Source organism: Hakea prostrata, chromosome 6 (genome assembly GCF_041222555.1).
Source record: "Hakea prostrata isolate BN-2017 chromosome 6, UWA_Hpros_2, whole genome shotgun sequence".
Classification (NCBI taxonomy): Eukaryota; Viridiplantae; Streptophyta; class Magnoliopsida; order Proteales; family Proteaceae; genus Hakea; species Hakea prostrata.
In genome coordinates, this window is record NC_142605.1 from 24,581,797 (window position 1) to 24,687,825 (window position 106,029).

At 36.9% G+C, this 106,029-nt stretch overlaps 9 protein-coding genes, 1 long non-coding RNA gene and 2 pseudogenes across 14 annotated transcripts; 2 read left to right on the forward strand and 10 right to left on the reverse strand.

Annotated features, from left to right (window-relative positions):
* Positions 1-1,385: 1,385 nt before the first annotated feature.
* On the reverse strand, positions 1,386-3,826 carry LOC149012801 (small ribosomal subunit protein mL103 (rPPR7)-like). Its single transcript, XM_089160189.1, has one exon. It carries the CDS (start codon positions 3,736-3,738, stop codon positions 2,563-2,565), a length of 1,176 nt encoding a protein of 391 aa, XP_089016315.1. The 5' UTR covers positions 3,739-3,826; the 3' UTR covers positions 1,386-2,562.
* Positions 3,827-7,595: 3,769 nt separating this feature from the next.
* LOC149012802 (small ribosomal subunit protein mL103 (rPPR7)-like) lies at positions 7,596-9,030 on the reverse strand. Its single transcript, XM_089158921.1, has one exon. The coding sequence runs from the start codon at positions 8,920-8,922 to the stop codon at positions 7,732-7,734; it is 1,191 nt and encodes a 396-aa protein (XP_089015047.1). The 5' UTR covers positions 8,923-9,030; the 3' UTR covers positions 7,596-7,731.
* A 1,917-nt stretch (positions 9,031-10,947) lies between these two features.
* Positions 10,948-12,726, reverse strand: LOC149012803 (tetraspanin-8 pseudogene; annotated as a pseudogene).
* A 3,400-nt stretch (positions 12,727-16,126) lies between these two features.
* On the reverse strand, positions 16,127-19,437 carry LOC149012804 (uncharacterized). Of its 4 annotated transcripts, none has more exons than XR_016174016.1 (5): positions 19,228-19,437; positions 18,271-18,584; positions 17,913-17,974; positions 17,737-17,827; positions 16,127-17,038 (listed from the first exon to the last, which is right to left on the reverse strand). It is a non-coding gene; the product is annotated as an uncharacterized LOC149012804 (long non-coding RNA). The 4 variants fall into 4 exon arrangements; XR_016174017.1 differs by having other exon boundaries at positions 16,127-16,750; positions 16,844-17,827; XR_016174015.1 differs by adding an exon at positions 18,724-18,798 and having other exon boundaries at positions 16,127-17,827.
* A 3,036-nt stretch (positions 19,438-22,473) lies between these two features.
* Positions 22,474-25,735, forward strand: LOC149012805 (uncharacterized). Its single transcript, XM_089159862.1, has 2 exons — positions 22,474-22,537; positions 24,256-25,735. Exon 2 carries the CDS (start codon positions 24,268-24,270, stop codon positions 25,612-25,614), a length of 1,347 nt encoding a protein of 448 aa, XP_089015988.1. The 5' UTR covers positions 22,474-22,537; positions 24,256-24,267; the 3' UTR covers positions 25,615-25,735.
* Positions 25,736-26,334: 599 nt separating this feature from the next.
* Positions 26,335-29,721, reverse strand: LOC149012806 (delta(24)-sterol reductase-like; annotated as a pseudogene).
* Positions 29,722-31,734: 2,013 nt separating this feature from the next.
* Positions 31,735-37,435, reverse strand: DWF1 (cell elongation protein / DWARF1 / DIMINUTO (DIM)). Its single transcript, XM_089158654.1, has 4 exons — positions 37,360-37,435; positions 37,035-37,159; positions 33,632-34,906; positions 31,735-32,945 (listed from the first exon to the last, which is right to left on the reverse strand). Exons 3-4 carry the CDS (start codon positions 34,877-34,879, stop codon positions 32,502-32,504), a joined length of 1,692 nt encoding a protein of 563 aa, XP_089014780.1. The 5' UTR covers positions 34,880-34,906; positions 37,035-37,159; positions 37,360-37,435; the 3' UTR covers positions 31,735-32,501.
* Positions 37,436-43,009: 5,574 nt separating this feature from the next.
* NTMC2T5.2 (Calcium-dependent lipid-binding (CaLB domain) family protein) lies at positions 43,010-66,416 on the reverse strand. Of its 2 annotated transcripts, none has more exons than XM_089160096.1 (9): positions 65,094-66,416; positions 59,469-59,710; positions 57,457-57,475; positions 52,410-52,615; positions 51,472-51,581; positions 51,289-51,387; positions 49,862-50,315; positions 49,629-49,764; positions 43,010-43,347 (listed from the first exon to the last, which is right to left on the reverse strand). In XM_089160096.1, the coding sequence occupies exons 1-8, from the start codon at positions 65,909-65,911 to the stop codon at positions 49,676-49,678; spliced, it is 2,037 nt and encodes a 678-aa protein (XP_089016222.1). In that variant the 5' UTR covers positions 65,912-66,416; the 3' UTR covers positions 43,010-43,347; positions 49,629-49,675. The 2 variants fall into 2 exon arrangements, 1 of the variants encoding a protein (XP_089016222.1); XR_016174118.1 differs by having other exon boundaries at positions 43,011-43,347; positions 49,625-49,764.
* A 752-nt stretch (positions 66,417-67,168) lies between these two features.
* Positions 67,169-76,265, reverse strand: LOC149012809 (uncharacterized). The gene is made up of 6 exons (XM_089158073.1): positions 75,879-76,265; positions 74,298-74,582; positions 73,077-73,211; positions 69,903-69,959; positions 68,733-68,867; positions 67,169-68,135 (listed from the first exon to the last, which is right to left on the reverse strand). The coding sequence occupies exons 2-6, from the start codon at positions 74,577-74,579 to the stop codon at positions 68,070-68,072; spliced, it is 675 nt and encodes a 224-aa protein (XP_089014199.1). The 5' UTR covers positions 74,580-74,582; positions 75,879-76,265; the 3' UTR covers positions 67,169-68,069.
* A 357-nt stretch (positions 76,266-76,622) lies between these two features.
* On the reverse strand, positions 76,623-82,843 carry LOC149012810 (Transducin/WD40 repeat-like superfamily protein). The gene is made up of 2 exons (XM_089158072.1): positions 82,574-82,843; positions 76,623-77,956 (listed from the first exon to the last, which is right to left on the reverse strand). Exon 2 carries the CDS (start codon positions 77,917-77,919, stop codon positions 76,891-76,893), a length of 1,029 nt encoding a protein of 342 aa, XP_089014198.1. The 5' UTR covers positions 77,920-77,956; positions 82,574-82,843; the 3' UTR covers positions 76,623-76,890.
* A 2,507-nt stretch (positions 82,844-85,350) lies between these two features.
* On the forward strand, positions 85,351-86,497 carry LOC149012811 (early nodulin-like protein 14). Its single transcript, XM_089157663.1, has 2 exons — positions 85,351-85,531; positions 85,953-86,497. Exons 1-2 carry the CDS (start codon positions 85,351-85,353, stop codon positions 86,495-86,497), a joined length of 726 nt encoding a protein of 241 aa, XP_089013789.1.
* A 9,377-nt stretch (positions 86,498-95,874) lies between these two features.
* LOC149012812 (F-box protein SKIP23-like) lies at positions 95,875-97,086 on the reverse strand. Its single transcript, XM_089157664.1, has one exon. The coding sequence runs from the start codon at positions 97,084-97,086 to the stop codon at positions 95,875-95,877; it is 1,212 nt and encodes a 403-aa protein (XP_089013790.1).
* Between the last annotated feature and the right edge of the window lie 8,943 nt (positions 97,087-106,029).

Here is a 106,029-nt window from a genome sequence, read left to right on the forward strand (position 1 = left end):
ATTTTTTGATAAATTGTGAGGTCTTTTCCTTTCAAAAATATATGCTAATACCAGTCACAAAGATTTGAATTATCGCAATAGCACCCTCTATGAAATATCTAACAATTTTGTATTTTCAATAACATATCTCTTGCAAGGTATGATTTGTTTTCCCCCTTTTAACATTACATACTGACCAATTATGAGACCCAAATTATTGTAACATCACCCTTACAAGATGTTTAATACACCTTTTTTTCACTAAGGACCCACTAATTGTCAAAATTTCAAAATAAACCCCACCTCCACGCATGTCATTGAAAGATATGAGGAAAGTATAGACATATATCATGACGGGTAGAGCATTCCAACTCTTTCGAAATGCCCTCCTATTTCAAATGGATTATTCAAGTTCAAATCCAAGTATACTCTTCTTATTCTAAGCACACTCTTTTCTGTGTTTACTTAGAACAAATTATATACACATTCCCTAAAATTTTAAACTATTATAATTTTTTTTGGTAGGAAAACTATTATAATTGCGCCCTTTAAAAATTTTCCAATACATCTACATGACTACACCCCACATATGTCAAAAGTGAAAATTACATGATTAATTACTCAATATTTTAGGTTTCCCTTTGTAAAAGTAGTCACTCAACGTTTTAATCAACCAAACAAGCCAAAATGAGTTAGGGTTTACAAAACTACAAAAAATAGTAAATTTCATCTCCTTCAGACAATTTTACCACTAAAACCAAACCTACCAATACATTAAGTAACCATGAAAGCAATAGGGAAAAAAAAGAAAAGAACGGAGAGGTTGGGGCTGCAGAAGAGGATGATGGTTGCTTAATATATTAGTATGATAAGTTTTATAAGTAAACAAGATAAAAAAAAAAAAAAAATCATTATTTTGGTTAGTTCTGTAAACCCAAAATTAGTTTTGGCAGTTTTGTTAACTGAAACAATGAATATCTACCCTACATCTTGTAAGAGAAACATAAAAAGTAGCTAATCATGTAATTTTCCCTATTTCAAATTATATATCATACGTACCTTAGTCTTGACCACATCAAAGTATCATGTGGTTGTTCTAAATTTCATTTTTCATTTAATTCTCCCTGGAGAAGAAACAAACCCTAGATTCTTTGACCATTGGAGAAGAGATCTTATCTTTAAACAGATTAATTATCATGTGGATTATGCTCTCATCTGATTCCACAGGATCAAGGCTAGTTACCTGGAGGCAGACAAAATCACATTAAGGTGTGCAGATAAGTTCCAAAATGCCATTCTACTAATCACATCAAATTTATTTCCATTCTTGTCGAGATCATCCCTACACACTTGAAGGAAATGGATGCTGTCTAAAAATCCTAATCCTCTAATGACTCTTCACAGAAGATCGAAAAATAGCTCTAATTACAATTAGAAAATAAAGATAAACTCAACTCAAAAATAACACCTCGATTAGAATGGCCTTTTGACTTGTGAAGATAGGAATGGCCAACCTAGTACCATTTCATGTTTTTCTTCTCCTGGATTTTGCTACTGTATCAAGACATCTCTTGGGAAATAGGCTATCAGATAGGTTGTTCCAAGAAGAATACACATAGAATTTTACTGCATCAAGACATCAAACCTGGACTTTCTAAATCACATAGCACACGCAGATAAATGAATTTTTTTTTAATATACAAATAAATATTCAAGTAGGTAATTTTTTTTCTGATAAACTCAGTAACAGAAATCTGTTCATGCATTAAAGTAAGCATTTAGTACATTTCTATTTCATTGCTCAGCTGTTGCATAAATGAGACCAAGAATTTTTTAGCTATTTGGGTTCCAACTCAGATACAATCAACACATTGTCAATCCAAAAGAGGACAGACATCTTCATTACTCAAAATGAGCACCCAACTTATAGGACTGCCTTCCAAGAATGGAGAAACCTTAGCAGTACTAAAGGTCCTAAGGTTTGAATTATTCGAGTATTCCTTGTGATTCAAATTAAAACAAATAATTTAAGGAGGCAATATAATTCTCTATCCACTACCCAAGAAATCAAATAGAGGAAGTAACGATCATGCTACACATACACTAACCAATCAAAGAGAAGAAATAATTTTACTTTCAAAACATTGAAAGTCTGGCTTCTAACATGAATTCAAGTAACATTAAAATTTTGATCTAATCAACCCAGTGAAACATAACTCTACAGATCCAATATCTCCAATGACCAAGATAAAGAAGCTAATAAGATTGAAAGCAGAAGAAGTTTACCACTGAATTTGGTGCTTCCATTTTTCAGGGGAGGGGGGAGAGGAGCTTCACTGACATTCAAAGTTCAGTAAGAGAGCTCCTGTATGGTTAATAACATTAAAAGCATCACATGCTTCTAACTGATTCTGACATAAATTAGGCAGGTATGGTCTCATTGATAAAACCTGCAAAAGAGAAAAAACTTCTAGAATCCAAGCTTCCGGACCTTGCTTCCATCAACTATTGTACAAAATCAACTGAATTGCTCAACAGATGAAATGCATCTTAAAAAGTCCCAAAAGAATCTCTTTCTAATGATTAACTAGTAGCCACCTCCTTTTCTCCAACCAAACCCAGAGATATCTCAAGTTTGTTCCATGCATTTAGAAAATTCGGTGGAAACTTCTTCCTCACTGTTCTGATCACTCCCTTTGCTTCCTTCACTTTTGAATTTTTCACTAGCCCTTCAACCAAATGCCTCATTGTTCCGAAGTCTGGAATCTTATCTTTAGTTACACTCTCCTTGTAAATCTCAAAGGCCTTGTTAATTTCCCCATTTCTACATAGATAATACATGAATGTCCTATAAGTTGTAGCATTAGGACTACAACAATTTTCCTCAAGGCCATTATATACCTTCTTAGCTTCCTCAATCAAACCATGCTTACAGTAACAGGTCAAAAGGTAATTGTAACTGATGGTGTCTGGTTTCAATCCAGCAGCACTCATCTCTTCAATCAGTGCCAATACATCCTCAGGTTTCCCATGATGGGCCTGCATTATCTTCACATTATAAGCACAAACATCTGGGGAACCCTTTTCAACCATTTCCTTCCAGATTTTCTCAGCTTCATCGACCTTACCATTCTTATACAGGGAATCCAAGATTGTAGTATAAGTAATTGCAGTAATCTCTACGTCTTTCTCTTCCATTTCTTTCAAAATTGGAAAAGCAGATTCCGGGGCACCCACCTCACACAAGGATTTAATTAAAATACCATAAGAAACCTTATCAGGAGAAATGCCATATTTCTGAGAAATTTCGTCAAACAGACTAGGTACCTGAACAAATTTCTTGCATTGATTAAATGCAGACAAAAGAGCATTAAAGGATATAGCAGATCTCCGAGTGCCAAGCTCATCCATCTGACTGAAAGTCTTCAGGGCATGATCAGTCATTCCTGCAAGACCATAAGATCGAATTAAGGTGGCAAGGAAAGGTTCTTCAGTGATCTTGGGATCCTTCTTGTGGGATTCAATCAGAGCTTCGATATCACTAAAACGACGAGATTTCGCTAGGCGCTTGACGGTGAGGTCTTGAGCGTAGCGAGATGACACAGGGGATTTGTAGTGGTCGGAAACGGAGGAGTAAATGGCTAGGGCTTTGTCTGGGTCATACTCGGATCGGAGTCTGGATTTTGCTGTAGAGATCGAAATTGCAGAAGACGAAGTGCAGAATCGACGGACATGGCGTATACAGGCAAGGGAAGACATTTTATCGACTGCAATTTCAGCTTCGCTTTCGTGCTCTCGTAAAGGGTTTATCGTGTGCAGAGAAACGTAGCTTGTTAGGGTTTTAAACTTTTAAAGCCTTGCTGCATGTCGCCGAACCAAAAATGTGGTTCGGTCCAACGAACCAACCGGCTCTTCGCTTGATTAGGGTTTTAAAATCAAAACCAATGATGGAACCGGGGAGAATGTCTCTGCTTGACCCAAGGTAAGTGTTCCATTCAGTTTGGTTTCAGTTTTGATGCTGACATGTTTGTCTTTGATTAGAGCCTGTTTAGTTACATGAATCCAGAGATTTGAGGATTTGTGAATCTAGAATTATACCTGTTTGATTGTAAAAATCTCTAGATTCATGAAATCTCTAGATTCACATTTTTACACTAAAACATGAATATATAAATTTATGGGTAAGGGGTAAAATCCAGAGATTCAAAAAAACTATACATTTGCACATTCACAAAAATCACGTCCATTAAATATTTTTTTAAGATGAATCCACAAATTTCATTCCACAACCAAACATTTAATTTTATAAATTATGACTCCATAGATTTGAAATCTCTAGATATTTGAAATCTCCAGATATTTGAAATCTCCAGACTAATGTAACCAAACAGGCCCCTAGCTAAGTCAGTTTGACCAATGCACTCATACATCCGAATTTTATATTTTAAAAATCATCATTGATGACTCTCTCTTTAAGGATTGTTTTCAATCATTTCTCATTTGAATTAATATAGAAACTTGCAACCCTACTCTCATAGTCTCATGTATGGCAACCAAAAGGACTATCCCAGAAAGAAAAAAAAGAGGTTAAAATATTGATATAATTCTTGTGTTTTAGATATACATTTCCAACGAATATTTAGATTTATGTTTTGGAATCAAAATTTGTTGATTACATTTTTTCCATTTTTTTTTTTTTTTTTAGCTGAAGAGTACACAGGAAAATGAATGGAACACTATTTGAGAGACATTCTAACCTTCCACCGCAAAATGAAATTTTAGAAAAAAATTTACCAAGAATGAGGGAGGACTCTTTATTGCATTAGTAAAAAAGTTGGAAACTTGTTTACTAAAAATACAAATTAAAAACTTGTTTAAAAAAAAAAGTTAAGAACTTTAAATAGAGATCATTGGGTTGGCTGTCATTTCATCAAAAAAAAAAAAAAAATCCCCTTGAAGAACTCCAATATAATAAATCCATCATATAAAAATTATCAGCAATGAGGGTGAGCACACAATATTAGTCACTCACAATAGTTGTAACCTGAAGTCAAGATACTGTAACAGCTTCCTTAAAGTCTACTTGTGCAAAAACCTTCCACCCGAATCCACCCTTTTTTCGAATTGAAGGGTCAACCAGCATTCTATGTTCATCTCTTCATTTGAGAAGATACTAATGCTCCCTGTACTTAAAGAGGAGAGAGAGAGAGAGAGAGAGAGACCAGAATGGAGAGAGAGAGTCATTAGTTTTCGGGGGGAGTTGAGACTAGCTGCTCAAGTGGTATTTAGTGCCATGCCTAGCCTCGTAATGGTGCAAAATTATTGATTACCCTACCATTCTGTTAATAAGTGCTCCAGCAAGGAATCTAATTAACCCCTGCACTGATATAGGCACTACACCCACCACTTAAAAGTTCTCTTGCCCTTTAAGTCAATACTGTTCCAATTCTAAAGTGGTTCATGAAATTGGGTGCCTAGCAACAAAAACCTTTAAAGAGAGAGAAAAAATTGTTCATGCATTTTAATATCACTCAACATTTACCCAAAAGAATATATCATTCAACATATCTGGGTTTCTCACTGCCCAGTTTGAGAATGGGCAACTCAACAAGACCTCTTTTCTAAAATAATTTGAGTACAATATGATCCAATATAAGTCTTTTACCCAAATAGAAGTAAACTGTAATACATATAAATGGACTTCATAGACCTCCTCTTGAGTTATAGCATCCGAATGTACAGAATACTGTTACTCTTTAGGAGGGGGAGCTTGAGTGAATGTCCCAAATCATATGGTCAACCACCAACTGGTCAAATATCAATGCTAGTGATACCAACTCAAACTACTTTGTTCGATGGAGTTGTTCCACAAGTGCTCCCATAGTTGATTTCTTAATGAAATCAACCAAATTTTTTATTGAAACAAAATCAAATCAATACATATTGTTGGTTTCATAAACCTGTGTCATAGTATCAGAATAAAAATAGAATCCTGTAGTTTTTTGGAGGAATAAAGTGTTGAAGTATATACACTTGGGCTATTTACTGTTCAAGACACTATTCACGTGAACAGTAAAAACTGCATAGTTTTTATTTCTAATGTAGGAGTCTTGCTACATAAATTTTGGGAGTTTTTATTTCGAAAGCAGGAGTTTTGCTACATAAGTTTGGTGGGAGTTTTTAGAAAGCTTCAGAACTTTCTATTTTAGGAGTTAGGAAGTTACTAAAGCTGTAATATTTTGTTTCCTTTTTCTAGAGGATTAGGAAGTTACTAAAGCTATAATATTTTGTTTCCTTTTTCTAGAGGACAATTACTTGTCTCTCAAGTTGTATTAGATTCATTAGAAGTTATAAATAAAAGTGCTCTATGATTCTAGACTTTTAAGTAAGAATCACAAGCCTCTTCTATTAGTTCTTCATCTCTCTTCTCTTCTTCTTCTTCTCTCTTTTCTTTGTTCAAGTTTAGCTGCTGTTTTGATTATTTAATGCTTGTTTTCTAACATAAAGTATGTGAAAGGGGGGGGGGGGACTTGATGTCACAAATTATACGGTAAATCAAAAGCAATCAAATATTACAGCTAGTGATATCAACTCTTTTGTCAACACTCAGTTGACCAGCCCCATAAACATTAAGATTAAACCACCTTACTGCATTATCCCCACATGATTCATACTTAAGGTAGAACACAGTAATCTAGTGTGACGTGGGTTTTGATGACTCCAGCAATTCTACATCAACTTGAGAAGCCATGACAGAATCGAGGTCCTGAAACAATGAGGAAAACAATAATCTTGCTGATGCTCAGACAATCCTAAAATTTGTTCAAAGGGGGATTTGAGTGACTACCCTTGGCAGTTGATGGCTGTTGTTTTACACTGTTTAATTTCAGTCTTTCTATTCTATATGCTAATGTCAAAGAGCAGACAGCTAAACAGCAAACCCTGACTTCTTATCTGGAGGTAGCAGGCTACTGTAACAAGTTTTTTCCAGTTTCATAGTGTGGATCCTTAGTAGCTATACATCCATGTTTGTCCTCTTCAATCTATGTTATGTACTTGTAACTCTCGCTTGGAAATAATAACTATAATTTTTTAAAATAGTAATGATAAATAGTAATGGTAACAATAATACTACATAGTGGCATTTGCATCTTGATGGTCTTCCCAATTTTGTTAGAAATTTCCACAGATCACTAAGAACTTATTTTTATGAGATCAAGATAATATCCTACCTGTTTGCACAGTCAAATTCACATTTTTAGATAAATTTGAGAGTCACCAATTCCTAAGATAAATATTACAATTTTTCAATAACCCTCCTCATATTTCAACTATGAGCCACTTTTAATATATTGAAGGATATTAAGTTCCAAACAAGGGTCACAATAAATTGTAATCTGCAAAACATAAAATGCAAACACGAAGCACTAATTCTGAACAGACCATAAAGCCACATACCTTGGAATCTAAAAATGATGATACAATGGATGCAACAGAAAATCTAGCAGTTCAAATCTATTGAGTTAATGAATTCCAGGTAGTCCCAATTTTGTGAGCTACCTTATACTGGAGGGTACCTTCAACATACATACATGGATGCATAGCAGTTCTGGAAGTTCACTTCACAATCACCTTTGTCTAATTCTACTTCAGAGCTGCTATTATCCAAAACCATAACAGGAACATCCATAGGTTGTCAATCCATTCCACCTTGATACACTCCATGAACTAATGCAATTGCTAACTATGCTGCTATAATGGCAGGGAAGCTTCAACTTTTGTCCATGAATCGATAGCTCCTCCTCTAAGCCTCTTTTTCATATCATCAACAATCAATTTGGCGTTATTTGCCATTGACAAACTAGCCAAACCATTGACCAAACCCACCATTGTCACAAAAGGAGGAATCCATTTCCTCCTTATACTCTCTTTACAAATCTTCAAAGCCTCTTCATACTGCCCTTCTCCAACCAAATGGTGAATGAAAGAATGGAAAGTATCAGAATTCGGCAAGACAGACTCAGTCTTAGACATACTCTGCATCACCTTCTTTGCCGACTCAAAATCCCCTACCATGCAAAACCCATCAATAACAGTATTATAGCTAGTCAAATTCGGAGCAATACCCTTTGAGATCATCTCATCCAGCAACTCATTAGCTCTAACACAATCTTTTGTTCTACAGAGTCTTGACATTCTATAATTATAAGTAGTTAAGTTAGGTTCCAATCCTTTCTCAAAGAGTTCTTCCAAAATTTTATCAAAATTAAATTCATCTCCATTCTTAAGATAACTGCTTAACAGGATATTATAAGAAGTAATATCAGGTTTTACCCCTTTTTCTTCTTCCATCGAATGGAGCAACGAACGAGCTGACTCAACCAATTTCTGCTTGCAGAAGGCTTTCAACACAGTATTGTAGGGTTTAACACCTGGAGAAAGCCCCATTATCTTTGGTATCTCGGCGAAGCTTTCATGGACACGATCGAACTGACGGTTATTCAAGAAGACACTGAGCAGAGCACAGAGGGATTTTTCGGTTCGATCAAGACCCACCTCACCCATATCATGGAACGTACGTACAGCGTGATCAACCATGCCGGACTCAGAATATAGCATCATAATTCGGATCCAGAAACCTTCGGATTTTTTCCACTCGGGCGACTTCTGCAACTCGAGAATATTTTCAATAAGATCAGAACGGTTAAAATCGGCGAGCCTCTCAACGGAGAGATCGAAGACGTGCCTGTCCCTGCGGAAACGAGAGAAACTAGAGGAGCTCTGAAAGATCTTGGCGATTTTCTCTGGATTTGATTGGTGCCGGATAGCAGATTTCGCAGCTCGAAAGGTCCACGTTGAGGGATTCTCCGCTGCGGACGAAGTGATGGTAGAGAAGAGCCTTCTGGCGATATGTTTTCCAGGATTTCCATAAAATGCCGCCATTGATGAACAACAAGACTAAGGGGAAGCAGTAGGGTTTCAAAATTTTAGCTTGTACCCAACCGAAGAATTGTTTTGAAAATGAAAACTCAGAAGAACGTCCCAAGGGTTCTCAAACTCGGAATCTCCCAGAGAAGATTCCGATCCGTCAAGAACCCATGAATCGGTCACCGATTCGCGATTCGGTAAGAAACAGGGACATTTGATCTTGCCTAATGCCAATGGAGTGAGTAAGTGGGTTTTTCACCAAAAAATAAAAAAGGGAAACGCGAAACAAAAAACCCGCACAACAAGCCGAAGGAAAGAAGTACGCCAAAAAAGAAACAAAAGCGAACACCCCAATAAACCGAAAAGAAACCCAACCAAGAAAAAAAAAGGACACAAACAAGAAAAGAAAGGCAAAAAGAGCACCCCCAGCACGAGGAAGGAACACAAAAAGGCGGGGACAGGCAAAGAAGAACGCACCCCCCAGGGGGAGACAACGCACAACCCCAGCGAAACACAAACGCGAGAGGACAGAGGGAACGGCAAAGAGAAACCCCCGGTCTATAGTTTAAAAATTTTATTGGGATTTTTGGAAACGAGAATCACAAAAAGGGGGAACGCAAAGGGTAAAAAAAAGAAGAAGGATTTGGGTAAAAAAGGAGCCCCAAAAACGGCCGGGGGGGCAAGTATAGACAAAGAAGGTTAGTAAGTAATTTGCAAAACGGGGAACATTAGTATAAATCAAGACGGGGGCAATAGTAATTATCCCAATAAAAAATAAAATAAGTGGGTTGGTGTTTCTACCAAAAAAAACCAAGTGGGTTGGTGTGAGTCTGTCGACGTGGTTTGAGCCAAGGTTCGAAATTTTGGTCAAGTTTACTGGTTCACCTGTTAATCAACTGGAGAACTTTGGCGCACGAGATTTTAAGCGGGGAGTTTGAGCATAAGCCTAACCGAGAGCAGAAAGCTGAGATGACCGAGAGGAAACCATCGATCACAATCAGAAAGATAGAGTTGAAGAAGTAGAATCGTAGAGATATATTTGTTGGATATGATAGATCTATGCTCATATGTATAAAAAATCTGGTTTATCAAAAGTTTTTTCATGGTCAACCCATTTAGAGGTCAGTTTCTGCTCTGCATTTGTTAAATCTTCTGATTTTTATGTTGGAAGGAGCTTTTAACTATTAGCTCTGTGTAAGCTTCTCTTACAGATTTATAGGAAAATATGTGTTTCTGCACATGGATTTTCGTTAAAATGTCTGAAAATCTATTTTTTAGGTCAGTTTTGTTAAATCGGCTTTGGGTATAAGAGAACCGGAGAAGAAGAGGGTGAGCCGGTATTAATTTTCGGCGACTGCGCCAGTCATCTCCTATTCTTTGCAACTCCTTCTGACGACTGGAGGTTTCTCTCTCATTCTTTGGCTGTCAAACCTGCAAGGTTGCTAGAAGTTTGAGTATTTCACCGAAGTTTTGGAGATTTTTGTTGGAACGGGAATATTTTGCAATATAGGCTTCGCTTACGTTTTTGGTTCGCCCTTTTTTGAACTCGGCAAAATTCACCGATATGTTTTACCTTGGTTCAAACCACCATTTCTATCACGCCTTCCCTACTCCACCTAGACGGAACCAGATTCGTTTAAAGCACCGACACCTCAATTAGTTTTTTATTTTCTAAATGCTTGTCTCACTTAAAATGGGCCAAAACTTACAGTACCTCCCAGAACATAAATGTTGCCAAATGCATTATTCAGTGATTTATGCTTCGTAAAATTCTAGTGATTTGAACCACTAGCTGCAAGCATTTGTCTTAATTAGTTAACAACAGCAAAGGAGAAGACCTTGTAGTTTACAATACAACTTTCAACATAGGCTTCTGTTCAACATTCATGAACAAATTGATCAGTGTGTTTTTTTTTATTCAAAGTAGAAAACTAAAAGAAAGTAAATCAGTTCTAGGTTTCTTTCTGCTAAGCACATAATGACAAAAGGATACCAAGATATCTTTCACTATTGGTACTTTATTGGTAGGTTCTGTATCTCTCAATATCTATATGATCTATGGTTCTCGAGAGCACAGCAGCCAAGATAGTACATAAGAAGAAGAAATATTATGACAAACAAGTTGACAATGGCTAATTTTCTCCAGCCAGATCGCAAATTGGCCAGAATTCCTGCTTTACATGACTTGCAGTCAAAACAGAGTGTTTTGTTGTTGTTGCTCCATGTTTTGCAATCAGTATCTGCTACAGCAGGACCTGATTTTGGGGCTACCCACAAGGTTGCATTCTTGTATTTGAAACCACAATTAGTAGGGGGCTTGCAACAACCAGACTGAACAATTAAAAGAAAAAAATATTTAGAATGAAATAAAAAATAAAAAAAATGTGTGTGGAAATAATCATCTTTATTTATTAAAGCACGACAGAAGGATAGAACAACCATACTGATACCACTCCACCAAGTATTCAAAAGGACCTTTTCCCTGAGTGTATGATGGCGTGGCTGAAATTAAGGTAGTATTATCGAGGTTAGAGAAACTGGGTTCAAAAGAGTAGGGCCACTAACCCGTGATTAGTAACTAGTAAAGTATGACAACCACAACTAGACACAAGATGAAAAGGAAAGATTTCATTGATCTACATGATTTAAAAATGATTTTACTTGATAAGGTTGTTTAAATTTTTTTTTTTTTACATTAATGGGTTTTAATTTTTGAAAATATTTTTGTGATTGACCATCTATTTTTATACTTTTTTATTTCCAACTTATAAAATTTTTGACCTTAACTATGCATAATATCTTAATTTTGATAGAGATAAATAATTAAACATTTAAAATTAATCTATTGTTCTTCCTTTTTTCAACTTTTAAAATATGTCAATATCTATTCTTAATTATTAATCATGAATTTTGACAATAAATTTTCTTTTATCAAATATATTTGTGTGTGACTTTCTTTTTATAGTGATTCTTGCAATATCAATATGCATTGTATCTTAATTTTGATAGAAATAAATAATTGAACATTTGAAATAAATTTTTATATTTTTATTTTCACCAGTAAATTATGTCAATATTTTCTGAAATTAATTTGAATTTTGACAATAATTTTTCTTTTATCAATTATATTTTATTGAGTTTTTTGTGTGTGAGTTTCTTTAATAGATCATAAACTAATGTTGGGTTTTCTTAGTACAATATATTACGTGTGGGTCTTAAATAGACTAACATCGTTAGCCATTGTTAAGTATATTCAAATTTTAAATATGGAATTGACAAAAATGAAATCTTAAATTATGGAGAGAGATGAAGTACCTGTAGAGGAGACAAATGTCGTTTGTAGAATTTGGAAGCTCTCGGATGAACATTCCTTCGAAGAGTCTTGCAAAGTTGAGCTTCAATCAAGCAACTCTTCGTACGAACCCAATTTCCATCATCAACTACGTGTTCGTGCAACCAATTTGAGTAATCTCCAATCCTGTAATCCTTGTAACCTGTCCCTGCTATAGCTTTGCCAACGCCCTCGTTTGTTACAACAACGGTGAAAATGGTGAAACAGAAGAGGCTCCAGGAAAGAAGAAAAGTGAGGAACAGATAAAACCAGAGCAAAAATGAAACTCCACAACAGGAACCAATCAACCCTAAAATGGACAAGAAAAACAGAGCTCCTCCCAGTATTAATAGTGGGATTTCGATAAATCTCTGGCATTCTGTATCTGCATTTTCATGGAAATGAAATGCCAACTGAAGGATTGGGATTGAACAGATTAAAGCAAACGAGTGCAAGAGGCTAATCAGGCAATTACTCGCTCTAACCATTTTGTATCTTCTGCTGCTGCTGCTGCTGAGATATCAAATCGATTCCAATAACAAGAAACATTCTAAAGCAAACAATGTTCAAAGAAAAGAGATCGAGCAGAGTAAACCGTGTTTGATCTACCAAAGAGTGTTTTTTAAAAGAAAAACCGTGTTTCGTTCATATAAAGAGAGAGACTGAAGCGAAAAAAAACAAAAACTCAACAATGGAGGAAAACACGGTTTCGTCTTGGTTGGGTTCCTTCATCCATGCACGGACCGTTTGTTTCTGGTATTTCTGGCCAAAAAGAAAGAAGAAAAAATAAACCATTACCGTTACTGTGATTTTTTTTTAAAATTTTTATATAAAGAAAAGCTATATTGTTAAGAAAGACAGTTATGTAGTTGAGCGAGGTTATTGAAGGCATTGATGTCTATATGATTTATACGATAAGCTAAACTTACCAAAAAAGGGACATGAGCAATCGGCCATTGAGTGTTCTTCAGATGTCAAAGTAGATCCATTATTTTTGTAAGTTGAACCATATGTTAGTTAGCTTGACCTAGGAGTTGTTGGCTTAATTTATTCTTGTATGACGCGCAACTGCAACTATAACAGCCTCAATGATATCTCCATTCCCTAAGCTTCCTATATTGAGATATTGAAGTTGTCCCCCCTCCCCCCAAAAAAATAGACGCACACTCCATCCTGTAGATATAGTTGTGAGTTATGTACCCTTGCACATAACAAAATGGGGGATTTAAACAGATTAGTAAAATGCATATTTTGACAGAAACAAATGGATGTAGCCATAATATCTACTGTGTCATTGTGAGGGGCTTGATAGTTTTTCTTATAGTGGGATGTAGGGTGCCACTTCAGAAGGAGATGCAGTATAATACTTTTAGAGGGTTGTGTGCATGTTTATTGAAAATCTTTTGATTTCTCTTTTGCCACACATAATAATGTATAATAATGAAGGCATAAATCAACCATTGTTTTGAAGTTTTATCAAGGGTAGAAAGTGATAGGAACGAGGCGCATAGATGTAGAATGGATTGATGTGCAAATCCATTCGTTCGCAAGCCCAACCCAAATTCTTTTGGTCCATTGACAAGAAATGAAAATGTGACAAAGCGATTCTACACCATTTCCACATAATTCACATTCAGTAGATGATATTCCGTTGTGCAAGCATTGTTTTGTTTGGAAATCCTTCATTTAAGAGCCTCAAGAAGAAAGTTTTGAATTTAAAGTGAAGAGGTAACTTCAGAAGTACTTCCACCATGGACTTAGGGTGGCATCTTGCATATTAATTCTTGATTTTAACAACTCTTGTCTTGCCTGTTTGACTATGAAACTTCCATTGCTAGAAATTAGAGATTGCTAGGAGTCAGAGTTCAAGGAAAGATGCAGAGATGTAAAAAGATTAAGGGGAGATAGATTGTAAGAAGATACTCCGTTAGTAAGTTATTGTTCGATGTTGCTACTTATGCCACCGTAACATTTCTTGTCCAGACTTCATAATTATGAGGTCCCTGGATTTGAGTAAAATTTTGCCGGTCACTACGTTGCTGTATACATGAATTGAGCCAGAATGATGTTTCCCTTCCATTGCCTACTTTCTTGTTACTGTGATTTAATTAATAAAATTGTCCCTCCAATCCATAATCATTGATGCCCTTGTATTATAGGTTAATTACTATCCTATCTACTATACTTTTTTAAATTAACTATCTCAACCATAGACTTTGCCTAAAATTAATGATGTCTTGCCATTAAGCTACGTTAGTTAATTAATGACCTTCTTTGTATTTTTTTAAAGGGAAATCTTTCAATGACACACCCTAAGTTTTCTCTTAAAATTAATGCCACCCCCTGGATTATCTAATTTATCAATCAGACCCCTTACAAGAGAAAAATATATCAATGACATTCCTTTTGTTAGGATATCAAAGTTACGTGATGATATAAGCAAGTTAAAGTTTTCTAAAAGACAAGAATACTATTAAATGGAAAACCCCACGTTCAACTTGTACTCCTTTTCTCTATAGTTTGCAATCATTGTTCTTATTCCATTCTTGCATCTTCAGATTTCTATTCTCACACGAATATTTTTTTGTTTTTCTTTCATTTTTCTTCTTCTTCCTTTAGAATGTGGGGGTAATATTGAAAATAGATAAATAAAAATTAACTGAGACTAATGGTGTTAGTAATAGGTGATTTAAATGATAAATTGAGTAACCCAAGGCGTGACATTAATTTTAGGGGGAAACTCCGAAGTCATTTTGTTTTTTAAAATGACTATAACATGATGACAAAATTGGTATTTGATATGTTTTTCTGAAATGTATGTAATATCATCTTTTGACTTTTTAATTCTCAAGAAAGGGAAAATGAGCATTGGACGTCCAATTTTAACACCATTAGAAGTAAGGGGGCAATAGTAAATTTATAAAAAGTAAAGTTCAATTAGTAATTGAACTATAGTATAAAAAAATATCAATAATTATACCAAAATTTTTATTATTAGTTCTAGTAAGGGTGTCAATCGACCTGGTTTAGGTTATTCGGTTTGATTAAAGCAGTGTCAATGAGTAGTACCAGTCTAATTTTAGCTTGATTTTCCCACTTGATGTGTCTAAGAAAACCAAAATCAATGCATTAGGAAATTATCGATTTTGGTTTGGTTTTGATTTATATTACTTTGTAATGGTTTAGATTCGGTTGAGGTTTCTATCCATTGATTCCATGTCAAATCATTATCAGAGAAATGCTTCCTAGAGACGTTCATTACAAGATTAGAGAATTTATAATATAGAAACATGACCACATAAGGTTGAGAACGTCCAAATACAATGGGAAAAAAAGAAAAAAAGAAAAAAATGATTTTTAATGGGTATTGGACAGGTATCGGTTTGACATGGTGGATCGCACTACAACAAAAAAGGGCTTTTGCCACGGAAAATTACCGTGGCAAAAGACTAGATACCGTAGCAAATGCATATACCCGACGGCAACTTTCCGTTGGGTTTTCGTCGGTTGGAAAGCCGTCGTAAGCATTTACGACAGAAATTGGTGGGGGTCGGTTCTGTTAGTATTTGCCACGGTAATTAGTTACTGTGGCAAATACTCAAGTATATGCGACGGTATTTACTTACCGTGGCAACTAGCTCACTATACGCTTCCGAATCTCAAATATCAAATAGTGGGTTGTCTTTTTTGCTACGGAAATTTACTACCGTCGCAAATACCTCTCTCTCTCTCCCTTTTTTTTATTTTTATTTTTATTTTATTTTTCTTTTTATTAATATAGTATTCTCATTTTCACATCCCCTCTCTCCCTACTCTATACCTAGTAAGATGAATAAATTATCATTTTGATTTGAACAAACTTATAGTAACCAAATATCAGGATGTAAAAGGAATGATGAGAATTAATGTTATTTTGTATAAAGAATATTACATCATTGAATCCTCTGGGCTGTGCAGAATATTCAAACCAGTGGCACCATAAAAAACTAAAAGGATCTGTGGCAATATAGTGAATCCAAGACTAACAGTAACTTCCGAGAGCAAGGTTTAAACTCTAAAAAGCACATTGTGATAACATGAAACAAGAAAAATTTGGAGCTACAAAACATAAAGCACCCTGAGAGAATCAGCGTTATACTTGAGCAGTTGAGCTACACAGCCTACCCAATTCTGTAATCTTCACGAACTTCAAGAACAGCAAGCAGATGTACATATGTGTTAACATCATCCTGTAACTGACCCTGTGCCTCGGCAGTTTAGCTTTGGTCTGTAGTAAATCTCCCTTATCCAACTCTCCAGTTTCATTCAAACCAGTATCTATGGCCGCTTCAGCATCCGTGTATCTCTTTTGAACAGAGAATAGTCGAGCCAATAAGATCCATCCTTTGATGTTAGAATTAGCTTCCAAATCCCGAAACTGCATTGCATAGAGAACAGCAGTATTGACCCTCCTCTGCTCAGCATTTACAAGGCTGAGGTGAAAAATAACTTTGGGATCTCTCTCTAGATCTGCTGTTGAGAAGAGATATATACAAAGGTAAGAAGAACCTGAATTGGTTACTTACAAGTATATTAGAGTGAAGAAGAACTTCCCTCGTTCATTACCTGTGTTGCTGTCTATATGTTAAACCTCTTTGTATTCTGACTATGGTCATTGTTGAGCTGACTATGCTGATGGAACCACAGTATCATGAATTGGCGGCCGAAGCCTTCTACTTGATGGTCATCGTCTTCGACAAACTTGGACAATTAGATGAAAGAGAAAATGCTGCTGCCTCCTTCAAAAATCACGTGGTTGCTCTTGAAATTCCGGATGTTGAAGATTCATCATTGAATGAGAAGTAAGGATGGATTCCATAACCCAGTGAACACATGAGTCAGCCCACTTGTGACCACAATAAAGAAAGGAAATGATAACTCTGCTTAATTCAAGACAGCTAATTGGCTTCGAAAATTCACAGGATCAAGGCCAAACATCTAATGCAGGTGATGACATGAAACCACATACTGAACCAAACCAAAACCAACCACTCCTACCAACAAAAGACTTTTTACTGAGGAATCCCCCCTCCTTCATACAAGATGATAGTCACTTCAGTACAAAAGAAAGATTTGCTTCCTGAATCCAAAGGGTTCCAGCTAATCTGGCTAAAATTTCTATAATGAAATTTGGAAATTTCTAACCTAACATTTTCATGTTGAATAACTTGTCACCTTAAACAAGTTGGTAGGAAGGCAGGCAGTTAAACAAAGTACAAGCCTCTGAATGGCAACAGAATGAGAAACATATTCGATTCCATAGATCTCTCAGGTGTACTGAACAGAGAGTACAAGAAAGAGGTCTCCAATTTGGATAGTTACTGGACCATGTCAATAGGGCAACACTACAACCAATAGTCAGAATCTCTAATTGATTGATGAAAATTGGAAATAAAAACAGAACATGCTATAACACTATTCAAACCCAGAATTGAAATCAATATAACAGAGAAGCATACCTTTGAATCTAACAAAGCCTTGCAATAATCAATATACGGAGTTCTTCAATCGCCTTCCCTCGAGCCGGCCCTCTTCCAAATTTCTTGCCACCTGAAAATATTCAATTCTAGTGAGATACACATATTAACTATTAGTTAAACAAACATAAATTTGCTAAAGATGTTTAATCTCTTACCTGTAGACCCTGAACTCGAAGATGGAGGAGAGAACTCATTGTCACTCATCTTTGGCAACAACCTGCATGAGGTGACTCTTGCTCTTATCAATCAGGGTAGGAAGTTCATCTCCTAGTCTATGACCAACATGGACTGACTGGAATGCCTTCACGAGGTCATTGACAGCAATTAATCTGTAAAGTTCATCTTTAGATATCCAGTACTTTTGTTGATCTTTCCTTGATGTAACCTATGATTCAAATCATCAAACTAATACAGTCCCAGCCTCTCATGCTTACTCATTTAAGCAATAAAAACAAACAAACAAACAAACGACAAGGGAAGGCTTTGAAGGCTGGATGATAGAGACAAACTGACCTCTTCGTTCTTCTTAGCGGTTGCTTTTGATGACTTCTTATATCTCAATTTCTTGTCTCCAACACCAAGACCTTCAAGGATAAGGAAATAGAATGCAGCAGGGGATTTTGACACTAATGGGGTTGAAACTTGAAACCACATCTTCCAAAAACCTCAGCTTGATAATTCAATTTATTAGTTGCATTCTCAGCTCTAAATGGCACCAAGCAGTAGGAGAAACAGTTTCATGCCTCACACAAGAGAAAACCTCCCAATTACAGATTCAAGAGCACTGAAGCAATATTAGAAAAAGACAGCAGCAGAGAAGCCACAAACTGCAAATTAGAAAAACAAAATCAAATTCTCTGGGAGGGAAAATGAGACTCCAAGTTCTTTAGATTAGTTTCTGTTGACAAAAGAATAAAGCAACAAGCTAGTCAGATATATTAAAGACAGAGGAGCATATTGACCGACATTAACAGAAGGGGTTTTCCTCTTGAAGTGCCTACAGCTAGCTTAGTCGATCTCTGTAACAGAGTAGATATACTCCTGCACGGCCAAAGAAATATATCACATTTGAGGTTCAAGTTAAGTTACTGGTGCAAGTATCACTGCAGTTTCTAATCAATAACCTAGTTCAACAAATAAAAGACAACAATCTAAATTAGCCTCCAAAAACGTCAACCAGAATCCCAACACCCATATGCCAGTGTGACTTCATGAATAGATCGAGCACTAAGTTCAGATTGAGTTGAGTTTCAGATCGATCATAAATAATTATAAATATTTCTGCACTTAGACGCATAATTTCAGTTGCAAGCAAACTGAAAACGAAAAGCATTTCTAGAAGATTTCTGCACTTGACGCATACCTTGATGATCTCAAAAAATAGTTACAGATGAGAACAACAGAAAATATGGAGCAGAAAATTGATCAGATAAGAGAAATGACGAATGAGAGAGAGAGAGGCTTTCTTACCTAGTGATTTCTTCTCTTTGGGGTTTTGCAAAATTGCAGCAGACGAACTGAAGGAGAGAAAAACGATGTGAATCCTCGGATTAAAAACGCAAACCTAGCTTGGTTTTCTTCTCAGATCACCGACGCAATCACCGATGGAAGACGACAAGCTTCTCAGATCTGCAATCAGTTATACTCAGCTTCGCGCACTTCTCAGAGATTGAAGGTCTTATCAGCTTTCGCGCAAGACTAAGTGGAAGGCGCGAAAAATACTTACAGTATATCTATTTGCCACGGTAAAAATATACCGTAGTGTATAATCTATGAGATTACCATTTACCCAATCTATTTGCTACGGTAATTACCGTAGCATTTACCGTATTTATTGCTATGGTCTTCTGTACCCGCAGTATATATCTTATTTTGCCACGCCACGGTTATTACTTACCGTGGCATATACTCTAATAAACAGAAGAGTTAGGTTAGTGCATACATGCTTCAAACTATTGCTATGGGAAGTACCTACCGTGGCTTCCATTAATATAAATGCTAAATGCTTATTTGTGAAATTTAAACTTATTTGCCACGGTAACTTACTACCGTGGCGAAAAAACTAAGCGCATTTAGTCCTGAATCTATTCTACTAAACGGATCGATTTAGTTAATCTATTTTGCCACGGTACTAAATTACCGAGGCAAATGGTCTGTGTATTATCAAAGCACTTTAGAAATGTCTTTACTTTTATGAAGGAAATGTCGATTTACTGAATCTATTTACCACGACATTAAATTACCGTGGCAAATGGTTTAGGTATTCTACCGGCCAGCAGGATTTTGAAATTGTCTATTTGCTACGGTTAATACCGTAGTATTTAATTGATCTATTATTACGGTAGGGTTTCACCGTCGTATATTTCACGTTGTTGAACCGTGGCAAATAGTATAATTGATATGAACAATTCTGATGTAGAATGAACGTTTGCCACGGAAATTTGTTTCCGTGGCATATAACCCTTAAATATTACGGGGATTTTAAATGGGTGGTATATAATGAGCTTTTGCCACGGAAATTTGTTTTCGTGGCCTATAATCCCTTAAATATTACGGTCGTTCTATTGCTGTGGCAATAGATGGCCTTTTGCCACGGTTAGTTTTTTCCGTGGCAATTGCCACTTTTTCTTGTAGTGGATCGGTTTGGTTCTAGTTTAGTTTGGATAGTGATTTGATTTTGATGCATCCAAAATCTACTTAGCCTTGAGATCTCAGAAGATTAACCTGTAAAACAACGTTAAGAGTGGCCCAACCGTGGGTCGGGAGGCCACCCCCGAAGGCTAAGTCAGTCAAGGAACTGATTACAAAGCTCTGGCTAGTTGTAGAGTAGAAATTGAACATAATAGTAAAGGAAACAATTTAGATACCTCATCTGTGCGTAGGCTACTAGTTTATATAGGTTTTACCTTTGATTCTCGATCGTTGGATGTGTTCGTGATCTTCATTGGTGGCCATCTAATTGTAGGGTTTTACCCTCTTTATTCGGAGTTGTGGGTAGTTATCAATCTTGGCACGATCCTCACTCTGCCTTGATGGAAGTTACCTATAGTGACTTGATAACGTATTCTGCAATATTCGGGATCACATTCATATCTTGCAACCGTTCTCCATGCGTAACTGTTGAGACCTGGTCAAACCGGTCCTGAACGTGGTTCATCCTGGGTTGGAGACCCGAACCCGATTGATCGGGTTTCGTATTATTTGAATCGTATCGGATTTCAATGTTGGTTTCGACTTCTTCTATTTTTAGTTCGGTTCAACTTGGAAACCAGAGTCAAAATCTTTTATGTTGGGAAGCTTAGAACCATCAAGAAGAAGAGTAAGGAAGTAAAATATGGAATTATGAAGTATCAGACAGGATTGTGATATGGTATGATACTAGCTAATACGTATTCATATTGGATAAAGTTTATATGTTACATATTGATACCCCTCATCTGATACGTATTCATATTGAATAAAGCTCCCATGATAATATGATATATGTTGATACCCCTTAGTTGATATGTACCTATATTGGATAAAGCTAATATGATACATATTGATACCTCTCTTTAAAGGGCACATATTGCATTGCATCAAAGTGTATTAGCCAAATCAATATAGTATTCGACATAAGTTATATGGTATGTTTATTGAAATCACATGATTGATACAATACTCAAGACCAATACTTTAAACCTTGCAAGTAAGGTTAGGTTATCGGCATTAACCCAGATTTACCTTGACCTAGACCTATTTTTAACCATTCCTTGCTGAAAATCAGACAAGTAGTGTTAGTTCCTGGCTTCTCTTGTGAGGTGTTGATCTTCGCTAACTGAGCTGATCCCTTGCGGTGGTTAATTACTTGGTTAATAAGTTATTCAAACTCAATTTCGACATATTTCTAATTTAATTAAATCAATATATAATCAAGTAGGGCAGGCCAACTTGGCCTAAGGATTAAACCTAAAATCGGAAGAGTAGTTATTTTGTAACTCAAATTCACCATTGATTTGATAAGTCAGGCCAGTCTCAATGCCGGTTTATGCTAGTCTCAGGTAACAAAAGCTTTACTTGCACCCCCAGTTTCGAATAAATAAAGAAAAAGCAGTGGCAATTGGCATCAAGGAGAAAAAGTAAAATTAATCAAACCAAAAGCTTTTCTTTAAACATGCAGTAAGAAAAAGTACAAAACACTCAAAGCACAACACCTTTTTTTTTTTTTAATACAAATTTAATGGGAAAAAAAAAAAAATACAGAGAGCACAAATATTTAGGAAGTTCTATATAAGTTAGTAATGTTTCCAGAGAAATTATCTTCCAAAAATGAGGACTTGACCAACATTACCGAGTTATTGTTTTGAAATATTTTGATGATGATGATGAGGTTTGGATTAATTACTTCAAGCAGAGCACTTGATGCTTCACTCTTCTTGCATTTACATAGCTTTTAATCCTAAAGATAAATCAAAGCACGTAGCTTTTAGTGTTTAAAGTTAAATCATATCTACTTCTATGAAACGAAAGTATAGAAAGTAAATCATGGAAGATGCAGATCGACATCTCTGTTAATTAAGTAAGACCTTTGCAACCCAAAAGTAGAATGAGAAAAGCAACAAATCATGTGAACTTGTAGAACAGTATGGATTTTAAAAATCATAGTTTTTGGAAAACTTTCCTCAATGGTTTAAATATACCTATCCTCCCACATTCCCGTTTGCTCATTTGGAAGAAAGAAGCCATACTCAAAGTGTGAGTCTACAGTGAATCTGAGAGTTGTGAAGTTTTCCCATCTTAGGTTTGCACAGTTTCAAACTGATATGATTTTTCTTCTGTGTTGCATGAGTTCATCTTCTTTACTTCATTGTTCATTTATCTTATAGTTACATGTTAATTATGCTGGCAATTTCCATAATATTGAGTTTTATTTTTTAGAATTACTAGGATGTTTCATATGATAAGCTAATGACTTTTTTTTTTTGTTGAAATTTGACGTGAAAGAAGTATTATACAGCCGAAGATAGTATATTTGATCATGATTGATAATAGTCTACATTTAATTTGATTTTTTTTGAGTGGTTAATGAGGTTCGTGTGAGTTGAGCAGCGTTTGCAGTTAGATAGAGTCACATTTAAATGATTATCGTGTCTTCATGAATTTCTGTCTTTCTACAAAGATGTAATTCTCATTTCACTGGATCCTGTGTTTCACCATAAGGACCACATACTTATGTTACAAATGACACTAACTTTTGATTCTTGGGAAGCTTGATCTACTAAAATATAATTGAAAAAATGATACAAATAATCTGTATACACATTTTATCACACCCTGAAGTCATATCTAAAATACCTAGACTATGAAAGGTTAAAGCCATTCAATTCTATGTTGCCATAATAACCTGTATTTTTTTTAAAGTAGAAACATAATAACCACCAACCCTACTTTTTTCCTAAACCACATGTGTAAGTATTTTCCTGTTTCTTTATCTCCTCCCTCCCCTCACTTCTAACCAGGAAAAAGAAAAGAAAAGTCCCCCATGTCACGATTCTTATGGATTGCTTTCTTGGTCATCTTCAAAATAGTGTGTTGACTGGGTGTCAGATGCAATAATCTCTTAGTATGCGTTTGGTAATTTTTCTGTTTTGACTTCTGAGAGAACCGTTCTTGTGCAAAATAAATTTTTAATGCTTCTGTGCCGAAAAACCATTTTTTGCTTGAAAATAGGCGTTTGATAAATCCGTTATGAAATATTTCTAGAACACTATTAGAATGAGTTGGTGTTTGATAAATTCGTTCTAAGATTTCAATCATGACCAATTTTATCACTTCCATTTCTGTTCTTTGGTAAAAACATATTTTTTATGTTCTGCAAAAGGCATTCTTCAAACCACTTTTCTGACTGGTCCGTTTTAAACGAACAGAAAAACGGGGTGCCTAGACTTAAGCTATCTTAAGTCTAGTGGGTTTCCCCACCAAATTTAATTGTAAATCTTGTTATAGTGGGAGAGTCAGATTCAAATGACGTAATTCAGCAGATAAATCAGAATTCCTATCCAAACTTCTACTCAAATCTGATGATATTAGACGTCATACAGCTGAAAAATTATCTGGAGTGTATTTTAATTTTGTTTCAAGGAACTTCAACTTTCTAGCAGATTCTTTATCAAAGTTGCCCTTTCGGCTGAGCTGTTGAAGGTTAGGAAGAATACAAATGCTTGGCTTCTGAATTTATGTAATGCAGTTATCAATGTTATTACCAACTCGAGTTTTCTCCCCAAAAATTAAAAATAAAATAAAATAAAAATTCAGGGAGAGATCTTTCTCTCGTAATGAAATTCTCCATTCCAACCAAAGAAACTTTATTAACATTGGTGAGGCTATTGTTGTAACATGTCATGACTCATGAATGGATCAAACGTTTGGATTTTGATTGTTTAGAAGTAAAATTCACTAAAATTCTTTTTTTTTTTTTTTTCTCTTCCACTAAGGGTATTCTCTCCCCATGCATTACAGATTGAATCTACCATGTCTTCAACAACAACAAAGAAAATGCCAGATTTTCAAATCATGACCGTACTAGCAGCAACACGTAAGTTACGCAAGAAGAATTGTCCCAATTTTCCCAAATGGTGTTATCAAATAATACCAATATTGAAGTCACAGGACTTGATGAAGTTCGTTGATGGAAGCCATCCTCCACCACCACCAACGCTGGAAAGCACAGGGGAAGAAGATGGCAAGTCCACCACCAAGAGTGAGCCCAATCCAGCCTATGCAGAATGGAAATGCATAGACCAGTTACTGCACTACTGGCTTATTACCACCATTACTAAACCTGTAGCTGCACAGGTATCTGGTCTGAACACATCAAAAGAATTATGGGATTCTTTATATCGTTTGTTCAAGTCACAAGCAGAGGAGCAGATCCAAAAACTCAGGAGTCAACTTCAGAACATCAAACTGGATCACCATTCTGATATTGAAGAGTATGTTGAACAAGTGAAAAATCTTGCCAATAAGCTTGAGATGATGATGAGAGAACCTGTTCGAGATAGTGACCTCATCACTTGGACAACTCAGGGACTACCTCCTGGTCATTATGCAAAATCATTTTACAAACCAGGTATTTGGACTGGGTCCTTTCCAAATCCGCCTACATTTGATGACTTCGCTAAAATGCTTTGTGATGATGATTCAAAGAAAAAGAAACAGGAACATTATGAACAGGCTACGGAAAAGAATCAGGAACATTATGAACCTGAAATCAAAGAAAAGCCCAAGGATAATACATTCGAAAAGATGTTCCATGTAGAAGGAGGAGAAGAAGCTCAACAGAACCAGCCTGATAAACAAAAATCCGTGGAAAGACCATCAAAAGCTTCTGCGCTCGTGAATTTCCTCCCTGCAAGAACCTTGCTGATCTTTGATATGCTCATCACATTGGTAGCAGTAGACACTCGTAAATGCAATACAGTGGAGGAAACTATGATGATCATTCTAATGTGTCTCTGTGCTGCCTCCTGCATCTTTGCCCAACTGGTAGATACTTATTATGATGTTGAGGCCAAGAAAGTCTACCATGGAATTGTCACCCCTAAAGGGCTGAGAGTATTCAACTCCGACCTACGACTCAAACCCGATCTGAAGTACAAGTTTCGGAAAACGGATATATTCCACGCCGGCATGGCAGTTTCTGTGTTTGCAGTGTTTGCAATCTCTGACAAGCGAGTCACTGAATGTTTGGCACCCAAACGTGAAGAAGAAGTGTTTTCTCAAGTCAGGAGGAGCTTGCCTCTAATGGTGAGTATTATTTGTGCCGGCCTCAATCTACTTTTACCCAGCCCACGATTTGGTGTTGGGATGCGTGGCTGACTAGAGAACTTTTGTGTGTGTGTGTGTGTGTTTTGGTGTAAGTGAGTTGTGGCTGACTAGAGAACTTGTGTGTGTGTGTTTTGGTGTAGTGAGTTGTTTCTTGAATTTGTGCGTGTGGTGATAGAGCAGATGAAAAGTTACATGAATGTTTGAGAACTTATTTTTCGCATTTTGATGAATACTAACGAAATATTGCTAAGTACATGTAACGTGTGGTTCTCAATAACCAACTCACCAGTAAAGAAGTAGTGCCATGAAATAGACCAGGCTATGCTGCGCCAGGTCCGACCCAAGCAGGCACGAATCAGTACAGTAGCCTGGGCAGTTCTTTCCTAACCTACGCTAGCCAACAGCCAACTTGGCTGGGTTAAGCGAAGGCAACAACCATAACCGTTGCCAGTGCAGTGCTTAGGTTAACATTGCGATGCCATTCATGGACATATCTCAGATCAGAATTGCCCACAGTTTTAGCTGTGCCTACATACTCAAAATAGACGTCTTGAACAACAAGGTTAGACAAACAGTCAAGCAGATGCATGATTGTCAAAGAAAAGCTTGAATTAAATTAAACTACTTCACTCGAGAACATTTAGGTTGCAAAGTCAGGGGAGAGAAAAAGAAGGGAGGGGGGGGGGGGGGTTTGAACCAACATACAGCAAACTGGGGTAATGAAGAGAACTGGAAATTTGCAATAGGGATTCCAGAAATCAAACACAATAGCTAATCAGCCTCAGCATAAGCAGTTTCAAGGTGTGCTCGCTCAGCTTCCTGCACTTCCTTCTCAGTCGTTCTACCTTTCATACACTTGTAGTAAACACTCATGAATGTCCCAACAGCTCCATACTTCTTCCTGCATTCCTCATAGTGTGAAGCATCAACCATCCTCCAGAGATTCTTTTCATTCAGCTCAGAGACCGCATATTGTGGCTGGAACCCATGGTTCTCAATCAACCAGCTCTCCATCCTACGGACACCCTCAGCTCCATCAAATTCCTCACCTCTCAAGTCTCAAGACAGGCCCTGGAGCATAGTAGACTCCAACATCTGAGCATACTCTGTGTCTCTCTGTCTGTGCTGAAGCTCAAACCCAGGTTCAGGATAAATCATAGTTTTAATAGGGGTTTTAAACAGTATGTGTGGGCAGACCCAGATGGGGTAAACCTGGTCAAGGAAATAAACTTTTACTAACTGGAGGAAAGAGATAACAAACTACATGATCGGTGCCTTGAGCACTGTACATAACTTCAGTAGGTGCGCAAAATGAGTGTATTTGCAAGATCATAACTATAACCTTTAAAATCCAATCTCATAAAATACGGCCAAGTATATAAACATCAAAACATCATACCCAAAATTTATACACTGGATAGGGTAAGAATTACCAGAGATAGTAAGATTCCGAGTTCAACCAATTCTCAAACGGGAAAAACAAAATTTGTAAAATCAGGGGAGTGAAGTCATCTGTAACACAAGATTGAACGCCTGTACCATATATTAAGCCAAGCAATAACTTCATACTTCTTCAAAATCAAGTAGCATACCTACCATTCGGCCACATATTACAAAAAGGAAAAGAAGCATGAAAAAGCAATTTTCCAGAAATAATCGTGTTAAAGAGAGCAATGCATGTTTGGGATAAATCTCATGTACAGTTGTACTACTGTGTCAAGTCAAAAGCAATAATATCATACTTCCATCAAATTCAAGTATATAACAACCATTAAGTCACATTTCCCAAAAACGAGAAAAGTGTGAGAAGCAAATTTCCAAAGATAATCTGGTTATGAGCTATAACTTGGTGGGCGCGCGGGGGAGACACAGAAGAGAGAGAGAGAGGTACCTCCATCTGCCGGTGGACCCACCTTGAGTAGCCTTTAACAATGAAACCTTCGGAGGCATTCAACCCAGGGTCCACCTAAACCACCATTGATCAGCAAATGGTAGGATCAGCTTGCCCTCCAAATACAGACATCTTGTGTGCCGGTGATAGTATTCCCTGATACGAATGTACTCAACAAATTCTCCTTTCTTGAGTGGTGTCTGGGCATGTTGATAGAACCTGCAGGGCTTGAACTACCATTCCACTTTGTTGATCACATTCCCCTTCTTCTTTGCCTCCTCCTTTGAAGCATATCTCCCTGTCATGAAGACACCCTCTGTGGGGGAATAGATCATGCCTTCAACGAAGTTTGAAAATTTTTCAGGGTTATCCTGATCTCCATCTCAAGGTGCAAAGAGTCCAGATAAGCTTGGGCAAGTTCCTTGAGATTACCTATCATAGGTTTGTAGGTCAGCTTCATGTACTGTTTCACAGGAATGAGCTTTATTTCAGCAGCAACAAGAAGCCCAAGGATTAAACCCAAAATCTACTGTTGCTCCTGAATCTGCACTAGTCTTGAGTTGGTTCAAAGATGGATTGCAATGATCTTAAACCAGATGACTGCGCAAGAAATGAACTGTGAGAGTGGGTCGCCTTTGTGGATAGGAAGCCACCTAAGATGATTGTGTTAGATTTAGGATAACAGTATAACACAAAACCTCGTAGTGAGGGTTTAGAACTCAAAGAGCATTCAATGCTAAGAGTTATTGTAGGAAAATAAACGCTGTTGTTTTTCTAAGTTGATCCTCCCTTCTATCTTTCATTTGTTGCCTTTATACCGAGAATCCAAGATGTCCTTGTGGGGAAGATTCCCTTGCTCCGCATATGCTTGTTGAAGAGTCTAGATTGAAAGTAATGCTTGGCTTAAGCTTGCTGGAGAAGCCAAGGCCTGAATCTTCTTCAAGAAGCTACAAGTATAATATTTCTAGCTTTAGATATTATCCAAAATATTCATTCACATGTTATCCATTGATTTGACATGCAATTAATGCTAGCTAATTGGTGTCTTGGCAACTGACGTTAAGTTCTTGAGACCTGAGGGTTGCGCATTAAATGATGCATTTAATGCTCTGACGTTTCCAATTCTTCCTCGAAAAGTAACATCTCAGGCATCGTCACATGAGCTTCTCTTCCGTAAAGTGGCAATGCCTATGTGGTGCTTACATAAAGTTGGTATCTTCAATGTAGCTTTCCAAAATGAATCCAGCGGTTCATTCTTACCATCTTGATTGGACCAATATTAAAATCATTCGTACTAAACGGTTCACTCAGATTCTTGGACTCATCCGAATTAGATGTAACACTACCCGACCCTGCCAAGGGTAGTTATTTTGTAACCCAAACTCACCCTTGGTTTGATAAGTCAAGCCAGTATCAATGCCGGTTTATGCTAGTTCGAGCCAACAAAAGCTTTATTTACACCCCCAGTTTCGACTAAGTAAAGAAAACATGCATAATGGCAATTGGCATCAAGAAGAAAAAGTAAAATTAATCAAACCAAAAGCATTTCTTAAAACATGCAGTTGGCAAAACACTCAAAGCACAACACTTTTTTTTTTTATACAAATTTAATGGGAAAAAAAAAAAAAAAAAAGAGTATAATATTTATGAAGTTCTATATAGGATTGTACTGTTTCCAGAGAAATTATCTTCCAAAAATGAGGACTGGAACAACATTACCGAGTTATTGTTTTGAAATATTTTGATAATGATGATCAGGTTTGGATTAATTACTTTAAGCAAAGCACTTGATGCTTCACTCTTCTTGCAATTACATAGCTTTTAATGCTAAAGATAACCAAAGGACATAGCTTTTAGTGTTTAAACTTAAGTTAAATAACATCTACTTCTATGAAACAAAAGTATAGAAAGTGTAAACTATGGAAGAAGCAAACATCTCTGTTAATTAAGATCGATCTTTGCAACCCAAAAGTAGAATGAGACTAGCAACAAGCTAGGACAGAAAAGTAAGAATAAAACGAAAATCATGTGAACTTGTAGAACAGTATGGATTTTAAAAATCATGGTTTTTGGAAAATTTTCCTCAATGGTTTAAATATGCCTATCCTCCCACATTCCCGTTTGCTCATTTGGAAGAAAGAAGCCATACTCAAAAGTGTAAGCCTACAGTGAATCTGAGAGTTCTGAAGTTTTCCCACCTTAGGTTTGCACAGTTTCAAACTGATATGATTTTTCATCTGCATTGCAGTTTTCTTTGATGAATTCATCTTCGTTTCATTGTTCATTTAGCTGGAAATTTCCATAATATGGAGTTTTAGTTTCTAGAATTGCTATGATGTTTCATATGGTAAGAGTATGGGATTTTTTTTTTTTTGTGTGAAAGAACTATCTATACAGCTGAAGCTAGTATATTTGATAATGGTTGATAATAGTCGTACATTTAATTTGATTTTTTTATGAGTTGTTTTTCAAGCTTTTTAATGGGGTTCGTGTGAGTTGAGCAGAGTTTGCAACTAGATAGAGTCATCACATTTAAATAATTATTGTGTCTTCATGAATTTCTGTCTTTCTATAAAAGATGTAATTCTCACTTCACATGATCCTGTGTTACCAAATGACGCGAACTTTTGATTCTTGGGAATATGAATGCTTGGCTTAATTGCCCTTTCAGTTGAGCTGCTGAATGTTTCACCGAATATGAATGCTTGGCTTTTGAATTTATGTAATGCTGATATTAGTGTCTGAACCAACTCGAATTCTCAATGAATTTATCTTTTCTTACCCCAAAAATGAAAAAAAATAAATAAATAAATAAAAATTTCAGGGAGAGATCTTTCTCTTAATGAAATTCTCCATTCCAACCAAAGAAACTTTATTAATATTGGTGAGGCTACTGTTGTAGCCTGTCATGTGACTCATGAATGGATCAAACGTTTGGATTTTGATTGTTTAGAAGTAAAATTCACTAAAATTCCTTTTTTCACTTGAGGGTATTCTCTTCCCCCATTACAGATTGAATCTACCATGTCCTCAACAACAACAAAGAAAATGCCAGATTTTCAAATGATGACCCTACTAGCAGCAACACGTAAGTTACGCAAGAAGAATTTTCCTAAATGGTGTTACCAAATAATACCAATATTGAAGTCACAGGACTTGATGAAGTTCGTTGATGGAAGCTATCCTCCACCACCACCAACCCTGGGAAGCACAGTGGAAGAAGATGGCAAGTCCACCACCAAGAGTGAGCCCAATCCAGCCTATGCAGAATGGAAATGCATAGACCAGTTACTGCACTGCTGGCTTATTACCACCATTACTGAACGTGTAGCTGTACAGGTATCTGGTCTGAACTCATCAAAAGAATTATGGGATTCTTTATATCGTTTGTTCAAGTCAGGAGCAGAGGAACAGAGCCAGGAACTCAGGAGTCAACTTCAGAACATCAAACTGGATTACCATTCTGATGTTGAAGAATATGTTGAACGAGTGAAAATTCTTGCCAATAAGCTTGAGATGATGAGAGAAACTATTGGAGATAATTATCTCATCACTTGCACTCTTCAGGGACTACCTCCTGATCATTATGCAAAATCATTTTACAAATCAGGTACGCGTACTGGGTCCTTTACAAATCCTACATTTGATGACTTAGCTAAAATGCTTTGTGATGGTGATCCAAAGAAAAAGAAACAGGAACATTATGAACAGGCTATGGTTGAAATCAAAGAAGAGCACAAGGGTACTACATTCGAAAAGATGCTCCTTGGAGATGGAGGAGAAGAAGCTCAACAGAACCAGCATGATAAACAAAAATCCGTTGAAAGACCATCAAAAGCTTCTGCGCTCGTGAACTTCCTCCCTGCAAGAACCTTGCTGATCTTTGATATGCTCATCACATTGGTAGCAGTAGACACTCGTAAATGCAATAGGGTGGAGGAAACTATGATGATCATTCTGATGTGTCTCTGTGTTGCCACCTGCGTCTTTGCCCAACTGGTAGATACTTATTATGATGTTGAGGCCAAGAAAGTCTACCATGGAGTTGTCACCCGTAAAGGGCTGAGATTATTCAACCCCCAACAAAAAAACATATACGGTCCGAGGTACAAGTCTCGGAAAACAGATATGCTCCACGCCGGCATGGCAGTTTCTGTGTTTGTAGTGTTTGCAATCTCTGACAAGCGAGTCACTGAATGCTTGGCACCCAAACGTGAAGAAGAAGTGTTTTCCCAAGTCAGGAGGAGCTTGCCTCTAATGGTGAGTATTATTTGTGCCGGCCTCAATCTACTCTTACCCAGCCCACGATTTGGTGTAGGGATGCGCTAGAGAACTTGTGTGTGTGCGCGTGTGTTTTGGTGTAGTGAGTTATTTCATGAATGTGTGCGTGTGGTGATGGAGCAGATGAAAAGTTATATGAATGCGTGAGAACTCATTTTTTGCATTTTGATGAATACTAAACAGAACATTGCTAAGTACATGTAATGTGTGGTTCTCAATAACCAACTCACCAATAAAGAAGTTGTGCCATGAATGCCATGAAATAGACCCGGCTACGCTGCGCGAGGTCCGAGCCAAGGCACGAATCAGTACATTAACCTGGGCAGTTCTTTCCTAACCTACGCTAGCCAACTGGCTGGGTTAAGCCAAGGCAACAACCATAACCGTTGCCAGTCCAGTGCTTAGGTTAACATTGCTATGCCCTTCATGGACATATCTCAGATCAGAATTGCCCAAAGTTTTTGCTGTACCTACATACTCAAAATAGAGGACTTGAACAACAAGGTTAGACAACAGTCAAGCAGATGCATGATAGAAAAGACAAACAGTCACTCATATGCATGATTGTCCAAAAAAGCCTTGAATTAAATTAAACTACATCACTCAAGAACAATTTGGTTGCCAAGTCGGAGAGAAAAAGAAGGGGGGGGGGGGGTTTAACCAACATACAGCAAACTGGGGTAATGAAGAGAACTGGAAATTCGCAACAGGGCTGGCAATTTGAACCCCAGCCAGATTTTTCAATTCCAGAAATCAAACACAATAGCTAATCAGCCTCAGCATAAGCAGTCTCAAGGTGTGCTCGCTCAGCTTCCTGCACTTCCTTCTCAGTCTTTCTACCCTTCTTACACTTATAGTAAACACTCATGAATGTCCCAACAGCTCCATACTTCTTCCTGCATTCCTCATAAAGTGAAGCGTCAAACATCCTCCAGAAATTCTTTTCATTCAGCTCAGAGACCGCATATTGTGGCTGGAACCCATGGTTCTCAATCAACCAGCTCTCCATCCTACGGACAGCCTCAGATCCATCAAATTCCTCACCTCTCAAGACAGGCCCTGGAGCATAGTAGACTCCAACATCTGTGTACATCTGAGCATACTCTGTGTCTCCCTGTCTGTGCTGAAGCTCAAACCCAGGTTCAGGATAAATCATAGTTTTAATAGGGGTTTTAAACAGTCTGTGTGGGCAGACCCAAATGGGGTAAACCTGGTCAAGGAAATAAAGTTTTACTAACTGGAGGAAAGAGATAACAAACCACATAATCAGTGCCTTGAGCAATATACATAACTTCAGTAGGTGCACAAAATGAGTGTATTTGCAAGATCATAACTATAACCTTTAAAATCCAACCTCGTCAAATACGGCAAATATATAAACATCAAAACATCAATACCCAAAATTTATACACTGGATGGGGTAATTAAGAATTACCAGAGATAGTAAGATTCCAAGTTCAACCAATTCTCAAAAGGGAAAAACAAATTTTGTAAAATCAGGGAAGTGAAATCATCTGTAACACAAGATTGAACACCTGTACCACATATTAAGCCAAGCAATGACTTCATACTTTCATCAAAATCAAGCAGCATACCTACCATTCGGCCACATATTGCAAAAAGAAAAAGAAGCATGAAAAAGCAATTTTCCAGAAATAATCATGTTAAAGAGAGCAATGCAGGTTTGGGATAAATCTCACGTACAGTTGTACTACAGTATCAAGTCAAAAATAATTTCATACTTACATCAAATTCAAGTATATAACAACCATTAAGACACATTTCCCAAAACAAAAAAAGCGGGAGAAGCAAATTTCCAAGGAGAGGGGGTGGAGACACAGAAGAGAGAGAGAGAGAGAGAGAGAGAGAGAGAGAGAGAGAGAGAGAGAGAGGTACCTCCATCTCCCGGTGGACCCATTCTAGTGCATCCCCAACCTTGTACAGTGGAACAAGCATGTCCTGAATCACATGCATATCATGGTAATAGTTTCTGATTGCTTCACCTTGAGTAGCTTTTAACAAGGAAACCTTGGGAGGCATCAGCCAACCCAGGGTCCACCTAAACCACCATTGATCAGCAAATGGTAGGATCAGCTTGCCCTCCCAATACAGACATCTTGTGTGCCGGTGATAGTACTGCCTGGTAGGAATGTACTCAACAAATTCTCCTTTCTTGAGTGCTTTCTGGGCATGTTGATAAAACCAGGGCTTGAACCACCATCCCACTTCGTTGATCACATTTCCCTTCTTCTTTGCCTCCTCCTTCGAAGCATATCTCCCTGTCATGAAAACACCCTCTGTGGGGTTATAGATCATGCCTTCAACAAAGTCTGGAACTTTTTCAGGGTTATCCTGATCTCCATCTCGAGGTGCAAAGGAGTCCAGATAAGCTTGGGCAAGTTCCTTGAGATTACCTATCATAGGTTTGTAGGTCAGCTTCATGTACTCTTTCACAGGAATGAGCTTTATTTCAGCAGCAACAAGAAGCCCAAGGGTTCCCTGAGACCAGGGGATTGCATAGAACAGGTCAGAGTACTCATTGTCTTTGGTTGCCCTCACCAATCTCCCATCTGCAAGTACAATCTCATATGCAACCACAGTATCAGAGAACAAACCATAAATGTGGGAGCTCCCTTCAATCCCATAACCATTGATGAGACCACCAACAGTGAGATCATCAAGCTCAGCAACCACAGCAAGGGAAAGGTTCATTGGGACTGTGGCTCTACTTATTTGGCCCATGTTGACAAGGGGCTCAACCCTTGCAATCATTCTGTCTCTGTCAATATCCAGAATGTTACGGAAGGCCGAGAGATCAACCTCAAAATGTCGGGCTCGCTTGTAGTCGACATTCCGCATCCCAACAGCAATCCATGGTTTGCGTGCAGTGCAGACAAGACCATCCTTTGATGGGTTTCTCTGCTTGAGGCGTTTGATAACTTTGTTGACATTCTCATCATGTTCCTTTTGACGCTGCTTGTAAGACTTCCAGTTAGATCTGACGTCCCCAAGATAGGTGAGGAAGTAAATGGTGAAGGAGATAGGGAGTACAACAAAGACAACAATAATCCAGCGGAACTGGACAAAGTAATCAACCCAGATTTTCTTCCTCTTGGGACGCAGAGGAGCCTCAAGATCTGACATGATTGAAGAAGGCAAATATGATGTTTGCTGCATTGACCAAAACACAGATTGTCAACTAGTACCCTATCATGAATTCAGGGATTCGAACTTAAAATTTGCATGATGCTCACTATGTGAATTTTGAAAATAGGTATTTACAATACCAAACAGAAAATGCAAAAGGATAACAGGAAAGAGAGGGGTAAAATAAAGGACCCGCCTGCCTATGGTATCATACTGATGTACTATACAATACCATTAGGAATGCTTTAACTTATGGCATCACATACATGAAACACAGAAACAACAACAAGACCTTGTATCTCATTCTGACGCAACACATGGATAATATGTAATCACGATCTGGCTACATCAATTTTGGCATTGGAGATTCCTAATGAACATCCTGTACCTCCCAAAATGAAATCTCCAAGGGACAAACCTAATGACTCATAAAGTTGGAAACCTCCACTTTAGGAGCATATTTATGATGCAAAAAAAATGGAAGTTCCACTCTATGTTCAAGTATGACATGACAAAAGATAAGAAAGGAACCACCAGAAAGATCTTACTACATTAGTACATACCAAAGGACAAAAGCAATGAATATTTGGTATCTTGGTAACCTAGTGATGACCAATTAAATGTCTTAATGCTTTCAGCAGAAGAATACAGCCAGAAGACCACACATACACTTGACAAAAGTAAGGACTTAAAACCTTCTTGTTCTTACACGGTGTGACAGACATTGCAAGGATTGCTCAAAGACACAGAAAACAAAAAATAAAACAGAAAACAAAAAATAAAGACAGGCAAACTGCTTCAATATTCCATCAGTACCTATTCAATAGCAGATGAATCAGAACCAAACAATTAATGGACAAGAATCTCAGACTATAAAAACAGAGCACCTTAATGGAAAAATGTTGAAATAAACTTCAAACCATAATAGTCAGCAAGTAAAAGGATGCAGCCACCACAGGAGCTATTGCAATATGTTCTCGATTCAGAATCAGCATAATGTCTATTCAGCCTTTTCTTAAGCCCCTCATGCCAAATGGACTTTCTGAGACTGAGATAACAGTTTTGCAATAACATCACCCTAAAAAAATTTCAGAGTAACGCTTTTCTGCTTCCAATGAGCTGAACTAGTTAATCCATCTACCGTGAAAATTTGGGGGCCATAAGAAATCTGTTACACGTTCATTACTAAATACATCCTAAGCCCTAAACCACGCGGATGACAGAAAAGTTAAATCTTAGAAAACAAAGAAAAAGGATTGTCTGATAAACATTATTAAGGACTAAATGATAGTAGACAGCTGAAGACTATAATGAGAAAAAGTTTCACCATACGTGAGTATGCATAAAAAAGAATTCCATCATCAGAGAACAGAAAATCAGAAAGCAAACAAAAGCAAACAGCACTGTAATAGCTTTAATGAATCAGAAAAGACCACTCGCTCGCTTAATTATAAGACTTGATGGTACATTGTAAACAGGACCATCACGACAGTATAACAAAATCATGCTAGACTATGCGTCTGAGGAGAAGACCATATAAATCCTACCCATTTGTCAGCAAATAGTTCAACATGAACAACAAACCTCAAGATCAACGATCCAACTGCTGCAGGACCCACATTAGTCAGATCGTCAACAGGTACAGATCGAAAGACAATGTTTTGATATGATTATGGGAGTTCAAAATTTTTAACAGATGCCTACTTGTAATGACAAATCATCAGGAAATCAGATTGACTTCCGCATCTAGTACAGAATCCCATAATAAATCTAAGTGACAGTCAAACAGCAAACAGCAAAAAGGCAACAACTTTCAGATCCGAAACGATTAATACGAAAATCACACTTTCAAGTAACAAACCAGCTACCGTGCAAAGAACAACAAAGATTCAAAGCTCCAAACTTTAAAAAGAAAAAAAAAAAATACCCACATTGCAGACCAAAAATGATTAAGATCAACTTCAAGCAAAATCACACTTTCAAGTAACAAGCCAGATTCAGAGTTCCAAACTGGAAAAGGAGAGTGTAGAAAGTAAAAAAAACGACGTTGCACATCAAGATGACATTTTTCTCTGGTCAGACACAGGAAAATTAGTTGAAATGAGAATTTGACTGAGAAACTAAAGATCGAAATCCAAGAATGACGAGTTACCTCGAAGAAGATGCAGACCGAAGACGGCAAAGATCAAAATTGTAAAAGCTCCCACATCACTAAAAGCACACACAGAGACAGAGACAGAGAAGAGGGGGAGCAAAAGAGAGATCTACAGAGAGAACCTGAAAAAACCCAAGTGAGGTTTAGAGGTTTTTATAAAGAAGAAACTAAACAAACTAAGTGGAGAAACCAAGGAGGGATCCCTATGGAGATTCGCTGGCATCCAGTGCCATCTCAATGTGAGAACGTGAGGGAATCAACGTAAATATTAGTATATTACAGCCAAAAACAGCACAAAGCTGAACGGTTTTAGGGTTTTTACCTAAATTCAAATCAACTGCTGTTGTGTTTGTTGTCGGATATAGATCGTAAACAACAAAAGCATACAATGCTATAATTAAAGAAGATCTAGTACTTTCTAGTTTTCTACTCGGTTGAATCCCTTACCACCAAAAAAAAAAAACAAATTAAGCTACATTGGAGAAAAAAAATGTCAGCGGTTTTTTCAAAGACCCATTAATTTAGGATTAATATTCTGCCCATTTCTGACAATAAATTACAATTTTTTTTTCTTTACATGTGTCATATTATTACATAGAAAAGATTGAGATTCTTTATAAATCACATTATTTTTTTTAAAATTTTAATCACAATTCTTTGATGTAATTGGATTTTAATTATTTGATGTCATGTTAAGACAAATGTCAAACATCTACAAGAATGATAGAAATGAACTGAATAAAATTACTTTCATTTAATCGATGCAAGATTGGTAAAGTGGTAAGATTCATATTTTTCAGTGGAGATGTCATGGGTTCGACTCGTACAGACGATAAAGCTCCCTCTAAGGATGTAATCGAGGTGAGTACAAACTAGCTCGGATGAACCTCAAACACCAAAAAAAAAAAAAAAAATTGTTCATTTAGATATCATATCAAAGAGTTGTGATTAAATTTAAAAAAAATATAATGTAATTTGTAAATGGATCTCAACATTTTGATGTGATATTGGGACACATGTCACACATCTACAAGGAAATGGACTGGATATTGGTTCGGTGATCGATTGGCGTGGCATCAACGACTGTAATGAGAAGAGCAGTTATACTAGAATAGCTATTTTTGGCTACAATAAAGAGATTTGTGTTGGCAAAAGGTGTACAAAGTATTACGATAGGGCTTCACCCTTGAAGGGTATTATGGAAGCAAAGGGCTTGGATCGATAGCCTAATAGGACCTTGTTTCCTCTTATAGAGTTACTGTGAGATTTAGGATTGTGAGATTTAGGATTTTAAGCTTTAGGATTTTGGGTGAGAGTCTTGTAATATCATTCTAATTTGGTATGAAATCTCTTACAATTTGGTAAGAAATCTCTTTTGTAATCTTCTTCCATATATAGGAATTTCTTTTTCTTCACCTATGAACACACATTGAAGTTGGTGTATTAAACAAATTTCATTTTTGGATTGAATTGATTTGTTTTCGTTCTTGGTTGTGATCTTCAAGCTCCTTTTAACAAAAATATTAACAATTAACCACCCTAGATTACCTCAAAAGAGAGGATTTGGATTCCACTCAAACATTTCATGTTAAAGCCTACCTCTAAGATGTGGTGGAACCCATATCCATTAGCTGTTAAGGTTGGTCCCCCCACACTCCCTAAGTGGGTAGTATTTCTAAATTCCACAAAAAGTTATGAATCATCTATAATAACAATTTCTTGGATAGAACATCTATAATAACAACGATTTCTATTTATTAGTAAGAAACACAAACGGAAAGTGCCAACAACTTAGGCATTTTGGTTGGCATGATTAGTAAACTAATTAAAGATGCTTTAGGCATTTTGGTTGGCATGATTAGTAAACTAATTAAAGATGCTTTAGGCATTTTGATTGGCATGATTAGTAAACTAAAAATGCTCATCATGTCATGGGTGCACTCATTAGTAAAAAGAATGTCTTTTAGAGCTGCTTCTCCTGCTAGTTTATCAGCTGCACTATTTCCTTGTTTTAAAAAAAAAAAAGGAAGCTTTTCTTCTAATATCATCCAAGATAGGTTTGATTTTCCAAGGAATCTTTTGGCCATTGAAGGGGTTGATAAAAGATGAACACTAGCTTGATTTTCCCCTTCAATAATTATATCAGAGCATCCTTTTGAAGTTGCAAGAAACAGAGCAACCTTGATAGCAGTTGCTTCAGTTGTAGTGCATAAGTTGCATTGAGCTTTGTTGCAAAAACCCAAAAAGAATCAAAATCTATTGACATTGATTTTGATTTTTCCTTGTTATTGCTCCAAAATCTGTTAGCTCCTGGTTTGGTTTGACGATGATCCAAACCAGCTATCTGAGAACAAGAAAAGTAGTGAGAGTGGGTCGTCTCATAAGGACGGGAAGCTAGTGAGTTATGTTGGCTATTAATGGTTCATGCCTCATGTGAAGTCATCATAATTAATTAGTATTTTCTACTACTCAAACTCACTAGAGTCTTGACTAGTATACTTATAATTCTAAAAGATCTATGCTTTTTAGTTACTACTAGTCCACTGCAAGTGACATTAGCACCATATCCTTCGGTGATGATCCGTGCTTTTTAGTTACTACACCTGAGAGCTGCTCTTCTTTGAAAGAAGGGAGGAAGCAAGGATGATGAAATGGGGTACTTTGAGGTGGGTAGGAGAAAGGACCCAAAGGTGAACGGATAAGAAGCTGGAAATTGTGGTAAGTTTGGATTACTAGGGTTAGGAGAAGAAGGGTTTGTCGAGGGTTTGAAGACCTGTTGGATGTCAAAATTAGCAGGCTGTTGATTTTGGATTCAGGGGAAGCCATGGTTTCCTTCTTTTTAGCCTCTTTCTTCACAAGACGGAGTATGAATGGAGTGTTTTTTTTCTTCCGCAAAACGAATGAATTCAATGTGATTTTTATAAATGAGAGTAGTATCGTATTTTGATTTTTAATTTTAATGAAGGAAAAAATAAACATTACATATTCAAACTTAACAGCCACTTAACATCACAGGGGGACAATAGTAATTAGACCCCCCAAAAAAAAAAAAAAAAAAAGAAAAAAAAAGAAAAGAAAAGAAGAAGAAGAAGAAGGAAAACGTATACCTATCACGAAAAGTCAAATGCAAACTTCTTCATTAAGAGGGGTTGGTCATTACCATCAATCCATTAGTATTGCTACTCTGCTCATGATGACCTCCTACTCCATATATTTGTTAAATACGGTAGTGGTCAACCACCACCTGTTTTAATAAAAAACCACACCGATACCACAAATACTAAAATAATGAAAATTGCTTCATTACTTTTTGGGATCACTTACCAAATAACAACAATTTCTTAGTTGGATATTATCGCTTACCTCCCTGTACCTAGCAGATAATTTTTGAATTAAATTTACACTTTTGGTTGTAAAAATTTCTCTAAAACCTCAGAAATCCCTTGGCTTAAAATATATTTTTTACAATAAAAACTTGAATTTGTAGATTCATGCGTAAGGGGTGAAAGCCTAGATTACCCTCAAAAAAAATAATTATTAAAAACCATAAAACCATCAGGTAAGACCCAAATTATTTTTAAGGATGAAACCCAATATACCCCTTTTTTCTTCTTAATTTAATCAAACAATTAATTTTAAAAACCATACTACTATCAAGTAAAATTAAAAATCGCAGATATAAAAAAAGGGTATCGACTGATGAAACCAAACAGGCTCTTTATTAGCTTTTTATAATTGTTTCTTAAATTTAAAAATAAAAAAAAGGTATGTTGAGCTTTAAATAATTAAAGATATTTTTACGGGTCCAATGTTTTGCTTTTACAAATGTAATTAGTTTTGATTAGCATGGTTTAGGATTTAGATTTCAAAAGGCACCCGATCACACATAGATAGTTTAGAATAAAAAAATTATATTTTTAGTCAAGGGAGTTTAAGATTTAGAAAAAGAATTAACGGAAAAATTAAATTTAACCAAAAGTATTACAAAGGGGAGGGTGTCTCCATCTAGTTGACTAGGTCAAGACTCCTAGGAGGGAATTAGGTGTATTATCCAAAGGGTAAGATTCTCTTGCGAGTGAAGTATATATTTACCTATATTACTATTCTTATTAATTAAGACAATAGGATTACCCCTTCTAGCATAACCTATTTTTATTAGAGGACAAGGTGCTTTGAACAGATAGACATTAGGAGGGATCAAGACACATTTGGATTTACATTACAAAAGTGACAAGCAAAGTTTTTAGTTGAATACTCCAAAAGGCAACCGTTTATGGATGGAGAGGAATCACATCTCTTCACCTTAATGTCTTTCACAATTGATCTAATCAAATGACAAGTGGAGGAAAAAAAAAGAAATTCATAAAGGAAGACAAAATGAAATTTAGGATTCTAATTTGCTAATGGATAGTAAGAGACATTTTGGGAGGTTATTACCATTTTGAGTAGTTTGGGAATGTCTTTACTTTCAAGCAATTGTCTAAGTTGTCCAAAAATACTCCTCCTCTTTCAAGTCTCGTCTCCGATGATCGTCTCCTCTGACAGTTAGAGTGATGAGGTTTATTTTGTTAAAATATTTTATTATCTTTTACTTATGAGTTTTACATAATTTGTGGTTATTACGGACGAATACAAAATGCTCTATGGGGGAGATGATCCACACTCCCCATCTTCCCTCTACTAATAAAAAAAAAGTACTATTTTGTCTTCTTCCACAATGAAGGAGATATTCTTCGTTAACACTTCATTACCATAAGACAAAGGGAATACTAATGAAAATAGAATTTTAGGAGTAACCCTGTTTTTCAATAGGAAAATGAATTTTTTTTTTATTTATTTTTTAACTGTTTTTGACTTTAGATAAAGGAGCTGTATCTCTGTGCCACTTTAGATTTTTCTCTTTTTTTGAGGGTATCATCTTTTTATTTCTTGGTAGAAAAAGAATTCTGATTCCTCAACAACTGAAACTAAACAAGGATGTTTGAGTTACATAACCTTGAAATCCAATCCAAGTGTGAAAATAGATAAGTCATTTCTATTCCATTTAAAGGGAAGGGAAAAGGGATTTTTTTTTTTTTTTTTTTTTTTTTGGTAAGGGGAAAAGGGACTTTCATCCTAGCGAAAAACATGCTTTAGACAAGCAATGCGGACCCTCAAATTTGTCCTCTTACAGATCTAGTGGTCACTTGAATTCAAAATTCCATTAATTGTCACGTGATCTCTGCCCCCATTGCTTGCCTGCCTGTCTGCTCAGTAACCTTATCTAAAGAGACTAAGGATTATTTAATTAGTAATGATTTTATATTGTTTTCTTTAAAAAATAATAATAGACGCCAAAAATTGTAGAATAACAAGGGTTCTCGTGGAAAATTTGAAGTTGGTAGTACCTACTCCATCTTAGTGAAGAGGCCTGGTTCAATTCCTTGATGGTTTATTATGTAATATATTCATCCTTTTAAGGAAAAAAAAAAAAAAAAAAAAAAAAAAAGAAAAGGTTGGCAATGCCTATAGGATGAATATATTACATAATAAACCACATTGGACCCACAAGAGTGCTTTTCCCACATTTTTGACCCAGTCAGGGGCCCACCATTTGTGAGGTCCCACCTCCACTTAATTATTAATTTTTTTTCTTGTGGGCCCTACCTAATTTTGTGACTGAGAAGTCTAAAAGACCTTGGTGTGGGGTGATGATCCAAACCCACCCACATCTGAATACTAATAGAATAATTCAGATGTGAAATCCCCAAATGGGCTCCATACCAAACATGTGATGAAGAGACATCAAGATTGGAGTATGTGCTCCCCTACGGAGAGTTGATCCGAACTCACTCTTTTTAAGGGCCAGTGGCTCATTGAGTAATTTACAGAAAAGAAACATGCTGAACAGCGCATTTTTCTCTTCCCCCAAACTTTGAACCACAAGGGAACATACCATTAAGTGATCCCCTCGTGATTCGTGAAATAGCCAATTTTACACTAAATGCATCTTGCTGTTGAATGTAAATGGAGTTGCTCCAAGGTAGACCTCTCTGAAAAATTGCTTTATTAATTTGTTTTAACAGTTCATAGATCAATTATGGGTATCTACAATGATATGAAAAAAATTGCTTGGGGATTTCAGCTGCTGATTGCTTGAAAAACAAAAGACAACAAACAGAAAACAAAAATACACCAAAATTTCCTGCCGTCGAGACAAATTTCCTCTACCAGTAACCATGTGACTTTACATAAAAATGGATTAAGGATAAATCTAGTAGGTAGGTTGTTCTGTCCCTTTTAAGTCCTGCTACGAACGAGATTTTTCAATCTATAAAACAGGAAAGAAAGAGCCAAATGTTAGCCACTCAACCATTCATGTAGTCAATATCATCATCATTAAACAAATAGCTATAGACATTATAAAGAACAACCAACATGAAACCCAGATTTGATTCCAGGGAAATTTAAACACTTCCTAACTTCGCCTGGTTTTAATTCCTGAAGCAATTCTGATCTAAGTGATTGCTTCATTTTCGCATCAACTCAACGTGTTTGCTTAACACACTGTTTCTATATGGAAGACCAAGATTTGAGTAATCAAGTTTCTCCTGTTCTATTCATCCAAAAAACAGTTTCTCCTGTTCTTGACTTTTCAGTTTTAGATTTGACTATTTTTCAATTCGTTTAGTCTAACTCTCAGATCACTGAGTATTCAACTAGAATTTTGCCTTCATTTGAGAAGGTGATATAGTTCAAAATAGGAAGGGGAAAAAACCAAAACAATGAATGATACTGCTCATGTGAATAGCGTCACAGCATTAGGGAAAAGATTCTATCCAAATGTTTTGTCAAAGTAGACTTTCTATTTTCAGTTTTAGTCTTTTAGAAAGTATATTTTATTTCATTTAGGTAGATTCTAATTTAAGTTCCTCACTATCTTTGTTCTCGAAACTCGAAAGCTTATATTTTTTTTCTTCACTAAATACAGATTTGAAGGAAATTTCTCTTTTGATATTGTTTGGAATACAAAGAGAACAACCAAAACACACTGCATGCTACTCTTCATGTGCATAGTATCATAGCCCGCCCATATTTGGCCTGTATAAGAATGTTCTTCACAAGATCTTGTGGACATATCCAGAGAGAAAAGATCCAACCCTAATGCTGTCATAGTTTAGTTTTGATTTTCACTCTTAAAAAGCATATATTATTTCATTTAGGTAATACCTAATTTCAGTTTGCTATTGTTTATGTTTGGTCTGTAAATGCATTTTACACTTGCATGGGCCTTGCGAAACAGATATTCTCTAATGTAGATTGAAATATGAAGGAAAAGTAGACAAGCAATTTGTCTTACATGAGATGCTTTTTTGATGATCTAGTAGGCCCATTGGTGAAAGCTTTTATCCCATTTCTGTTTTCTTATTTAGAAAGTAGTCTTAAGATTCTAGCTTCACTTTGAACTATTTTTCCAATTAACTAGATTCTATTAGAAGTTTCAATTTCATAGGCTGTATGTATTGAGCAGTTTCCCTTTTGGGACTCTTAATTTTCTCAATTAGATTAGGAATAAGTTGGGATGTAATTGGGCAATCATGGAGTGTGAAGCTGGGCAGCGGACACAGATTAAGGGGAAAAGAGTAATGGTTGAAGCTGTGAGATGCAGCAACAGTGAGAGACAGGGTGAAGGATGATGGGTTGAGAGAGCCAGTAAGCAAACTGATCCTCAACACACACACACCCAGCTGCTGCCACACAGGGAGTACTATATCCCTTTATTTTCATCCTTCATGTTCTTTAATATGCAAACAAAGGAAGAGGGGGAGAGGGGAGGAGGGAGGAAGGGAAGGGAGTAGCTTCAATTACTCAATCTGTCATAATGCATTGATCTCCCACCGGTTTTGCTGGTTCGAGGCTAACTGTTGTATTATTTTTATATCAGCTCCTATATTTAGAACCAGAACTGCTCCTATCAAGTTAGCATTTCCCTTTTCCTCTTCTTTCTCTCTGCAGACAAAAGTTTATCTTGTTCCTTCTATTATTATCAAATTTTCTAAAAGGGTGAACCAAGAGCTAGGGGTGTAAATGGATAACCGAAATCCGCTCCCGAATGCGATCCGCTCCCGAATGCGTATCCGCATCCATTTAGCAGTATCCAAATCTGTCCGATTACTAAAGGATGCGGATATGGTAATACCCCTTTCTTACCGGTTATTATCTGTCCGATAAAATTATCCGATCAAGTTATTTATTTGGATTTATTTTTCTTGATTTTATAATTTTTTACTTGAGATTTGTGACTACATTTATAGACTTTCTAGTAAAATAACTACCAAAGTTGCTAATTTCTTAAATTTCAAACCTAGCCTCACAAATAAAATGGTAAAGATGTCAACAGGTAGTCGAAAAACTTATATTCAATCTGTATACATGCCCATTTAGAAATATCTACTTAAGAAAATAATTATCCGATTATCATCAGAATCTGACTAAATCCATCCAAAAACCGATACGATATTATCTGAATCCGTCCGAATATAATAGAATGAGGATATGGTATTACCACTACCTGGAGCCAAATTCTTCTGCACAAGCATAATTGTTGTTGTTTTTTTTTTTTCCTTGGGGGGGGGGGGGGGGAATTTTCCTGTGCAGCCTTACCCAAATTTTCCTGTCTCAAAACCTTGACCTTAGGCTACATTGTGGTCCACCAACCATTGAACCAAGGCCTGGCCCTCTCCTATCAAATTTTCCCTTTCTACTTTATTGATTTCTGGCACCAGGTCGGTAATTTCGTATATTTTTAGTAGACAACATATCCACCCTCTTCCATAATTAATATCCTGATTTTGTCTAATTGTTTTTCCCCACTTCCAAAAAGTCAAATATAAATTTCTGAGCTTACAATAACCGTGAACCTCAGATTTAGGACCAGATGTATTGGTGGTGGCCTATGGAACCTAACCCTAATTGGACATTTGGTGGGTCAAGTCACAAGGCATCCATTCACCTTCTTGGGTCCAAGGTGACAACAAGACTTCGTATATAAAATCATGTCGTGATGTCCTACCTTATATTATATCGGCTTTAACAATTCAGTAAGTGCAAATCTATTTTCATTTCCTTACTAGAAAATGTTAATATTATATCTTATGCTTTTTATGATAAGTTGACTTTCTCATATTAGGTCATTACTAGCATAATTATATCATATTGCATTGCATTTATGGCTTCTATGCAGTATATAAGTATGAAAAATCATTGGCATATTACATAGAACATGTCGAAGACATGGGAGCCTGAGAAGCCCCTAATATCACAGGACGCAGGAACAAAAGGGGAAGCACCAGATCACCACCAGCTGCTGCAGTAAACACTTGGGAGACAAGCTCAGCCCGAGGAGACACATGGCAAAGGGAAATTGGGGAGCAACCAAACCCTGGGAATATGACAGCAGGACAGAGAATGTGGTCCAGCTGGCAAGAGAGGATTGGAGAGGGAACAGCAGTTAGAAGGTTTTGAGCCATGTAATGGGCAAGGGAAAGTGTAGGGGTTATGCATGGAGTCTGTTATTGTGAAGCAAGAAAGTCCAGCTGGGGAGGGCTAAGCTCTCGGGTAAGTTGTTGAGAGTCTGTTGTTGTTCCTTCCTGTTGTTAGGTGTTTGATGGTAATGGAGGATGCTAAGTAATTCTGTTAGTTCTATGCCCTGCATTTATTTAGCAGAATATTAACGAAGATGAAAGCATGCTTATCCACCTACACTCTGCTTTTCTAGTTATTCTATGCCCTGCTGTTCCATTGCTTGTGTCTGATTGTGAGCTATATGCTGTAAGTGTGTGCTGATTGCTGTAACAAGTCTATTGGGGTCTTCACAGAGCCACCTTATTGCCTGCATCCCTCTGATACATTATGTCGTCTAATTGCCTGGACAACTATGGTAAAGTGGCCTTCTAAATTCGTTCAACCTGCCACCCCAATATCTCAGAGATATCCAGAAATTGGAGGAAGCTACAGTCTAACAGTGGCGGTGGGCAGAACAGACTCTGGATTCTGGTTGGAGTGAAACAGGTCAGGAGATCAAGCTTAGAGGTTGGTATTCAGCAGGGAAGGTTAAGAGTATGCAATGGGTAGAACTTGAAGAAAATACTAAAATATTCTGAGAGATATGATAAGCATAATCCGAAAAATTAGAAATTTTCCCAATAGATGAGGACATCAGTCCAATGGTCAACAAGCAAAAATGTACCAGAGGCAGAGAAGACGACATCGAGATCAACCTAGCTCTAGATGGGTCATAGGTTCAGAGGCTATTGGTTCATGAGGAGAATAATTGAATCGCCAGGACTATTCCATATTAAAATTGATCCAAATTGATTACTATTTCTTAGTTTGATGGTTCAAGCAACGGACTTCAAGTTATGATTTGACAGATGCCACATGGGCCCACAGGATTCCAATTTCTGTTTAGTTATTAGTATTTTTCTATCTATTGTTCTTTACCTTTCAGTTTTACTTTTACCTTGGTAGACTTCATTTTATTTCAGATAGGAGAAGATTGAGTTATAGTTGGACTCCCCAGTCTAACCAGCAGATAGGATTTACCTTCTATTTTTATTTATAAAGATTGAAGGCAGTGGCCAAAAGAATTGATGAATTAGAAAACAGAATAAAAAAATATTTCATTGTGAAGAATTTTTCCTCCTCTCCCTTTTCCGTCCTTTCTCCCATTGTGGTACTCTTCTTTCCTCTTTCTCTCTTTTCTTGGTGCTAAGGTATGCTAAATGCCTTCTTTCTCTCCCATTATTTCCTATCTTTCTTCTCTGTTGTGCTGCTATGTAACATGAACAATAGTGCCACAGTATTCTTCTTGTCGTTCATTCTACAGTACCATTAACAGTAAGACTAGTGTACCCTCGGTTACTGTTCATGCTACAGTTCTATTAACAGTGACACTACAGTACATCTAATACATCTCCTTCAGAAGTTACTGCTCATGAACATTATCTCCAATCCACTGAAACTTATAGTCAGTTTTTGCATTCCCCTACTTTAACCCTAATTATTAACATCAGACTTAGCATTGGTTTTGTCTGATATTTCTTGTTATTGGCTGCATGTATAGGACTGGCCTAACCTCTACTAAATTTAAAACACTGAAAGAACTTGCATTCCTATGATGTATGCTGCCTATGTTGCCCACCCCAATATATATATATATATATATATATAGTCTGGAAACGTGAAGACGACAAAAAGCACAAGAGAGGTGTTAGGAGATGGCTGCACTTCCCATGGTCCTCCACAGAAGGAAAGGAGTAGACACATGCATCCACCACTGAGGTACTGTTCAATTAGCTCAGCTCTTGCAATTTGGCCCTTAATACCGTTCTTCTATTATCCATTCTTCACTGAACACTGGGAGTGCTGTCCACAGTGAGCTGACTAGAGGTGGAATGACCTGGGATCGTCCAAACCTTTCTGGTGCTGATAGAGATCCGATCTTCCATACAAAATCTCTTCAGTTGCTTACTCACCTTAAGCAAGCCATACTTAATTATACTCAAAACCAAATACTAAAGACCAAACTTCCGTCACTTCCATCGGCCGGGAAAGGCACTAATGATTTCATTTCCTCTTCTTTTTGGAAGGAAGATTAGGTCCACCACATCTACATCCAGCACTTGTAGCAGCCGCCAGAGATTGACTAGCTGTGTACGACTTATAGTCATGTAATTAATATATTTTGATGTCTTTTCTGTTACTAATGAATAACAGATTCTCTTTATGCCATTGATATTGAGGTCCAAGGTGTGGATGTGAGATGTCGCCTTTCAAGTATGCAATCTAACCGTGTAGCATACCAATCATGCCCTAAACGTAGCAGTTCAAATGGTGTGTGACAGTGAAGACTAAAGATTCCTGAGTGATGTCTATAGCTGTGATTGGATCTATCAGCGGTATGAATAGAAGAACCTAACAAATGGAAAAAAAATATAAAGAATCCAACCGTTGGATAGCAGAGTACCTCTGGATTCCTTGGGTGTCAAACTTTGACCAAAATTTACTGGACTTTTCACCTAGTATTTTATCTATCAAAAGCATTTTGCCAGAAAAAAATGCATGACAAGGGCCCAAGCTTTATAAAGCCTGGGTGGAATGCCATTGGATGCGATTATTTCAGATGACTAGCTCTTAACATGCATCACAAGGGCCCAGAATTGAGAATTAATTAAGCTACCTATGTTACATTTTGGCCATCAAGGAATACTAAACTGCAAACAATATGGAAATCATGCAAGCTCGAGGCCCCCTAGCACCACAGGGATTTTATTACAGCCATAAAACAGCTTGCCTCCAATTCATTTGGTGGACAGGTAGGGAAACTTTCAAAAAAAAAAAAAAAATCAGAAAATAAGGGTTCAAAAAATGACGGGGACCAAGGGAAGGATGGTTTAGCAGCAGAAAATATATGGTGGGCAATGTAACTGAGTGGCAGAACCAAATTTGACAAGAGGAAAATCAAGGAGGAACCTATATATTCCAAGCATTCAGATTAGTACATGCAAGTTGGAATTAATCGTCAGTCAGGGAGTTCTGAAAGTTACCTACTTCAGTAGAAGAATGAAAGGCCACTTCCAAAGTCCTATGGAAGCTGGTTATGGATTGAAGAAGCCTGAATCACCAACACTGATAGCTATTAGAACGGCTATACTTGTAATCACAGCAAGCCACACTAATGCAGATCCTGTGAAAGACAAAAAAGCACTAGCAGATGTCAAAGACCAAAATCAATGGTTGCAAGTTGCAACATGATCATATGCATATATATGTTGACATATCACCTCCAGGACCTTCAGAACCACTTTTCAAGTCAGAAGTTATACTATCAGCAGGACGACCACGTGGTCTTGATGCAGTTAACTCTGGATTTGTAGTATCTTCATAAAGCTTGGAGTTCCATGTTTCAGAAGACACTATCCCTTGAAATTCTTCACTAACGAGTAAAGCTGCTAATACATCCATAAAGGACTCTTTTTCTGTTCCATCCAAGGAGTCCCATTGGCGTTGTTTAGATGACACATCTGCTTCATCAACATCTGATGTCTCATCATCAGAAGCATCTGCATCCATGGACTCTGCCTCAGTCCTGTCATCCTCTTCATCCTCAACATATGCTTTATATGTAAGTCGAAGTAATATTTCTCCAGATGATCCCCTTCCAAAAAGTCGCCAACCTCCTTGCAGTATAACAATTCTGTCTGTCGGTACAGTGTCTTGAAGAGATGCTAGCTCAACCTGAAGAATGTAAAATAGTGTGAGCATCAACTAAAATATGTCAGATAGAAAGAGATCCCGCATCTGAAAGAGGTACAACTAAAATTTACAATGTCATCTATGGTCAGATTTACCATACAGAGGTCTATAGCTATCAATTCCATAATCAAGGACAACGATCTAGAGAGAACTCCCAGAAAATTCTTTTTCTGTAGTAATTTTCTGGGATGAAACCTATAAAAACAACTCCCGAAAGGGAAAAGAAGAAAAGAAAAAACAATTTCCTTCCCATTTTGTCAATGCTTTGATAATAGAGATATGAATATTTTTGATAGTCTAAAGGCTAATGTTTATGATACATGGTGCTGTTAAAAAAATTGTCCGAGTTTGCAGCCTTTGCCTGCATCATGATTTGGGGGTGAGACCCCTAACTAAAGCCAAATGTGATTCACAGACACACACACAGAGGCGTGTGGAAATATATGTTAAATGCCAGCATATTATCCCTTCCACAGATGGTGGTGGTTTGCACAATTCTCCAAGATATTTCAAAATGTTTTGGAAGGATCAAAATCTTCAAAACAAAACAAGAATCTGGTACCTATCCAAATCCCAATCCTTAATGAACCCATTGTGCAATCTTCGAATCTCAGATTGGGACCCTATAATGGACACCAAACAGATCCAATAGGTCTGCTGATGAAGTTTGGGGATAAGACTGAGATCCTGGATTTCATGCCAAATGCACTGGCAACAAATAAAACCTGACCAGGAAGAAACCGATGCCTACTTCATTATGAACCTTTGAACATTAATATCACTGGTATAAAGGCATGGTGAATAAGCAGTACAATGTTTAAGCAGTATCCAAAATACACATGAGAATAAAAATTGAACCAAGGTATAAATAAACCAAGAAAATATGGAAAAGCAGGCCAGACATGTTTATATCTCGAAATTAAATGGAAACATGTTTCAAGATTACAATGCTTACCTCCCCTGTACCTATTGTAAAATCAGTGAATCCAAGGGAATCCTTCAGTTGGATGTACAATTTCTGTTTTCTTGGATTTGCAACAAGCATATGAAAATCCTGTGACCATGCAAAAGTGCAAGTTACTCATCATCCTAATTGCTGAACAGTTCAAGGCAAGAAACACATAGCAATATATTTCACCTGATTCCAAATTGGCTCGCCAGGTGGCCCAATGACAGTGGTCTGACTATTCTTTTTACTACGAATTGCTTGATCCCCCAAGCTTAGAACAACATAAGGATCTGTTTTTTCTGAAAAATTTTAAAATAAAATAAAAAGAACTTAGTGGATTCTTTATCAAGCAGGCAAACTTAATAATTTGCATTCAATATTGAACTTCTTAAAATGGAATGAAATGAAAGCTTGGGTGATAGCAAATATGACTACCCATCCTAAGTACAATAACATCCATGATAAGGAGGAACAACCCTTCCTCATAACCTGGAAAAATCATAAGACTGCACTGCCTGATTTAGCCGACCCCATTTAGTTGGGACAAGGCTTATTGTTGTTGTTGTTGTTGTTGTTGTATAGGAACCATGTCCCGAATGGTCAGTGCCTACAATGGTGGTGGTCTTTGGACTAGAATGGAATCTAGAAGACCCCAAGAGATGGGGACCACACTCTTACCAAGATCTGTTTGGAAAAATTTGAAAAATAAGGGAATAACTGTAGTATCAGGAAAACAAAGGACCTTTTTGAAAGGGATATGTTAAAACATTACCAAGGAATGAACCGTTTTAAGTAAATAACCAATGAATCAGTCCTTAGGTGTAAAAAGACAAAACTGCTCTTCGCTACCTCAACACAAACAGTAACCAGTGATAAACCTGTACCTATCATTAACCTCTTAAGATCCCTATGTCAATTTAAATATAAAAAATGAAAATAACCAAATTCATAGTAAATAAGCTATCCAATGAGAACCAACAGCCAAATCTAGCCCTGGACTTCCAAACTGGATCATGACAGTTAGAACAGGCTAGTGCTACTGCATCACAAAATCTAAGAAATGCTACAAAAAGAAAAAGAGAGAGGATTGTTCCTCAAGAAAGTTAATATGTAAAGAAAAAGAATACCAAAGAAAATATATGGAAGCTTTTGAGCATCTACTAGAGTCACTGATAGTTCTCCAACAAAATCCTTGTTTCCTTCTTGAATTTCCCCAGTTCTGAAATAATTTGGAATGGGGCCAACTGCCTTCCCCTTTTGGAAATCAAGTACAATCTTCTTCGGACGTACAAAGAGCCGAGGTAGATCCTCCGTCAAAAGCTTAGTCAAGAACCTAGGGATATGCAAGGTAAATCTTCAAAGTTAGGAAATGGATGCAGAAGAACCAGGCACAAGAGAACCATATACAGAGCATCCAAAATCACTATAAAATAATTTTTCTCATAGACTTCATATACAGGTTATTGTAACAAAATGCACAAGGATTTAAGTATTGATAAAAGTATGGTAAAATGGTTGATCTTAAGAGAAGTAATATATCATATCGTAGTGTGTCGAAGATATGCAAAGTACTCCAATATACACATAGAAATGACCACAAAACACATGGGTTTGCTTAGAGTACATATAAATATAGTTTTAAAGCATAAAACATTTTATTGTGCAGTACATAAATATATAACAGCTTGAGGCAAGGAGTTGGATCATTTTCACCTATTCGATGGCGTATAACTAGCAGGAAGAAAAGGAGAGTTGCTACTTTTTAGCTTGTATTGCTCAATGTTGACTCAAAATATATTTGAGACAATATCACAAACGTTGTTATGTATATGGTTTACGTATTATAGAATGGCTCATAATTGATGTCAGTTCAGTCCTATTGCTTTTTAAGTTATTCTACTTGAATTACATGTATTCTGCTGATCATATGGATGACAAACTCAATAGCTATGCTAGCGCATATAAGCAATTTACATCCTGAAGAATGAGAAAGCTACCAGTCTAAGATCACTAGATCCATTATAATACATCTTTTAATCACCGGATCAAGAGAACAAATAGCAAAAGAAGGGTCTAAACCTCTTCATTCACAGTACATCATCGTCAAAGATGCCTTTCGAACCTCTTATACCAGCTCATCTGTGGAGTCAGCTTTGACTGACCAAAGCTGAAGCTCGTAAGGTTCAGAACATCCCCAACGGTCATGAACATGAGCCAGTGCAGTATGAAATTGAAGGCTGCACCCATAACCATCCAAATACGTGTTATGGAGTTTCCCCACATTATAGGCTACAGGCCTCCCTGAATTTGGTTCTGACATTAATGCATTAAATAGTTAATGCTCCAGTACAAGCAGAGTTAGAAAAGTAAGCAACTTACCTCTTTCTCAACGGAAGGTCAGCGATTTCAGGCATGCTCTGTCCAGTCATCGGTCTTCCTATTTCTTGAACCTATTTTTTACGAAGCATATGGATCTACTTTAATGTTAACTAATCCTTCTCGTTCTAACTCATCTTCTCTCTCTCTGCTTTGACTATGGGATACCAGGCTATTATGGAACAGTATGTGTTAAAAGAGTGGATGCTGTCCATCCTATGAGGACAGATTTGCTGCTAAGATCGGATAAGCATTCAGTTACCTTGCATTCGACTCCTATTCTTTTGTTATATATCTGATGACATGAAACTTGAAGAAGCCCTTTTAGTTGCCCCTCTACTGGATTGGTAGGCCAGAGAAAAAGGCTTTCATCTGCCAGTTATTTTGGCTTTTCTGCAGTGACAAACAAAAGGCATTCAGTGGTTCATAGGCCAGAACGGGTGCATGGCAAAGTGATTGGTGATGGCCTGTCCCTTGTATTCTGAGTGACATGACAGTGGTCACTGTCATGAATCAGACAAACAGCCAGCTGCTCAAACAATGCCACAGAGGATACATCCAGGCCAGCAGCAACCTTGCTTCTTTTAATTCAACGTCATGGTGGAAATAGAAAGTCTTCCAATATCACATGATGGAGAATATGATTGAAAGGTCTCTTTTATGCATGATGTCTTAAATAATAGAGGATTAGAAGAAAATAAAAGGAATAGCCCTGCCTCTCTTTCTCAGGTTCTCAACGACTTAAAAAATGGCTGTTTGGACCAACCAAACCAGCAATTTCCTTCTTTTTTTAGTTGGGAAGCCAGAAGAAGTCTCTCCATTGTTCCTCACAGGAGCAAAGCAGTCCAAGAATCGACCGCCACTATTCCACTCATATGTTCTTTTCTTTTTTGTGATGCTACAGAACCACGACAAGTAGGACCTCAAGACACAACACCACCTATAATGCAAGGAATAATGAACTCACATCACAATACCATTTTCTTCTTGGACATAGGCGAACAAAGTCTAGTTCAGTTTTCAGGGTGAAAGCCCTGAAAAATGCTTCATCATTTCCGAGTGTACCCTCTTTTACATCTAAAAAAGGATGTTAGAGGCTTAGAGCAAGCTTAAAAGCAGTTGCATGCTAGTGCACGCATCCATTTTGAAGCATCCTTGCCTTGTATTCCCTCAATATTTTACGGCTTCTTATATGGTTGGCGATCTTGGTAGCCTTGGTTGGGTAAGGCCAGCCAAGGACCAGTTCTTCCAGGATAACAGAATAGGTTTCAGGTGTCAAGTAGGGAAGTCTTAATTGAGTCTGGCATGGTCTGAAGGGGATAAGGCTTGAGAGATTTGATGTTCAAGTTAAAGGGGGCAGTTCAATCCTAATATGAAGTGATTCTGATGATAGAATCTCTATTCCTAAGTTTTAGGAGTGTTGAGAAAATTTAGGAGTCAAAGGTCAAAGAAACTAGAGATCGAATCAGGGTCTGAAATTGGGATTGAATGGAAGTCTTGTAGGGGATCACTTTCAGAAAGGGGCGAAATAAGCTTGCAGGTTTAATGGAGAATAAGGATCAATAATGGTGATCACACTACACTGCTGTAAGGGGGATTGTGTGGGTGAAACAAGGGTTACTACAATAGATATCTCCTGCAGGAATGGTCTCAGTGGTGAAATGACTTGCAGGTTAATGGAGAAAGAAAGATAGAACTAAGTTGAACAGCCTTAAAAAAAAAAACAGAAAATAGAGAGAGGACGACTGGGCGGGAAGGGGGAACTTGATCTCCTGCATAGGTTAAAGGCCTCGGAAGTCTTCTCCACCTTGGCAAATCAAGAATGGCCATCCAACAGCCAATCAGAGCTAGGTTCCAAACCTAAAGCCAACAGGCAACAAGGCTCGACACCAATGGCAACTATCTCCAAGAGAAAATAAAGGTAACAGAAACAAAGCTGTGAACAGAAATTGAATACTACAAACTCTATCCAAGTTAAACTCCAACAGTTGAGCTTAAATAGAGGTTGTGATCAGCTAACAAACCAAACTAATACAAGGAAACCAAAATTAATTTCACTTCCTATTTGGAAAAGAACTCCTAAACACCGACTAACTTAATAGTCCCTATCTTTTAGGAGACAACAACGAAGTCAAATAATTATATAGAAGTCCTCCCACACATGCAGGCTTCAAGGAGCTGATCAGTGAGATGCTAACTCAGCAGGTATGTGACTTACTTAAGTGGTCAACTTAAATTGACCAACAAATAAAAATCCTAAATAACCAAATCAAAAGATAAAAGATTGAAAACAAAATGTCCATACTATTTTCATACTTGGACCTTGTACCCTCATTTTAGGCCCATTACAGCTTAATCCCAATGCATTCAGAGCCCACAACCTAGGGAATCCAACCCTAGGCTTGTTTTAAAGAAAATAAGCTCATATTCGTGGCGGATCTGCATCAGGTCTCTTTCCATGATTCCTCACTCCAGCCGCTAAGCTAAACTAAAGAATGCTGCTTTCTCCATTCTCTGTGACTGAATTCAAGCATAGCTGTTGCATTTTTATTTTTTATTTTTTATTTTTTTTTTTTTGGGGGGGGGCGTGGGGTGTGGTCAACAAGCAAAGCTTTTGTTGCACTTCAGGCAGAGGAATTCATCAATTCAATATGAGCTGACCCAACCTCTTCCAACCTTGCCCGCCACCCCATCAAGTCAATTGTTAAATGTTGGCTCTAAATATATTTGACTCTGTATACAAACAATATTAGATGCATGATTTATGAAATAGGCCATAATTTGATGTCACTTTATTATTATTGCTTATTTAACCTGTTCTACTTGAATTATGTGTTCGAGACTTCGAATACTAAACATTGTGAAGAATTGGCCATATCAGTATGTCTCTGGCATACACTACTACTTAGGGTTCTAATCAAATTACCATTTTGGGTAAAAAAAAGGTTGTACCCAGTACATGAGGCTTCACATTTGGTAGGGTTTGGGAGGATCAAATGTATGCAGCTCGTTACCAAGCACTCAGCAAGTGAGCATCTCACCTACACACCAAGCATGAGCATTTTGGGTGTGATTCTTGAGAAAAGGTTCTTGCCACAGAGCGGTAGGACCTGGGCTGAATCCAACTGGTTTTCATGGGGACAACTGGGCCAAGTCAAATCAGCCCAGTTAGTCTTCTAAAAGGACAAAAAAGAGGCCAAAACACTGTTCATGTGAACAGTGTCACAGCCCTCTTTTGGCCTTGAAGGAATATTATTTAAAGATTTTGTGGGGGCCCAAGAGTAGATTATGTAAAGATCTTTTATGAAGACTGGAGACTTTATGTGATCTTATTTAGTTTCTATCTTAGTGTTCCGAAGTCTCAAATAGTTGGTTTCTACTTTGGAATTTGTGCATGTAGCTGATTTATAAAGCCTAGATTCGGATTTTTAATTCTAGTAAGTTTCTATTGCTGGGAATACTAGCTAGCTCAGCAAAATCCAGTAGTTTCTATATTCTATGTAACTCGGAGAGCAAGTATTACTGTATTAGGTTAGGACCATCTGATTGGTAGTTCTCATTCAGACACAGATTTATGAAATTGTTTAATGAAGCTTTGTGTGCTGATATGCCCAGTCATATGGATATTTAATCCTCACTCAATATAAATCATTTATATGACCATGGTGTCCAACATAGTACATCTAAAAAGAAAGTACAAAAGCCTAATCCAGAAGCTAAAACAGACGAGTTGATGAAACTTAAATGCAGCAGGCAACATAGTGCAACATTAGAATCCAGCAAGAGAAGTGCACTTACATTGAGAGAACAGGAATTGCTGAAGGATGACCATCATGCACGGAGAAAAGAAAACAGATTGTTAATAGACTCAACTTCTGAAGAAAAAGCAAAATTCTAACTGATTTAAATGGAAGATATAATATTCTAATTATTCAACCTAAAAAAAAAAGCATAGAGAATGTCAATTTTCTGATATAACAGGAAAACTTCAGCCCTTCGTGTGTCTACATCGTGAGTGGAGGAGAAGCAAAGGAGTGAGGGGAAAAATGAAGATTGGTGAATTGATAAAATAAAAAAAAAATTAAAATTGACCAAACTGATTGATGACAGATGACTAGAGATAACATGTATCAGATGTTCTTTTTCTGAGGTTTCCAGTATGTTATGTGATGGGTCTAACCATCTAAAGATTGAACCCAGGTAAAACAGATCACAGACAGGAGAATTGAATAGAAGAGAAAACAGATATGAAATAGAGCAAGCCATATTTGACAAGAAGTCTGGTCAGAGACTACAACGGAATGAAATACAGTCTGTAAATCTAATCAGATATAGAAATATGGAAGAATCCTAGGGAGGAAAGGGTTCTTGAAACAGAATTCCAGAACACAGTATCAATATAAGAATTTTTTATGTTCAGAACAGAAATTGAGCAACTGGATAGTCAAGAATAATGGCAACAGAGATTTAAACAACCATCAGAAATCAGAAACCAGAAGACTCACTCAAGAATTTAGAAAATATCCTAGAACAAGGGCTCTTCATAAATCAATGGGAAGATAATATTTTGAAATTGAAAACAAACCAGATTTCATAAATAATCAAAACAGAAATTGAAAGAAGGGAAATAGAATGCACAGGGGATGGAAATATGAAATGACCAGAAAAACAATCTGAGAAGAAGATGAAAAGAAGAGCAGGTGCATCTCAAACTTCAAATAACTAAATATAGTCAACTTATGGGAAAAATAAAATACAAAAAATGATTTTTCTATAAATAGTGATTCTCGTACATAATTTTAGCAAAATAGCAAGATAGCCACTGCTAACTAGTCAGAAGAATCATATAACCTTCTGAATCATCCAACTAGGTCAAACCATTCAGTTCAAAATGAACACGTGATAATCTTATTGATTTAGAAGTTAAGGAGGAGAAAAAAGAAAGATGCATTTTTTGCAGCCCCTTACTAGTGAACACATCAATCAACCCTTAATAAACTAACAGGATCACTGTTTAGTAGTTTCAAGGTTCACAAGAAATCAAGGTTTAACATGAGAGAGAGTGTGAGTCTCCATGTGTGTTTGCATGTGTGTTAAACAATAGAAGAGCTACACAGGTTAAAATATAGTACATTATGAGTTATCAAACACCAAAGGATATTATGAACTTCTTTTATAATGGATGATGGATACATGTGCATATGCAGCATTTTTTCTTCCCACTTATATCATCAAGTCAAACAATTAAACCTGTTGTTTGTTGACATACATTGTTCTAGCTCTTATTCAGTGGCTCAAGCTTCTGGGATAAATGGTTGTAACTCAGTATCAGAGCTAGGAGGTAGCATCTTCAACCCCTTCTGTGAGAGGTTTTTGATGTGTCTTGTTGTGCCCTTACTTTTTATACCCTTGGTGCCAGATGAATGCTCATGGGCAGAGCCATGTGAGTGTGGCTTGATATTGCAAGGGTATGTAAGTGTAAGTGTGTCTTGCTATACATAGTTCTAGCCCTTACTTAAAAGCTCCAGCTCTTAGGATAAGTGGTAGTAATAAAACCCAATGGCAACAAAACATATGAATTTGATACAGAAAGCCATTTCAGGTCGGACTTGAGGTCTGGCTTTAGAAGATTGAGATAGTTTGGAAATTTAATGAATAAAGTTATGATTAAGGAAGGAATGTAATAATTAGTTCAGTCACATATATTCCCCCCCCCCCCCCCCCCACCACCCAAAAAAAATAGAAAGGAACTAAGGGAGAAGCCTGATGAGGATGAAAAGGTTTTAAATACTTGAGAAACTACGTCATACCCATAAGATTGAAGAGACGAAATGGTGATAACTCAAACTTTATCTTTGGAAGTGAGACAAATGCCCATGAGACTGCACCCACCCATGGCTCTGATGGTATCAGCCGCAATTTGACCCATAGTTCTCCATCAATATCAAAATCCCGAACACCAACTGGTACCATTATGGGAACAATGCCAAACTTCAGTGAGAGCATTAACAACATCCGCGCACCGCCTGTATACCGGAGGCCTATCTGGTACCTACGTATGCCAACAAGAGGATGAGGGTGCAAGACGTGAGCAAAATGATGATACACTAATAATCAGTTCAAAAAGTGGCAGCCAAAGAAATTATGTAACATCGGAAAATATTCATTTTACATAAATTTTTACCAAATTTAGAATAGCTAAGGTTTCAAAACTGGGGATTGCCATTTCCATTCTCATAAATAACAGAAAATATTACAATATTGATTGCGTAGCAAATGGTTCATAACATCCAACTTCAGCCAAAATAAAATTTAAGAAAATAAACAGCAAATATATAACTTCACACTTTGACAAGTGTGGCTCTAGCCCCATTTGATTCTTTTAAGTGCTCCAGCGGAATGCAATAAATGCTGCACATATTAATGTAGATCAGATGTACTAGCCTGGCTGGACAAACAAGAGGCATTTTGGAAGCCGAGGCCAAGGAGAACACTAAAACTAGCCATCACTTCAATCAAGGGTGGCTCAGGTATTAAATTGTATATTGAAAGTCTATAGTATGTAAACAATAATTTACTATAATTTTGGGTCTTAAGTGGTTATCAATAGGTATTTTGAGTCTGGTTTTGGTCAGTGTTGCAATGGGATCTGGCTACGGAGCTTTCTAAGTCCAGTTTGCTTTTAAGCTCTGTTTCAGTATTAGAATGTGATTAGGAGTCCAAACTCCGAAACAGAACTGGTACAGCAAAAAATCATATAGATGTAAGCACCCTCCCAATTGATACACAGTCGAGTAATTGAACAGTTTTATGAGTTTTACTGCTGCATATGGATGCCTGTGTCAACAGTTTCTTCTTCTTAGGTCTTTCCGCTCGAATCAGAATTCAATCCCTCTTATTAACATGTGATGTCTCCTTCCTTGCATCTATTCTTCTTCAATCTTCTTATTTCAACACCAGCATCAATACCCCATTTTATGGCCATCTTCCTCTATTTTATTCTGTATCTTCTTTGTTGGTGCTTAGTTCCATTCGACTTGGAAGGCAAGGTTCTGTTGTTAATAATTATCATCTATCAATTCATAGTTTTGAAAATGAACACAACCTTCCATTAATGCAAATTTAAACCACAATGTCTTCTCTGACTCATAGTTGCAGACCCATTGGACCTCTCATACAAACTAAGACAACAGAGATATTCCAGGAATTGATAGAGTAGACTACTAGGCATCCTCAACTAGAATTTGGGAGTTACGCAACAAATTATATTTAAGACATTAATTTCTTTTGAAATCTGGGGTATTTCATATTTTCTGACTTTTGAAATCTGGGGTGTTTCCTATTTCCTGACTCTCGGCTCTATCTTATTTTGTTAGTTTTCTCTTTTCATGTTTTCCTATCTGAACATGATGCAGAATCCCTTGATTGGTTGGACCGGCATGCTAGATTTTGGAAGCCCAAACCTAGGGAGAACCAGTCCGATGATTTTCAGTCCAACAAGGGCTGGAACTAATTAGTTTTACATTTGTACTTTCTTTTTAGTTTCATACTTCAACTAGGATATGCGCTATTTTTCTTTAAATACATGCTTGTAACCCAACAATTGATAGAACGATTGAATGAATGGAGATAAAAGTTTTGAGTGTGTAATTTTACGAATTGTGATTGTGTGATCTGTTCCTCCCTTCCCTGCAATTTATCCTTCTCCCTACAGGCCCACCATTATATATTCCCTATTCGGTTTCTCATTCCTACATTACATTTTGACATATTATTTTTCTTTATTTCCACCTCAATGCATTTCAATCTCTAATTGATCCTAGCATCTTCCCCTATTTGTGATTGGTATTTGAGCCATTACCGCTGCTGTTTCTTTAACCTACCCATGATTGAACCCTCACATACTATCAATCCTGAGTTTTATAGGCTGTACAAAGAACTCCTAGAGAAACAATAGAGAAAACTGATGTTCAAAAATACTTGTCAAGGTGTCCCCTAGGCATCAAGGATCTTTCTTTGGTCCAAGTCAACCGCATCTCCATGAGTTTACATTAATTTATGCATATTTTTTTGTTATGAATATGTACATAGTCTATCCTATGCGGCTACAGCTGCAGCTACTCTTTGTTTATGAAGCGTTGGCTTTCTCAAACTGGGCCATTACGAGCATAATAATATCATATTTCATTGATATGACTTCTATGTTGCATATTTACATAAATTTATCACTGCCATAATATATGTAGTCACAAACTGCAAACGACCTTCAAATGCCTAGTCATCATGACAACTAGGTTCTCAACAACAAGAGCATACCTCAAGTATATGACAACACAAAATTATTGTGAAGCTATAAGAACAAGCTGACTCACATAAGGGAACACTCAATCAGATTCGTCAGTGATGATAAGGCTGGACAAGTGATACAAGGTAGGATCATCCACTCCAGTTGTAAGGACAGGGGCTCTTTAAATTACAATGCACCATTAACACATAGCTGGAACCAATGATGCCATTAGGCATCACTTGACAGTTTCCAGTAGATACTACGGCATAAAGGTCAAGGTTATAGATTTCAATGTAGAGAAGGGACCAGAAGCTCTATTTAGCCAGTTCACTTAAGTCAAAATAGATCAGTAGATTTTCGCATACAAATCCTTTCCAATTGATAAAATTTTAATCTCATCCTTTGATCTTTCCCTAGTTTCTCTTACTCCTTAAACCTACTGTGTCCTGTGTCAGGTTGTATTCCTCCAGTCTAATATAGTAACGGGTTATCTAGATTAGGCCTTGGTTTTTTCCTTCACACTGAGGGATTTTCCACACAATAATGGAACTTGCCAGGGGTTCTATGCTGTTCCTTAATTGCTTAGCTTGCAGCCTATGATATTTTGCTATTATGCTTGATTAGGTGTTTGCATTGATTTGGCTATACGTTGCACCTTGGCATTGATTCGCATGTAGAAGGAAAAGCTGGACAGTTAAAAGAATTCAAGTGAAGAAAAAAAAGTCATACATCAAGAATAGTCCCTATATTGGTAGAAGACAAGTTTGGGCTGTCTTTAATGTGGTTTGTCTGGTGAGCTTAATAAAAAACCTAGAAGTTTAGTCCAAGGGGTGTATGCAAGTTATGAATCTTTTTCTAAGTGCCTAATAAGCAGTTTTGTTGTAGTCCATTCTAAATACCTAATGGATTTAGGACTCTAGTTATGTTGTTTTCAGGTACTGCTCAATCAAGCAGCGTTTTGAATTGTTTTTGGAATAGAGTAGGCCTAATCATACTAGGATTCATATTTGGAGAATTTTCTATCAGAGTAAATACCTGCCTTATTGACTTGCAAGATTAATTTGACTTTTGGCTAACCAGATCGGTTACTTGCAGCCTTATAGCAGTATTCAATTCTCCTATGGAATGACATAGATTGGGAATTAAAGAAAAGTGTTCCAGTCCAAGCGGCTCCCATTACTGCAGGTTTTGGAGGGGTAATTGTACGCAGCAACACCCCTGCTTTGTCAACTGTGCATTACCATGTTTTGAAGCCACAACTTATCCATTTGTCAAAGGCTCACCCACTTCCAGATGGACAATAAAAAAAATAGATCTGGTACTTATACTCCCTAAATCTGGAACATTTTTATTCAATTCCAATTTAAGATGAGCTAGGCCAAAAAGTAGGTAAGTAAAGGCTGAGCTTATTTTTATAACAAATTCTTTCTTAGCCCGATATTAATGTCTATTTCTTTTGAAATCCCTATTCTGACTTAGCTATTAAGAACCTACAACCATACAGGTGCAGATCCAGCACCAAAAAGGCCTTCTTTGTTAGGAAGCAACTTAGTTTGATACATACACACATTGGGCCTTCAATGGTTGGGTTACCCTTGTAATAATGGACCTAAACATGGTTACATAAGTTGCATATAAAGTTACCAACACTCAGATTATTTTTCAGTTTTTTAGTCAAAGTCAAATTGAAACTCTTTGATATAACTTAAGTCAAGGACTTTGGAGTCTTTCTACTTCCAATTAGCATATATTTAAGGTTACTTCACATCCTCCATGCATGGGAGAGCTACTGTTTTGGCTTGTAAAGTCATTATGAATGTATTAGGTGATCCCACACTCCCACAAAAGTGGCAGAGTTGACCTGTTAATGTTTTAAAGTCCTTTTAAGCAGTTACCAGGTCTTGGGAGTTGGTTAGTTAGTTGCTATTAAGTAACTCTTTTCCCACTAGGAGTTGAGTTTGTTTCCTACTTTCTGACGAAGTATTATGTCACTATTTATCCTCCATCATTGAAGAGTAAAAGAAAACAAGTTAATTGTGAATTGGATGGAGAATATCAGGTCCAAGACCTCTTCTTCCTCTTTGAGACTATTAGGCAGTACTCTCTATCAGTTGACCAACAGGTCTGGCACTACGCAGACCAACACTGGGAGTCTGAGACCTATCCATCCTCCACAAGCAACTGCCGGGCAAACTCTACTGGTTCACCAGGCAGGTCTGGGACCTAGGACCTAGGCAGATAATCCCCATTCCCCATTCTTCCCAGGACTAGGGACCTTTCTTCTATCTGTTCTCTTTAACTTTTTTCCTTCCAGTTTGAAGGAATCTCCCCCCTCCCTCTTCCCCCCCCCCCCAAAACACATTAACCTGTACTTCTTCCTCAAGGTGCTTACCCCATTAGAAACCTATTTCTCACTAGTAGAATAGATTGAAACCTTAATGACAACCTTCCCTTGACAGCAACTACATTTGATTGGAGTATCATTGCCATCCCCTCATTCAAAAGTTGCTTGAAATCCTCACAAACCATTGGACCTGCCACTATTGTTCATTAAGAGATTAGCCATCAGAATTCCATCTCCTTTTGAGAAGACCCCCCATTCTTACAGCCGGTAGTTCCCCCTCTAGGTCCTTTGACCTCAGGTTCCTAATTTGTCTCAACTAACCCTAAAACTAAGGAGACATCAATATTGGCTGAAACTTAAACCAGTCCTTCCCCTAGGCCTGCATACTATTCCTGTAAAGCCCCATCTCCATCTAACACTTTGTAGTCCCTAAACAGCCCCCTCCTTCCTAGACACCTGGGACCTTATTTTGGTTTTGGTTTTACTTAGATTCTGGCAACATTAGCCATTGGATGGTCCTTAAACCCAAAGCTACGAGACCTACCTTATGCCCACCACATTTCCTTGTGGTCCATCCTCTGAAAAATCCATAAGGCTGCCCTGTGCTATGTCAGTTATACAAATATAACCATTTAATCATCTTAGACTCACAATATCACAAGAAAAGGTAGAGAGAGAGAGAGAGAGTGAGTGAGTGAGAGAAATATAGCAGAACGGCAATGCAAATAACGAAAAGCAGAGAATGAGCAGAAACAAATTTGAACCCAAACTTCAATCCAATATGACGGTTTTTGGACAACGTACTGTAAATCATTAACACGCCGAGAAGTTCTCCGTTCAACATTCCGCACTGACAGCGGTTCCTCACCTAGCGAGAACTGCTTTATTTCAACTCTTTCCACATAGTCTGGTTTCTTCAGATTATCAATGACAGGCTGAAGCAACCCAATGAGCCAATTCTCAAGCCCTCCTCTGTAGACCTTCCATAGTTTGCCCAAAACCATGTTCACCCACTCAACAGACTCTTTCCTTTGTAGATCCTTCTCAAGGAATAATGAAAAGCTTGTAGGAACCTGAGGCCATGTACCAGACAGAGCATCCCGCTGTGATTTATTTCTTCTCCTCGAAGTCCAAAGTTTATCAAAAACAACCCCAACAAAGAAAAAGAAGACAAAAAGACCTGCAACGTTCCTATTGATTGGAGGTGCAGGAATCGGATGAATTACCCCTAGCTGAGTCCTGAGCTTATCGACCAGAGGATCTTCTTGGAAACCAGTAAAGTTTGATGCCATTTGCATAGGCTCCTGTTCCAATTGTCCTTGATCCACCTCACCTGATAACTGGTTAGTAACTAAGGATTTTACACCCTTCCTCGCTGAATTGCGAAATTCAAAATTCAAGTTCGTGTTCCCACAATCACTAGGAAGCGAACATGCTCTGGACATCCATTTTCTTCCAAAACCTCCATTAGGAACAACTTTGAAGAATACCCTTTTGCCAGAAGACCCATTTAACCTAGACTTCGTTACCTTTCCACTTCCATCTCGAACCCTGTCTATCTCGCAAGGACAAACAGAAGGCGAAACCCACCAAATTTGCGAGACAGCTGATTGCAAAACCATTTAAACTACAAGAACTCACAGCCCAAAACAAAAGTAGGGCCGTCCAATTCACACACAATAGACTGGTAAACATGAATTCAGGGCCAGATTGGCAGGCACGAACACTGACCAATCTGACCAATTTTGGTACCTTCCTCGCTATAGCAACACCATCATCCACACCTGGACAGAATGCTAATAACCCTATGCTGCAAAGTCATTGCAGGATCGAAACATCCACGAAATTAACAGTCTTTCAGAAACTCGAATCGCCAAAAACATAACCTGGACAGCTTCAGATTAGAAGAGGCTTGATTCAAGTCCATAAGTGACCAAATATCTATGAGAAAACCCGTGAAAGGATGGAAGAACAAATCATTCACGACTGATTCGGGCCAAGGTAAAGGTTTTCAAAAAGTAAAACGTAGCCAATAAATAACGATATTGATATGAGATTGAAAGCGAAATCAGTAGTTAAAAGAATTGGAGTTCTGGGGATATGAGGTTGAGTTTCGAGGAGATAAAAAGGGAGACGATGACACCAGGATCTTGTGGAGTTGTACACAAAAAGGGGTCCAACACTCATTAGCCATTTGGAAGAAGCTGGTTGGAAGTTTCGATTGCAAATCTGGCGCGTGGATAAAAAATATTTTGAAAACCTGGAAATTTTTTGTGAAGTTGACCTGGAATTTTTTGTGGTTATTGGTGATGGACCTGGTTCAAGAAGGACCAAGGAGACCGCATCACACAAAGATTTTGTTAGGCTAAAAAGTTTTTGGATACGTGGCATAGGTCAACTGTATAGCTTCTGGTAAAAGATTCACATAAGAAATTTAAATTCAAGGTTCGTTTTGTCGCATCAAATCTTCGCTAAGAGAGTGTTTTTTATAATTGTCACTTGGGATGTTTTTTTATTATGGGTGCGAACCTAAAACCTTCCTGTGGAAAATTTGACTTTTAACCGCTCTACTAATCCACCATTGAAATGTCTAATTCATTTTGTCAACACTAAGAAGTAGATCTTCATGCTAAAATGTCTGATAAAAAGACATGAAAGAAGTACAATTGATCTCCACTCTTGAATATAATGAGAGTTGATTTTCATATCTCAAAGTACAACCCAATGATCAAGATCTAAAAAACCTGATTTGGTAAAGAAAACACTGATCTATCAAGTTACCCAATTAATAATGACCAGTACCTCTTTAGTGAAGAGATCACGAATTCGATTCTCCCTATGGTACATGTAATAATTTCCACCTCTAGATATAAAACCTACTCTTTAACCCCAAAAAAACAAAAAACCACCAGATTGAATTATTTCATTTCCCATGTGGAAAACGTGACAAACGGTTTCGCAACTTGAAAAGTGGAATCCATTCCCATGAACCTAATTTTCCACTTTCACTAAATTGACACCGTGAACACAACTCACACGCTTCCTAGTACGTCGACTATTTTGCACGTGTTATTAAGAAAACTGTTTTACGCGGTTACAGTGTTACACGCCCTTTTCTCCCTTTTCAACTGTATAACATTCATGACCAGAGATTCGTACATCTTCAAATGATACTCAAGTGTGTGAGAATCATTTCTACCACACGAGACAAAAGATTGCTGACATGTTGATACATTATTGATTATTTCTTCTCCATCTCCATCACCTTTTCTCAACCCTCTTTAACTCTTGTTTCCAAGTTTATTGCCCCAAATGAACACAGCATGCTACCAGATAAAACAAGAAATAACAAGAAGACTTACAGGCGACATCACCTCTTTCATTAAAGAAAAGCCATCCAGATGATTTTGGAAAATTACATAATAACTGTAAAAATTACACAGGTTAAAGAAACTAACCTCCTTGCATTCAGTAATGTGAAAAAGAAAGAAGAAAAAAAAAGAGAGAGAAAATGAAGATGTAAATGCCTGAATATAATTTACATTACTGAATATCTCAGTACTAAATTTGTATGCCTTCAGGATTGACAAACAGAACAAGGACCCACAGAGAAGGTAACTTCTCTCTCTTGTTTCACTTCAACTTGTATCAGATGGGGAACTGAATGAGCTTGGAAACTTTAAGAGGGAAAGATAGATGTACTTTCCTGAGTAACGGATATATCGTGCGAAACCAGAATGGAGGAAGCAGAAGCATGAATCTGGTTGTAAAGAAACTATTTTACTTGTAAATCCACTCATTGGCACGGCCTCCAGATTCATCCATGTCAATGAATATACTAACTGCCTGTGACAATCAAAAAGGCAAAATAAAGACTTGTAAGACATGATTTGAATAACTGAAAAGTATGCAAAAACAATTAAAAAGAAAAACTGTTATGTTAAAATAGTAAGGGCATGCTAGAACACCCAGTCTAGCATGTGCATCCATCTGGTACAACTGTTGTCATAGAAACCAGAAGAACACAGTGACTGAAGATGGCTTCTTCAACAACCAGACACAGGCCAATCAGTTTTTAAAAATCATTCAGTTTTCAGTGAACATCTGGTCTGGTTCACCAGTTTTCATTCTTTTACGTGTGGGCATCTCTTCCCCCTCAATTCAAATCTGTGGTCATTTGGCTAAAACTTGTCTGAATTGTAAGCAGACAACTTTTCGATTCACCCTCTGGTCTGGTTTTGAAAACCTGTGTCTACATATTTGTTCAATTTTCTGATTACCAGTGTACCACCAATTTGAGTAAAAAATTAGAACCCATATTCGGATCACATGATAAAAATATACAGAAGTATGAAAGAAAGGGGGGAAGGGGAAGGAGTAATATACTTCCCAACATCAAATTACCATACTTTGAAGTCTTGGAGGCTTGGAGCACATATTTACCTTTCCAATTCGGGGCCGTTCCTTCAGCTTGGCTAGGCTATTCCGAATATGTGAGACTGCACCCCAACATTTCAAAGTGTTTGCAACATCATCAAGCCTCAGTAGATACTCTTCTTCCGTCAGTGGAAAGGATCTCTGCGGGTTAAATTCCTCCATCAGAGTAACATAACAACAATACTATTGGAATCACACAACTCTTATGTTGGGACTCTAAAAGCCATAATAATCTCAAATATGTAGCATAACAATTCAATAGCAAAGACCTGGAAGACTGTAACCAACTCAAGGTTGGGCTCAGAAGCTGTTGAAATCTATCTTCTCCAGACCTGGGCTCCTGATGAAGCTATATATAAAATACGATAACAGACTTGATTCTGAAAGGAGTATAAGCCTGCCAAAGAGACAACTCATTGAATGTCAATCCCTTCCCCTCCATTGTTTTCCACTAAGGTAGGATAACTAGCCCTTCCCATACACAGGACATGTGGGAGGCCAGAAAATTGGTAAAAGAAAGTCGAAGGCATCAAGCTTATCAGGCTCACCAATTCTGTTAAGAATTTGTTTTTGAAAGCACGTGCTATTGTAGGACACTTAGACATGGGTAGAAATTATTCACAGTAAGTTTGACAAACTTGACATCCTAGCATGCCAATACAATAACTAAACCAAGTTACAGAACAGAATTTTCACATAAGTAGTAAAAACAAAATGAAATTATGATAAGTTGAAGGAATAAAAAACCATGGTATAACAAGTGACCAAACACCATGAGCATGTGCTTCATCAGGCACAAGAGACAAGAAGGAAAATGAAGGGGTCTCTTTTAGCAGAAGAGGAAGAGGACCATATTTGGTCCAACTCACAAGATCTCAGAAGCCAAAGCTTGAAAATACTACTATGAGAACAATGACAAGAGAAACATGCTCAAGGTCACAAATACCAATGAAGAAGCATATGCAAACAAATCATGTGTGATATAAATTAGAAGATCAAGAATTGAAACCTGGTCAAAGGATGCAAAAATAATCTAGTAACCATCGGATTTTGAAATTTCTACAACAATTGACAATATAAGAAAAACATTTCAACAACCACAAAACCCAACTATCATTTTGAATAAATAATCCCATTAACAGCCACTCATTTCAAATTGAACAAGAATCCAGTTACCTGCTCCATGTATTTCCACATGACATTCATTGCAAGAAGATTTCTTCCCAAGAACTCCTGTATCAAGGCATAAAAACAAACATGTTCAGTGTCAAAGAACAGCATCTAGAAGACTAGAACATGCCAGTTCCAGTTCTCAGGAGTAAAAGACAGAAAGCAGGAACCAAAAACTAGAAAGAAAAAGAAATAATGCCAAACAAAAGCTAACATAATTGTCAATTTTAGTTCAGATCTCCACAAAAGAGACCATCAGATGTAGATGTAGACAAGAAAAGACTGAAAAGTATAGGATGGGTCAAACACATGTTTCTTACCCATTGAGGGGAGTTCAATTAATTATGTTTATCAACATAACTCATTCAATTGGGGTCACCATTGGCATAATAGTTCACCTGGCCAAGTGAAAATTTGAGTATAGATGCTAAAACTCAAGGCTCATCTTTCCTCAAGCTGGTTTCAGATTTTGCTTGAATATCTCAAGTTGTGGACCTCCAATACATGCTTTTTATGTAAAATAGCGAATCAAGTTATAATAAACTTGGTAAAAAAAAATTAAGGAATAATCACTGGCACCATTGCAAACATGGCAAAGCCAATACTAAGTGCCATTTAATTTCTGTTCCCTGGTTCACACTTAAAGTTTCCAAATCTTGGTAAATGGTATAGTGCAGTTGGGTAATCTTAGGTCCTAACTGGTAGGTAACTTATCTCCATTCAATGCACTATCCTAGATAAGACTAATGCAAGACTTAAGGATCAGTATGTATGCTGTTCTCACACTAGTGCATGGAGAAGGACCCCTTGAAGGAGGCATCATAGAGTAAAATGATCAACGAAGAAATATTATGATACATTGATACAGTTCAGTAGAACAAGAACGCCAAGCAGCAAACCAGGCATCTGGACTGGAAGAAAAATGAACCAACATGCTTAATTTTCTGAGTGTCTGGTTGGTTACATGAACCATGGGCTTAGTATTAGGGTTCACTATCATAATTTGCCAGTTCTATTAGCCCAAGAATGAGAATTTGAGTCCTCCTATATGGGTACCACATAAGCATCTATCTTAGTATATTGTACTCTTTATTTATCTATTGTTTCAGAAAGCATAGGTTAGATATGCTGCAATCCAGCTATAGGTTGTAAATTACTAAATTTTCATTACTAGAAGAGTTTCTATTTTGCAGAAAACTTGAATTGTAAAGGATTCTCCCAATCAATCCTTTCATTTTTGTAAAAGTCATGGAAGTTTTAAATGAAAAGGGGGAAATATTTGAAGGATTTATTCCTGTGATCTATAATGTCCTTCATCCTGGATTACAGCCCCCATCAGATTGCTCACATAAGAGCCATATCATATCTCCCACTCCTGGTTCAGTCTCAGCCTGTCATCGTAGTTGTCTCTGAGAATCATAACGTAAACTATTAGGTTCCCCAGGATTCCATTGAATTACCTAAGCTCTTCGTTATCATCTTAATGATATTTTAGAACTTAAGGCATCATTACTTCTTTTATAGTTAAATAATACTCCAAATTAAGATTACACATTTAGTTGATTTCAATCACTTCATTTTCCTCCATAGAAATGAAACACAAGTATAAGGAAAATGGAAATATTTTTAAAATTATCATCATTGAGAAAATGAAGACATTTCAAATTATAGGAGCATTACAATCAACATGAAAAAGAGAAAGAAAAATCAGAGAATGATCTGGCTAGTCTGAGATGATAGTGCCCATTAACAACTATAATGTGGATAAAGGATTACAAATGAGGTATGCTTAGCTAAGGCTGAGTCACAGTATAGTCATAGTCAACAGACTACATACAACAAATCTAGACTGTCTACGTAAGTATTGTAACCCTTATACTTAAACATGTACATTTAGAAGATAAAACCATAGGAATGGCTGGCAACCTAAATTAAGGCTGTCAACAGGCACACTAGGAATCTAAAACAATATTGGGCAACTGAAAATTCTATATTTCCATGCATTACAGTAAACATTTGGAGATCACCATTCAAGTGATGCAATTACTTGTATATCAGTAAACATACATAAAATGTGGGAGAAAGTGGTAAACTAAAACGCCCTTTTAAAATGTCCATCTGATAAGTCTCGTTAAATGAGGAAAATTTTTTCCTCACAGCTGTCAAGAAAATGGTGGACAACACTACCCTTTGGTAAGATTTAATTCTCGGTGGGGTATTTGGATTGAAAGCAAGGCTAAGTGAAGAAGACCCCATTTTCTAAAGCTGTCAAAATAGACTTTCTGAAGTACCCTTATTGACATCTCAATAAGACAATCTTTATGTCCATAGCACATGTAATATAATTTTTAGGAAGTCTCGAAGAGGGAAATGACTGTCGAGAAATTGAAGAGTCTCCCAAGAGAAGCATCTTCTAGATTTGGTGGGGGTTCAGAGTGAACAAGGATTTAGGATTTTCACTGAAATCCTGCTCATGCTTAAGCATTAGAGTTTTGATGGTTAAGTTGGCTTCAGTTGGATGATCCTTGGATTTCATTGTTTTAAGTTAGTTAATGCAGAACATGACCAGCTGCATTGTTTTCTCAATGAGGCGCAATTGGAACCTTTTTGTTGACCAGATATTCCATATCAAAGAGTAGCCTCCACCAAATTGATCTGTCACTTCTTATTTGGGGATCTTCATCAAAGGTAATTTGCAAATAGGCTTTGATTATTTGTGTAATTTTGTCTTGTTACTTGAAAGGTAAACTTTTTCCTTATTGTACATGAATGTAGTTTCTTAGGACATAAGAGACCATGACTTGTGGAAGTCCATTCCTATAAAAAGGCTTGCTTTTTTAAGTCATCTGTAAGGGTAGTTCTTTGCAAAGAGAAAGTTTATTCTTTCGATGGTTACTGTGCTCAAAACACTAGAGGATGCTGATTTGGTTGGTTGTTGGTTACCGTGTGATTAGCAATTGAATCATCTACAGTAAGCATAAAATCAATCCACTTGGAAATATATCCAATGTCAAGTTTCAAAATTTAATGATCGAAAAGATTTGGCACTAAAGCAATGGACATGCAAACTCCACACAATCATGCTAGTGTAGATCCCACACAATCATTAAAAATTAGTAAATGAAATGAAAAAAAGATGAAGGCTTTTTGACTGTACCAACAATACTCTTATTAGTATACCTTTTTTATTAGCTGAACGTCATAGGACCTCCCATATTTATTTCTGATAAGCGTTGCAAGGTCTATCCCACTGAAGGTTGAATCATCTGCACCAATAATTCTTTCCAAATCCTCCCGGAAAAATTCATTATTTGCCTGTGACACGAAACTAGGTTATCCAAATGTGACTAAAAGAGTGGAGGAGAATAAAGTTATCATTAGGGCCAAGAAATTCCCCTTCACTATTCAACCAGATATCAATAAGACTATAAAACCCTGCAATTACTGGAATCTCCCTGACTAATGACTATTCACAATAAGGCCCTGACTATTACTTATAAGATGAATTAACACTCTAAATACGTTAACTACCTAAACACAAACAAGGATCTGAAGACCACCTGGTGGTACTTACCAGTTACTCCTAAGCACTAATAAATACATTAACTACCAATGTGAATGCACAGATACAGACGGAGATCACGTCACATCCCGTCGGAGAATACTTTTGGATTTTATAAGCTAAGTAATTGAGTTTCCTACCATAACAGTCCCATTACATAAACTCGAACTTATGGAATTTACAGCCTATACAGGATTAAGTAGTCAGTTTACATTTGAAAATAGCTTGAAAGTCGTAAGGGAGTTTCTATTAGACTAAGTTGGTATTGCTACTTAATTGTTTCCTTCCTCTTAGGGACTTCAAAATCAACCAGCATGCCAAGCATGACCTTAAGGGAAGACACATTCGATGACAAGACAACCAAGCTTAGTGATAGCATAAGCAGAAAATAACTGGGTTAGGAGATTTATTTTTTGCAGTAGGCCACGGTATTATTTTCCTTGGAAACATATGGCAGCAAAGGTGAAAAGGATGAGTAACAACAAAAGGAGCTAGGGTATAAGATCAAATATTGTCCAAGAAGCTCTACCACACTATTGGCCACATTCGCATTCTGCAGAAGTGGTTGACTGTTCATGAAAGGACAATGTAAGACAATTCAACATTTTCGTAATCCTAAACAAAGGTCCAGAAAATTTCTATAGACCTGATGATTAGGGTATTCGATCAACTTTTCTAAAAGCAGGGTTCCGTTATTATTATTGTAACATTAAGATGGCCAGAGTAAATAAGCATGCATCAGACATCTGCATAAGAACCCTACAATACACAAGTTTACGCACAGTCAATCACCAATATCACTCAAGGAGTCCAGTGGAAGGAAAAGGATTTTGACATACCCGTCCAGTTTCACTTTGTGGAGTTTCATCATCAGAGTTCCCGTCGTCTGAATCACTTGGATAAATACCATCATCCATTGTGCTTGAATATACAGGGCTAGAATGGAAAGACCTCCCACGGTAACCACTCACAAGACATTGACCCTTTGCCAAAGTTGATACTCCAGGACAAAAATACAGGACTGAATATCCAGAAGTTTGAACCTTATCAACTCTGCTCCTGAATGAATTCTCGTGAACGCCTAGCCAATTATGAGGGTGGCTCTGTAGAACACTCATCATGTTCTGCAAATCATAGTATCATTGTTAACTTACCACTTCATAGTAATTCTATCAGCATATGAAATTTTTTGGGTAACTAGTCAAGACAGGAAGGCATTGCTTGGGTGCCTATAATTTAATTCACTAGTTTAATTTTCATACCCTATAAGGAAGAACTACAAGCCTAGTTTGCATCAACCATGACATGACTTCCAGCAAAGCTAATTTTTCTTCAATCTGTCATGACTGAACATAACAAGGGATGTCAATGGGGGACCTCCCTAAACCCTACCCCAACCCTACAGATCTTAAAGTGGACACAAGCCCAGCCAGGCCTTGCCCGGGTTTACGTAGCCCACTTGTTGACCCTGATTGGTTCAGGCCAGTTTGGGCCTTGTTGACTCTGAATTTCCTTGAAAAATACTCAATGGAAAAATAATTATACACCGCACTCCCTAAAACAAAGATAATCATACAAAAAAAATTCCCAGATATTAATAAGTTTTATTCAAATAAGGGTACTTATGATCAACTGAGGAAGTGTGAGGTTCTGAATTTGACTCCTTGTACCCTCAGAGCCAATCACACAAGTGTTTAATGCTCTTCATTGCTTTCAGTGAAAGTTGCATGGTTTTCATTCAACCCAAGTATGACCTAGTTCATACAGTTGTGAAGTCAGTATAGACTGGCAGCAACAGCCGGCCCGAAGGCTTGGAACCCATGTTACCGGGGAAAGAAAAAAAAAGCCACTCAAATAAGGTTACTATGCCAGATATCACACAGCACATGTACAACAAATAAGCGTAATTTACAAGGTAATGATAGAAACTTATTCTAGTGCAGCTTAATTATCAAGTCTTAAGAGTACATAGAAATACAGGATTCGTTCCAATTCGTCTCCTAGTTTCAATGCATGGTAATACAACCATGTCAAAGAAGGAACATGCAACGGATGCTACATGACATGTAACATAAAACCGAATTAAGGCCATTGTCAGCGGAGCAAGAAACTTGGAGCTCCCTTTCACCACTAGGACTCTAGGAGACAATTACGTAGGCTCATAGTGATACATGAACCCACCACCAATTAGGGTTCAGAGTTCAGACAACAGAGAGAAAGAATATACTCAAAAACACACAAACCGTTTTTGAGATCTCCAAAATTTTGTGGAACAAAAATGAAACATAATGTAAGCAAACTTTTCAAATAAAAGAACTTTGATCAAGGACCGGAGCAGCATTTGTACAAATTGTCAAATTTGAAGCTCAAAACACCAAGCAACGGGATTCCATTGGAGTTGATTTCGAGGGGGAGATTACCTTGAAGGTCTGACTTGTTCTCCGGCAGCCCTGAGTGAAGGTCGAAACCAGGAGAAGTAACTTCAGCGATTAGAACGTGTCAAGGATTCGTGCACTTCAGGTTGTCAGAAGGTATGTATGAGTGTCTGGCAAACTGAGATGGGTCGAAACCATTTCTTCCTTTCTTCTTACGAATCAGGTTTCCAGATTTCTCACTCAATTGACCGCAGAAGCTAATAACCGAGGAAATTTTGGATAACAAAGGACTGCTTGTGCTTACGTCAGCAGGCAAGGCTGTGTTTGGCATGTTTCGCACTGAAATGTTTCTGACAATTCTCTTTTGTTCGAGGTAACGAAAGATTCTCTTTTCCTTCTCTATTGGGAATTGGGATCCATTCGTCCATAATATTTGGCTTCTGTCAAATTTGTCACGTGATAAAAGAAGATAGTGTAAAATTTTGGGAGATATTTCAGAAAAACCTATATATATACTTATAGAAAATGTTAATCCGTGTCAATGGCAATGCTTACTTTGTTTTCATTAAACATAAATAAATAAGTAAATAAATCACCTTCCCACAAAGATTGTGCAGCATAAACACCTTTTTTTTTTCCCTTCTCAATTTTTTTTATTTTGGAAAATAAGAGCAGCCAAGCGTTAAACAAAGATTATGTATGAACTCAAACCATGAGCTTCTTACATGTCTAAATTGCCGCAGGGCATTCCCCGTAAGAGAATAGTTCACCCTCAGGAACCACAAGAAGTAAAAACAGAACCACATTCCTGAATATGAAATACAAAATTAAGTCAATACAACATATCCGTCGGTAAAGCCTTCTCCTACTAGAGTAATAGATGTCAAGCTAGAAAAGAAGGTGAGCACCATCTAATGTAGATTGGGAAAATGCTAACGGCACCATGTTTGTTAAAATGATCACTAATAATCCAACTTCCAAAGATCTCTTCCTAATAAATGCCTTCATTTTGCAGCTGTCTCCTATGCTTTGTTGTCTGAAATCCTACAAATGCAGCTTAGATCTCACCAAGATATATCTGTTTATCACTACTGCAAGATCCAATGATGGGTTCATGGGGATGGAAGACACACTCGTTTACGGATCCATTGTGGCCAGGGAGTCTATACAAGATGTTTCGAGTAGTTGTATCCCAGATATACACCATGCGATCTGCACTACCGGCAGTGATCTTCCTTCCATCAGGGGACCAGCCACATTTCAACAGATTCTTTTCCATGTTGTGCAGGTGACCTGTTAATATCTTGACACAACGATCCTGTGGGGCATACGGGCGCATATCCCAAATGCGAAGAGAACAATCCATGCTATTGGTAAGGAGATAGGAGCCATCAGGACTCAACTGCATACCTGTAATCATATCCGTGTGACCCTGAAGAGTCATGGTAACCTCATTCCTACGCAGATCCCATACCTTTACATCGTTGTCTATCCCACCGGTGAATATCTTATCTGATGCATCAGAGAAGCCAACTGCTGTAATCTGGTATTTGTCCGGAAATGTTTGTATTGCTCCTCTTTGACGCAGATCCCAAAGCTTTGCAGTACCATCATCAGATCCACTAACAACAAGGGGAGGACCTCGACGGGATGGGCAGCACGAATTCACAAAGGAAGAATGTTCGGCCATCTTCTTTATCTGTTTCCCTGTTTCAACATCCCATGCTCTTAGAGTCTTATCAGGACTTGCTGATATGATCTGGGATCCATCAGTAGTCCATTGAACATCCAAGACTGCATTCTTATGTCCTCTCAAGACCATGAAGTTTTTGCAATCCCCATAAACATTCCAAAGGAAAATATCTTTGTCATGAGAACCTGATGCAATGACTGTCCCTGCTGGATTGAACTTCATGGTATATATGGCACTCTGGTGACCTGCTAACAACATAATGGGCGATTCCAGACTCGATGTCCGCTGCTTTCCAATAGGTCCAGGTCCTTGGGCATTGTATGGAACTGCAGACCATTCCATTGGTCTTGGAGCCCCCATGGCATTCTCACCTCCTCTAGCAACAACTTGCATTTTAATGGTTGCTTACAGTCCCGTTTCAGCACTTATGCTGAAACAAACATTTAAAACAAAAGTCAAATCAAAGAAGACAAACAAGAATATCCACAGGTAAAAACTGAAAAAACAGCTGATAAAAATGATGCAGATCTTAGACTGTAAGCTGGCAAGCAGCCAGCTCTGTAGCTGCAGTTCTACTAAATTTGAACCGGAATAGGTTCAAACTGAGCCATTGATTCAGAGTTTGATTGAAGTTACACTTAAATGTCACTCCCAATGGTTAAATGGACCATGCGCCAAGTATTCAAAATTTCTCCCATAATGAGCCCACTATATAAGCCTAAATATGGTGTTTGTGAAATCCATATGAAATTGCATGTCAAAACTATTATGGTTGTTAATTTAACAACATCTAGAAGGCCTGGACAGGTTTCCAAAATTCTAGACATACTTTCTATAACAAAATGTTTTAGGTAGTTTTAAATTTTAGTCGGCAAGCCACGGTGCAATGGTTTACTTGCACTACTGCAAGCATCAGATGGAGGTCTCAAAAAAAGAAACAGCATCTTTGTGAAGCAAGGGTAAGATTGTGTGTTCATTTGTCCCTCCCAGACACTACAGTAGCCAAAGCATCGTGCATTGGGATGCTCTCTCTTTCTTTCTTTCTTTTAGAAAGTGAAATTTTTTTGGAGAGACTTAAGTTTTGCAGTTATCCTCCTACAATAAAATGGGAATCCTCCTATTCTGCTTTTGTGATTGTTATGGAAGTAATACATAAAAGAGAAGCAAGTGAGCCAAATAAGCAAGCAAGTCGTCCAGGTCAAACAGAACATCTGAAATGCCTAATGATACGGTGCCTACTATGAACTAGATTTAAAGGAAACCAGACAACATGGTGAACTGAAACTGATTCATAATTATGGGAAAGAATGGAAACATAAGAAATGATTCCTTATAGTACTGTTTTTTATGCAAAAAATTGTATAAATAATTACATAGTTTATTTATTATTATTAATTTTTTTTTTTTCCCATTTTAGTTTCTTTCTTCTCAGCTTCAGATCCAAATAGAAGAGTTTAATTAATCTGAAATCCGATGAAAAGGAGGTTCATGGCTAAAGTGTAAAGATGTCAAAGGCATAATTCTTTTGGAATGTACCAGTTGTGCCCAAGAAAATGTTAATGAAGGTAAAGAATCACCAGCAAGGATTCCCCGATATATTACTGAAAAAAAATCCAGTAACAGACTAAAACCCTCAGATTCGCTACCCAGGTGAAGCGCTTGCAAAGCCCAGCAGCACTTCAAGTAATCAGAGTCTTTCTTATGCCTAGTCTTTTCAGTCCACTGGGCAACTTTGGTTAGCGGCAAACATTGTAATTTTACCCACCTTAAAATCAGGCGCAGAAATGTCTTCTTGTACTTTCTATCTTTTATTTAATTATGTCAGTCATTGGTTCATCCTCTGCGATTTAAGAATCTTAGTCAATCTTTAAAGTGTCCAACTTCTGGTCCAAGTTGTATGTCCTAGTTTAAGTTGGTATTCAACTTCTAGACCAAGGAGACCTTCAAATGTAAAGCTAAGCCATTGAATGGGAAGATTTCAAATTGAATGTTAAGTTGCTTCAGCTCTGGTGTTTTCTCTTTGAAATTGGCTGATTAGAAATAGGTTGGATTCATTCTCTGGTGAGTAAGATCCAAAGGCTTAAAATCCTTACTGAGTACATCCTGGGAAATTTCTCTTCAGGTTCTTGGCGGGTAACATCCAAGTTCCTGCCATGGTCAAGGATTCACCCTTCAAATCTCCAATCCAGCTCCTCAACAATCACCTACAAGTAAGCTTGAGGAATATACCCCATCACGCCTTCTCATCACTTTTTCTTATTATTATTTGTTAGATTTTCTGACTCCCTAAAAGCCCAAAAACAAGTAACTCCATATTTTTCAATTTGCCATCTGAATCCAACCAAATACATCACTGTATCAGTATCCACATTCCCTACAGGGTAACATCCCTAATGCTAGATCCATCAGTTTTAACTAGAAACCCTAGTATCAGTCACCAAAGCACATCACTTAAAGTTTTCCCTATCACTCCCTTTTTCAAGAAAGTGAAGAAACCTCCCTGTAACCTAGAAACCCTGACCTAAGCTACCTCCTTCGATGTATTTATCCCTCACTAGAAGATCTTATTTGAAACCATACCATACACAATAACTGAACCTACCTGTACCTAACCTATTTTTCCCCATAGGCTGGTTCTGGTCAGGATATTGGAAGAACTGAATCCTAGTTGATCATCTATTGATCTAGGGCTACATTAGTTTCAAACTTTCTAGTACTTACATCATCAAGCTTCAAATCCGGAATTTTCAAGTAACTACACTTTCCCAAGGAAGCCAATGGCAAGAAATCCACGACACCGAACTGTGAGCAAAGGCCTGATAACCATTAATAAAAAACTACTTCCAGAATAGAGACTTGTGAACAGAAGAACAGCAGCGATTCAAAATTTATACAGCAACCTTAACACGACCCCAAACATCTTGATATTTAAGATGTATACCATTCACCACAAACATCTGAAATATGCCAAATAGCGCACACAAACAATATTATGAAATTCAAATAAAACTCAATGGAATATCACGTGGTGGTATTTTAAGTATCTGAACTTCAATCCAGAACTATCAACACAAGAAACTGTTCAGTCTCTAATTCTACAATTCAGGTCACACTAGGGTTAAGAACTAAATTCCAAAATATTGCTCTCATCTGGGGAGCTTCGGCTGGTATCTAACATCTTCCCAAGACAGGATTGCCATAAAACATGGTGACAAAATACTATATATAACAATAATCAACCAGAAACAGAGAGAAACCTGACCTAATCTGAGGACGCAGAAACCAAAATCATGAGGTTGACATGGGAAGAAATACCAAGCAAGTTGCACCTAGCATGCACCAATTGATATACTCTCAGGCCATAATGAATATATAGTAATTCCCATCAAAACATGTGTCACAGCTGACGAATGAACCTTCATTTATAGATTAGGCTGAACCCCAAATCCAGATCACGACATATTTGAAATCCCTCACATGCAGTAATACTTAATAACTAAAATCCCTCAGGAACTCTAATATTTTAATTTTAACTTGCCAAAAACTCAAACAAAAAGACCATCACTGATAAGACTCTAAGAACATGTCTTCATGTTTTCATGCCAGGAATGCTATTCTTTTTTCTTCTTTTTTTTTTTTTTTTTTTTTTGGGGGGGGGGGGGGGGGGGATTGATCTTTTTCATGGTTTTGTATTGAAAGACTCTTCCATTGCTGTCAGGTAAATCTGTCTGAAACTGTTCTCATGATCATTTCTGAGAAAAATGACACTATGAAAAAGAAACAAGGGTCCCACAACAGAAATGTAATAACATTGCCAATTTTTCAGTGTCATAATGTAATTAGAAGCATAAATACATATTCTTCTCAAAAGTTGAAACTCTGAAAAAAAGGGTCTTAGGTTAACCAGAGATGCCACAATACTGACCCTGAACTGGAGATGAGTATCACTCCAGCAGCCACTTGAAGGAGAAGTATCATTTGCTGTTGCGCGGATGATATCCGCACAGGGCTGTGATCTAGATCCAACGGTTTACAACAGATGAAGGTAGGATGTGGAAAACCACCCCATTTGTTGCAAACCGCAGGGCGTGGATCGCAGCCTGCAGAAAATACAAAACCCCTTTAAGTGATCGTTTCAAACCCTTAAGAGCAAGAAACATATGGCCATGATCCCCAAAAGTGTACCAAATGCAAGCGGTGAGTTCTAGGTAAAGTAGGTTTAACTCTAAAGGCTGATACATAACAGTCAGAATCCACATCCATCACAACTCAGATAGACCCTACCAAGCATAACCAACGACAAAGAAATCAACAAGCACAACACCAGAATGCAAATTATTACACTCCAGAAAATGGGGTGATAAAATTATAGACTCATATCGCAAAAGAAAGAAACTTCAGATCTAAGACACCCATTCCTTAGAAACCCTGCTAATCCTAGCTCCGGTGTATGACTTAAAAGTTTTACTATGTTGTGTGCATACAATTCAAAAATTAACACTACTCTACAACAAAGGCTTCTTTGATTCAAATTCTCGTATGTATTATTTGCACCTTAAAGGGGAATATATAATTTGCTGGGGTTGGGTGACCGGGAAAAGAAGAAAATTATTATAGTAATAGACATAGAGAACATAAATGGCTAACAAATGACTTCAAGAGATCATTATCTGACTAGAGAGAGATGGAGGAATGAGGCAACATTTCATTAGCTCAATCAGAGGGAAAAGAATTGGTATCTGGTTGTCTTGGCCTTCCAAAACCGTTCCTTGAACCCGCAAATCTTCTACAAACGAAATTCTAAAAATGACTCACAACCCAAATCAGAGAAAGATGGATAGGGAAACAGTAAAATCACATATATCTCTTCCATTTTTGCAATGCATACACTAAGATACTAAGAGTTAGGGCTTTTGAAACCCCTACATTAGTCCAGAGAGCTACAAAGACGCCGAGGTGGCGTCACCAAGGTTGAAAAACATTGAGCTTGACAAGGAGTCCGAGGGTACGAAATTAAAGCATATAAGAAAAGAGGAAGAAGACCTACATGCTTGAGAACTTCAGAAAAATGGAATCCCAGGGCTCGTCTTGTCGCACTTAGAGCTCGAGTCGAGAACGAACTTCGATGCTATGGAGACCTTCAACCGGGTACCTACCAAGGTTGAAGAGCAATAAGAGATCACTGACGCTATCGTAACGACGCAGCAATGAATCTCCAGGCGCTACCGCAAGCAGCAGAAGCAGCAAGCGTCGGGTGTTTTGGGAGCGAAATCCCTAGAAGTGTCTTTTGACTCTTAAGACGACGAAACGAAACAGGGTAAGGTAAGGATTCGTCCAACCGACTCAAACTGGTTACTGGAATCGTAGAGTATATTTGGACCGGGTTCGGTCCTAGGCACAGAAACAAAACCAACCCTTTTCCTATTTTGGTGGTTTAACCATTTCCAAGAACGTATCATATTCATCACCAAACCTAGCTCAACACCATTGGTACCATTTCAAAGTGCTTTTTATAGAGTTCTGGCCTTATAAGTTATAATTATTTAAATATACAACAAGGCTTCGCCTTTGCCCTTAAGGCGATTTAAATTATTGACCCCATACTATGAAGTATTTATTTTATAAATAAATCAACCCCTTGAGGTTGAAAATAAAGCTTTTGTGTGCCTCGTTATATATTACAGGTGCACCACTTTAATCTAGGCTCACCATTGGATCCACATATTACTGAGATGGCAAACCCAGGATATTAGGATGCACTAGGCGGATGTGCATCTTTATCCAATCCTAATAAGAATATAAATATAGGTGATCTATAAGTCATAAAAAGCAAGCAACAAGACCCGTACCCAAGGGACAACCAAAGTGGGGAAATGCAATGCTTGTTCAATTCTTGAAGAAAAAGAACTAAGAGTATATAATGAAATGTAACCTAAGGGTTGTACGGTAATATTACATTTTTGTCAATTTCCTTGTTTTCAAGTAAGTAACAATTTTTCAAGTTTCTATGCATTTTCATTGTTTATCACTATTTTAGAATGCTTAAATTATGTATGGTTACATAAAAAAAAAATTACAACAAAAAAGAAAAATGAATGAAACTTTGAATTTTTAGGGTTTCAATAGAAGATGTTATGTTTTGATATAAAAAATACCCTTCGTTTGAAGACGGTGTTTCTCCCTTTTTGAGAGACTTTTTTTTAGGATTCAAAATCGTGTTGAAGCCCTAGTTCGTTTAAAAAAATTTAAAAATAATAAAAATAAAATAAAATAATAAAAAACACAAGAAGCAAAACATAACGTAACCATGCAAACCCTCATTCACCCCACCTGGTTGGTTGGAAACATATGGTTTTCCCCTCTGTTCTACCGTACTTTTCATTTACGAAATTTCCTTTTATATTAGGATTTTGTGCATTCAAGCCTTGAGTAAGACTCTTTTGATTGTATGTTGCTTCATCTAGACCATGGTAATGAAGGAAGACAATAATTAAAATTTGTTAACATTAAGTTTGAATCACATCTATCATCTCTAAGTGACACACTCCGTACTTTCTTATCACATGCTCAATGAAGTGCATTTATATGAAGGAATTTGATTTTACGAAAGTCTCAATTAGAAATGATACATAAAACACCTTTTCTCGGTTGTCTTAAACCCCTTGTTTGTAGGTATTTTCTTTGGTTAAAAACCGAACACATTTTTATATATACCAAAAAAAAATTCCTCAATTTTGCATGAGTTGTATATAATTTAATTATATAATGTCCCAGACGATTGCATGCATGCTATATATATGCGATATCATGCCCTCGGCCGCTCAATCTCATGTTCCTGGGGAAATCATATATATATATATATTCGCTCCAAAATTCATTTGCATGGTTCAGTATATATATATATATATGAATTTAATAATCATAGAAAATCATTTTATCAATTTACTATTACTTTTTGTTTGATTTCAAACATTGAGGAGGCTTTATCAATTTTATCAAGAATAATTATTACAAGATATAAAAATATATATATTAGAAAAAAAGAATTTGTTTTTATAAATCATTTCCAGAAAATATTCGGGTTTTCGCGCGTTATCTCTGCACGTGAGAACCAGATCTCTCACATGCGAGATGCATCGTGCAAATCGAATTTCATTTAACTGCTCTGAGTCTCAATTCTGTTCATTTAACGTCTCTGTGTCTCATCTCTCTCTCGCTCTCTCTCGCTCTGGAATGTTAGGGTTTATGGAGTTGCAATGAACATCCGCCGTTGCCGTTGAATTTCTGATCGGTTCCGATCGATTCTAAGTCTTTCTTCATATTTTGGCAAGGTGAAATTCGATCGAACTCTCAATTCTTTTACATTTTACGAAGAAATGAAGCCGTATCTGGTTAAAGAGATTCAGATATTTGTAACTCTTCTTGACAGATTTCCAAATCTGCTTGTAACTCTTTTTGACAGATTTCTCAGATGATATTGATTGGATTCAGTTTTTTCAATTTTTCATATCTTCGATCTCTTAATTGATTTCAATGTTTTATATTGCCAATCGTCTTGAACGGAGATCTTTATAGCTCACTCTAGTTCTAATCTTGCGTTTCAGTGAATATCTAAGCATTTCCAGAGCTTTTTTTTTCTTACTTTTTCTTTATTTTTGTTATTCGAACACAAGTTGAAACTCCAATTGATAATAGGTTTAAGTTTCTGTTGTTCTAATCGGATGATCTGTTAATTTCTGTAAGAACTAAAAGAGTATGAGTACTGCTCGTCCAATCACTCTGGTTGAGTGAACTTATTTGCAGGTTCCCTATTCTGAAGAGATGATGATTCCAGTTCGTCCTGCATGGGTAATAAAGGCGATATTTGTAGTCCTGTTCTGGTCAATCCTTTTCCACTGTGTCTCCGCTACTGATCACACCGTCGGTGGAGAAATCGGTTGGGATATTTCATCTGACGTGAAGAGCTGGGCTTCGAACACAGTGTTCTTCACCGGCGACAACTTAGGTGCGTTTGCTTTCCCGCTAATGTGCGCCCGAAATTACAGAGATTTAAATTATTTGATTTTCAACTGTTTTTCTTTTTTTGCCGGAACTATCCTCGGTGAATGCTGAATTGATTCGTTTTTAAGGGCATTCATGTCATAAAAATTTAATTCCTCTTCCCTCAAATTGAAATATCCCATTCAGACCTTCGTGATTCCTCAAATATTTCTTACGTGTAAGGGTAATTTTGTCACTTTATACTAGAAGTACGCAAGGAGCTGAGCAAAAGGTAATTAAGTAATTCAACTACAGCCACCTGTCATTGTACTCCACAAGGAAAGACGAATGCGTTTCTGTTACGATTAAGCTAGGGTATTTTGGACATATCACATAACCTGACATTCCAGCAAGATTAACTGAAAATGCTTTACTACAATTTGCAGTGTTCGTGTACACGCCCGAACACGATGTGATCGAGGTGGAGGAGCAAGGCTACGTTCAGTGCCAGATACGAAGTCCAATTCGCACATACAACGATGGTGACACTGTGATCCCTTTGATGAACCCAGGCACCAGGTACTTCGTGTGCGGCAGGCCTGGTCATTGTTCTCTGGGAATGAAGATTCAAGTCGACGTTCTCCCTCGCCCTCAAAGAGTAGCTTCATCTCCAAGCACAGAAGCTGGAAATTCCAACACTACCGCTGCATCTCCTGTTGGCTCCGGTGACCGAGTAGAGGGCCCAGGTGTAAATCCAAATCAAAGGCGCAGTGCTCCGCCGCCTGAAAACCCTCCTCTGCCACATCTTTCAGATGATCAACCTCCTCAGTCACAAGAAAATCGTAATACTACAGGGCGTCCGAGTCCGAATGGAGCTTCACAGAGAGGGGTGGTGTTGGCTTCATGGTTGGGTCTCTGCAGGTTTACTGCTACTACTGGCTGCTTCTTCTATTCAAGCTTTATCGCCATCTGCTACTTCGCACTTCTATGATTTTACGTGATTTGGTTCTTGCACTCGCGAAGGTAAACTTTGAGTCCTCGGTCCTATATTGTTAGTTTGGACAAAAGTAAAAAAGAGAGTCAATATATTGTTAGAGTTTGTCATTAGACATATACATACATACAATAATCTGTTGATAGTTTTCGATAAAGATCAACTTTGGTGGTTTCTGGGACAATGATAATCTCCTGAGACACTCCTAATAGAGGAGTGATAATTACTTAAATGGTTGATTGATTGGTCGTGATTGAAACAGTAAATGATTCCTTTGAATGAATGATATAATGTGATGGATTGGGCTGATTGAAACTAGCTGCGAGTTTAAGTTGTTCCACTTTTGTACCGAATAGGAAGATACATGACGGTGGAGTTGAACTAGAAAATCAAATTCCTTTTGAAAATTTTTTGACCCCTTTCTCTTATAAGTGATAGCATAACCGCATGGCACTAGAAAAAACCATAACCCTGACAGTCATAAGATATTACCCGCACATAATCCAAAACCAGCAGAAATCCTGAGCAAAGAAGAAAATGACAATACTCAAAAGGTTGTAAACTCAGATACTTCTATCCCAGCATACTCTCAATCAAAAGATAAAGAGAGAGGAAGAAATAGAAAATCAGACATATCCTTTCAGTGTCCAGGTTTGACAACTTACCACCCATTGAGGCACTGGGATGTAATGACTGCTTCCCTACCAACAAATTTATCAGGAGTCCTCCTATTTCCCTGCATATTGAAACACCCCGTTTAGTTTGTTTAAAGCAAACAGGCAAAACTGGACTTCTGAAAGCTTGCAAAAGAACTTACTCTGATAAGCACTTTCTCGTTTACTGAAAATGGGTATTGCACTCCTCTCTGTAGCCTAGCCTAGGGCTATCACCATCTGCAGATATCTCCCCATTTTCCTGCACCAGATAGATGGGTGTCATCAATTAAACCATTAATTCCTTCGCTCTAAGGTTCAAGGAAGAATTAAATGCTTTTTTTTGCTTAAACACTACTCAAGTTTCAAATCGCAACTGTAAATATTGAATTATATTGGAGGCATATATGGACCAAAGAGAATATTGTATTTGATTCTCTCCAAGGGCTCAAATAGAGCATTAAATGGGTTTTTTTTTTTTGTTTTTAACTCTTTTCCTTAAAACACTACTTGAGTTTCATATCACAACAGTAATATTAAATTATTATGGTGGAATATATAGACAGAAGTGTTTGTTTTTCTACGAAAGAGAAAAAAGTATGAGACATGTAATAAAACCCAAAAATAAATATCAAATCCTAAAAATTATCAGGCAACTCTACCATCCAAGTATGATAGGATAGAATTGAAGTATGGCATCATTCCATCAATTGAACTTCTTTAACATCCTTAAATATGCCTACATCATGATAACATTCATGTGCTTATCGAGAATATCATACTATCATTTCATATCATATCATACTATCATACTATCATACTATCATCATACTACTATATAAAAGGAAAACCTCCAACACTTGTGGCACGTATTTTCTTAGACCAAAATACCCCTCCTAAATAGACATGAACCTCCTCAAAAATACCCGCCTTACAAAACAACATACCCCTATGATGAAATGCACCCTTTCAAATCAAAGCATTCCTCAAGCAATATACCCCTGTGATGAAGTGCACCCTTTCAAATCAAATCATTCCTCAAAGCAACATACCCTTGTGTTCCAGTAGCACCTCTCTTTGTCTTTCTTGCTTCACGCTTCATATCTTCATTTTCTTCTTGCATTGTCTGGCTTTTTTTCTTGTCGGAGTCTCGTTGTTTCAGTTTCTTGCTCTGAAAACAATGGCGAGACGTACGAAGAGGAAGACGAAACAGATTAAAGAAAGCAAATCTATTGACAAAGTCTCTAACGATCCACCACAAGTTACCAGCAAACCAAAAAGAGTCAAAGCTTCTTCTTCTTCTTCTCGTAAACGTCAAGTCGAACCTGAATACTTCCCTGAGAAGCGAAATCTGGTTCGTCATTCTCTTCTTCATTCCATTCTACTCGTATTCATCTATCGGATTCTATGCGATGAACAATTTGTCATCCAATTTAGGTTCTTTTTGCTCTTGCTGTGTCTTGTTACTGAACTTTGAGATAGTTTTTAACTTAACTTAACCTTGTAAATTATTCACATTGTTTGAGTAGTTGTCTTGTGATTGGATTTCCTTTTAGATATAATAACCTTTTTGAAGATCTTCAACATATGTACGTAGTTTTATATTTGTTTTCGCTGCAATTGAAAAACTTCAAAGCTTAATTGAATGTTTAGTTTAGTCACTTAACAATGTTCTATTGAGCAACGAACTATTTAGATGTAGTGAAGATAGAATGCAATTATGAGATCTATGACTACTAGAAACTACTGATGATGAAACTATCTGCGTAATGCGTAGTAATTAAGTCAGTTGCAGAGTACCGTTGGTTTCTCTTTCATTGATCTGGATGTTGGATTGTGTTTTGCAAGAAGATTTATTGAAGGCTGCGTTCCTTGTAGGCACAGAGGTTTGACCAAACTAAATCCTAATTCTTAAGTCTCATGCCTGTATGTATGACACTAATTTTTGTTTCTGATTCTTTTGGTTCTTCTTCCCTTTTCCTCTCTCCTCCCATTGTAGTGGGATCAGCTTGACTTAGTCTATCAGTTCAACTGGAATTTCACGAACTTGGAAGTGAGTGGAATTTTCTTCTTTTGGATGCTGTGCAGTTAAATATTACATTCCTTTGTTCTTCTCCCCTTTAGGGACTATGCAAGTTAAAGATGTAGCCACTATTCATGGCATTCATCATAATTTAAAACTAAATAAAGCCATCAAGAATTTTTGTAGAACTAAAAGGCTTCCTCAATTTATGGTCAGAATGCATTTGAAAAGGGTGGGAGTCCTTCATGGACAGAAAGTTTACGTCTTCAGTTGTACTGAGCGTAAGTATTCAGTATGACTTTGTACTTTTATTATTCTTCTCCTACCATTTCAAGTTTCTTCTTTGAGATGTGAAGAAATTGTTATGACAGTGACATCCATTGTTTTAAATAACCTTTTGCGGTTCCACTTTTGATGTTTGAGATGTTCAGTTTCTTATTCTGCCTCCTGTATGTTATATTTCATCTTGGGTTGGTTTGTTATTCTGCCATGAATTATGTTATATATCATTATCTTGGCCTTTCATGAAAAGCATTTGGATATTTCTTTTCCTTTATGGCTTTCTTTTTAACAAATTCAAGTTTCTGGTACGTTATTTTACTTATATTCATTCAACTCCTTGTTTTGCAATTTACATCTATTTCTGTGTTTCAGCTCAATTGGTCTTCTTCAAGGGTGAAACTAAAATTATATGCATTCCTGTCGTAGTGGCTGTAAGTTAACTTACCTGCTATTTTTACCAATATCTCAAGACCCAAACTACCTCATCTAGGTAATCTATACAATGGTTGTCCTTCAATAATAAGAATAGCTATAATTGAAACAAATTCAAATTCTGAACAAAATAAGACAGTGTGAGCTTCAGATGGTATACAAACATTACAACACAAAAAAAAAAAAAGGCAATGAACCACGTTATGCACGTATTATTTTCCTAGTATATATAAAAGAAAGAAAAAATAGCAATAACATCCAACTCTTTTTAGGCATTTCTATGAAGTCTACCCTGTTCATTCTCTTCATTATATCCATTTGTTCCCCAACTTCCCTTGGGCGCTTACAAAGAGCAGCATTGTGGAAGAGTCTCCTTTCCTGTCATCCTCATGTTTCACAGCTACAGCCGTCGCTCTCAAAGCTGTTGATAAGACTGATCAGTTTGGGAAAAAAGTGATGCGTGTGGGTGTTTTTTTTTTTTGGGAGGGTGAAGAGAGAGAGAAGATGTACATGATTGGGTATTAAAGAGCCACCATCAATTTCTGAACCGCAAAGGGTACATTTGGACTGTTAGGCAGAGAGAAAAATATTTTGATTACTGATACATTTTTTTGCATGAATTACTAAATAAAATGAAAGCAATATAGAATGCAATGAATTACTACATAGAGAATTCTTTTACTTCTTATCGTTTTATGTTGGGATAATTACTGTTGCCCCCTTTTATTATAGCTTAATTACTATTTTGTTTCCTATACATTTTGAAATTAGTAATTCAACCTTAGAATTTACCTATAATTATTTTTGTCCCGCTATTGTTAAACTCTCTTAGTTAACTGATGACGAGGCAGTTTTTATTTATTTAAAAAATTCCAAAATAACCCTAAGGTTTTATTCTACATGTTTATACTTTATATCAAATTACACTATTACCTTAGTAATTAGGGAAAATTTAACCTTAATTTGGTAGTTCCTTATTTTTTAACTTTTTTATACTTACTTTTCAATTTGGTATTATTTTTTAGTTTTTGTTATTTACTTTCTAATTTGATGTTATCAATTTAGCATCGATTTAATTTTTGTCCAAACTACATTCGTGCTTGAATAGCACCTGATTGCTTCATTCTTATCAAATGCCTCTTGCGAAGGTAATCTTTCAGTCCTTAGTCCTATATTGTTAGTTTGGACAAAAGTTAAAAAAGAGTCGTATTGCCAATGAGGGGTTAGTCTAACGGTAAAAGACCCAGTGGGTTCGCACCCACTCGGCGGAATATATATATAAGTAAACATTTAATTTCTGCATTAATATAGAAAAAAAGCTACCCTGAGGATGTTATCGTGGCTAGCACAAGCTAGCTCGATGAACCTCGAATCCAAAAAAAAAAAAAAAGGGGTCATATATCGTTGGAGTTTGTAATTAGACATATACAATAATCTGTTGATAGTTTTTGATAAACTTTGATGGTTTTTGTGACTAAACTGATAATCTCCTGAGACACTAATAGAATAGAGGAGTGCTAATTACTAAATGGTTGATTGATTGGTCGTGATTGAAACAGTAAATGATTACTCTGAATGAATGATATGACGTGATGGATTGGGTTCATTGAAACTGAGCTGCGAGTTTGAGTTGTTCCACTTTTGTACCATATCCATTTTAGGCCGCTTTAATTTCTATGCTCACTCAAAATAACATTATTTTATAGAGCAAATTACATAATATCTCTTGCCTTTGTAAATTATTATGGGCACACTTATAGAATTTGATACATAACATCCTCTTGTGCTTAATTTTTGTTAATTTAAATTGAGAAGACCTATTTATCCTTGCTGGATCTTTTTATAAGTGAAAATGAAACTGAATAAAAAAAATAACTTAAAATCAGTCATGTTGTTTTGTACCATCTCTTTTTCTTCCATAGAAGTTGAAGCCGCTTTGAGCGTAAAAGATGGTGGTTAGAATTTTTAAAATACAATTAATGTTGAGTATAAATTTGAAACGTATAGAATATGAACATAATAGCATACAATTTCATTGGGTATATATGTAATTTGCACTTTATTTTATTCATTCGTTCTTAAAAAGCAGGGCTAAGTTGTAGTTTCTGTAACTGCTCTCTTAAATCGAGAACTATGACTAAAAAATTGGTTCGATATGAATGTTGCACACTGGGGGTGTTTAGAGGATGTACTGAATTTGGTTATTTGAATATGATTATGGTGCTTATCTTCTAAACATAGTTAAAAGTTATGAAAAAAAAAGTGAGATACGAGGTTCTTGGTTCAGAATTTGTTTGTTAAGATGGGAATGTAGGCCAACGATAGATGGATATCCAAATTTGTAGTCGATACGTATCCATATTTGACCCAACCGATACAATGTATCTCGATACATCTCTCCATTAAATTACACTAAAATACATTAGCCAAAGCGATACAATACTCGATACAGGACGATACGTCTCCTAAAATCACCTGACCGATACGATACTCGATACCGATACTTTAAACCTTGATCGTAATAGTAGAAAACTGTTTTCAAAACCTTTCCCATTCCCCCCCCCCCCCCCCTTCTTTCATCATCCCATCTCTGCCCTAAAGACCCAAATTATCATTGGTAAAAATTTCTATTTTTCTGCTGCTTCCTAAACGAATTTCTCATAAATTTTCGTAACATTGAGGGCAAGATTCTACCCCATTACATTAAAGCTGCAAGTTCCATATGCTACAGAAAGTTCAATGAGAAACTAAATTGGAAACAACCAGAGGTTAGAAAATTTAAAGAAACCGATGAAAAAGAAGAAATTCCAATATTTTTTTTTATTTTCCTTTTTTTTTGAATAATGTCATTGAGGGAAGGAGATAGATTCCGCGAGGATTTCGCCATTTGCAGGTGCTCGGATGAAATTGCAAAGCTGATGGTGCTTTATGGCTGCTTCATTGTCGAAATATTTTTCTACTAAGAAATATTGAGACATTTCATATTGGGTGGGAGTTTCCGTAAATCCAAACTCAGACTTATTCATATGGGTTTTCACTTTTCTATTGAGGAATTTTCTTAGGCTTAAGAATCAACTCCTCTTCTTCGTCATTTCATCTTTATTCGAACTATCCAAAACCCAGAAAGAAGAAGAATATCACCAAGTTGGTGTTTGTTCTCCTTCCATGATCATGCAAGTGGTGGTGGTGAGGTTGGTTTTCCAGAGCCAAAGAAGGAGATCACAACCGTGTGAGGAGAGAAAACAGGTTAAAAGGTGTGAGAGGAAAGTGATTAAGGATTAGAAAAATGCTAACCCGATCCAAGAATGAAACACATGTCAACTGTTTAACGGTACACTAGATGAAATTGGGTCATATTGAAACTATAGCTGATAAAAATCCGTCCCAACAGCACTAGCAAGAGCCCGAATCACCTTGGGGGGGGGGGTTTGTGAAGCGGCATGTGGGACCCAAGGGAGTAGAAGTTTTAATTTTTTTAAGGGTAATTTTTATCCAGACCCCTGAGGTAGAAGAGTCGAGATGGGGTGGTGATCCTGACTCCACCTAGTAATGTCATTGGATTTTTATTGTGTCCTAGTTCATCTCATCAATTTTGTTATGAACGGAGGACAGATAGTCAGGTTAGACCTAAGTGTTTTAATTAAATCAAATATAAAAGTTGTATTGTATTCTATAAGTCTATATAATTATAGTTTGATTGTATTGTGATTAAAATAAGGTTTTGGGTCACTTATTCGTACAGGGGGTAGACTTGTAATTGTATGGGGATTAGAATTTAAAGTTTTTCTATAAATATATGTGGAATAAACAAGAAAAAATAAGCAACAAACAAAAGGGTAGTACCTTGTAAAGTGTGAGAGTGGTAAGGTTTTCAAGCATAGTGGAAATTCTTTTATGTTTGGTAGACGTAAGCAATCTTGCCAAACCACGTTAAATTATTTGCAATTGTTAACATGTGTTGCTTGTGTTTTTCTTCGTGGTTTTGTATCTACCCCCCCCCCCTCCACCCACAAAAAAAAAAAAAGAAAGAAAGAAGGAACCTGATGTGGGTATCAAAATATGAAAATAATTTTATTTGAAACTTTTTTTTTAAGTAATTGATGCATGATGCACTTAGATTGTTTCACATGATTATCTGTATCTCTTATTGGATTTGTGAAGCTCATCCTGTATATGCTGACAAGTCCCCAACTTCATGATTAAAGTAATGTGTTGCAACCCAATACCATAGTCAAAAGATGAAGTTGTGAACCCCCCTTTTTTTTTTTTTTTTTTTGTCCTTTTGTAGTTGATGTTCTCTGCTAAATGAATTGTGTAATATGTATATTTTTCTTGAAGTTTTATGTAATTAATTAAGTATTGTGTGAAAAACTTATACGTGTGTAAATCTTTTATTCTTTTGTTCTATAATGTCCTATGACCTAGGTTACAGCTCCCATCAGATTGCTCACTTAAGAGCCATATCAATCTCCTACTCCAAGTCCAATCCTGTAATAGGAAGTGTCCAAGACCGGTAAGCATCAACATAGGCGTAGTCAGACCATTCCGACAGAGCCATGTGGACCTAGGGAGCCAAGGCCGGGCAACACCTTGATCAGGTCATCGACAAGAGGCAGTTAAGGAAATTATTGCCTAACTAGGCGTGACACAATACCCAGGTGAGATTCCTGGGGCTAATGGCTTGAATGGAGTCGATTTAGCTACTTGCCTACCCAGGAGTGGCATGCCTCCAAAGGAGAAGAGCCACATCTAATGGCTAAAGATGACAAGGTCAGCGAGATGAACCGGCGGCTCACAACCCGAAATTGAAATGTTAAGTCTATATAAACCTAACACTCAAAGCCCAAAAGATATGAGCAATTTACCTCACTATTCACCTACGTTCTGAGTTCTCACGCTCTGGGCATTCATCGTTGTGTTCTTGACTGGCTTGATCACCCGAGGCGATTCCCTGACTTACCATAGGTCGGCCTGCACTCACTCTTTTGTGAGTGCAAGTCAGGACATCAGATCGGGACATGCAACCGGTTTTCGAACGCGGCAAGTCTCAGCCCTAGGATTGTTGTTGTCTCTAAGAGTCTTGGCCTAAACTATTAGGTTCTCTAGGATTCCATTGAATTACCTAAGCTCTTAGTTAACATCTTACTGAAATTTAGAAGTTAAGGCATCATTACTTCTTTTATAGTTAAATAATACTCAAAAATAAGACTACATATTTAGTTGGTTTCAATCACTTCATTTTCCTCGATGGCAATGAAACTCAAGTATTTTATTTTTCAATTTATCTGACATTGGGCTGGGCTGGGCTTTAGCCTACTTGAAATTTCTGAATTTATATTCAACAAACATTGAATTGGGCTAGGCTGTATTAGAATTAAAATGGTTTACGGGGCTGACTGATATTGGGCTTTTTTGGCCTCGATAAAGGGTTTGGTTCTTGTGGCTTCTCCATTTGTAGGGAGCTCAGCTGAACCTGCATTTTATCTCTTCTGTCAATGCAACTTCGACCAAGAGGCAAAAGCCTATATATGGGGTGGTTTTGCAAATCCCAGTTGAACTGTAGCCACCCCAACACTGGCCCGTTAGAACAGACGGTGGCCGCTCGATCAAAAAGATAAACTGGACCCAAGCCCGGCCCAGCCATGCCAGGGTTTATGTAGCAGCCCAGCCTTGTCTCGTTGACCCTGATTGGTCCAGGCCACATTGGACCTTGTTGACCTAGAATTTCCCTAATTTCGTATTGACTCTTTTAATATCTTATTAATCAACATCGGACTTTCTGGTTAACCAGTCTACTAAGTGTGAAGGTCAGAAGGAGTATCGATCTAAAGGATAGCTGTAAAGAATTTTATAGAATAATTAAACTAAGAATTTGACAAAATAATTTACTAAAAATAAAATCTCAAGTTACATGTAACAAATTCTATAGAATAATTAAACCAGAATTCGATAGAATAAATTAAATCCACTACCAATCATCTCTATTACAGAAAAGGACAAATCCAAATAGGTGTACATATATAAGAAACGATGTCGGGGCCAACATAAAGATCCTCATCAACTATATCATCACTCTCCATGCTATAGGCTCCTATGTCTGTACCCACTCCATCCATTACTCTAAGATTAGGATACATATCACCCTGAAGACCAACTCTATTAATATCAGTGAAGTAAATGCAATTAGGTTTGCATCTTAAATTGTCTATGGAGGGCAAGATGGAGAAGGAGGAATTGCAACCCACAAAGACAGCACGTTCCTTGAGCCTGCTCTTCACCTTTGTCCACTTTCTACTGTCAAAATTGAACTTATAAACATCAAAACCCACCGTTTGGTGGATCTTCAATGTAATGGGCTCATCAAATTCCTCATAAACATAATGTAGAACCATCAAAAGTTCTCCTGCGGACTCCACAAGATAAGCTGCATTTGGAATATCATCAGCTGCACCCTCTGGTGCTTCAGCAATCGTAATTGTTTTTGCATGAGTACTAGAGATGTCGACCAGCACCAACTTATAACGGAAAGTGACAGCATAAAATTGACCATTGAAATAGACGACATCACGAATATTTTCAACACCATTGCTATGAACAAGAGTCCAAACATCATCTCCCAATCTTAGGAAAACCATTTTATTAAGTTCAGAAATTATCATCATCACAACACATCTTTCTTCATCTTTTTCTTTGTTATAGGAAAGGGTTGGTGTTGATGACAATATCACTTTCTGAATAAATGCAATCCGAAGATATTTTGGATTGTCATACTCTAGGTGACCTTCACGTGCGTTGTCTTGAATATCTTGATCAAGGGGGACGGTAGTTAGATGTGGAAGGTGAATTCGTTTTCGAGTAAGCGGGTTTAACAAGTGAATCTCCAAATCAAGCCCCAAAGTTAACAACCAACCTTTGGAGGAAACACACGATCGGCCACGGGCCTCTGGCAAGTCGAAGTAGTAAACCTTATTGGTAAAGAGACTAAAGAAACCACGCTTGTCACTGTCATTGTCTTCCTTCTCTCCAAGCATCAGCCAAGGAGAAGCAGTATTAGGAAAATCCCATTTTTCCGCCTCTACAACCGAGTAGTGCCATGTTCTGCAGACTGCACTAAAATGAACAATATCTTCCATGATGGACATCTTATCCACAATAAGTCCTAGAAGATCATTACCAAGTTGGGACCAATCCGCCATAATATCCTTTCTTCGTCTCCCTAGACACAACTATAAAAACATAACACCAAATTGGAACATTAGAAAACATATATATATAGATGCTGTCGATACAAGGCCAAAATTGTTTGTATACAAATTTTGATGAAAACCTCAACTATGGATCAACCCAAACTTTAAGAATCAAACAAAAGAACTCATCAAGAATATGGACAGTGTTTTGTATCATAGGTTGGATTCTTGTAACCTAAAGAGGAAAAAACCTAAATTTGCTGAGCGTTGTTTGCGTGCAAGGGAAGTGTAGTGCCATGTTCTGTTACGTGAATAATAAAGTTTGTAATAGTTAGTTTGAATATCTGTTTATACACAAAAAACCCAGGATATGAATTTCAATCCTTCACGAAAGGAAAAATATAAGAAGAATAAAAAATGTTTCTGTTTTCCATTAATAGAAGAATACGAATCAACACATGAATTAAACAATTTGTAACGAAAGATAGATACGAAGTAAAACAGTAACTCGCTCAGTTTGAGAGCAAGAGAAGAGAAATGAATCGTAATTCTTGAATCAAAGCTTCTAATGGCAGCAGGAATTGAATTTATCTTTACGAAAAAAAGAAGATGAAGAAGAAAGAAAAACAAAAAAGTTTGAATATCACTAACAGGGAAGACCAATTCTAAAGGATTAACCAATCCGACCGAAAAGAGAGAAAGTAAGAGTCGCTTAGAAAACCCAGCTGGACAGCTTTCTTCGATCTGAAATTCTTTCTCACTCGATGCACGATGGACGAATCGTTTGTCCGTTCATCCTTTGGCTTTGCTCCTACGACCTTTAAATAATAAACAAAAGGTATCTACTTCAAGAGTCCTAATTCAAGTCAAAGTCAGCAACAAAATTGGAAAGTTTTATTTATTAAGATTTCCTACGATTTGCTACTATTTGTATTTGTCTCTACTTCCAAACTCATGGGTACATTAGTAATTTTAATCTGATTTCTCATTTCTCTCCATATTCGGCCCCCTAAAAAAAAAAACTCTATTCTCTTTCTCTATTGCTCCGGTTTTTCGTTAATGATCTTCAAATCTGTTCACCTTCATCTTTCTGATCGAGTGTAATCAGGGGCTGCGGATATAAATTCCCTTAATTCCCTTAATTTTGTCAGTTTTTTCTCTTTTCACATGTGAAATGTCACCATTTGACCCTTCAAAAATAATTTTTAAATGTAAAATGATGGATATAAATGTCATTCCTAATTAAAAGCTAATTCCTCAATCCCTATTTATTATCCCTCTCTTCTTATTAGAAACTTACTCTCAATCCCTATTTATTCTCCTCTCTCCTCTTTTCTTACTATTTATTCTCTTCCCTTTTTATAGACTTGGGTTAAGAAAATTTGAAAAAAAACTACTCCACAATTAGTTTATCTTTTTCTCTTTTTTTTCTTTTTTTTTTTAAATTCTTTTTATTTGATTTTATATTCTATGTTACTTTATTTCTTCGGCAATTTTTGTTATTTGATTTGTATTGTGAATAAAATGTTTATAGTTAATAGGTAACTAACTATCATTGGTTTGCATGTCTTACCTTTTTTTTTTTAAAAAAAAATTCGGTCTACATCTCCTACCAAAGAAAATTTTGACATGCATCTCGTTTTTTAGGGTTGAAGTCATGTATATATATATATATATATATATATATATATATATATATATATATATATATATATATATATATATATATCGCTATCGGTAATTCAGTGAAAGCATCTCTCAAATCCTTCTTTTCGGGAAGTCATTCCATTCATTCCAGAACAAACTGAAAAGCTAGCAAGCAAGCAAATGAGCGAAAGGAAAGGGTGGGAGGCATGACATATACCATATTAAAAAGACCGGTCTTAGAAAGCTCTTTGGCTAGTTAAGAAGTACTGATAGCAAGTGCTTGGGAAGAAAAGAAGTTGTGAGGGAGTGCGCTCTGACTGATATCATTCAGGCAATTCCATTCTGACTGTCCTAGGAAGAGAAGAAGGAGCGAAAGACCATTGGTGCGGCGACCAACGGGATATATATATATATATATTAATATTGTTGCTTTAATTTTACCTATATTTTGTCCCAAAAAAAATCATTATCAATAATTTACCCTTTTTCAAATATATATGAGTCCCACAAAATATATATGGGTTTATTCTTTAATATAATAAAATGATTTTTTGTGGGACCCCAAATGAGTTTTATAAGGGCCCACACAATATTTGTGACAAAAAGACATTAGTGCTTCTTCAACGGGAAGGTTATTTGGCTTTCATTCTTCGCCCCCCCCAAAATATTCCATCCTGGGTCCGCCCCTGAGTATAATGGATTTGTTAATTACGAGACTCCGAAGAAATAGCAGTAAATTTCATCAAAGAAGCTATTTTTTAAGCCTCGAGATCCTTTGTCTTCGATCTCCGATTAGAAGATCTTCCAAATTCTGCAATTAAGATCGTTATCGATGATTTATATGGTTTTCCAGAAGAACAAATTAAAGTCCGTCTTGTGGTAGAGTCGATAAACCTTCATGTTGGACTCCGAAATTCCTTCCTAAGGTAAACACAATCTCTTTCCCATTTTCCAAACACCAAACGCTATAAAATCTCATTGTATTGACTTCCGTATAGCCGTGGTTGCTTATCCGCAATACAATGGTCAAGTAGAAATCACCAACAAAACTCTACTTGATGGGATCAAGAGGCAGTTAGATGACAGCAATTAGCGATGACTCGAAGAGTTACATCATGTCTTATGGGCCTACAAACTTCAATGAGAACTCCAACTAGAAAAACACCTTTATAGCTGTCTTATGGCACTGATGCCTTGGTTCCAATGGAGGTGTTAGCAGGATCCCTCCTATCATCCCAATATGATGAAGAGGCAAATGAAGAAGGCCTCAAGGCTAACCTGGAGTTCCTTGACGAAGTCTGAAAAGTGACCCTCTATCAAAAGAAGGTTGCTAGATGGCCAGAGAAGGTTGAAATCTAGAAACTATATTCATTGCATGTCTCTTTCCCAGTTTGCCGGAAAAATCACCTCGATCCAAACTGCATTGCTTCTCACACACAGAAGGAATGAGATCAACAAACTGACAAAATTCTTTTTGTCAGTATCGTCAAGGGAGAATGGAATCAAAGCTTTTAATCATTGTCGGTAATATGGACTTCTCCTCCAATAAAGCTTTCGGTGAGAGACTTCTTCACAACTCCGATTAGATCATCATTCAAATCATCTTTTTTTGGTGAAATCATTCAATTCATGATCAATATCAATCATTACACCATCTTTAGGATTCTCATCTTTGAGAGATTCCTTCTCCAACTTGTCTTTATTTCTTCATTTCAGAACTTCACATATAAATTCACCTGTTGGTTTTAACTCTTCAAAGTTTTATCTATTATATTCTATGAAGTACATAAAAGTAGTTCTCATACCTCGCATGCCTTCATGAATGGGTTGCATACAAAATCCAACCGAATCATAAGCAAAGACCTGTTTGATAACCTATCCAGTGTTTTTGCTTCAAAAGACATCCAAATCAAATTTTCACACTTCTAAAAGTGTTTGATAGAACTTACTTTGGGAAATGCTTTCAGGGTTCAAACCTCAAAGCTTCAAACTTTTTGGAATTTCCTTATAACTTGTTTCACTTAAAGTCCATGCGCCTTCAAATTTTTGTTTCAAGAAACACAGGTAGTTGCTTCGTCAAATGTTGCTTCTTGGCACATAAATTTCAACTTCCTATGTTCAAAAACAAAATTCAACATCTACTTCCAGAATAACCAGAGACGGAACATGTTTACACAATGGTTTTCGACCAAAATTTCTGTGTCTCGAAGCAAGAAACAGTAGAAACAATTTCCGAGTGGGCTATCAAAGGTCCAAGGTTTTTCTTCTTTTGGCATGAATTAGGATTGGAGCAATCTGACCATTAGAACCCTTTTATACACCTAATTCTGCATTCATCTACCCAATACAAGAACTCAATCCCAGTTTGGTGCAATACTGCCACACACAGATATTCCTACTGTGAATTTCCTATTTTACCCTTGTTAATATACTAATTGCCAGAAATTACACTCAAAATAAATATTTGCTGATTTGTTATAGCATATATCAATAAACAACTGTAGATTATAACCATATATACTTAGCGCCCTGGCTCTTTTTTGAGTCAAAGGGACTTGATGTCACCTTGGCGCCTCGCTTGGTGTTAGTTTCATAGTCCTCTATTGCCTCACCTCACTTTGTCGCCTTGACTACTATGCTTCTAGCACACTTAGGATTTGTTTCCAAATTTTAAATCTACCCGTTAGATTGATCTGTAATTTTCACCATCGGTTCTCCTACCGCTTTGCTAGACTGGGTTTGAGTTTGGAGTCATTCCACCCATCTAATTGGCAGTTATTTTGGATTATCCTACTCTGAACTTATTCTCTGATGAAAAAACATTCTTTATTGGTATGTTTTGAGTCTTCAAATTCGGTAGTAAATTGCACTTCCCTGGCCATCTTATCCTACCAGAACAGAACCCTCCCCTATAAGGCATGGCTCAAGAACTCACGTGATATCTCGCTTTAATAGTTATAGTTTTGAGTTTCCAACATTAATATATTTATAAATATTAAATATATGATGTGTACGACACGTTTTATAAATGTGCTTCTTCAGTAGGGTTTTATCATCAAACTAATGCTACCACTGCATTCGGAAGGCTAAAATAGGCTGCACAGCAAGTCCTTCCCCAAAAAACCCTTACAATTCAGCGAGTTGGGAGGAAAAAATTCCCCTAACTCATCAAGATCTCACTGAGATCTCATTTTTTCTAGCCAAGAGAGATGCCTGGCAAGAGCATGTTCTCGAACAAGGAATTCTATCAAGATCAACACAAGGCTGAAGCAAAACTGCATAAGAAATAATGACAGTGTAATTGTAGTATTTCCACTTATGTATGTGACAGTGAATGGTAAGCACTTCACTAATTCCCACTAAACTTTCTTCTTCTTCCCCTCCAACTAACACAGGTCCACAATCAACACTTATTCATCAAGTAATATTGCAAAACAAAGCTGCCTTAAAGATGCCAACTTGATCAACAGATCAACTTGAATATGACTGAAGTTAATTGTGGCAACTTAAATCTACAACTCTATGACAAGTCACACGCAGTTCTTTAAAAATATCAGAGAAGGCTTGGTATATCAGGTCATGAATATCACAGGTAAAAAGCGCTAATAACCATATAACTCTGTAACTTCACTGCGTAAGAGATGACCTGATAAGCAATATAATCATTTTTATTCATTTACGTTTTAATGAAAAATCCAATACTCTGTGAGAGTTTGAAGCGAGCACCACTCTTTTGAGACAGATAAGAAAAAGTAACTTTCACCGTTGTTATAAATCAACAAATATAACTCCCTCCAGCACTTAAAGAAAAGGCTGTGATGGCTCAACTCAGACATTTAAGAAACAAGTTCAACAGCAAGGGAACTTTGACTCACGATAAGGGATCAGAGAGGACACTTCTTAATGATGGTTCCCTGTTCAAATTGTTCCTCGATTCCTGCAGGGGGGAAGAGTGTCACTGATTGTCTTCCCCCACTAAGAAACCATTAAACATCATTTCAAATGGAACAAAAGAAGAGTGACAGCAACAGCATGAACATGTAGCAGTGACATCAAAAGTAGGTTTACATACCTAAGAAATCAAACATCAGGATAGATCCATCTAATCTCAAATTCTTCATGCAATTATTACAAATGAAGAATTTAGATTTATTATAAGGACAAATTTATTCATTTACTTTTGTATTTAATTTAATTAAAATCTTCATTAATGATACTTAATCTGAGGCCAACCATTGAACCCTCATTTTCATTAAAATTTCAATCTATTTTTCATAAGAATTTAGATTTTCGTAATAAGGACAAGTTCATCCATTTACTCTCGTATTTAATTATCACCTTTATTAGTTACATGACATCAATGTGAGGATGGTTACTCCACCCTCTTTAAATTAGAATTCCATCTCTTCCCTTATTGCCCCTTCATTTGTTTTTATTTTTTCATCATATACATCTTCTCCTTTACTATTTTTGTTTATTTATTTGTGATTTATTTTTAACTCTAGTCATTCTACCAATTAGCTTCCCTAGATTTCCTTACTTGAATATAATTTTCCACAATTACCACTTACCCTTTATGCACTATTGTTATCATCTTCTAGTTGATTAAATTAGAGCGAGGGTAGTAGGCAATTATTTTTTACCCTTTTGATGTTGTTCCCTTTTAATCTGTCGAACAAACTAAAATGAGAGTGGTGTATGACAAGTCATGACAAATTGTTTTTTATCAAATGATCATGGTTCTTGTCTTCCCAAATGACTCTCTCTATGTTTATTTTGATAAACTATTGATTTTAGGATAAAAGACTCCTAGTCAGAATCCAAGAAGCATACAAGCGTCCTAAAATCCTAGATTCTAGTTTGAAATTTTTTATCCTGACATCAACAGTTTCAAAATAAACACAAGAAGAAACACGCAAATAAATGAGAAACATGATAATTTGGCCCATAAATATTTGCCATCAATTGTCACACACTACTACTATTCTAGTTTGTCCAATAGAGAAAACGAGAACAACATTAAAAGGGTAAAAGAAAATCACCAACTACCTTTGCTCTAATTTAGCCAACAAAGAAGACAACAATAGTGTGGATAAGAGGAAATCGTGGAGAATCTTATTTGGGAAAGTAAGTCATCAAAGAGAGATGTTAGAATGATTTGTATTAAAACATATAATAAATAAAAGAAAAATGGTAGAGGAGAAAAAGTATCTGAGAAAGTGATACAATGTATTATGGAAAAATAAAAACAAATGAAGGAAAAGAGAATGAGAAGATCATAGTCTAATTAAAAAAGAGGGTAGGATATTGATGTAGCTAAAAGATCCAATATTGAAAGACAATGTAAATAAGGATCTTCACTATTAATCTTGAACGATAATACAAGGAAATGGTAAAACTTAGGGACTCTCTCAACCCAAGGTGGGGACTCACTCTCTCTCTCTCCTATATATTTGTAGTCACTCCATGAAAGGAGATCAAATTTGAAGATAGATTTTGCTTGTGCACACTTGTGTAAAAAGGGTTGAGTGAGTCCCCACCTTGGGTTGAGGGAGTCCCCAAATTTTACCATTTTCTTGTATTATCATTCAACATTAATTGTGAAGATCCTTATTTGCATTGTTGTTCAATATTGGATCCTTTGGCTACATCAATTGGCATCAGGGCAAGATTCGACAATGCAAGAAATTACATTACGAGATGAGGTGAATCAATTGAAGGAAGCAAATCAAAACCACCAACAAATTATGCAAAAGGTTTTGCACTGACTTCCTATAACGGCTTATAACACTTATCAAACAACTTCTACAATAGATGTGGACCAAACTTTTCACATCCCAGGGGTGCGCCGAAGTGAAGATCGTGATGGCTCTTCAGGTTTTACATCCATTCAATTCCAAACACGCGCATCCACGAACACTTTAGGCAATTGAGCGGTTAGCACGAGCCTTGGAGCAGTCCAATAAAAGCATACGGATAGACATAAACGACTTTGACGGGAAACTCAATCCCAAACTCTACGTTGATTGAATTGCTTCTATTAAAACTTTTTTTAAAAGGAAAGAATTATCGGAAGAGCGAAAAGTTGATTTTGTAGCCACAAAACTTAAGGGTCATGCCTCGATTTGGTGGCAACAATTTCAACAAAGTCAAGAAAGGAGAGGACTCCACCCAATTAACAATTGGGAGGATATGAATGAAAAATAGATGAAAATTTTCTCCCTCTTGATTTCTCTCAAACTTTATATAAGAAATTTCACCATTTTCGGCAAGGAAATGATCAAAATGTGAATGATTACACCGAAGAATTTTTTAAATATTTATGTAATTTTGATTTACAAGAAAATGATGACCAATTGGTAGCTAGATATGTTAGTGGTCTAAAGCTTTCTTTTCAAGATGAGATTGTTTTACACCATGTAAACACCCTTTGATAAAGCTCACCAATTAGCCATCAAAGCCAAAAAAAATTGAGGAGAAATTCCTCTAAGCGGTTTGAGAGGGCTCCCAATATTAGTATGAGAGATAAAATTATTGCAAGGGACTATTCAAGGCCTAGAAGTGATGAAAAGCCAAAACCCATGGCCAAAGACCAAAATAAGGGTAAGAAAAATTCTAATGTGTGTTATCGATGTGGGGATGCAGGTCATTTGTCATTTTCTTGTCCTACTAAAAAGAAAGAAAATTGAATCAATTTGATTAAGGGTGATGGTGATGAAATTACCTATGAAAATGCAATCCCTCAAGAGTATTCTTCTGTAATCTGAAACTTAACATGGGCAAGAGCATGTGCAACTGGTACTCTAACAAAATACAATATTGAATCCTTGAGTCCTTAATACTAGTAAAATGGCATGAAAGGAGGAGGACCACAACTAGAACCCAAGAGAGGAGAGGACCACAATGAGAGGGCAAATTAGAGATGAACACAGATGATAATGAGTGTTTGGTTATGTGGGATTTTTGGGCTAGAGAACATGGTGCTTATGATCACAACACCACATTGACTGTTTGAGTAATTATGTTGAAGTCACTTACTATACTCCGTCAGCTATAAATACCCATACATTCACCATCATAAGGTAAGCATTCTAAAATTATTCTCTTTGGTTTCAAGGTCTGCGTTGGGTTCCTTGTTCTCAGGATATTGTCTTTTTTGCTAACTAGATTGTCGGAGGCGTTAGTACTCGACCAACACCATCAAGCTCGTTCTTGTAGGTTCATATGTTCGGGTGGTCGAGCAGGATTTTGTAACAACAAATTGATCTCATCTCCACCATCTTGTAAGAATAATTAGTAAAAATA

What these genes read in the sequence shown, in the direction of transcription:
- LOC149012801 (XM_089160189.1), bottom strand. Translation starts at nt 3,738, where the DNA reads ATGTCTTCCCTTGCCTGTATACGCCATGTCCGTCGATTCTGCACTTCG.
- LOC149012802 (XM_089158921.1), bottom strand. Translation starts at nt 8,922, where the DNA reads ATGGCGGCATTTTATGGAAATCCTGGAAAACATATCGCCAGAAGGCTC.
- LOC149012805 (XM_089159862.1), top strand. Translation starts at nt 24,268, where the DNA reads ATGTCTTCAACAACAACAAAGAAAATGCCAGATTTTCAAATCATGACC.
- DWF1 (XM_089158654.1), bottom strand. Translation starts at nt 34,879, where the DNA reads ATGTCAGATCTTGAGGCTCCTCTGCGTCCCAAGAGGAAGAAAATCTGG. An exon ending in GGGTCCACCGGGAGATGGAG is followed by an intron (nt 32,946 to 33,631) that starts GTACCTCTCTCT and finishes TTCCTTGACCAG; the next exon opens with GTTTACCCCATTTGGGTCTG.
- NTMC2T5.2 (XM_089160096.1), bottom strand. Translation starts at nt 65,911, where the DNA reads ATGGTTTTGCAATCAGCTGTCTCGCAAATTTGGTGGGTTTCGCCTTCT. An exon ending in CGGCGTGTTAATGATTTACA is followed by an intron (nt 59,711 to 65,093) that starts GTACGTTGTCCA and finishes TGGCATACGTAG; the next exon opens with GTACCAGATAGGCCTCCGGT. An exon ending in TTACAATAGGTACAGGGGAG is followed by an intron (nt 50,316 to 51,288) that starts GTAAGCATTGTA and finishes TACATTCTTCAG; the next exon opens with GTTGAGCTAGCATCTCTTCA.
- LOC149012809 (XM_089158073.1), bottom strand. Translation starts at nt 74,579, where the DNA reads ATGATGAGTGTTCTACAGAGCCACCCTCATAATTGGCTAGGCGTTCAC. An exon ending in ACGTTCAGCTAATAAAAAAG is followed by an intron (nt 69,960 to 73,076) that starts GTATACTAATAA and finishes GCCTTGATACAG; the next exon opens with GAGTTCTTGGGAAGAAATCT. An exon ending in TGTGGAAATACATGGAGCAG is followed by an intron (nt 68,868 to 69,902) that starts GTAACTGGATTC and finishes TTTAACCCGCAG; the next exon opens with AGATCCTTTCCACTGACGGA.
- LOC149012810 (XM_089158072.1), bottom strand. Translation starts at nt 77,919, where the DNA reads ATGCAAGTTGTTGCTAGAGGAGGTGAGAATGCCATGGGGGCTCCAAGA.
- LOC149012811 (XM_089157663.1), top strand. Translation starts at nt 85,351, where the DNA reads ATGATTCCAGTTCGTCCTGCATGGGTAATAAAGGCGATATTTGTAGTC. An exon ending in CTTCACCGGCGACAACTTAG is followed by an intron (nt 85,532 to 85,952) that starts GTGCGTTTGCTT and finishes TACAATTTGCAG; the next exon opens with TGTTCGTGTACACGCCCGAA.
- LOC149012812 (XM_089157664.1), bottom strand. Translation starts at nt 97,086, where the DNA reads ATGGCGGATTGGTCCCAACTTGGTAATGATCTTCTAGGACTTATTGTG.